Genomic DNA, 123035 nt, shown 5'->3' on the forward strand with positions numbered 1-123035 from the left:
TGCCCATCGTGAGATATTTTGTATTGACATTAAAGCCGACATCTATGGATCTTTTCGATTTTAAGTCTGGTATCTTAAAATCTGTTATTATCTATCTGTGTATTTGATCATGCAGCTGGCCAACACAAAGTGATGAGGAAGAAAAAGCATGATTTTTAGATTCCTTATTTTAAATAAATGCTACTTGAAAACTGCTTTTAGCTACTGCAGGTATTTTGGGTTTTTACTTCTTGCAGACTAAGAAATTCCCCTGACCCTGTTGAAAGCCTGATGCTACAACCACTATGTCCTGTTAGGAACGTGGGTTTAGTTTTTCTGGTATTTATTTTCTACTTTGTAAAATTCCAATCAATAACATTAAAGTTTGCGGCTGTAACGTGGTGAAAAACGTCAAAGGATCTTTTTTTATTTTTAGTTTTTTGTTCTTTTGTTTTTTGTGGATTCCTTTTGTGTGTGTGTGTGTGTTTTTTTTTAACTGATCAAAAATACGACAGTTGTGCAAATTAGAGTTGAATGAGTAGACTATTTTTATCCAACATTTACCCACATCAAGTTCATGCGTGAGGATGGAGCACCCGTCGGTGCAGTGCGCGTCTTTGGACACGACGCTGCGCTCTAAGCGCTCCGCTGCTCTGCCCCCCGCTCCCCCCTCTCTCTCTCTCTCTCTCTCTCCGTCTCTCTCTCTCTCTATCTCGCTCTCTCTCATCTCCACCTCAATCTCAATCAGCGCCGAAACAGCACGGCACGAGAAAGGGAAAAAAAAACCGGAACATTGATTCGCGTCCGAGACAGTGACCGATGCTCGCCATTCCCTGCCCGACGTCTCCGCCGCCGGCACGCTGCGCCCCGCTCTTCCCGCTGTAAAAGCAGCTCCCCGCCGGGGCAGTCCGGTCGCCTTCTCCTTCCCCTTCCCCCCCCCTCACCCACCTCCGGTCTGGACGGCAGTTTATTCCCTGGATCCTGGATGAACGATCGGAGAGTTGTGAACAAGTGTGAGAAGAACGCCGAGGCTCCGCGATCTGCGTCCCCCGCGCCGTCCACGGAAGCCGAGACTCAGCCAGAGTTGTGGACGACAATGGAGGGGACGTCCCTGTATCTTCCTATTGTTATTTTACTCATGCAATGTAAGTGGAAACCAGAAGTATACATGTAAAGGGAGCGCTGGCTCTATCAGCAGCCGAACCGATCCTGTTATTTATGATGGTTTCATTGGCTGGATTAAGATAAACACTCAGCCAATTAGTTTAACGCTTTGGGGGTTAGGATCCTATTTTTAAAGCTACACCAGCCAGAATTTTTTTTTCTGGAAAATCAATCAAACTCAATTTAGACAGTTTGTCACCTTTCTAACACGTCATGGTCAGATTTTGTTTGTTAAAATTTGTTCTGCTGCAAATTTATTTAAAATACTTTCCTTTTAAGAAACGAGGCTTTCAGGTGTACATGCATCTGGTGACGTCACAAAAGGCACATTCGGCCAATCAGACTTTTCAGTACGTTTTCTTGTTTTTTCTTTCTATTTTTTTTTTAATTTGCCAAAAATCTCCCTAAAAGGCGGTTGTGTTTATTCTGTATGGCATTTACAGCTGTAAAAATAATCAGTGAGATTAGCCCAATCCTACCAGTTAGCCCTACCGTCCACTCATTCACTCAATTGCTGCCAGCTGTTCAGTTGACTTGCAGTATAGTAAGCTGAGACTTTAAAGTCACACATTTCATGGGTGGAGATGGAGAGTATCCTTGGCAACCAGCCAGATGGACACAGAATTTTCTTTTCGAACACTTTAAGTTCTGCTTCAAGCTCGTCATCGACGACAGCATCCATAACGGAGTCAGACTCCAGCTCAGACAGGCAACATGGAACCCTACCTCGACTCAATCTTAACTCTACTACTTTATTTATTTTAAAGCTGCTTGTTTACCTTAACTAAATCCAACTGATTGTCTTGTCCCTCGTGTGATGTCATCAACCCTAACTAAACTAGCAGTTTGTTCTTCAACGTACCTTTTAAAAACCTGTAAAATCCTGAAGTAAAAATCTGTATTTTGTTGCCTGACTGTGTTTTTATTGTCAATGTGCATTAGTTGATAAAGCAAAGATGCACAACTAGGTTGTATCTTTAAAATCTAGGCAGATGTTTTAGTTATAATTTAAAGGTTTGTTGCTGGGTGAGAGAGAGTGTGTTGTTTTATCAGAGCGCCTGGGCTGGGCTCCTAGAGGTTTGGCCCTGAACTTGTACTGGCGTCCAAAGGTGTTGGCAAGAGAAGGGGCAGATGTTTGCATGAGGTCAGTGAAAAGCTACTTCAAACCAGCGGTTTTCCTCAGAGACTTTCCGGAGACAGGAAGGTTTGCAACGAGGCAGGCGGAGATAAGAATGTAATTTGAAACACAGAGGATAATCAGAATGCCTCCTGATTATCCTGTTTGAGAAACCGGGGTGACGTCCAGGCAGGAGGAAATGCTTTGACTGATACGAGGAGACAAGCGCGAGTGAGTGATGCACACTTTTCTCCGTGTCGGTGACATTTCGCCACCTGTCAGGCCGCAGAGTTCAGAGCTGTAGGTTTTCGGCCTCGTCTTCTGCTGCACGGCCGAAACCAAGGGAGGACTGGGCGTGTCCTTGTAGCAAGAGAGTCACCATCCCAAATATCAATCTCTGTCTCCCACACATGGTGTGCCTGCCTGAGACAGCTGTTGCTCCCTGTGTTGAGCTCACACAGTCAGGCTTTGTTCAGGAGCGCACACACACACACACACACACACACATGGGTGAATGCGTAGAGTTCACGTCCTGTTTTTCTCTGCAGCCTTAAAACGCGTGCCATCCACTTTATCTCCATCGCGCAGCCAGACAGGGTGCTTCCTTTGGGTCCGTCTCCCTCCCGCTCTCATCTGTTCCCTGTTAATTTGAATAAGTGCCTTAATTATCATCGCGCCACGCTTCTGACCCTGGCTCAGGCCTGCCAGCGCCCAGCCTGGTCTTCGTAACACCCTGTACGGACTCTCGTAACGAGAGTCGAAGAGCCAAGCCCGGAGTGTGCCGTCCTTCTATTTTCTGCTCGGCCAAGACGCGGCTGTCGCTCTGAGCTCATAAGCCGTCGCCGTGTTTGGTTCACGCTAATGCCACGCGCTCACAGTGCAGGAGCATTTTTAATTACCACAGAGGCCCCTGTTTGATGCTATATCGGTAAATCACCAGGGACCTCCCGCTGCGACGCACATGCATAACTTATCAAGATCCGCCGAAACAACTTTCTGACTCTTTCTCGTTGGAAGAATCTGTTTGATCCAAGGTGACAAAAGACACTGGGCTTAGCTGGTATCTGTCTCTTTTCCTGTTTCCTGAACTCACCTCAGTTCTCCATGGGTCGTTTAGGATGCAAACAGTGGCCTCACCCTGACAGGATGCTGCCGATTGGATCTGATTCTTTAATGATATTTAGAAAGGTCAAATATATATTACATCTGACCTGTGATCACTTGATGTCAAGTTCACTGACCAAGACTGAAAAACGGACAGATTCCTCTGCAGCCAAGAGAAGCAGTCAGTCAACACCTCCACGATTAAATCGAGGTTGTAAAGGTCGTCGGTATCCAAAGCAATGCCTCTTTTCTCTCTGTTCTCCAAATGTGTCTGTGCAGGCATTTGTCATCTCTGCTATGTTTTCGTTTTTTCAGACACACTCCTCAAAGGTGGCACCAGGCCTGCTCTCACATTGTACAACAAGACTTTCTCCTATTTCTCCTTCCTCCTGTCAGAGACCATTTCTTTCCCCTTCAGTCCCACTCGCTCTTTTATTCATGCTCCTGCAGGTCCTAAGTCCCCTGTCCCCCCTCCGCCTTCCTCCCTTCCTCCATTCAGTGCGACTCGCTCTCCTTCACTCCATTTGTATTCTATTCTTAGGGACGCTCATCTCTCCTTGATCGTTCATTCTTGTCCCCTTTTAATCTGATTGCATCTTTCCTCCTCGTCTCGCCCCTCCTTTGGTGAGATCGCACTTCCCCGAGGGTGTCGAGGTACACGGGCCAAAGTTACAATAATCCCGTTAAGCCGCCTCAAGTTAAAGCATGTCGGACCGAGGGGGGAAAGAGACCATCTAGAGGGAACGTTGCAGAAAATTAGGAGCCAGGCCGATGAGCTGCTCCACATTTATGAAAGGCATTCACAGGCTTTAAGATCCAACTGGCAGATAAGGTTTTTGACTGTGTACACTTGGAACGACAGCTGTTTTCTGCTGTTTTATTACACTCTTCCTACCTTTTGGCTCAACTTTCCCTGCTTTCTTTAGCATCGCCTCTCTGTATGCAAGCAGCCTATTGTTCCCCAGCTTTGGTGCAGAACAGAAAGAAAGGGACTGGGATCTCTCAGGTTCAAGTCCTGGGAGCTGGCTGGTACAGGAAAAGGAAGTTCTCCTGACAACTTTTTCTATATGAAGCAACAAGGTTATTCAATTTTCAAGCTTCCCTTCAGTTTTATGATAGTCATTAAAGACAAAGTTGACAGCTTTCAGTTTGGTTGGCCCAGTCAATAAAGTGCTGTGCTTGTGGGTTCAAACCCCGGACTGGGAAATCTTCAACTACAGTCTGTGTAAAAATGTACTACAGCAAGAGGTATACATGTTGCCACAGGAGTGGTAAATTAGTTTAACTTCCTATATCGATCGAACCCTTTACTTTGGTTTTCAAACTGTCTTAGCAGACAGACAGGCATCTGTTGAGCAGGTTGTTTGGTGCGGTCAGTAAAGTGCTGTGCTTTGAATCTGGTGATTGTGAGTTCAAACCCCAAACATGCAACCTCCAAGCATGAAGTGTGTGTGTGTGAAAATGTCTAGATGTGTCAAGGTCAGGTGGAGCCAGGATACCAGGGGAGTGCTGGAATGTTTCAACTTTAATTTTCGTTCTAAACCGTCGCTGTAGATTTCCAACAGTCTTAAGAGGCAAACAGGCAACTGCTCAGCACGTTGTTTAGCGCCGTCAGTAAAGAATCCAGAAAGAACGTGTGTTTTGTCAACTGATGGCACCATTGACATCAGAAAAGATAAATGCGCTATGAGACACTTCCAAAGTGTGGAAGACGGTGTGGTCTACAGGTTATGGCGTCAGACACCAAGTGTGAAAGACAAGGGTTCAAATCCCAGTGAGAATTTGGAAAAAACTCCCATTTTATCAACTGCAGTCAAAGGCACCATTGACAGCAGAAAAGATAAATGTCCTACGAAAAATGTCTGCAGTGTAGAAGGTCATGTGGTCTACAGGTTAAGGCGTCAGACCTCAGATACAAAGGATGTGGGTTCAAATCCTGATCTTGGTCTATTAATAAAGTAGATCTACATGATTAATTTGGGATTTTTAGATTAAAACCCACAAACTTTGTGATAATCAGTCAAACTTAAGGCCAATATCTGCCTAAATATCTTTTTTTTTTACCATTCTATTTTGTCACTCCAGGAATGCACCGATTTCAAAGTTTTTTGCTGATACTGCCGATTTTCCTTTTTTGCTGCTTTTTAAGCAAAAACTCAAAAAAAGGAATATCGGCAGTATCAGCAAAAAACTTTGAAATCGGTGCATTCCTGGAGTGACAAAATAGAATGGTAAAAAATAAGATATTTAGGCAGAAATTGGCCTTAATTTTGACTGATTATCATGACGTTTGTGGATTTTAATCTAAAAATCCCAAATTAATCATGTAGATCCACTTAATTATTGGATAAAGATTAGGATTTGAACCCACATCCTTTGTATCTGAGGTCTGATGCCTTAACCAGTGGACCACATGACCTTCTACACTTTGGAAGTTTCTCGTGGCACATTTATCTTTTCAGGTGTCAGTACTGACTGGAAGAGGCTGACAAAATAGACATTCTTTCCAGGCTTTGAACCCCCATCCTTCTTACTTGGTGTCTGATGCCATAACATGTGGACCACATGATCCTGTACGCTCCTGAAATTTCTTGTAGCACATTTATTTTTTCTGCTGTCAATGGTGACTGAACAAGGCTGACAGAATAGACATTCTTTCCAGATTTTGAACCATTTTGAACCATAATATATGAAACATGGAGCAACTTATTAGATGTGCAAAGATAGTTTTTGTGATGCCTTTCATCAAAATGTAATGTTACTGGTTTTCTCAATTGTTTACTGGGTGGTGTTTTCATGACTGTGTAGTTTTGTGTCTTTATGATGTAAAGCACTATGAACTGTCTTGTTGCTGAAATATGATATAGAAACAATCTTGAATGATAATTAAAAATCTGAAGAGCCTGTTTGTGTGCAGAGCATCTAATTAAATCAGTCAATCCAGGTGTGGTGGTGCAGGTAGTCACACCTTTAAACTGAGAGTCGTTAGTTAAACCTGTCACTCAATGAGCAGTGAAACTACCCAGAAAGTCATTCATGTCACTTGTTACATGAAGATCTAAACACCTCAACATATGTCAGTAAAAGTGTGTACGATCATGTGGTCAACAGGTTAAAGCATCAGACACCAAGTATGAAAGTCAAGGGTTCAAATCCTGGAAAGAATGTCTATTTTATTAGCCTCTTTCAGTCACTATTGACAGCAGAAAAGATAAATGTCCTGCGAGAAATGTCTGCAGTGTATAAGATCATGTGGTTTACAGGTTATGGCATCAGACACCAAGTATGAAGGACGAGGGTTCAAATCCAGGAAAGAATATCTATTTTGTCAGCCTCTTCCAGTCAATGCTGACACCTGAAAAGATAAATGCACCACGAGAAACTTGTAAAGTGTAGAAGGTCATGTGGTCCACAGGTTAAGGCATCAGATCTCAGATACAAAGGATGTGGGTTCAAATCCTGAACTTGGTCTATTAATAAAGTAGATCTACATGATTAATTTGGGATTTTTAGATTAAAATCCACAAACGTCATGATAATCAGTCAAAATTAAGGCCAATTTCTGCCTAAATATCTTTTTTTTACCATTCTATTTTGTCACTCTGGGAATGCACCGATTTCAAAGTTTTTTGCTGATACTGCCGATATTCCTGTTTTTGCTTAAAAAGCAGCAAAAAAGGAAAATCGGCAGTATCAGCAAAAAACTTTGAAATCGGTGCATTCTTGGAGTGACAAAATAGAATGGTAAAAAAAGATATTTAGGCAGAAATTGGCCTTAAGTTTGACTGATTATCACAAAGTTTGTGGGTTTTAATCTAAAAATCCCAAATTAATCATGTAGATCTACTTCATTAGTAGCCAAAGTTCAGGATTTGAACCCACATCCTTTATATCTGAGGTCTGATGCCTTAACCTGTGGACCACATGACCTTCTACACTGCAGACATTTTTCGTAGGACATTTATCTTTTCAGGTGTCAGCATTGACTGGAAGAGGCTGACAAAATAGACATTCTTTCCAGGCTTTGAACCCTCGTCCTTCATACTTGGTGTCTGATGCCATAACCTGTGGACCACATGATCTTATACGCTGCAGACATTTCTCGCAGGACATTTATCTTTTCTGCTGTCAATAGTGACTGAAAGAGGCTAACAAAATAGACATTCTTTCCAGAATTTGAACTCTTGTCCTTCGTACTTGATGGCTGATGCTTTAACCTGTGGACCACATGACCTTCTACGTTTACAAGTTTCTTGTGGTGCATTTATCTTTTCAGGTGTCAGCAATGACTGGAAGAGGATGACAAAATAGACATTCTTTCCAGGATTTGAACCCTTGACCTTTGTTCTTGATGTCTGACGCTTTAACCTGTTGACCACATGATCGTTCACACTTTTACTGACATATGTTGAGGTGTTTAGTTCTTCATGTAACAAGTGACATGAATGACTTTCTGGGTAGTTTCACTGCTCATTGAGTGACAGGTTTAACTAACGACTCTCAGTTTAAAGGTGTGACTACCTGCACCACCACACCTGGATTGACTGATTTAATTAGATGCTCTGCACACAAACAGGCTCTTCAGATTTTTAATTATCATTCAAGATTGTTTCTATATCATATTTCAGCAACAAGACAGTTCATAGTGCTTTACATCATAAAGACACAAAACTACACAGTCATGAAAACACCACCCAGTAAACAATTGAGAAAACCAGTAACATTACATTTTGATGAAAGGCATCACAAAAACTATCTTTGCACATCTAATAAGTTGCTCCATGTTTCATATATTATGGTTCAAAATGGTTCAAAATCTGGAAAGAATGTCTATTCTGTCAGCCTTGTTCAGTCACCATTGACAGCAGAAAAAATAAATGTGCTACAAGAAATTTCAGGAGCGTACAGGATCATGTGGTCCACATGTTATGGCATCAGACACCAAGTAAGAAGGATGGGGGTTCAAAGCCTGGAAAGAATGTCTATTTTGTCAGCCTCTTCCAGTCAGTACTGACACCTGAAAAGATAAATGTGCCACGAGAAACTTCCAAAGTGTAGAAGGTCATGTGGTCCACTGGTTAAGGCATCAGACCTCAGATACAAAGGATGTGGGTTCAAATCCTAATCTTTATCCAATAATTAAGTGGATCTACATGATTAATTTGGGATTTTTAGATTAAAATCCACAAACGTCATGATAATCAGTCAAAATTAAGGCCAATTTCTGCCTAAATATCTTATTTTTTACCATTCTATTTTGTCACTCCAGGAATGCACCGATTTCAAAGTTTTTTGCTGATACTGCCGATATTCCTTTTTTTGAGTTTTTGCTTAAAAAGCAGCAAAAAAGGAAAATCGGCAGTATCAGCAAAAAACTTTGAAATCGGTGCATTCCTGGAGTGACAAAATAGAATGGTAAAAAAAAAAGATATTTAGGCAGATATTGGCCTTAAGTTTGACTGATTATCACAAAGTTTGTGGGTTTTAATCTAAAAATCCCAAATTAATCATGTAGATCTACTTTATTAATAGACCAAGATCAGGATTTGAACCCACATCCTTTGTATCTGAGGTCTGACGCCTTAACCTGTAGACCACATGACCTTCTACACTGCAGACATTTTTCGTAGGACATTTATCTTTTCTGCTGTCAATGGTGCCTTTGACTGCAGTTGATAAAATGGGAGTTTTTTCCAAATTCTCACTGGGATTTGAACCCTTGTCTTTCACACTTGGTGTCTGACGCCATAACCTGTAGACCACACCGTCTTCCACACTTTGGAAGTGTCTCATAGCGCATTTATCTTTTCTGATGTCAATGGTGCCATCAGTTGACAAAACACACGTTCTTTCTGGATTCTTTACTGACGGCGCTAAACAACGTGCTGAGCAGTTGCCTGTTTGCCTCTTAAGACTGTTGGAAATCTACAGCGACGGTTTAGAACGAAAATTAAAGTTGAAACATTCCAGCACTCCCCTGGTATCCTGGCTCCACCTGACCTTGACACATCTAGACATTTTCACACACACACACTTTATGCTTGGAGGTTGCATGTTTGGGGTTTGAACTCACAATCACCAGATTCAAAGCACAGCACTTTACTGACCGCACCAAACAACCTGCTCAACAGATGCCTGTCTGTCTGCTAAGACAGTTTGAAAACCAAAGTAAAGGGTTCGATCGATATAGGAAGTTAAACTAATTTACCACTCCTGTGGCAACATGTATACCTCTTGCTGTAGTACATTTTTACACAGACTGTAGTTGAAGATTTCCCAGTCCGGGGTTTGAACCCACAAGCACAGCACTTTATTGACTGGGCCAACCAAACTGAAAGCTGTCAACTTTGTCTTTAATGACTATCATAAAACTGAAGGGAAGCTTGAAAATTGAATAACCTTGTTGCTTCATATAGAAAAAGTTGTCAGGAGAACTTCCTTTTCCTGTACCAGCCAGCTCCCAGGACTTGAACCTGAGAGATCCCAGTCCCTTTCTTTCTGTTCTGCACCAAAGCTGGGGAACAATAGGCTGCTTGCATACAGAGAGGCCATGCTAAAGAAAGCAGGGAAAGTTGAGCCAAAAGGTAGGAAGAGTGTAATAAAACAGCAGAAAACAGCTGTCGTTCCAAGTGTACACAGTCAAAAACCTTATCTGCCAGTTGGATCTTAAAGCCTGTGAACGCCTTTCATAAATGTGGAGCAGCTCATCGGCCTGGCTCCTAATTTTGCCTCAAATAAATGCATAGTTCCCTCTAGATGGTCTCTTTCCGCCTCGGTCCCACATGCTTTAACTTGAGGCAGCTTAACAGGACTACTAACTTAGTAACTAAGTTACAAAGTTAGTGGTAAGCAATTCTGCATGTATAGCAGAGCAACAGTGGAGCCAGCTCAGGAAGTCATAGACTAACAGGAAACTGGTCCACTGAATAAAGGCCTCTTGCTTATTTATAAATTTAGATTTGTCATTTGAAAGAACAATGGTGGGAAAAAACCTCCGTTACTCACCAGGGTAAAATTGCTTATTGGTCTTTTATCGTTCTGCACAGATGATATTGTACTTTAGTAAAATCACAGTTTAACCCGTTTTTAAGAATCAGCAGGTTTCCAGCCGATTGACATTCAGCAATGAGTGTGGTCACCACTTTAACTGCCAGTGGAAAACATTCAACACCACTGACAGTCATTCCATCGAGTTCAATCTGATGTTAGGCCAGTCACAGTTCAGTTCTTTTTGGTCACTTTAGTGTTTCACATTGTCTAACATGTTGAAATTTTATGCCTTCAGTTTAGTTCATAAGACTGTTGCTCTGAAAATATCTCTACCTATGTAGAGAGGCCTTCAGTGGCAATGGCACGAACAAATAAAAACATGTTTTCATGTCACAATCCTTCTCATACTGAACCTTATGACCCCATGGGTTATTCTGATGACCTTTGTAGCAGCTTCCTTAAATTGCTCATCATCCTCAGAAACCTGCTCATCGGAATCACGATGCCACTTTGTTTCCTTTGCCTTAGTTTCATCAGAAATATGATCCAGTGCTTCACTTAGTGTAAATGTTCTCTTTATTGTTGCAAGGAGGTGGGAATTGCCCAAGTGACCCAGCTCTAAACTGAACTCTGCATCCATGTTAAGCACGTTATGTTTAGTAAACCAACAGGTGAAAAAAGAAGCCTGGTTTGGGACAAGATGTGACTATCAGTCAGCTTTTTGTACTGATATTAGTTTGCAGCCTCCTGGTTTGTTTACCTTTGGGTCTTTGGTCAGGTTTTGGTAAGAGCTCTGATTTAGCCCCCCAAAAATCAGAGCTTTTTGTATTTTGTTTTCTGAGGTTGGTTGAATTTTGATTAATTTCTTCCTCCTGCATTTTTGTTCTTCCTCCAGGTTCCCCTTCGGTTCCCGTAACCGTGTCAACCAACAGACCTAAGGTGGAGGTGGAGGAGTTCTCAGGTGAGGACAGGGGGGAAAAACAAGCGAAGAAAACGCCTCTGTCTGCTTTCTTCACGACAGTAAACCGGGCGGCTATAAATAGACCAGGCCATTAAAATGCTACTGATCCTTTGCCGCCGTGGAGGAGGCCCCTGATTGGTCACACTCTCCCGCCTTTCAGACGCAGAGCTGTCGTGCCTGTTCCACACGGAGACAGACCCGAACCCGCGCATCGAGTGGAAGAAGAAGGCAAAAGAAGTCTCCTTCGTTTACTTTGACGGACGCTTCAGAGGTTTGTTTTAATCCCATCCATACATCAGATAAGCTGATTTAATCATCAAGTTTCATACTCTTAATTTGTTAAGATGCACCTGACTGATGAATGCCAGTGGTGTGGAAGAAGTTTAACCTCTCACCTTTGAGGCTGAATTGTAATGAACACACACTCTCACCAGGCAGACCCTGTTAATGGTTGTCTTTGACCTACTGCTGCCTCCCCCGGTTAATTAGTCAGTTGTGGCTCTTGCTTCATTAAGGACGCAGTTTTTCTCTGGGACGATAAAAACACGCAGAGAGAGTGGCCTTTCTTTTTGTGGTGTCGTTTGCTTGCTGGTAGCTGTGACAGTTTCTTCCCTGATAAAGAACCAGCTTGTTATTCCCTCACCTGTGTGTTTTCGAGAGCAGAAGAAGCACGTTTATTTGAGCTTCAGCTCTGAATGCTAAAACCATGACGACTGGTGGTTGGTAGATGGAAGATCTGCCCTCCAAGACGATGCGTCACACCGACTGGGAAGTTAAGTTGGGATCATTAATGCAAATCCACTCATCATTCCCAACTTTTCTTCAAATTTGACCAATCCCATTAGCTTCCCGTTTCATGACGTCTCTTGAAAACCAAACCTGCGAGATGAAAGCGTGTGTAATGCTAACTTGTAGCATTTGGATTTTAACTCCACGGTAACTTGAATGAACATTATGATTTTTTTCTATTATTTGTACATTAACTCTTCAGGCACTTTAATTTAAAATCCCATCTTTTCTGGGGGAAGGTTATGTGCAGCAGGTTTAACTTTTTGTACGATCAAGCTGAAAAAGAAGAATCTGTCATTTTAAATTGCAACAATCACAAAAATCAACCTGAGTGAAGTCGGCCCCTCCATCTTCTTCGAATTAAATGTTATTGGTGCAGCAAAAACGTTTCTGTAATTTTAAAGCTCAATGTTTACAGGTCGTCAAAGTTGCCTGCCATCAAATTAGCAAGATTTTGATAACAGTGCACTGGCCTCTTGATCTCTAATGACCTCTGTAAACATGTATTACATTTTTTTAAATGACAGCAGCACAAATATTTGACACCAGTTTCATTATTTTATTTTTTTAGTCACTTTATCTGACTCCTAGTCCAAGGCAGTTTGGTCCAAATCCTCCGTCCTGTTCTCAGTTTCATAACCTCTAGAACTGCAGCCTTGTCACTTTAGGTTTTGATTTTAGTTGGACGCTTTAGTTGGGATTCTCTGAGAAAACATCCCTTCAGTTCAATTTCACTTCACTTGTTTTTAGTTTATAACCAGCTCTGAGTAAGTCGACTGCAGCTGAATTTGCCACTGTGGGAAAAAAAAAAATAAAAAAATCGGTAAGCCTTTCTCCAGCGCCTGCGACGCTCTCAGCCACTCAAGACCTTCCGACATTCCTCCCAGGTCCCTTCGAAGGCCGAGCCACCATCGACGGGGCAACGGTGACCCTGCACAGAGTGACCCAGGAGGACGCCGGGGAGTACCGCTGCGAGATCAGCGCGTCCCTGGACACGGTCAGCCTGGGCGAGACCAATGTGACCCTCAACGTCTTGGGTAAGGAAGAAACGTAAACCGTGCTTTTTTTGTTTGTTTGTATTTGGACAAACCAAAGTTCTGGCTCACTCTTCCTCACTTTGTCACCCAGTGCCCCCGCAAACCCCCACATGCGAAGTCCCCGCCTCGGCCGTGACGGGCTCAGCGGTCCAGCTGCGCTGTCGGGACCAACAGAGCGTCCCGCCCGCCACGTACTCCTGGTTCAAGGACAACAAGCCAATCAGCAAGCCCCGTCACGCCAACGCGACCTATCTAATCAACTCCCACACGGGAATACTGGTGAGGCGGCATGCAGATTAGGGGAGAAACAGAAGGCAGCTCGAGCGTTTGTAACCGTCTCCTTCAAAGCCGTATCTTATTAAACGGAGGTTAAAGACAGTTTATCGTATGCAGGATTTTAAATGTTTTCAAATTCAGCCCATCTAAGTCAGTACTTTATAGAACCTCTTTTTGCTTCATCATTTCAAACCGAGTCCAAGTTTATTTGTGCAGCACAGTTCAGCAACAAGGCAGTTCGGAGTGCTTTACGTCATTAAAACCACGCGAAACAGACGAGTTTCTACTCTAAAGGAACTCAGGGTTACATCTTCTGGAAGTTTGTTCCTGCTTATCGGCATGCAGAGCAGGCCACAACCTGAGTCTGGAAGGTTGACGCAACAAATCTTTAATGTATTTCGGTGGTAAAAGTATTTTAAAGTGTATTACCTACAGGGAGCCAGAGTAAGGATCTTAGAACCGCTCCATGCTTCTGGTTTTAGTGAGAATGTGAGCGGCGGCATTCTGCTTTACTTTCTTTTGTTATTTTTGGTCTAAAATGTTTGACAAACTGGATTCAAACATGACTATGTAAAATCCATTGTGGCTGTAACATATAGTTTTGTCAGGCAGTTCATTTTCTGGATTCCTAGTTGAAGTTTTTCTTTTTCTGCAGGAGTTCAAAGCGGTCACCAAAGAGGACAGCGGTCGCTACAGCTGCCTGGCGTCCAACGGCGTGGGGTCGCCCAAAATGTGTGAGGCCAAGCCCATGACCATAGGTAAGGTTGCTCTGTAACGGTCTCCGGCTGTTTCCCCCGACTAAAATTCAAGTCTCTCTGGTTTTGTAGAGGACGTGAACATGACCGTCATCCTGGGATCCGTGGTGGTGGTCTTCCTGCTGCTGGTGGTGTGTGGCTGCGGCGGGATGCTGTTGCATCGTAACGGCTTGTTGACTCGTAGGCGTCTTCTCCAACAGCAGATAGAAGTTTTGTATTTATTAACATGATGTTGATTGGTAATTTTTTATTTTTTACCATGGCTACGACTCATCTAGAAGGACACAGAGGGAGGTAAGAACTTTTCTCATACGTCACCTCAAAGTCTGGCATACCAAATAAATGTAATTATTTACTTCTTGTATTTGAAGAAAATCTCAAACTGACAACTACTTACCAGTTAGTTCTCATGGAAAACCTGCAGAGACGATTAGCTTTCCCTGCAAAAATGTTCGGCCTTCCTGTTCTAAACACAACAAAAGGCTCCGTTTTGGTCACTGGACCCAATCAAAACCCCTCGGACGTTTCACCTTGACAAATAAACACATTTTGTTAATTATAAAGAAAAGGATCAAATCTTACAAATCATACAGACTGACATTCACCGAATGGACCAGGACATCTTCCTCGCGTTCTGGAAGCAGACAAAAAGGAACAACACAAAATCATATATTCATAATACTTCAATGTGACTGCTGCTTTACCATTTTTAATACTCTTTTGAAAAAAATGAATCTAAAAGTTCAGAACACATGTTTCAGTACAGAAATGAGGATAATCTCCCTTCAATTTCTGCAGGATTAAAAACATCTCCACCAAACAATCTACAGCAAATTTGTCTCTCTTTCCTCCTGTGGTCCAACGTGTTTACAGAAACAGAATTCAAACCAAAAAAAAAGGCAGGATGTGACATTTTTATTAACATGATTCCACTTGGCTTTCATGTACTTTTAAAATATTGATAATTGTCCTGCCAAATCAGTGGATCCTGGACACGGAAGACGGAGCCGGTGCTGGGATAGACATATACTTATAAATGATTCACTTTTAGTCTGAATTGCTCATTATTGTAGCACCACAGAAACCGTTTTGTGGAAGATGTCAACTTCCGTCCATGCATATCAGATATAGATTAAAATATTAATGCTCCCCTAGCCTAGTAATTATATTCAAAACATCTTCAAAGAAAAATCTAATTTAACTCTGAGGCAAGGAGTCCTTGTACTTGATCTACAAAATCTCTTTGAGGAAAAAGAATGTATGTAAAGATTAGAAAGATCAGGTTTGCATGATATGTATCCTTACATCTCACAAATATGATGGAGGCCATGCAGCATCAACGCGCTTCCTGTGTGGAAAACCTGAAGAGAACAGAAATAAACCCTGGTTAAATCAACTTTTTTTACATTAAAGAAAAAAAAAAAGATCACAAAACAAGACTGGAGAAGTAAAATATCCAGCTTATTCATCGTCTTTGACAACTAAAGGCTTTAGGAGTGTTCACATCACAGTATTATGCTGCTAAGTCCACCGGGAGCTATCTGCACAGGAAAACTGATGTCATTATCTGTCTACGAACGAAAAGGTCAAACTGTATTCATCTTTGTTTTATTTAATCTGTCTCTATTGTTATCTTGGGATTACATCGGTGGGATATCGCACTGAGCAGCCGACACGCACGCAATTACTCATGGCGACTTGAACATCCAAAGGGCAGAAAGAACAGTGGTGCAAAAGTAAAGAAAAAAAGAAAAAAAAGTGCCAGATCCAAACAGTTGTGGTCGCCTTTACTGCAAAAACACACCGAGATGATCTGAGTGACCGGAGCTGCAGGATCTAATGTGTTCTAGTGTCTCTGCGCTTCACACCTGCAGATGGTCCAACTATGCAACATCCTTTAGATGAGAAAACTACAGGGGAGAGTTCCTGTCTCCATTAAATCAATAGGATTAAGAGTGGTTTTGTGGAGTAATTATAAATGGTAAATGTCTTACCTATGCTCAACAGCAGTCAGAGCCAGAGCGTTACTCACAGCTATGACTGTTCTGAATGAATTTACATCTCATAACACTATTAACTGATTTTTTTTTCTTTTTTAACTATCTGCTTCTTAACATGCTCTCATCATACCTACTCCTAACTATTTCAATTGTCTTACTAATAAATGATCTCAGTTGCAAGAATGCATTGTAATGGTTTTGGTTTTCAGCAACTGAAAACTTCCAAGCTCACTTTCTCAGATTTAAAAGAAAAAAAAATGTAACTGGCTGAACCCAAACTACAATATGGAAGGGGATTAATGGGAGGTTTAGTGAAAGGAAAACTTTTTTTTGGTTAAAAGGAGAGAGGCAAACAAGCTCTTCGCCACACTTATGCGCAAATACGTGCAAAAGTAACCATGTTTTCCATTTGATGCAGTGTTATGACTTTCAGAGAAACTGAATGTTGGGTTTTCATCACCAGTAGGCTGCAATTTTTAGTCTAGATGTAAAAATGCTAAAGATCGTAGTTGTTTGAACCCGACGGGTGCGTGAACCCGCATCCCTACACCTTTCCGCGAACGACTTGCCTCCAAAACTCCCGCATGGTGTGCTGTGCAACACGAGCCCGCTCTTGTTAAAGCCGCCAACCTGATACCCCGCAGGTCGTTTTGGATCTCCCAGTGTCACGGCGCGGCCCACATCAGCAGCCAAACCCTACACAGAGCGGACGACACGTGAGTGAAACACGAGGACAAATTTACAGCCAGAAGAGTTTAAATCTCATTACCGGCACCGACTCCAGGAAACGGCTGAACGCCGTCGAGAAACGTCCTCCCCCTCTCCGTCTCTCCGCTGGGGAAATAAATCGTGGCCACGGCCGTTTTGTTTGGATTAAACTAACGAGATAAGGTGTTAATTACTTGCTGCTAAGCTGATTTCTTTTACTGTTGGAGTCGTTTCTTTGTTTCCTCTGGTCCTGCAAGCTGGCTGCATATTGAACACACGGAAGAGGCAGGAACATCCTGCAGTGGAAGAGAAATAACCTCCGTTCTCATCATTTCAGTCCAACGTTCAAGATGGAAATATAATTATTTTCCCTAAAGTTCAGGAGAGACTTTAGCTTCGGGTCATAATGTAAAACCAGACTCCCTCAAGTCTAAACAATCACCGAATCTGAATAATTCATCGCATCAACTTTGGCATCTGTACATTATTAAATAACAAATGTAATATTTATAAAGCCAGGTAGAAATGTTAATGAGTCTACTAAAAAATTTACCTGCTTCATTAAAGTTAAAGTGTGCAGTGAATGTGACACATTGACAAGATAATAGACATCTTTGTTTAAAACGGGGCAGCGTGTGAGAGCTGTGGGTAGTCAGTATCTTACCTGGAATGGAAAGCCGTATTTAAAACGCCATTTGTCTGTAATTTCCCGATTATGTTTTATTCTGCTTTTGCTCAGACACTCCATGTGCATTATTACCACGTATCCGACCTACATTTTAAGAAATTTAAAACTTTCACCTCTGTGCCACTATGGTTACTTACAAATGGAATCATTTACAGGCTGAAAACAGGCGGTTTCTCCAATAGATTTAACTGATTTAACTTGTATGTAAAGTTGGAACATTTTTATGATTAAATAAAACTACCCAATTACCACAAAAGAAGAATTAAAAACAGAGAAGGGTTTGTTTGGAGGCACAAAATAGCAGATTGTGGTTTCTATCTATTACGCTCTTCGTTGTGCTCCATTAAATCTTGACTCAGAGGTGCCTTTCGCTCTGTTCCTTGTACGATGTATGTATAGTATGAGTCAGAACGCAGCTGTCTGCTGTCCTCACGTTGGCTTTGTCTTTCAGGTCCAACGTCAACTACGTCCCCCCACCCCAAGAAGTAAGTGTCCTCCCCGTCTACTGCTCCTCTTCTTTAGATTCTGATCACTCAGACATGAATTATGTTTTGCTTCTATCCCTCGTCAGCCCCAGGATTTCAAACACACTCAATCGTTCATGCTCTGAGAAGATGGCTCTCCTTCGACGGAGAATAAATCCCCCGTCCCCCTCCTGTGATGAGGTGCCAACAATGGATTCAGATCCATTTCCCCGCTTTTGATCTTCCAGCAAACACCAAACTCGATCCTGGCTTTGTTTTGATTTTGATCTTTGATTACATCTTGCTTTTTGTGCTGTTCACTTTTGCCCATCAAAATCCTCTTTTCTTACGGGACTTGAAGCAGCGCTGTGGTGCTCTGCTGCCCCCTGCTGGTTACATCTCGAAAGTGATCCTCTGACTTGACTTTTTTTTAATTTTTTTTTTAAACCAAAGACTGATGTTTAATTCAAGTGACTTTTATTTCTGTTTTAGAAACTGAATCTAAGGGGAATCTTCTGAAGCCATACTGAATTATTTCAGTTGTTTCCAGACAACTCAGACTTAAATACAGCTTACCTCCAGTCAGTATTTTGTCTTCTGTCTCAGGCCCAAACACCATTAAAATCCCCATATCATGATCTTAGTAAAACCAGGAGGAATAAGTTTGACTCGTTCAACTTGAGACCAACCCCCTTCCGTCCTGATGTGCCTGCATGGTCTTCTTTGATAAATGTATACATAAATTATCTACAGTAAACCTTGTGCCTTTTTAATTTCACAGTCATATCGATCTCGGGATCACGCTTTTTTGTAAACAAACTTGCCTTACTTTTCTGTCTTTATATATATCTATCTATTCTCGTGCCACTGTTTATCGAATGACGTGTGGATGACTGTACAGAGTTTTATTTGAATGAATCAATAAAAGTTTTTCTCTTTTTCTATCATCTCCTCTTCATTTTCCCGTACATTCGCAGAGGCGTAAAATAATAAGAGCACCAGCAACTCAGAGAGCAAAACTACATATGAATCTTTCAAGTGATTCTAGACGAGCGCCGGACCTGCTCGCGCTTTTCATCTGGAGCCTCCTGAGATCGATCTCAAAGCGTGGCAGCGCCAGCCTAAAATTTTAAGCAGCGGGTCGAATAAAAACAGCATTTCGGCTGCTATTTTAGGCTTCAAACAGTCATCCTGGAGAGACTTTAAATGCATCCCTGACCTTGTCATCATGTGGCACTCTCAAGACTAATTCAGAGTGACAGCCAATTTCTATCTAGGTCACCAGACATTTGGCTCACTGTAATTCAGTCAGTTTCAGATAATAAGAACTACATTTCACTGCAAACCGAGACCGAGACGTAATCCATACACTGAATGGGAAATTAGAAGTAAATCTCTAGGATCAGGTCATGAAATAAAACCGGAATCCAACACAAAACATTTATGTTTTCCCAAGACTTTGCATTCACATTTCTGGGTTTCACCCAGGAATTTACTTTTTTCCTTTTTGTCACATTAAAAAACAACAAATGTCTTTGAGATATACTAACACAAAGCAATGGGTAAGAGTGAAGTCTAAGGGAAATGGATGGTTTCAAATCTGAAATGTTGCAAATTTAGCAAATTCTTACATAAAGCACCTGTGTGCGATTTAATCTCATCTACAATCCAGCTGTTATGTAAACAAAACGAAGACCTAAGAACATGTGGAGATGTTAAAAACACAACATCCCCATGGAAACGGCAGCATTATGCTTTGGTTTAATTTTTTAAACAGAGCAACCATAAACACAAAGCCAGAGCTACACTGAGATAATTCAGATCACAAGAACTGTAAGAATTAGAATGGCCTAGTCAAAGTCCAGATGTAAATCTAAATGATAATCAGTGAAATCTGATGTTCAGAGACTTTCCAGGCTTGTTTTAGCAAAAACAAAAGACGTAATTAAGAGAATAAACTGATTCAGGGGGACTGTCATACCTTTTACATTTTTATTTGTAACATAAAACCAATAAAACACCAAACTTTGTGGCTAAACATTTCAAAATAACATTTCTGATATTGTGATCTGAAAAAAAAACAAAAAAATCAGCAGGTTTTTGATGGGTCCCAAAATTATTTACCATTTACAACTTGCGTAAAATAAAATCCAGATCCTCATTTTTCGCTCCACACTTTTATTAAATACAACATATTTGAGACATGTAGGAGATTTACAACATGGACGTCCTTCACTTGGCGCCTTCGTCGAGTTTCGCCTCTGTAGGGTTAAAAAAAAAAAAAAGGCATTAAACACCAGCTACATCACAAACTGTCAAAACTGATTCTAAAAAGCAACAATGTAAGCCTGAAGCTGAGCGAGAGGAAATAAAAAAGCCTCCTGGATCTGAATCCAACACAAGTCATCTTCCTCTGTCACCATCTTTGCTATTTTTAGACGCGGACAAAGAAGAAAAATGACAGCGCGTCTCTTCAGAGGCATAAATATTCATGAAAGGGAAAGTGTGAAACAGCGTCTAAGCAAAAAAGAAAAAAAAAGCCACGTCATAAAGAACTTGCTCCCCCGTCTCACCAAGGCTGCTGCTATTTTTATTAGCTGAAATTAATTGTGGGGATAAACTGCTGGCTGCTCCATATTTGCCCTCCAGGGACACAATGAAGCACTTTAGTTAATCAGAGGAATAAATCAAGGCTTCTTGGTGGAGGAACTTTGACTTAAACTTCCATACTTTAGCCATTTCATAAATAACTACAAGCTACGCCGCTCTGTCTGGGTTGGTCTGTCCTTCAGGAAGAGACGCAGACATCCTAGATTCTGGGACTGATTTAAAAACTACATTTGCTGATCTGAGAAAAAAAGAAAAAAAAAAAAAAGGAGAACCAACCAGCGAATTTGAAGTCTGGAAACTTGTTGAGGTCTCCTCCTCCGTATAGCCTCTGGAGTTTGGCTACTTCCTCGGTCATGTTCTTCTGGTACTCGGGCCCCGCGTCCACGATGCCGCCGGAGGTCCTGGGGGAGCCGAGGCAACGGGACGCCGTTACACGAGCTCAACTTCCAACTCCTCATGCTACCACCGAGTGTTTGGGGTGAACAAGAACAGAAGAAAAACTAAAATTGACTGACTTGCTCTTGCCGCTGTAGTCCCGGATCTTGTCCAGGAAGAGCTTCTGGATGGGGTCGAGCTCCTTGGCCTTGTTGAAGACCACCGCAGAGATGCCGACGTTCCTGCGCAGGGTGAGGCTCACGGCGGAGCGCAGCAGAGAGGACAGCTGGAACAGCCGATGCAGCGACATCTGGAGGAAACAGACGACTCAAATCACACCGCTGAAGCAAAATGTGGAGAACAAAACCTGAATCCTTGTGTTACATTGCAAATCCAAGGGTAAAAGGGCAAGTTAAAACTAACAGTAGTACTTAATTTACAAAAAGGATTAAAAAAACTAGGCAGAACAAGCTTTAATTAAATATATATGTATTTAAATATTCAAAATAAAAATATAAATGTGTCACCTTTTCTTGAAAACAGACAAATTAAAGGCTTAACAGGTTTTTGCTGAACTGTAATCTGAATAAAGTGAGTGGAACCACCGCCCATGTTCAAACATGAACGATTTTTGTTGCTTGTAAGTTAAATAAACGGGCCTTCTTTAAGCCAGGTTTTTAATAATAATTGAGAAAACTGCTACCATGTAAAGCAGTGATCTGAAATTAAATGACTAAACTGCTTTCCTACCATACAGTAGAAAGGCTAGGAAAGCATGCTAATGAGCTGATATTGGAACCAGGTGTGCTGAAGCAAAAAGACATCTAAAAGTTGCGTTAGGCCACCCTTAGACGACTGGAGTTTATATATATATATATCAGTAAATTGCACAAAAAGCAGCAAAGGGTCTCCCTTTAGAGCGCAGGGTGACCTTACAATGCCTGCTACTGCTTCACAATTAAAAACATCTTTATAAAAACTGCAGACATTTTCCATCTTCTTTGAACAATGCAATAAGAAAATACAATAAAAAAGGAAATTTATTTCTGTTTCACTGGCCAGATATTAAGGATAAATAGCGATCGGAGGAGTTTAAATCAGGCAGTGATTATATGGAAGTAGCTGCAGCTAACGACGGTGTTAGCAATAGCTAGCTCCGACAATTACAAGCCTAAAAACTCGGAGATATTTTAGACATCTATAACAACTCAACCAACAATATCAATAAGTTACAAATTATCCTCAAGTAACAATTAAACGTTTGTTAAATTAAAAAAAAATGCCTTGCAGTCAAAGCTAAGCATGCTAAAAATGCTAAAGCGTCGCCTTCTAAAGACTTATTTTAAATGTACTTTCAGACACTCAGCTGTTAATTGTACCGCTACAACCCTTAATTAAGTGGACACAGAACACAAACAAGTCATATACAAGATGAAACCATGCATATTTTAATAGTAGTTTGAGCTTCCAAAGAATAACTCACCTTGGGTTTGACACTCAGAGCAACAAATGTGGAGGACCGCGGTGGATTGTGGGAAGAAAACGGGCTTTAGGTGTCAATACTGCCTCCTACTGGCCGCGTTGAGCATCTTCAGATGACATTTTTATTGATATAAAGAGTAAGGTTGGGAAGTTATTAAAATAAATTATTAAAGACGATTTATATATCAAATACATAGTCATACATGCATTTTGTATTAGAATGTACATAGATTTTTACCTTGATTTTGTTGCAAAGCCAGATTCATAAGTTCATTTTAATAAAAATAGCTGAAAAACAATTCAAACCTCTTGAACTTCAGCGCATTTACTGGAGTTTGAGACAGACCAACGCGTAATGCAAAAATATTTGCTTACGAATTTGAAAAATCTTAAAAGTGTAACATGGTTCTGTATTAAACTAGCCCAAGCTTAGTAAAAATGATCTGTGGACATCTATTTAAAAGTCCACAGGCTATATGGACGTCGCTGTAGCCATCATCAGCTTTAGGCAACAGCCAAATTCAAACCTAAAAAGTTGGTGGACTTTGATTGGGCCATTCCATCTGTGTTTCTTTAAAGTCCATCCTCATTTACAATTGGAATAAGATCATGCATGCCACCTTCTTTTAAAACATGTTAAATATTCAATTATACTTCCAGTTGTTTCGGTTTGGTCCACCAAACGGTTAACAGATTTAAAGAAGTAAAAGACGAGACACCGCTTTTATTTTTATGTACATTCAAAACTTTATTATGGAATACAGTGTAGAAAGCATTTTCCCAGTCGATGCAAATGGCCTGCACAATATTACACAGTGGAAAAAAAACAAACATATACCCCACAGAGAGAAAAAAATAATAAAATCCTGCTTCTTCTTCTTCTACTACTCTATGGCGCACCCTCTGAAACAACAAACTCACCCAGCAGCATCCCTAAAATATACATTTCACTCAGTTGCTTCATTCGTCATGGGATCTATGAACACGTGTGAGAGGTTCCATGTACTTTACGCTCTCCTCCAACTTGGCTGTTGGTTCTCTGCGGTGAAAACATCGATATCTGTGTGTCAGCGTCTGAGCTGATGGCAGAGAGGTGAGCAGCAACACCGGGAGGAAAAAGAAAAGGCGAGGAAGGGAAGGGAGGTGCAGCGGGAAGTGAAAAATCCATTATATACACAGACTGCCTGGTTATCCATCCGAAACTGCAAGTCATTTCCTCTCCTCTTCCTCCTTTTCTACCTCTTAGCACTCCTGAAGCAAAACTAAAGGAATAATGAGACGGCATTGGCTTACAAATGGAGGAAAACGCGACTGAAAGGGTTCCTACACCGATTTCATAGTCATTTCCAGACTCCCCAGTATTTTGTTTCCACTTTAAAAAATATAAAATACACAAGTTCACCAGAACTCTATGATAAATATCCAACAGTGGGTGAGTGGAAAATATTGCATCTGCAAAAAAAAGAAGAAAAAAAAAGAACGAGAAACTGGGAGGATGGCAGAAAGGGTTAAGGTGTGGAAATAAAGATATTTTTCCGTCCAGACTGTGTAGGAACCATGGAAACCATCCCAACCTGCTTCTCTCAACCGTCACACAAACAAGAACGAGATCAGGAGTAACTCCGCCGCAAAAACACAAAGTCTCAAGTATTTTTGCTCTAATTTCTAAAAAACTAACTTACAAGTAACTTTTCAGCACAATATAGGAGCTTATTTTAAGTAAATAAGGCCTAACTATTGATAAAGTACTAGTTATAAATGGAACAATCTGCCATTTTTAATTGAATTAAACTCACTTCTTGCTGAAAATTTGCTTGTGATTTAGTTTTCTCATTTCAAGTGTACTAAACAATAAAAAAAGAGCAAAAACACTTAGTAGGGTTTTGTTTTTGCAGCGTTCAGAACGTCGGTACACGTAAGGATTCTGGACAATATACTTCGATGGGTGAAAATTTAGAGATGAATCTCCTCTTTGCCCTCCAGCCTCAGGAACGGGAGGAGCTCAGAACTTCTAACTTAAAAAAAAATTAAGAAAAGAGGAAAACTAAAATCACATGATATGAAAAAGCAGAGCCAGTTCCTCTAGGTTTCTAGATATTTTTCGTTCTCGTCTGGATGGTCACGTGATCACGATTGGATACTAAATGTACAATCTTGCTAGAATGACAATCTGAGTGAGGAAGGATCTCCAGAGAGAGCAGCGTCAAGATCCGGTTGTGTTTTTTTTTTTTCCTTACTCCAAATCCTGTTGTCATGCACACTACATAAACAGCTAAGACTTCAGCATTATTACTTCAGCAACATTACACGCAATTTTAAAAAAATGACTTTACATCAGTTTACTTTTTTTTTTTTTTTTACCGTTTTCGATCTTTTTTCAAAAAAGAAAAGTGGAAACGACAAAGTAAAAACAGCTCCAACATTTACTACAGCCGTCGTCAACGTGGTCGCCGTGTTGTCCCTTCGGAGCCCGGGGCGGCTTCACACAGCCCAGCTGTTGCGTGGAAGGAGGCGAGGATGGAGGGAGGAGAAAGGAAAGAGAGGGGGACACTCACTTGTTCTCCAGGAGGATGAAATCATTTTGTTTTTAGAGACGTGCCGCCCCGAAACTAAACGGAGAAAGTGTGCTTTTTTTTTTCTTTTTTTTTGCCTTTCCCCCTCCCGCTTACGGCCGAGACGCAGCAACTTCTACAATTTAATTTAATTAAACAAAAAAGAAAGAGAAAAAGGCGTCTTGCTGCAATAAAGTGAAGGAAGTGGTATGAAACAGGAGGAGAGGCGGGGGGAGGTGATGGTGTGTTTATGAGTGTGTGTGTTTATTTCTTTTTTTTTTTATTTGTCGCCTCAGTTCTGCATCTGCTCAAAGAACTTGTAGGTGGGGTTTTCGTAGCCGTTCTGCTGCATCTTGGACAGGTGGCGCTCCTCGGGGGTGACGGCAGCATCCACCTGGAGGGCAGCCAAGAGGGGTGGGGGTGGGAGGTTACACATGTCATGTGGTGGAGGTCCATATGGGAGAGAAAACCGACATGTTCTGTCATTTCAGGAGCCACTAGTCTCGAAGACAAATGAACAAAAACAAATCGGTGATTCATGTTTTAAATCGAAGCGCTAATGAAATTTCAGGAAAGATGAATGCGACCAATTAGAAACATGAAACCAGAAAATTAAACGTAGCAGAGGCATTAATCCGTTTGCTTTTCAAAGTTTTCCATTTGAAAAAAAAAAAAAAAAAAAAGGTTTCTGAAGTGATAACGGGCTGTTTCAAAGTTTTTTTTTAATATATACATCGGGTCGGACTTAGATTGATGAAAATCTAAAATACTTGGAAAAATCTGGACAGGATTATCCAAATCCAGACGGTTTGATGACGGCTTGGAATCACAGAATGGAAGAACGGACTTTCAGGGATTTTGTTTTGGAATTGAAACCAATGTAAAACCTGCTGGCAAAAGAAGCAAACATCCCCAAATAAGCAAAGAAAATATATTAATTTGAGTTAAAGTGTTGTGTTTTGAGATATTAAAAAATAAAAAAAATGGCTTTTATTTTTCTGGGGTTTGCATTTTTTCAGGCTTTTCCAGTCTACACCGGAACTGTTTACTAAACAGATTCTATATTTTCCATTTTTATCCTAATCAGATTAGAACTACATGACTACAACCTGCCTTATGTTGTGTCATTGGACAAAAATACACTGACATTTTACTTGTAATGCTACACACACACCCCTACACACACACACACATTGCGTTTCTCACCTCAATGACTCCGTGGTGGATGGAAGTGTACTGCTTCTTCCTCAGCATCACCAGGGTGATGACGATCACCGTTGCTATGACCACGCCTCCCACCATGAGCCCGATTATGGCGCCCTTGTTGGAGCTGACGTCCTCGGCGAAGAAGACCTGCGGGAGGTCAAGGACAAACGGTGGTCAGGTCGCAAACGCAAGACTGTAGTTAAATGACCCGAGCGGGTTATTTGCAGCGCGTCTGATGTTTGTCATTACATCTCTGGACATTAGGGTGAAATTGTGCTGCAGAGTTGAACAACTTGGGATGAAAAATTCATTTCCTTCCTGCGGCGGCCAGATGACTCCCACACTATGCACTACATGCATTCGGCAACAACAAAACAGGATTACAGCGCTCTGTTATTTTCAGTATGTCTCCAGGAAGAAAGAAAATTGTTCTTGTTTTCTTTAAAGACAGCTTTATAAGAAAAATCTAAGAGAAACCAATAAATGACAAATAATCTAATAAAAAGTGACTTTGCTCAGGCTGCTCCTGGTGCTTGCATGAAATGCGGCGTTAATAACATGCAGGGATTGTGGGATTACAGCCTTTAGGTGAGAGCAGTGAGGTGCGTGGATTTGGGCAGAAAATGGATTGAGGAGATTAAAGATGGAGAGCAGAAACGTTTCTATAATCTTCAGTGGAGCGGCTTCGGGGCAGAGCGGGAAAAAACGTCGCCGAAGACGGCAGCAAACCTCCCACCGATCAGAGGCCGGTGGAGAAAGTGTGACGCAAGCATTATTACGGTCGTCTACTCGTCTCCATGGTGACAACCTTGAGAGTTTACCAGGCGGACAAGGTGGAGATGTGCTTTACCAGTTTCTGGTGGTGGACTTCATATTCAGTGCTCTGTCTGTCCTCTGTCTCCATCCGCATCTCGGGGACGGCGTCCATCTTGACTCCGGTCACTAGCAGGAAGAAACGGTACGATCTATTACATTTTTTATTTATTTCAAGTTTCAACCAATTACTGAAGCTATTTTCCCAACTATGAACACAGTAACATTTCCTCATAAAAGACTGTTGGCAGGTTAATTAACCTTTTCAAAGGTCTCTTGTTAAGAATGGTCCTGGTGGAGCAGAGAAACTAGACCCCATTAGACTACATCTATAATTAAATCACTTTTTATGATTCGAGTTTGGTTTTATAAATAGCAACTATGTAGACATACAAAGACTCTTATTACCACCAGAGGGTGCAGGAACACACAAAAAATCCTATCTGTGTTTCTTTGGACAAAAGACTGGTGCCAACATTATTGGTAAAAATGTGCAAAAAAACCTAGCACTTTCTCCCACAAACAGCCACGCCCCCTTCTGGGGGAAGTAAATACTACAGTTAAAGGGAGTCGAAGCAACGTGAAGAGTGTTTGGGGCAATTGATGCATATAATATATGATTTAAGGTGGAAAGTTGAACAGTAATATAAGATCACTTCTGTGTGGTGGCTGCAAAGTTAATTAGAAAAACACTGAAGAAACTGGAAGGATGGTCTGGAGCTTGAAAGTAACATGCAAAATAACAAGAGATTGCTTTTAGGCAGCTGTGATTTTGCTTGTCGCCTTGTTTTCATTTTGGCAATAAGCTATATTTAGTCTTGCACATCTTTACCAGCAAATCTGTGTTTTAAACTGTATCAATAACTGAGCTCATGTTTTGCTTCAGTGTTTTTTTTAACCCAATAACAGTTTTATTTATTTTTTCTTTTTTAAATAAGCACCCTGGTTCTCTGTGTTCTGCTGGTTGAAGCTCTCAGGGTGGATGAAGCCGACTCCTCCCAGGGTGTCCTCCTGGGGTAGCGGGTCAGTCTGGCCATCTCCGAATTCCTGGTCGGGCATCAGGGCGTCGTTCCCGTAGCTCACCCTGGCGTCGGTCTGCAGGTTGGCCAGCTGCTGGGCCATCTCGGCCTGCTCCCTCTGCAGGAGCTCTGCAAAATAGATACGTCTAATTGGTGCTCTATTTGTCATTTATTCCAAAACAGATGGGCAGACTTTTAAATGGTATTTGTTTCATCTGTGGTGCGCTCTGCTGGGCAGCGCAGAATGTGACAGACACAACCTTGCGACTGCAGCGGTGAGAGAGAGAGGATTTATCTTTCCAGCGAACAGTTTCATTTGAGTCTGAACAGAAGAATTAGGCCAAACGGCTCCAATGTCCTTATCGGTAGGGGGAGGAGAAAAAGAAGAAAAAAAAACATTTCTGCGGACTGGAATTCAGAGCATTTAATCTGTTACCCGTAACACAATCAAGGCATTGAGCTTTTCACAGTATCCACATCCCATTTAGGTCAGCAGCCACAAAGAGTATAAGAGATTTATATCCAAAGCTGCAAGAAATGGTTTGGAATGATTAAAATGTTCGTGATTATTTCTGCTGAAGCAGCCAAATCCAAACATTTCGGTGGCTATGAAACTTTTTCTGGATTTATAACACCTTAAATAAAAAGTTTATTTGCTGCTAAATGTTTATTTCATCTGGATGTTATGACAGAACAACCCCAAGAAAACCGAAAAACTACAATATGGTTTGTGTAGAAGAACTCACAATCGCCCCAGTGACACACGGTGGTGGCAGCAGGATGCTGTGGGAGTAAAAACTTACCAACTTGGTCTTGGATGTCGTCGGCAACACCAGGGACTTTGTAGAGAAGGCCCAGAGACTGGTTCATACGTTCCTCAATTACACGCAGATGAGTAAGCACCTGTAGCACAAAAGTACAGACTGTGAGAAACGGGGGGATTTCCATTTTAAGACACAACAAAAACCAACAGTTTCTGCAGGTTTAACCAACTTAAATTTAAGACTTTTAGTCTATTATGATTTTAAACCAGTTTAGGACCAGTGTCTCCAGAGAAATGTACAAACTTCATCCAGGTAACCAGCAATAAATTTGCACTTATCCACTAATTAGCTAGCTAGCACTTATGCAGCTAGCTAAAATAAGAACATATTTTAGCTAGCTAAATAAGTACTAAGTATCATAGCTAGCAAGCTAAAATATCATATCAAACATACCCTTGTTAATTAGCTAGCAAAAAATACTCAGCTAACTACCACCAATTCACTGTTAAACCCTTGGTAACTAGCTACTCTTGCTAGGGTAGCTGGTTTACCCAAGGGCATGTTAGCAGTTAGCTGTAGCCTCAACCGTCTCGAGTCACAAGCAATGAAGATGTCTGAGTGTGACTCAAACTTTTGCCTGACAGAAAAGTCCCAAGAAAAGAAAAAAAAAAAAACTAAATATAGGAGATTAAATTGTCCTGTAAAGACAAAATTTAAGACCCGTGATTAACAACGTACTTTTTAAAATGAAATAAAGATATTTCAATGAATTTCAGATGAATTTCAGACTTTTTAAGGCAGAAGGAAGCAGTGCGTCTGTACCTGAGGCCTGATCTGAGCAGCCTTTTTGGGGTCCACCATGCGAATGTGTTCAAAGTGTTTGAGGGTGTGCTGCCTGTCCTTCTGCTCGGCGCGGACGTACTTCTTCAGCAGGCTGAAGACGTGACGGGGCTGTGAAAGACAATGAGGCGGCGAGAATTATTCATGCGGCGGGGAACCTTCAAAAGAAAACATCAGTGGAGAGGTTTTGATGTGAAATCCTCTGAAACGGAGAACAGTCGGTGCCGCTCACCCTGGGTGGGTCCTGCTGCAGAGCCGTAAGGTAGCTCTCCAGAGCCAGGCGGCGCCGGTCGTTGAGCAGAGCCTCCACCCGGGCCATGTGGGTCTCCACCAGCTGCTGGCGCTCGCTGGCCGCCTCCTGCTCCAGAGCCTCCACCTTCTCTTGGAAACGCTGCAGCGACACAAAAATCCCATCAGTACTGAAAAACGACTGAAACAAAAAAACATGGGTGGTGTTCCGATGTGTGCTTCCATGCTGGTCTTACATGAATCACAGCTTTTTTGTCGGCACGTGGAAGATTCTTGGCTTCCCTCTCGGCCTCCTCCCACTCCCTCATCACCTGAGCGCAAACACAGGAAGGAAAACATTTATTAAGTCTGGCGAGCTGATTTTTATTTTCGTCCGGTCCCGGCAGAACATCGCTTCACATATTGCTGCTTTTCAGAGACGAAGTGCAGAGTTCTCTGTCTTTTTCAACAAATTTTCAAAATGGGTTGGAAACGTTGCAGTGGATTTATGGAAGCCAAATAAAACTTGCTTAGAGTCGCTAATGTGATATTGCATTTGGAAAAGACAACTTGGACACAAATTAATTTCAATTTTTGGAGTTTAAAACAATTTTTTTTTATCTGCAAAAAATGATGCAGAGAAAACATATAGTTTCCAACCTAATTACCAGAAAATAGTTCCAAAAGAATATTACTGGTACTTTTAGTGTCATTCTATTCAATTCAATGCAATTACTCCATGAAAAAAACCCTGAAGACCCAGATTTGTTGTTATAACTACATTTAAAAAAACGTCAGCTTCTCTACAGAATGCTATTTTACAAACTGGAGCTGTCTCCAGGTGAAGGAAGGAGATTGAAGCAGAAATGCGTCAGTCGGTTTTCAAACACGTTGGTTTGTTTCTTGCCTGGGACATCCTCTCGCGGTGCTTCGCTTCCAGACTCTCCTTTGCTTTCTGGAAGTGGGCGTGCTCGTTCTCGTCGGCGGGCGTCTCTAGGTAGTTGTCCACCGCGTCGGGGGAGCTGGGCTTTGCTGTGGGAACTGCGACACGATTTAAAAAAAAAAAGAAGGAGGAGAGGAAAAGAAATCCCGTTGGTGAGGAGATGTTTCAGAGAGCGGCAGGAATGGGATCACAACGTCCAGAGAAGGGTTAATGAGGTTATTGACAGCAGAGAAAAGAAAAAAACAGTTGTGTAGCTGGAAGCCAGGACCTTCAAACAGTGCGTAAATGCATTAGATGAGCCATAATGCATTGAAGAAAAGAGACAAAACCTCTTACAATCATAACTTCACCCAGACCATGTTGGAGCTTTCCTGGCGAAACTCCTGACGTGAATTCATCTGGGAGTAAATCGGACGGCGCTACGGCGTTAAAAGTTTAATCAGAGGAAAGTTGATCATTCATCAAGTGCGCTTTCAAAGCGCTGCGCGAGCGCAGGCGTGAAGGTCGCACGTCATGTGAAATCGGTCACGTCTAACGAGAGCGTGACTGCACAAAAACACCAGAAGGACGTGACTCGCTGCCCCTAGCGCGGGGCTTTCTCAGCTTCAAACATTTTACAGAACCTTAAATATGAAGATGTTGTTGATGTTTTGTATTGGGATAGAGTGGTGCTAAATGTAGACTTGAAAGTTAACCAAGTTAATTGTTCAGATTTTTGTCCAAAAAAAAAAAAAAAAATCTTAGAAAAACAATGCATCAATTATGCGTCACACTAAATCTCAATGAAACACTTTTAAGTTTAAACTTAAAATGTTGAGCAATTGAGTGCTTTTGAAACATCTTCCATTACCTGGACTCACAAAACAACTGCAAACAAACACTAACATGGCTTTTACTTTAACTGATTTATGTGCGTTAGAGAATAAAACTTGTTGATTTATCACACATGCTAATACGGCATTAGCATGTCGAACGCAGGTTCGAATTCCGACTCATTTTACACAAACAAAATCGAATTGTGAAGTGAATGAATAAACCAGGGGAACCAGCAGCCCAGCCTGCAACATGTCACGCACATAAAGGACGATGGGCGCTGAAGCGTGGCTTATTGCGAAAATAATGTCTGCCCGGGTTATTTCACAGCTCATATTGACGCTGAGCTAATATACAGGAGACGGGCGCATTGTAAAAGCCACCGTTATGAGAAAAATGGAGGTTAAATGACGACAGCTGCAGGTTTTAAATTATTCTCCCGTTAGATTGTAAAGATTTATTTTAGAATAAGCTTTTTGTAGTTGACTGGTTTTCTTTTTATTTACTGGTTTTTCAAATTAAACTTGAGGAAATTCTAGTTTTCAGTATTAAAAAAAGACTACATTATAATGTCATATGTTACAGTTTATTTTTGTATAACGGCAGGTTTTTTCTAAATAACTTTTGCCCTCTGGAACAATATTCTAGGAAATGTACACCTTCAATGTAATTATTGTTTTTGTTAATGTGGAACAGAATGCTTCGCCCAGGAGTCTGCAAGAAAAGCTGAGAAAATTGAGTACAAAACTAAATCTGACAAAAAAAATCTCATCCAGATCCAGACATCTGGATAAGAGATGTCTGAATAATCTAGTGGATTTGGAAAACTTCTATAAAGTAGAAAGTTTGGCATTTTAACAGGTGTGTGCAGAGATTTTATCTCCACTCCAAACGTGTTTCATCCCTCCATAGTCTGGACTTAGTCACTTCTAAACTAAGTGGAAATGTTCAAACACTCTGACCCACTTGTAAAGAATTGCCCATGTAGCAACATTCACACTGGTGTCAGAAAGCAAAAAAAAGGAGGGAAAGTAGAAGGGGGGGAAGCTTCGAATATAGAGGAATAATTGCATGTTAGACAGGAATATACGTCTGGAGGCAAAAAACACACCAAGGAGGAAACCGGGGAGTTAGAGAGAGATCTGATTGGCTGGTTAAGGCTGGCTCACTGCCGTGGGCAGGACTTACTGACGCTGCTGCAGACAGCCAGGCAGTACTCCTCTGAATCAAAGTTATTCCTGTTGCCTCCGCAGCCACCGTAGATAAACTGAACACAGCGGCCATCCTGGCGGTCAAAGTACCAGCGGGGCAGCATGGCCCGGCATGGGCCAGTCTCAGCATTGGCCCAGCACACATCTTGGAGGACACATACATACACACACTTATCATTTAGGCAAAATACGCCAATATGTACAGAAAATATGGTGGAGAAAAAGTGTGGGCCTGAACGCGACGGCTGGGTTTAGGATTTTAAAAGTTTACACCCCCTCTTACCTTTGACAACTTCCTCCACAGACTCCGTGGTTGTGGTGGTGGTGGTCGTCATGGCGACGTTAGTGGTGGGCTCGTCGGCGTCGTCAAGCGCGTCGATGATGACGCCATCGTCCTCATCATCGTCATCCTCCTCGTCCACCGCCTCCTCGTCCTCCTCTCCGTCTCCGTCCTGGTCGTTGTCCAACTGATCATCCTCCTCCTCCTCATCCTCCTCTTCGTCGTCGTCACCCTCCTCCTCCGGCTTGTCCTCATCCTCCTCCACCACAGATGGTTTGGTTTCCTCTTGCTGCTCTGCTGGCTCCGGCTCCCGCACCATGCTGAGAGACACGAGGGCATGAAGGAGGAACACAAAGGACAGAGAGAAGACCAGGTTCACACACACTGATCCTAAAACAGCTACACACTTCTACCAAGTCCAATTCCCAGAAATCTTTCCTGCTGCTGTATTCTAATGCTCAAGTTCATCATCAGTATGTGGTGGATATTGAACAAGGAAACTGGAAAAAAGGAAATAGGAAAGAAAGAAGGAGAGAAAGGAGGTAGAAGGGAATGAAGGAAAGCAGGATGGGAGGAAGGAACGAATGGAGGGAGGAAAAAAGGAAAAGAAGGTGGAAAGGAGGAAAGAAGGTGAATGGAAAGGGAGTTGAAAGGAAAGAAGGAATAGACTAAAGAAGGAAGGAAGGAAAGAAAGAAGAGAAAGAAAGAAAGTTTGAAGGAAAGAACTAAAGGAAGAAAGGAAGGAGGAAAGAAGAAAAGAAGGAACAAATGAAGGAAAAAAACTGTTTTGAAGGAAGGAAGGAAGTTGAAAAGGAGGAAACTAAAACTAATTCAACGCTCAACTCAAATTGTGTTTGAAGCCTGGCAGACATTTGTCAAATGATTTGAGGAAGAATAATTGAGGAAGTGAGGGAGGGTCATGGCAGCCGTTTCCTTTCAAAGATGTAATATCCGTCCTTGTGGAAATGCTACGCCTGAATGAGGCAGTTTCTGATGCATCACTTCACTATTCCTAGGGCCTCGCCTCTAATCTGTGCCCACCTGTTGTCGGCGTAGTCCGTCTCCACGCCGCCCCACCAGACGTCAGAATCGTCAGCGTCCTGCTCTACGCTGTCCGCGCCCCTCTCCGCCTCGCTGGGGCAGCAGACAAATTCCACTCCTCTGAAGCGGTCAATCCCGCAGGGCAGCAGCATCCCGTAGTCATGGAGATTCATGGTGCGGTCTCCACAGTTCTTCACGGTCATGGACACGGAGTAGGTCATAAACGGTGATAAATACGTCAAAGAGAAGCGGCGAGGAAAAAAAAAAAGAAACAGGTCCTCACCTCCTTGGCTACGGTGTGCCAGTGCAGGTGGCTCTCGCATTTATCCATCCGCTCCTGGTGGAGGAATTTGCACTTGTCAGGAACCAGCAGGGCGTCGCTCACAAATTCTCCCACTGCAAACAGAACAAACTCAGAAACCATACGGAAACTTTTTTTTTTTTATCAAATAGGAGAAAAACTGGCACTTTTGAAAACGTAAACAGCCAGAAAACATGGTGGATTTACCCAGGCAGCGATAGGGCACCACTATGTGCATATGGCTGCGGCACTGGTTGCGTCCCTTCTTGCACCAGTTCTGGATGCTGACTGGCTGGTTGGCTTCCACTACGTTGGTGATCTGGAGTTCTGGATACACCTGTAGACAACATTACAGCCCACCTCTGTGATGATTAAAGGATAGGGTAATTTTCCCCTCTGTCATAAATTTCTCCAGATCAACACAACATACTAGATCTGTGATTTATAGTGTATACTTTGAAGCACGCTGCATTACGTTGAGCTTCTTGGTTTGAATGTCCTCTCTTTGTCCAATCAACAAGGTGCTTATATCCATGCAACTTAATTTTCCCAGTAACAGTCAGCTTGTAATTAAGAGTATTTTGGCAACCATGTCACCCAGAGAAATTTGGGATTTTGTTGGCAAGAAAAACAAACACCAAAATAATATGATAGCTCCAGATCAGTTTCCACAAGGTGTAATCTTTCTAAAGAGCAGGATTTGTGTGTTTTTCCAAAGTGAAATTCAAGCATTTTCAAACTTTTTCAGTAGCACAGTTCTGAGATAAGAACAATACAAATGGACTAACAAAAACAGTTTCAATACACTATTATGTGATATAAATTATCACTGTTATTAATTGTGTCTGGTGATGGTATTCTACAGCAGAGACTAAAAAAACTAAAATATAACAAATGCTATGTTTTGAAATGTACAGTTTTCAATCAGAGAGGAACATCGGCTAGCTCAGAGCTTCTATCTTTAGTGATGTCTTTTTCTTAGAAGACATTCTTGTTTTCTTTTTAATAAGTAATCTAAAAGGTCAGAGTTGTGTTTAGCTGTGTCCCATTCCTGAGTTCTCTGGATTTTCCTTCAATAAAGCAACGGTTGAGGCCATTGTTGCCGTTAGCAATGGGGACACTGTTTTCCATTCCAACAGGAATTTCTCCGGGTTCAGGCCTTCAGTCTTTAGTTGTATTTCTTTCTTCCACAAAGCCATTGACGACTACATTGCTGTATTATTCTCATTTCCATAGAGAGTAATATCAGTTCAGTGTTCTGGAGGTTAGCAGTGTCTTTCTTGGACAAAGCCACCGATGAATATATGTTGTGCTCAACTCTGTGTGCTCTCCATTTTACGTCTGTTTTACTCGTGACTCTTTCCTCGACGACGCCACTGCTGATGCTGTTGTGGCCACAAACTTTGGAACAAAAAAGCCAATTCTTGTCTCATGTTTGTTTTCTCTTTCTCTTTCAAACTCCATCCTGTTCAATCATTTCCTCCTCTTAGAACACTTTTTACCAAATTGGATTTAATGACTGATTGAAAATTACATTGCTGTGGCATAAAATACCATGATTGAACTGACTTACTAGGACCTAACATGTAACTTTTTGACTAAATTAGATTCTTTTTAACTGGACCACTTGCAAGATATCTTGACACATAACATGCTATGAATTAATGAAGTGAAATCACAAACAATTGTAAAAAATTATTTTTACTCATCGACAAGAAAAACCAAACCTCTCCTAAAGAGCTACTGTAAACTTTCAGAGACAATTTACCTCCTGGCAGTACTCCAAGATGCCCTCTTTGGTACCGATGCAGCTCTTCCTGCCGGAGGGGTCGGGCTCCCACTTGCCGCTCTGCACGTTGATGTGCATGTTGAGTTTACCGCAAAACATCGCCACCTGGGGCTCGGCCAGCAGACCCATGGAAACGTCCGCGGGAACCTGAGGTAGAGCGTACAGAGAAAATGTCATGAGATCTAAAATCTTGTGAGAAACTGAATGAGTGCTGGTATCTGAAACGCAGCTGTAATGGGATTAAAATCTTCATATGGGGAAAGGAAAGGAATTGTGATGCGAGGATCATCATGGAGTTTCTGGTGTTTTCTTTTTCTTTGCAGCATTTTCAGTTTGGCAGTGAAGTTTGAAAATGAAAAACAAAGATTGCTCGTGAAAATATGAACAATTTTTGGTCGGTTTTGGTCTGAGAAATCGTCTATGGGGGACAAAAAGCCCACCTTTGACACGACTGTAGTCGTTTCTCTGTTGGTTTACATCCCTGTGTGATGATTTGTACCTCTGCTTGTTCGAGCTTCAACAGCCTGCCTACAAGAAAAAAGGGTTTTGTGCAGATTCTCCTCAGAGAGGAGGTGCAGACAAACCGCTGAATGTCTGCATTGTACTGTCAAATGAGCTAGAACAAAATGGGAGGCAATATGGGAGGGGGGGAGAAAAAAGAGACAGAGACAGAGGGAGGAAGGAGAGGGACTGTTGCCATTGTATGCTCCCTAATCTTGTTAATGGTTTGAAGGCCCTGGCAGGCAAACAAATGTTGTTTTGTGAGATGGATAGCATATTTTCCCCTGCAGACTTGATTCTCTCCCAGCAGCCATGAGCATAGAGTCCCTTCACCGAGAGAATAGCTGGTCGATTTGGATTCAATTAAAAAAAAAAAAAAAAGAAAATCTCAAACGCCTGAATCGATCCAGCAGCACTGTACCTGATGTACCAGTGCGAAGATTAACTTCATTGTACCGCTTTTACGCACGTCGTATTTACACAGCTGGCATCATCCGAGGGTGACTCTCGGGAGATGTTCTCCGTTCGCCAGATTGCAACCAAAGAAAACGAGCAAAGCAGAACAGAGAGCTGGTCAGGTACACAAACACGGGACGAATGCTAAAGAAAACAGCAGCTGCACTATGTAAAGCAACTGCGTCGTACGGCAAGACAATGAGCGGAGAGCTGGGAAGATGGTCAATATCAATTTTATTGCTCAGAAACAACAAATTGATTGGACCTTAACTGTTTTGAAGCCATTTCACAGAAAACATTTTTTTCTTCGGCCCCGTCTTCCAAAAAGTGAGAACGGCTAATGAATATATCGACACTGACAGACAGCATAACAAGCATTTTTGCTTTTCTTAGATAGAAAGCTGCAGTTTGAATCTGTCTACACAATCAAATTAATTTGATTTTACGCTTGTGTATAAATTAGATGTTTGTCTCAAAGCAAAATGCTGGTTTTTGAAATGTTGGCCATCTTTTGAAAAGCATAGATTTGAATACACAATTTAAATGCCAACAGCTTCCATAATTGCACAAATCTGGCAAACAAAAGTTGCTTGGAGCATCTTAAAATCTAACCCTTAATTTTTTAGTTTTTGTTTTGCTGGTAATATACTGAACCAAGAACTACTGAAGGAAATAACATGAAAACCTCTGAAGAAGACACTAAGTTCATCTTAAAGGGAGGGTAATTTTCCTCTTCATGAGAAAAATGAAGAGAATAGGAGTGGCAAGAGACGCATGTGTTTGTTTTGGTTGCATTTACCTACGCTGCCTTGCGTTACCGTCCACTTCCTGTTTTTGGAGCGGTCTCCGGTCCGCAAGGCATTCACATATACATTCGGACCGTAACAGAGTTAACTTCAACTGAACAGAAGCATAGCTTTGTAGGCCGACTGGTTTGCCTCTTTGGTCTGTATCAGAGTTCAATTCCCCAAACAAACAAAACTAGGGTTGGATTAAAGCAGACTAACTTGACCTGAATTGCATTGAGGTAAACAAGTTTGACTAAATATACAATAAATCTCTAGACATTAAGAAAAGCCGGGCACATTTATGGCCGACCTGAATCAATATAATCCCGTCATTACACACAATTCATTCATTTAGAGCTGTTAGATAAAGATATACCGGCATACTGTAGGTCAAGGGTGCGCCTTTAGAGTTCATATTTCAACTACAGGTCAACATAAGCTGCATGCTGAAGAAAATCCCTCACAAACACACACTAGGGTGTAAAATCCCCCATTGGCCACAACCCTTCTCTGTTCACACAAACGATAATTCAACACTGGCGGCCATTACTCTTGACACAGAGCCATCTGCACCACCACAGGATTATTTGGAAGTCTGTCGCTATGCCGCTCACAGATCACCACCATCTGTGAGGTTGTGACGCTAACAGATACACACCACGTTTTACTCATTGATAAGAAAAGCCAAACTGGTGGCTTAAAAAACATAGCCTAAAAATAGAGAGCAGTTAATTAAGATACTCTGAAGGGTCTACGGTTTTATTTTGACCTCATTACGAGTGCTTGACACACCTGGCCAAGTAGATAAAACTTTGTCTCTGCTCTGAGGTATGTGTAGGTAAATCAGTACACAGGAAGCTGCTTGCCGACATTAAAATTCTTGGTCGTCCTCATTTGGATGGCAAATCGAATCCTCACCGATCAGCATCTTCTGGCCCTTTGCCTCTCGACCTCTCTTCTGTCAAAGGAGGCGAGGAGAAGCAAGGGGATGATAAAGTGGTCAAGCCTCAGCTGCAAGCCTATAACTCACAGGCCGGGTACGATGAGGAAAAAGACAAGAGTAGCGTACACAACAGAAAACAATGGCTACAATGCCAAGAGATGGAGAGATTGGAGAACAGATGAGGTGGACAATAAGCCCTTGGGGTCAGGAATGAGGTCGGCGACTTTTCAAAGCAGAGATTTCTGTCATCAGAATATAAAAACATGTCTGATAAAAAAATAACTACTTTGATCCACTTATTTGAAGGTTCTGGTAGCATTTTGAAAAACTCAAAGATAATAACAGGGTGAGAAACTTGATTGTTTGGATCTTGAGGCAAATCGATGGAGAACAGATGGACTCTGATGACAGGCAGACAAATGCCAAACCACATCAGCAGCAAAGCTTTGTGTGTCATAAACCAAGACACCAGCCACATCCCACCCACCCCACTTCTGTCGTTATCTTATCTCAGCTCTGGCTCAAAGTCTGCCAGCCTGACAGTCGGCCGTCCTGCAGAGAATGGAGCAGTAATCTGGGCGCTGTGGATTAGGACAGCAGTCAGCTCAGGAGAAATATCCCGGTTCGCTCCCAATCTGGCATGATACCCATCCCATTACCTGACTCTGAATAAATTAGGACGGAGAAGGCCAATGTTGCGAGACAATGACCTCATGAAGATGGTGTAAATAAACCTTAGATGCATAATACAGAGCATACAAAAATAATACATTCCAGCTTGCTGACATTTCCGTTATTCTTATCACGGAATGGATTGGATACTGGGAAGACATTCTTGATCAAAATAGCTCAATGAACATGCATTTACCAGGTTTGATGCAGACTTGTTTGGATTTGGGCTTGGACTATGACAAGGCCACTGACACTTAATATGCTTTCTACTCTAGCTCTGATTGTAGGTTTAGGGCTAAAGGAAAGCATCCCCAATCATGTTCCCATCATCTTGCTTGCAGATGTTGTGTTCAAGGCAAGATGTGGTGTTCCGTCTCCATAAGATCTCCATAATGTTCACGGTGCTTTACAGCCGATAGCCTCATTAAACTACACAGCAACACAAAACTGTTGCCAAATCTCATTTTGGAAGATTTATTTATACACCATAAATAAAAGGAAACCCCAAAGGAACAATCGAACCATGTAAAACAGTAACAATCAAGTTTAGCTTAATAAACTGATTAAAGTGAGATCTACTTGTGCAATTTGCTGGAGTGGTTTCGTCCGCACGGCTTTATAATGAGAACGCCACGCTCGGTGCATAAAATATCTCTGCAATTTCATTAGAAGTGACTTCAATCACATTGTGGATCGCTGTCAGGATTCATGACCCAAATCCCACTCAAATGAGTCTTAAATACATGGAACATGATGTCATGCAACAGCTGGAACACCAAGTTTTTGTTGTTATTTTTAGTTGTCCTGGGTGCTTATGACCTCAACATCGACTACATGACATCCTGCTCATCGACCAACAAGAAGTACAATTTAATGTGATGAATGCAACTTCCTGCCTCTTCATCCTCCTCCTCCTCTTTCTCAACTTCACGCTAATTGTCCAAATATTCCCATCTGAAAGTCATTGCCTGAAGCCTTGCATAACATGCGCTGCCTTGTGCAAGTGAAAACGCTTATGACTGCAGTCAGTGATGCGATCGAAAAACCAGAGACGGGTTTATTGGCCGTTACGTCTAAATGGGGGTGTCAGAAATAAAGAAATATTACAACACAAGCAAGCCAAAGGCAAATAAATCTATTTTTACACACCCCTTCGCAGCCACGTGGACTGGCAAAACTGTTTAATGTATTCTTGTGCAATCTTTGAAGTGTCCCCGATGGGCGCTGGTCCTGCAGCGCTATTAATTGCATAGTCTTATCTGAGTGGCCCAGGACTGCTGTAGGGAGCCGGGTAGGGGTGATGGCGGCTGGAGGGAGGGATAAACAGAGTGTGTGTGGGCGGGGTGTCTATAAGCAGCGCTCATTCCACTGGGGAGACTCCCCAGAGAGCAAAAACCTGACACACAAATTTCTCTGTGGCCCACACGTCTTTTATAGAAATCAGCCGCCGACGCGACAGGGCCGACCGTTAACGAGACGAGGCGGTATTGTCCTGGCCGGGACGTGACTCTAATGCACAATCAGTACACCGAGCAGACAGAAGACGGATCACTTTGTTATACATTGAGCATTCATGATGGGACAGGGTTGTTATGGGATGTATCACGACTAATCTGCTTTTTTTTTTTGAGTTATTAATCAATCGTTTATAGCGTTAGCAGGACTGGTGGTCAGGCGGCTGATGCATCACTTTGCTAATTTGTTGACTTTCCTTGAGAGGATGCATAACAGCAGAGTTAATTAGGACAAGTGGGATCTAAATGGACAGGACCAAACCACGAAATTCACATAAACACTTCAGGCTGTTGCTCAGAACCCTCCATGTTTGACTGGACCACTAACAAATGTGTGTGTGATACTTGGGAAGCTTATCTTGTGGGTAGATTTTTCAAATGATTTTCCTCATCCTCACTGTAGGCCGGACGTTTTAGTTACAGACTAGGTGTTGAGAGAAAAAGATTTATCATAAATATTTGGTGGGAATATGAAAAAACAACAAAAAGGGATTGCTCTGATTCTACTTTTACGTACCAAGAAGTTTCAGATCAAGACACGCAGATTGCACCATGACCAGCCAGGCGATTCTTTAAATCAATATTTCTCAAACCATCTGCGAGACGTATTGATCTAGCCACTTATTCAGTCTTTAGCAGGTCAAAGAGACATGATGAAAGGTTTCCTCAACCGCTCCTGATTGCTTCTCTTCATATTCCGCTACTTATCTTCAAAAGTTTTCATCAAAGTTCAATTGAAGAATGATCTCCATTTATATTTAATGCGATTAAGCTTCGTCCTGAGGGATTCCAGTGGAATAAGCGTCTTAGGCCAATCTGTTCAAATCTGATTAGAAGTGTGTAAAGAATCACATTTGGAACTACTGGACATCTAAAAACGTCTAGACAAAAAACGAAGAGAGACTCTTTGGTGTCCTTAATTATACTCGGCATGGATACACCTTCTGCTCCAGGGACCTGCTTGTTATAACCTCCCAGAGTCATCACCGTAACAACCTGAGGCAACACTATTATCCAACTTACCTGGGAGACAATTTCATCATGCGGGTAGTTTGCTTTGGAGACGGATCTAGGTTACCTGTGTTTGTGGATGTCATGTGGGGTTTTACAGGCCTTAAATGAAGGTTAAGTGCAACAGTTGAGTCATTCGGTCAAGTAAATCAGTCCAACTGTGGTTATCGAACGCAAAATTACTTCAAGGATACTACAGTTATCACTTTTTCACGTTACCATTTGAGGTGCCTTTTGGCCCAAAATGTGTTTTGCAAAGTTTCTTCAATTATCAATATACAGACCTTTTAAAGGCTAACTGTAGGAAACTGGGCCATGATTTGTTTTTTGTTTTCTTTTTACTGTTAATTTAAAAATGTAATAGCTTGCTCTATGTGTACATATACAGTATGTGCCCTGTGTATAGAACAAGACACTGTAAATACACATACACTCTTTAGCAGTGGTAGACACCACTAGCTAAAAAGTTAGTTCTGCTAAAGCACTGCACCAAGGCATAGGGTAAAAAAAACAAGAGAGAAGCGAGGAAAGGAAATGAAACTACAGAATAAACAGTCTTCACCCACTTCAAAATAAGAGCATAAATAAAAGATCAGTAAATTTTCAACACAGATTAGATAATGGGACAAGTTAAAAAAGCGCTAAATTAAAAATTTACTCTATTAGTGCATTAGCAGAAGTGTGCTCACCATGGCTCTTTACCATGAATAGCCAAATCATCTAGGTTAGATTGGTGCTATCGAGACCTATCCATGAGGGATTTTCCACACACAGTAACTTCCTCTAACAATCCACACACACACACTCGATTTGTTTTTCATCATTTCTATTTGTAGCACATGGGCGGATGTCCGCCTCCATCCGGAAAACCAAACAGGAAAAGGATCTACAAACTGTAGGACACAATCGAGATTCCTATTTCGCTTTCTTGTACTAATCTTTACAGCTCAGATAAATAAAGCTCAACCTTTAAAAACATGTCTCACCTTTTACAATTCAATTAGAATTTTCTAAATTTTAAGTATTTCAGCTGAGACGATTAATATTCATCTGATCTTAAAATTTAAAGTGACCATTATTTATTTAAACAGATGCGGATTTCTATACAAGAAAACATTGCTTTTGAAGGAATATGATGATGAGGAGAAAAGGGTGGGAGAAATAACAAGAACTAACAATGAGCGGCCTAATTATAGTCCAGTCACCTGGGGAAGGCCACGGTGCTATAGCAACACTGAAAACCTGGGATGAGTGGAGAAAAGGGAGGAGAAGCACGGAAAGATTACATCACTTCTGCTATCAGAGGAATACACACTCGAGTGAATACTTGAGAAATAGGAAGTGAGGTTTTGAAAAAGACTACGTATGCTTATTAAAAAAAGATCTAATGTCTTAATAAAACTCAGAGTGAGAAATTGCTTTCTGTGGAGCAGCAGACTGGATGACGGTTTGTGAAGGTAGTTGTGATTTCAACTGAATGAAAATGACAAAAATCAGGATTTAACAAAATTACAAATATGTATTTTTATTATGAATCAAGTTGAAACAATATTTCAGTTTTTATATTCTCAACCTTTTGGCTTCGAACATCTTTAGCTTCAGAAACAGGTGTCGCATAAGATCCGACTTTATTGCTAAAAAAACACATGCCTTCTTTGACCTTTGCCCTATGAGTTGTAGTTCTCAACCAAGGGGTGTTCAACCTGTGGCTCCAATGCCATCTGTGGCTCCTCAGTCCCTTTCTTGTGGCACATTAGCAATATTTCTACATTTACATTGTACTTTCAGAAGTTTTTAACAGTTTTGTTTTTATAAATATCTGCACAGAATTTCTAGTACAAAAGTATTCAAACGCAACGAGGATTTTCGCCATCATTTATTGTTATTTAGCTGTGAACGACACAGAGTTGAAAAGCCTCCTTCTCATTCCCCATAATCTGATACCAAATAACTATTTTAAGCTCAAATTTCCTTTGAATATTGGAAGGTCTTAATGTACAAAAAGATTATTTCCCCTCCCTTTTTTTGGAAGATTCTTTTTTCTAAAACCTAATTTAAAAAAACCAACAAAATAATTGTAATTTCACAATAAAAAAAGATTTTTAAAGAGTATGTTATTCATAAAAAGGATGATGATTGAGATACATCATGTTTTTGCAGCTCTTGACTAATTTTATCTTGGCAAAAATGGCTATTTGGATTGAAAACTTTATGTTTCATTTTTCTACTTTTTTCAGAAAAAGAAAAAAAAAGAAACCTCGCTGCTTACATTTTAATGCAATAAATTCACCACATACACACTCTAATCATGTTTGATTAATAATAATGACCACATTCCTATAGCGTAGCAATGCGGGGAGCTGCGATTATTATGAATTATTCTCATTTACACACAAACCATCTTCCATTGCACACAAACAGCTTGAAAATCCACGTTTTCAACACGACTTTATCGGCCTTGGATCTGAACAGAAGGTCGGTTCCACGAAGAATAACTTATCTGTTACTGCAACACATGACACAATGGCGCTCTGACGGCGGCGGCTGCAGATTTGATGCCTCGGTGAGCAGAGGGAGGTAAACGCTTTCATATGTCGGCTTTGTGAGTGAATAACGCCTGCGTCCTTGATGATACGCTGAAGGCTAGATGTATTCTGCGTCTGCACAGGTCAGGCGGACTTGGTTCTCGACTTATTACTCTGATTGTGAACCAAGAGCTGCTTGCTCAGCAGCTGTGAAGGAAAAGAGAGACTTCTCGGTGAACTCCCGATATGTGCAGATGGAAACAACCGCTGCATGACGATGAGCGCTTCTGGCCCGAGGGGATTTCATCAACCATACGAAGAGGAAGTGGAGAAGAATTCCGAGGAAGAAAGTAGATGTTTGACCTTTATAAAGTGGAAGTAAACCGCAGCATCGGAATTTAAAAATCATCTCTGCAAACTAATAGATGATTGAAAAAGCCAGCAGTTAAAAACTACCGCAGCATCAAAATACAAATAATAGTCTAATAAACAAAATCAGACGAACTGCACCTTTTCAGGCTTCCTATTATCAAATTAACTCTAGTGTTTACTCTCCGTTTCATTCAGAGAGCATGTGGCCGAGCACAAAACAGGCCTTTGAGTCACCAGCTGGCCTGAAACCAGCAAAATCAGCACTGCTGGATTCCTAACATGCTTTCAAAGTGAGGAGACCACCAACACCCGCGAACAAAGTCAACTCACACCGATGAGATTCACAACCAAGGGAATGCGACCAAGGATACCAAGGAACAGACATTATGGATGGACAGATCTACAGGAATGCAGGCTCATCCGCCTCATCCTGGTTACCATGACAACAGAAACGAGAGCTGCATTTGGACCAAGGCTGGCTAAAGGGTTAGCCAAAATGTGGCACCAGAGGATAGGTTTGGGATGCCTGACCTTCCTGACAATCGTGTGCTTCCTGGAGCAGGAAGCTGAAACACATTAGAGAATTACTGTTTCAAACCTGATTTTAAAGGCTCTCAATGACTAAGCGTCAATTTGTTTTCATCTTCACACATTGCCGCTTCGTTTCCCTTACCTACCCATTGCACAACAGTTTATTTCTCTCAATAATTATGAGAGCGTTGCTACACAATTCATCCAAAATGCCTAAACACTCAAATTTAACCTTCAATTCTATATTATTACATAAAAATATGCTAGTACAAACATTTTCATTTGTCAAGGTTTTGATCGCCAATCAGCTCTAATTATATGCGAGACATTGTAATACCTGATCAAACCGGAATTAATCTGAGTGGACAAATGTTCTTACAGCAAACGATGGTTACAGAAAAACATTTCAAATCTTTAGTTCTTGAAAAGGGAACAAAATGGTTCCAAGGAGAGGATGTAGTGACAGATGGACAGAAAGAAATATGTGTTTGATATCAAACCGGTCAAAATAATGAATATGGGAAAATAACCGCAAGAAATTCACTTTGCTGTCGATTACCGGAGTCATTTTTCCACCATGTTCTTTTCTTATACATGTAGAAAAGTAACAAAAAGAAAAAAAAAAGGATTCCGTTGGGCCCTACGACACTGGTTCAAAAAATATATAAATCTGCCATCTTCAAACCACTAAACACTATGTTCATGCCAGCTAACAGAGCAGAGCACACAGTTTAAAAATGGCACAGATGACAGGGATCCAGCAGGGAGAGCAACATTTGTCCAACCTGACCATATGGTGCATACTGACATAACAAGGTTGTTTCAGAGCCAAGATCAAAACACATTCCTATGTTAAACCAATCAGTGACAATCAAATATAATAACTGCTCAGCAACAATTATTTCATGTTTTCATTTTTCTGTTGCACAATCAACTGAAAATTGGACACTTTAAAAAAGGGAAACAATCAACGAAGCAACAATTTATGAAGCTAATTTTTTTGTAACCCAGAGAAAAATATTGGCCATCGTTTCCTCAAGTTATCTTCCTTATTCTTTCCCTCGTTAGAGATTAATTCAATACACACACAAAAAAATTCTTTACATTTTAAAGCATGTTACTCATGTTTTTTTTTCTTTTGTTTTTTTAGTCTCACTTTCTGGCTTTCTAACCATAAAGATTGAGAAATTTAAAGGAGAGCAGCAAAAGCAAATGAGGTAGATGAGCAATGCTTCTCAGGAACATAGCTGAATATTCTCATCTATAAACCACACTAATGTGGAATGTAGCAATAGTGTCTTGAATCAGAGGCCTTGTCAGATTTATAGCAACACTGACTGCTACTGAAGAGTCTTCTCTTAGGCAGTAAAAAAACCCAAAACATCCACATTTTAGAACCTTGGAAAGGGTTCTATAAGCCCACAACACGGATAAAAACAAAAGGTAAGAAATTGTTGGTGCTAAAGAATTAAAAAATAGTAAAAAAAAAAATTGTTCTAAACATTACAGTTTACTCTTTGACAACTAAACCTTGAGAAAATAAAGAGCCTCTCTATGCTTACCAGGTAATTGTACCCGTTTGTGTGAGATCTCACATTAGCACTGGGTGTTGTGTTTCATTCTGAAAGAGTACTGAACCATAAGCAAAGTTCAAACTCATTCCCTAAAAGCAGTCAAAAGATTTTCTTTAAAGATATATTTCAAGCAAACACACCGGCAAGCAAAAGTTTCAGCAGCTAAACGAGACACGTTGTTGTCAACTGGATTCCTCCTTAGACCTAAAAACTGCAGCGTGAGCAGCAGAGAAGGTGCCAGAGTGGGAAACACGGGCAGCGCCAGCAACCATAATGGCATTAGGGCTGCTAATAAGAGGAGAAGGCTGCTCCGCCCCAGGCTGAAAGACTGCAGTACGTACACAAACAGACTGTGCACCCATCCAAGAGGCATTTCCCAAACCCTTACAAAAACACAAAGGCTGGCATCCAGCTCCCACGCTTCGCAAGCACAGCCTCCCTGTGCAGGAAAAGCTGCTTCCTTCAGTTGTGTGTTTAGCGGAGGGTGTTGGTGTGCGTTTGGGCGGCCCGATCACGAAGGCTAGAATCAAGCCCCGACAACTTGCAACATGTCCTTTCAACTCAGATTGAATCTTGTTCAAATTAATTCTCAAGAACAAAGCAAAAGATGAATCATACTCATGCCAAACCCACTGAAGACTGAGATGAGGAAACAGTAGATTAGTGTCCCAATTTCACTTCAAACATGGGTCAAAATGGCAAAAAACTGCTATGAGTGAACAAGACATTAAATGACAAATACACGTATGTATAAGCTTTAATGCAGTTTCATTCAGCTTTATATTGCTCTGACTGACAAATGACTTTTTAAGGAACTGTGCAAAAAAAAAAAGACTTATTTACAGAAATAGCCATTCAATTCAGTCTGATCCTACAGATTCTGCACCAACAGATTCAAAGTGAATCCAAATTCTCTTCCAGCTATAAAACATTAATGGTAACAACCAGACATAACCACAGACAACAGTGAACTCTGGCTGCCGCTGAACCACAATTGTGAATTCATTATCGTGCTATACATTTACGGTTATTAAAAAGTGGAGTATTTGCAACCGAATGGGCAATTGTAGCTGCAATGTCTTGTAATAAATAAATGACGAAGCTATGCATATTTTAGGTGGAAGTTCGACAAGGCATTATGCCAACTTTCTATGATCAGTAAAAGTCGCCCTAAAATTTCAGATGAGCATTAAACATCGGCTGCTCTCAAAAATAAAAAAGTACTTAAGAAATTTGTTGGTTTTAAGTTCATATTCACAGCTATAACTGATTGCTTCTTTGCTTTTATTCTTCTTAAAAACTGTGCAGAATTACAGAAATATTTAATTGACTAGGAGCTGTACAATAAACATTAAAATAATCACAAAAAATGCATAAAGCAGTTGTTGAACTGTACAGCTTCTTCAGTGCTCTACGTTCAAATAATCAGCTTTTACTGACAGTTCCTCGGACCCGACTTAAGAGGAAAGGAGATCGGGCTTTTTCTGTTGTTGGTCCTATTCTATGGAACAATCTTCCTTTCCAAATTAGATCTGCCCACAGCCTGGATCATTTTAAATCGCTTCTTAAAACTCATTTTTATTCCTTAGCATTTAATTGAACTAGTGTTTTGATACTCTGTTTTTATTCATTTGTGTTATTGTCATTCTTGTACAGCACTTTGGTGCAGTTTTATGCCTGTTTTTAAAGTGCTATATAAATAAATTTGACATTGACAGTGACAGATTGCTGTATCCTATGTGCACAAAGGAGCATCATCATAGATCCTTCCTATCTACAGTTGTTAGACTAAAACCATAATTGCGTCCACACAAGGTGCAGGTTCCATCAAAATCGGTAAACAGTTTGTGTCTTAATTTCAGTCATTTACTATACATTGAAAAAGAATGTTATTGTTGTTTTAAGGCACACTAATAGCTGTCTCTGTTTGAGCTTTAAACTATGTATAGATTTTTTTTTTATTAAGTGTTTATTCAGAATAGAAAATGGAAATAGGTTTAGCCTACTCTTTTGATGACTGATTCAGTAACCAAGAGGGTGTAGGCCTATTGAAATAATTTTAACTTTAATAAAATATGTTGGGCCAAACAGTTATTTTCTCTCACATGTGAACGACATGTGTATAAACACACACATACCAAAATGTTTGGGGGGGGAATAAAAGTATAAGCAGTGATTTATTTAGAAACAAGTGTGTGGGGAAAATACGCTGCAATGTTAAATGTTAGTTCAAATCTAATAAACTTTAAAATAATGGGGGAGAAAGGCGTGAATGAAAGGGAACGTGATGTTTAACTCTCCTGTTGGCTTCCCAGCTTCCCGACCCTCCATAAATGGTGCAGTGCACCGCCGCCATCTTACCTCTCCATTCTCTAACCGTGTAACTGAAACGTGACGAGGGGCGTCAGTAATGTTTGTTTCCCAAATTAACAGTCCCTGTTACGACCTCGCTTCTTTAAATCTGAACAGAATTACACGAAAAGGCTTCAAGAAGAGACCACTAGAGACATAAACCTGCTCCCATAACTACAAACACACCCACTCTAAAAATATGAGCCCTCGGGATATGGAAAAATGAGACAATACGCGTTTATCCGCTGTGGAAATTTCGCCCAGTGAGCACAAAACGTAGATTTTATGTCCTCAACGTGTCTTTTTATGTTCTCTGTGTTAATGATTGTAGCATACACGACTCGTTTGTATCATTTTAAATCACAGAAATGTAAGGGAACTGCTTAAAGCACAAAAACAACAAAGTGGGGAGCATATTTTCCGCTGTAACACAAACGGAAAGGGGGGCTTGACGTACGACTTTGACGGGTAAAAACGTCACAAAACGACGACACAATGCTGATTTATATTTTATGTTATATAACGTTTTTTTTATGAACACCAATTATAGCCACGGATGGTGAAATTCCCGTGAATTTTCCACTTTCGACATCCTTAAAAACCCACCAACCAAAAACGTTCCACACTTCCGGTTAAACCTTCACCATAAAGCAATAGACATTGTTTAAGAAAACCGTACAACACTAGAGGACATAAAGGACAGGCTATATTTAATCCCACAATCATATCAGATGTCCTGGTGAATCCGAGATTAAGTGTAATCAACTTTATTTTTTTACTTCCAAACGCATTCAGCTTTAATTTTAAAAGGCACAACCATTCCGCTTCCGGTCTCATCCATAGCTAACTCGTGTTAGCTTGTCTGAAATGGCAGCAAAACAATATGCTCGGGGAAAAAGAAAAAACACTCCAATGTCCCTTTTTAAGACCAATATTCCTTACCTCCACAGCCATGGCCGAGGCCAACACAGCAAGCAGCAGTAAAGCCACTCGGTCTCCCATGTCGTTTTGTGAAAGCAACGCTCCTGAAGGCAGCGTTTGTCTCCTAACCAGTGTAACGTTTGAGTCGGTGTGCTCTCCGCCGGTGACTCCCGCTGTCTGATGGTGAGCGATCCTGAAGCTGCACAGCTGCTCGGAGTCGGATCACCTGACCGCAGCCGGCTGGGATTAACTCAGCCTCCCATGCTCACAATATTATCACTCTAACCCTCTTCCCCCCGCCCTTTAATTCGTGTACAGAAAAAATTCTCTGATTCAACCTTTTAATTTTCACACTAAAATAAAGGTTTGAATAATATCTTAAAGGTACTACTCGTCAATCGAGTCAACACAACTGATTTGAGATTTACCACATACAAAACATAATGTAATGGAGATTTTCCCCTTTTTGCTTAGCAATGTTGCTGCAATTGTTCTACAGTCATGATACACCCTCCAACAAAACAAATCTTCAGTGCCTCTTGTGACATCACATAAGGCAAATAAAAGAACTCTCTAAAAGTGAGCATATATTTCTGGTTTAAAATGTATCTAAGTAATAACTCTACGGTCCGTAGACATATCAGCCGATTTGTTTGCCGTCTTTATACATTTTGGTGATTTTTTCCCCCCTTTAATGGATCTAAAGAGAGGAAGTGCCTGCACATTTAAAAACTAAACCTTCTCAATCGCAGAGCTGCTGTTTGAGCCGAAGAGAAAGACATTAAGTATTATTTTTTTCCCATAAGATTAAAAGCCGATGCATTTTTTCCTCTTAAATCCTACCCGTTTATTTAATAGGTATTAGAAATCTAGTGTGGAAACCCATGCTTCATTACTCAACTGTGTCTTTAGAGTCAATCTACATGGGAATAAGGCAAAAACACACCACAGGGTAGTATATTAAGGTGAATAACTTGAGACTGGATTCTGCATCTGTATTCAAAAACATATCTTTAATTTACAACACAGGCACTGACACAGTAGAGAAACAGTTATTGACCTGATATTTATAATGATGAAGTCCCATCAATTCACAGTTCAAGCACAGTGAAGTCACTTTGAATTTAAATCTCCCCCCATACCCTGCATTATTTAAAATGCGGCAAAAAAAGTCAGTATATTACAACAGTCCAGTTTTGAGCTGGCTATGGTTTAAAGTCAGCATTTTTATTATAATGGATTAAGTCAAGTCTTTCAGTTTAATACAAAGCAGCTCCAGATCCGATATAATAAAAAATAATCATCGTTTCAAATAAAAGTGGAGCAAAATAGCTCCAAGAATGGGGGGAAAAGAAGAGAAGAAGTTGTCTGCAGTTTATCGCTGACAATTCCTTCCCACTCGTGACGATGTGGAAGAGAAAAAACATGGTCTTCACCTTCATCAAAGTGTAGCCAGTACCTTTGATGTGCACAAATGGGGGCAGAGAGTGCAGGTCAGAACAGTTAAGCTGCCAACAAGTTAAGTCTTTCAGACGTGATGAGGCATGTGTGCGTTTCCAATCCTGACCCACATTTTCTCTCAGATGGTTCTCTTCCCACCAGAGGTCCTGCTTCAAAGCAGCGGCAGTGCAGTAAAGCTGAGCGTTAGGGGTGGGGGTGGTATTCTGACAATTTTAGTTTGGTGAACCCGAAAAGCGAACGCGACGAGTGTCCATTTATGGTCCAGCCAGCGTGCGATCTGCATGGCGAGGACTCACTTGCGGGTGAAGCCGGGGTAAGGAGGCGGCGGAGAGTAGTTGGCTTGTTGAGGCTAGGCTGGGGTGTAGGGTGGGGGTCGTAATGATGGTGGGTACATCTCATAGTTGTAGCTGTAAGGAGGTGGAGGACCTGGGTTATAGAAAAAAAAACACAAAAAACCCACCCAAAGTTAAAACTACATGATTTAGATTGATGTTTCTTCAGGGTTTAACATGAATCAGGCCCACAACATTTTAATGACACTCTTGCATCACCTAGTGGTAGAATTACAGAATTGCACTTTGAAAGAAGTTGATGGGAAGATAAAGTGAGAAGTTTTTGCTGAGCTGGTCTCCCATCGAAATAAGTGAAAATAATAAGAAAAAAAAATCTTATTGTGAGAAAAAATTTTTTATTTATGACAATGATAAAGTCCAAACTTTGCCAAGAATTTAAGAACTCTTTTGTCCCCCATGCCTTCAGACTGTACAATTCCTCATTGGGGGGGGAGGTGACACAGGACAGAGGGTGGAAGGAGTAATGACCCTTTGTATTTTTCTCCATACTTATCAGGTCAAACCACATAGTGCAATACGATATCACTAATATGAGAGTAATAATATAAAAAGAATAATATGAAAGAATAATATGAAAACATAACTTGTAAAATAAACTCATGAGTAAATGAACAGGAGGATAATTTTTCTAACAACTGGTCAATCTATCCACCAGATTCTTATATATTTTTTGTGTTGTATTTATATTTACTTATATTCTTATATTCTATATTCTTATTCCTTGTTTCTTGCATAATTTAAGGTTTTTCTTGCATAATTTAAGGTTTTTCTTGCATAATTTAAGGTTTTGGTTACTCACATTTGGTGTGTACCTTAGAATTTAATTTGTATCTTGTATTCTTTTGCACTTTTGCTTACTGTGTGTTATCTTTGTTTTTTGCCTGGGAGCTGCTGGTAACTTCAATTTCCTGAGGGAGTCTTCCCAAAGGATCAATAAAGTACAAGTCTAAGTCTAAGAAAAACTTCATGGTTATGGGACTGAATTTGTCCCATAAATCACCAGAAAGTTTCCTTGATCACCCAAAATGCAAGATTAAATATATATATATATATATATATATATATATATATATATATATATATATATATATATATATATATATATATATATATATATATATATATATACATATATATATATATATATATATATATATATATATATATAAAGAATGTTTAAAAATCAACTGGGCTCAAAAGGTCATAGGTCAGATTCCAGTTTCCACATCAGGGATAATTTCTATTTGAAAATCATAAAAACATGACTTTACGCTAGTTTTAACATAAAAAGTTTGATTGTATTTGTCATCATAGGTTAGCATCTAATTTAGATATGCATTTTAACATTTGCTAGTAAATAAATGTTAAATATTTTGTTTATGCATTATGCGTTCTTTTAATCCCTCTTCCCTTACTTTCCTCTAAATCCCTGTGTACAAATACTCTAGAAATAAACTCGCCTCGCCTCTTCTTACGGTGTCAAATAGCAGCTTTAAGACGCTCACGCTGCGATCTTTGAGCAACTGAACCAGGGAACTAACACCACCGTGTCAAAACACAATGACTTCCATCACTATTCCTGCACAACCATTCATACTGCATCAGGTCAAGCGGTGCCTTCGTGAAACGCGATCGGCGCTGCAGGGCAAAAGCAGCTCAGCTACCGTTGCATGAAGGGGAAAGACAGCTGTGAATGAAACACTATGAATAAATGATGAGGAAGAGGAGAGAAAATGGCAACACAAAGGCCGAGGAGTGTCACAGAACACCGGCTCTGCTGCACGATAGCATGCATTTATTTAAAAGAAAAAATATATTAAATCTAATATCTTTAAGCAACAGAGTTTAATAAATGTAGGGGGAGATTGAGTCAAGAAAAATTATAGCAATAATTCACTTTTCCAGGAAAACCCCTTAAACTCTTTGGGCTGCTTCATATTTCCACCTCTGTAGACAGCTGGTAAAGTTAGAAGCAAGTTCATGTATAAGTCTACATGCTGCTGTATTTTAATACATTGGAATATATTTAAAAAGCTAATTTATTCCAGAAATTAAAACACAGCACAAGTACAAGGCACGTATTTCTGCCTATATGGATGATTTTAGCTGGGAAAACACTCAAACTTCAGTTTCTCTGAGAAGCAGAATGTTATACGAGACCTTTTTTTATTTCAGAAACGTGTTCCACGAGAGATGTGTCCAAGCATGTCAGTGGGAAGTTCAGTGGAAGGAAAAAGTATGGCAGCAAAAAGGCACACAAGCAAAATATAGTGCCCAGCTCAAGAACTAAACACAAAAGGTTTGAAATTGTGTGACAGGTAGAGGAAATTAAAAAAAACACGAATTATGCTAGTGTAAAGAAGGTTATATGTTTTACTAGTTTGTTTCTTTTTGGCTTTGAGTTCAAGTCTGAAGCATTTTTAAAAGATTTTAAAGTGATATTCTATGCTTTGCACAGTGTTTTTCTATTCTTAAAATAATTGAAAAATACTTTTAAATACCTTGTAAAAGGTGCTAAACCACAGCACTTTGTCATGTTTGTTCAATAATAGTAAACATCAAACTCTCGGTTTTCATAATTACACCCTTTTTCAGGTAATAAACATTTAACTACTTTTTTGGCATTAAATTAACCTTTAAAAAAAGTACTTGAATGTCATAAAAGTGCCACTTTTTACTAAACAACCAGGCTTCAAAAGAGTTTGAAAAAGTCAGTAACTGTTTACGGTGTGGTGCAGGGGTCTTTCGGTCAAATACGGCGGCCCACCTGGGTAACCCTGGGTAACAGTGTTGATGTAGGAGGTGCTGAAAACCCCGACCCGCGCTCCGCGTCCGTTCTTCATGCACATGCACACGCACAGGAACAGGGCCGCCACCGCCCCCATCAGAAACACCACGCCGAACACTATGCCGGAGATGGCAGTGCCTCTGGAACACACACACACACGACGCAAGCAATGAACCATCAGGACGTGCGAGGGCTTTTCATCAACGCTCCCTCCTCTCTGCCATCACTTCTCCAGTGCTGCCATGGAGATGTGCCGCCTCATCTGATCCAACTCAGCTGTGAGGTGTGTGCAAATCGTGCGACAAGAACATGTGCGCTCGCTGAAGAGGAGTCTGCGAACTGGCACTCGGAAAAATAGAAAAGGGCTCATTAGCAGGTTTGTAGTTAGTCAGCCAAGACTGTCCTCTTTTGCTCCAATTGCAGAACAGTTGGTTTCCCCTCATTTGAATCATCCATCCACAATCCAAAGTGTCCGAATTAAAATATTTCTTCTTTTATTTTTACATTTTTTAATCAAAACCAATTTCTGACCAGTCACTTTGCATGAAGAAACAGTTTGCACCTACTTCACATTTTGGAGTGTCCAGGAAAGGCTAAAAGCACAAACTATTCAATGCACAGACATGTAAGAGGTTTCCTGGCAAGGGTACCTTGAATCACCTCAACTAGGTGTCCTACCTGCAAACTACAAACTTTAAAGTAAGTTACATTTCATTGAAGACCTTCACCAAAAAGAAGAGCAAGAAAGCAAATGAGTTTACAAAAAGACAAACTAGCGACACTTCCTCAGCGTGTTTGCTTACGAGAGGACGTCCCCGACGTAGGCGTAGTAGGAGCAGCAGAAAGGCGGCGAGCCTTCACAGCAGTACTCTGTGCAGCCTTCACAGTGCGCCTCGCTACCACCTGCAAACACACGGCCATGTTCTTATTAGCACTCTCTTCTCGCGCGTAAATAAAAAAAAGCTCACCTCGACATAATAGCGATGGGGATGAGGACAGACGGGGGTTGCACTGGATGGAGACCACCACACAAAGCCCCATCATTGTTGCTGTCCTTTTAAATTCCTCCTGAATCCTCAGACTGCAAATACAAATAAATGTGCAAATCTTCCCTTTGAAAGCCTAGGGCTATTTCCATAGAGTTGAGTCATGATCTTTGCGTTGCTCGATTCAGCAGGCTGGTTGTGCAGAGCAGAACCCATTACACACTCACTGAAATTGTTCAAATAACACAAAATTGTCCGCAGGAAAAGAAAAAGAAATAGCAGCAAGACTGGATACGAATTGCTTATCTTAATTGCTCAACGAGGCAGCGAAAGCGGCCCACGTAGCCCACCTGCTGAATAAAAAGCCGTAGGCTGGTGTGCCGGATGAGGCCGACAGTCTAATCTGTGACACACATGTCTAATGATGACATCAGAAATGGATGTGGAGCGCTGTTGGGAGCCAGATTTACCCTTTGCTTTGACATTTCACGAGCTCAAAGCCTGGAGAGAAAGAAAAAAAAAAGGACTATAGGCAAAACTTGACATACTGCAACATAAAGTGGAGGACAAAGCAGAAAAGTATTAGGAAAAGAAACAATACTGCATCTGTGTTTGATTTAAAAAGTAATTTAAAAAAGAAAAACTGTGATTTTGGTGACGTCTGATTCAGAATTTCAGGACTGGCCCTATGACCAAGCCAAAAATTACCATGGTAACTTTGGAGAAGCTGAAGATATTACAGCTCAGGAGGGAAAATAGGCACAACTAGTCATGGTCTCATCTCTAATCCACGGTGGGGGCAGCATCATGCTGTGGGGATGCCTTTCTTCAACAGGAACAGGAATGCCACCAAAGTTGATCAAACGAATGGATCCATATATGGATATCTCGCGATCTAAAATGCCAAGAAGTTGACGGGTTATGAATGCTTCATTGGAAAGGTTGTAGGGTTCGCTTCACGGATGGACGTCACTGTGCAAAAAACAAGCAGCACACCCGTGTGTGTGTGTGTGCGTGTGTGTGTGTGTGTGTGTACACATGCGTCTTTGCTCAGGGATCTGCTTTGTCTCAGCAATCACTCAAGCTGGAATAATGCGTGCCTGGAGGCAAATATGCACATTTCAAAAGCCAGAAGTTCAAACACAGGTGGGAAAAACTAGTAGAAAGGAAGCTGGGGGTTTTTTTGGGAGGAGGGGGTGGACTAAAAGAGGAAATAAAATGCCCATTTATGATGAGTCACAGTTTTTAAAAGTTTTAATCAGAGGAAGGTTATTCTGATTTGCTCCAAGCTGCTCATGTTGGTGACTCACACTCCCTAAACGCTTCCCACTGGCAGACTCCTGGGGACATCTGTCTGGGTGGTCCACTAGAAGGTCCTGGCTCCTGTCTCTCCACACGCTGGGAGACAATGGGGGCACCATGTCCTTCAGTCCCCTCCTCTCTATCCCGGCCTGCTGTTTTCTCTCCCTCTCTCTACACCATCAGCTTGTCCTCTGAACCCACCAGATCTCAAGTTTCCTGCAGTTTTGAAGGTGCCACGCTGCTGAAAATATCCCTCCTTCTTATCCCAGCAGGGATGTTTACGAGTCAGATGATAACACCAAGAAGGACCTAATTAATGATTGAAGTGGCAAAAAATCGTCACAAAAAAATTGACTTAAAAGTTAACACTTACCAGTGAATAAACCAAGCAGCAGAGAGTTCCTCAGAAATTTAAGCGCCTCCGTTCTCCATCTCCTCCAGAGGTTTTCCATGATCTCCCCCCGCTGTGAGCAGTCCTGTTTTCTAACTAGCTGACAGTAGTTGATAGGGACAAAACCGCTTGTCTTCTCTCAAAGTAGTAACACATTTGGCATGTTTCACTCTAGCTGTATAGTCAAAGTTAGGATTTTTTTCCTCTCTCTCCTACTTCTCTTCCTCTTTGTGAAGCGAAGCTCGTGGTTTGTTCTCCCCCCCACGCGTGGACGCCTTTCCCGACCCCACACCTCCGGCAGACTGAAGGGTTTTATCCCCCACCTTCCCTCCCACCGTTTGCTCACAACCCCCCTGCTGAGTTTACACCGCGGAGAGACAGGAGGGAAGTCAGACACAAGATGAGAAACCTGTTCCGGATACGAGTTTCAAAATAAAATAGAAGAAATATGTGAGGCAAATGTTTTTTCATGTTTTTATTTTTGCTTTAATTCCCTCACCTAAATGTTTAAGACTATCATATAACCCGAGTATATACGGAAAGGCAGGTAAAGCTTTCCAAACCAATCTAGAGCTTACTTGCTGACTATAGCTAGATTTGCTACTTTTGTTTGGCCAGATTTTTGGATGCAGTTTCACTAACAACATTCAGCCCCTCCACCACATAATTCAGAATAATAATAAAAAAAACTTTAATAGAACCTATCTGACAACATGAAGTAGTCCAAATTATCCCTAAAATAACAATTGAGAAAAAAAGTCATTAAGTTTCCAGCGGGAGCGTGTCGGCTGGTTTGAGTCGAGTCCAGGTTCTGGTTCAGATCTGAACTCGCTGCAGTTTGGGTTCTGATGGAGCTTCAGCGGCTTCTCCAGACGCGAAAAGTTTCTGAAGAACACAAAACATTGCAGAACAGAAGTGAGATTCAGCAAACTCTGAGTTTCTTCAGGAAGTCAGGGTTCAGTAATGTGAACCGAACACTTTACTTCACTGTATTATAACATTTCTGTGAGCAGGTGTGTGTGTGTGTGTGTGTGAGGGTGTGTGTGTGTGTGTGTGTGTGTCTCCTACAGGTCAGTTAATGTTCAAACCAACAGATTTTAAAAGGCGTTTAGCTAGACCTTGGTTGTACAGAAGTGGTCTGCAGTCATCAGCGTTTTTATGATTTGATTTGTTTAGAAGTTATGTAAAGAAAACCACAAGTATTATAGACATTTATTTATTATTATCGGTTACTTTCTGAAAGATGTGAAACAGAATATAGAAACAATAAGTTGTGTATTGAATAATGTTTAAAATTTGTGCAGAAATGTGGCTTTTTCATCCATGATTCTTCTCATTGTTGTTTGGGCGCCGAACGTCATCTTAGCATTTGCTTGCTAAATGGATCATTATCAGCTGCGACCACAAGAGGGCGGTAGAGGAACAAAAAGAAAATCATCTTTGTTCATTACAGTGCGCTCTTTGCACCTGCCGCGCTGACTTCACAACGCAAATGCGGCTCTTGTTTTCCGCTTTGAGTTCTCATGACAGCTAGAAAAGACGACGTGTTGTTTCAGACGAAAATAAAACCATACTATGAACATTGCTTTCTTCCTAATATAATGGGCTTTGAAGTTGTCATGGATTACCAAGGGATCCTGAACGAAGAAGACGGTGGCTTGTAAATATTCGTCGCTAAAGTTCAAGTTGGAAAGTTAAAGGTAACGCCGCACAGCGAAGTTTCCAGCCTTCACTTCACTCCGGATGAACTTCTTCAGCCTAATGAACAAGGTAAAGGAGCCTCCTGAGTTTCTGTCCAAAACAAATAATCCTACAGTATTTATTGTTGTCAAAGGCGTGTGGTCTAATGTTGATAAAGGTTTTATTAATTTCTTGATTAAAAATGAAAAGAATTACCTGATGTTCTATCTGATTGTTTTAATAGGAAACTCCATCTGAAATAGATTTTTATTATAATTATTTTATGATTTTTATAGAAATCGGTTGCTTGTTAGGAACCGTGGTTTGTGTCTATGCTTTGAAAAACATTGACCCTGGATTCAAATCCAAGCAAAACCTTCGTAGCGGTATTTGTACAAGTTTGAATCGATCAGTTGTCAGTTGCTTGGTTGGCACAATGGATAGTGTCTGTGCTTTGGACACATGAATCCTGTGTTCGAGTCCAGCTTATTACCTGTTATCATAATTTTGTAAGCAAAATCCGCTTAGTGGTACTTGTACAAGTGTGATATTATTTAAAACAATGTGGTTGCAAGGAAGTAAATTTGGTAAGACTTTATTTGAAGGGGTGCATGTAAAAAGAACATAGGATTCTTTATAAATGTTGAATTAGGTTTGAATTAGGTCCGCTGTATTTTATATTTCTGTTTTTTTGTAATTGTTTTTTTTTTAGCGATCTGGACAGGTAACGTCCTGTTCTGCAGTGCCGGGGGGCCAGACGGGTGTAAAGATAATTTTCTGGACCCGGACTCAGACCTCAGAGACGCAGAGTGATGGATCCTCTGGGGAGTCAGAGGCAGGAGGCTTAAATGAAGTGAGCTCTGCTACGTGAGCGCTGAGGATTAGAACAAGCAGAAACTATTATTAGTGGTTTATTGTGTTGCTGAGCAGAAACTTGGTGCAGCTTTGGCTATTTTATAAAAGTCTTTATAGATAAAACTGAATCTGATCAACTTGAAAATCTTTATTAATTTAATGAAATAGTCATGGAAAAAAAATCTTGAAATGTTTAAACATAAATAATCTTTAAACTGAAATGTGAACTGGTTGTTATTTTCCATTTATTTCCTGGTAGTGATGATCAGACAGGATTCTTCTCATTGGCAACACACCTCTGCTGTGAGAGGGGGCGGAGCCTCAGGTGGGTCCGGTTCAAGTTCTGGAGAATCGGGTCCAGTTCGTTCCGACTCGGTTTGTGTGAACAGAAGGAGAAGTAAAGATCTGATCAGGTGAGTTTTAACTCCACATTCTTCTGGTTTCCAGTCCTGACTGGGTTTTCTCTCTTTGAGCTGCTGGACAGAACCAGAACCAGAACTGGGCCTGGTTCTGGTTCTGGTTCTGGTTATGATGCAGAGCTGCAGCACCTGGTTTCAATCAGGAACTCTGATTTTCTCTGAGTTTTCATCTGTAACCCAGACAACAAGCTGAGTTTGCTCCCAGTTTGGAGTCAAACTGGTACCAGTAGGTCCTGAGTGTTTGTGGCCCGGCTGAGATATCTGGGTTCCTGATTGGTGGATGGAAAATATTTCAATATGAAGTCAATAATTTATTGATCAGAGAGGATTTCTCTGGGCTTTTATCAGTAGAAAATCCAGATTGAATCAGACATTTTGGATCAAATGCGTTACTTTATGGACTTTCTTTAATATGGAAAACTTTACCTCTTTCTGACCATCGCTCCATTTCTGAGTCTTTCTGGTTTTAAATGTTTGCTCATTAGAAAATCATAAAATTGTTGGTTGAATCACAGCAATAATTTCCACAGCTGTTTGCCAACTTGCTAGGAAAGTTGTTTTATGTATTTTATATTTGAGTCACTGAATACAATCACGGACATTTCAAATATCCATGTTTTTCCTTTACTCTGATTTTGTTTTAATGAGGAAAATCAAAGTCCCTGGTGAATTAATGAATGAAACGTATTCATACCCCTTTAAATTTCTCACTCTGTTTCATTGCAGCCATTTGCTAATCTCAGAAAAGTTCATATTTCTTATGTTCTCATAACTTAACTTAATACGCATTAGCTACAATAATGCAGAAAACATCTACCGTGCAAGCAAGAAAAACGATTTACACCGCACGCTGAATTGAAGATGAAGACTGAATTGAACTTTGTATACTTCTTTGACTGCCATCAGGGAATCAATGTTTAAAGTGTCTGAATGGTCTCCAACATGTTGGTAGGTGGTACAAGTCAAAGTAGCGTCTTTGTGACTGGTAGGACTATAGATGTCTCAGCAAAAAACATTTCCTAAACCATTGCACTGCCCCCACCAGCTTACCTTCTCTCCGTAGTGCAGAGTGCAATGCACACCCACCAGATCAACGTGACTCAAAAACCCAGGATACTTTCTTTGATTGCTGTTTTTTGCTATGCTCATGTGTCCATTGTTGTTTGCCAATAGACAGGGGTCACCAGGTGTCTTCTAACTGGTCTTTTGCTATGCAAACCAGCCTTCACTTTGCCAACAATCACTTTATTGCTTATATGCCATTGTTTCTGTGGATCCCTTTTGGGGAAAACATATCACTACAGAGTAGGAACACCCAAAAAGAGCAGCGACTTTTACAGTTTCAGCTGTTTTCCATTGGCACACATTCCTTAAGATAAAGACCCAACCTATCTATTCATATCCGCTATCAATTGTCTTAACAAGACAATTGAAAGCATTTTTTCTAGACAGGTTGACTGTTCCACTATACCAGTAATGCTGCAAATTATTTGGTGTTGGTTTGCATTTATGTAGGCCTTTGGTATGTATAGGAAGAAGTGTTGTGGTCAGCAGTAAATTCAGATCAAGAGTGTGTGTGTATGCATCGTTTCCCCAAGAGGAACAGTATGCAAACCCTTAGTCACCACTGCAGATCTAAAAGGAAGCTAAACTTCATCTTTCATTCCTCGAGATAGTGGCAGTTCTTTGCTGGAGAATGTTTATTCTTTTAAATTCATATATTAAGTTTATTTTAATCAAAACTTACAAAGAACAGTGCAAATCAGTGTTAATTTTGAAGACTATTAATTTAATTCCTTTAAGATGTCCTAATTTGAGTAAAGCAGAATTGGAGGACCCACTTGAAGTTCCTTTCTGATCTCTAAGCCCCACTGGTGGTTGTTGTAAAGACACAGTTTCCTGACCACATAATCAATCACTTGCGAACTAAACTAATCACTTCCCTCCATTTTTCTCCAATCAATGCACTAACTTTTCCAAAGAGAAGCATTTGATTTGTGCATGCTTTGTTCTCGGAAATAGATAATTGCCTGTTTTAGAAGTTCTGCAACTGCTGAAAGCATTGACATAAAAAAAAAAGAAAAAGGTGGACTATTTGCACAGCAGCGGCCCATATCTCTTATTTTTGCTATGCCATTTCCTTAAGATAGCTTTGGATGTGCCGATTGGTTTAACTAGTTTAAATATTGATTTAAAAATGTCCCTGTCTTAGATAATTTCCTATTATTTGACAATGTTTTTGTCCACTTTTGCAGTTTTATAGAGCATTTTTTTTATTCAAACAAAGATCTCTGCAGTAAGATAAGGAGCGTTGTTTGTGGGCGGAGTTTGTGTGACCCGTGAATTTAAGGGGAAGTTCTTAGGTGTAAGTGGAAGTTGTGGATGTGAAACATGAAAGCTTCCATACTACCAAATTTCTACAAACAACCCAGGTCGTAGAAAGTGTTAAATCATGTGGGAAATGCAATATTTATCTGCAGGACTATAATCAATAATTCTTTTAAGACTAATCTTTTTTTTACTACATAAAATATTTTAAGCTTCCGACTTAACATGTTTAACAAACCAGAGGTCGCAGCTTTTGGGGGTGGAGGAGAACTTTTACTTCCAGAGGACACAGATAAAGATTTACGTACATCCAAGTTTTAAAATTGTTCTTTTGTAGGTGTAGCATTTACTGCAATAACATCAATTAAAATATAATTCTTTGACCTGCTAGCGAAAGTGAAAGAAATCTAAAGAAATGTTAAACGTTATTTTAAGAAAGGGGATTTTTCTTTCTTTATTTCCTTAAGACAAGTAATTGCCTATCGCTGTTTGATGTTCCCTTTTAACATGTTGTGAATTTATAGTCTTATACTTCTCATGATCCTATTATCGAAGTCAAATTGTTATTCATGTTTTTATTGGCACAGCTGCAGCTTCAGTGTCTTCTATTTCATGCAACTTCCAACCTCACACATGGATCCCCTTCTTCTTTTATTAGTTAATTTAACCAATCACCTCTTACACAAACTCCTCCCACATCCAGGAACCTCCCTGTTAGTGACTGCGGAGATCCCCTTCTTTTATTAGTCAGTGTATTACTGAAATGCTGAATTTTGTATTCAGAACAGGTCACAATGGAAAGATTTCTTCTCTTTCCTTACTGTAATTTCCAAACACCACAGCACAATTCTAAACAGGTAGGTTTTCAGTTGAGATTTAAAAGAAGTCAGTGTTTCAGCTGTTTTACAGTTTTCTGGAAGTTTGTTCCAAATTTGTGGTGCATAGATGCTGAAAGCTGCTTCTCCTCGTTTGGTTCTGGTTCTGGGGATGCAGAGCAGAACCAGAACCGGAAGACCTGAGAGGTCTGGAAGGTTCATACAACAGCAGATTTATAATGTATTGTGCTGCTAAGCCGTTCAGTGATTTATAAACTAGCAAAAGTATTTTAAAGTCTATTCTTTGAGCTACAGGGAGCCAGTGTAGGGACTTTAAAACTGGTGTTATGTGCTCTGTCTTCCTGGTTTTAGTGAGAACGCGAGCAGCAGCATTCTGGATCAGCTGCAGCTGTTTGATTGATTTGTTGGACAGACCTGTGAAGACGCTGTTGCAATAATCAATACAACTGAAGATGAACGCATGGATGAGTTTCTCTAGATCTGGCTGAGACATTAGTCCTTTAATCCTGGAAATGTTCTTCAGGTGATAGAAGACCGACTTTGTAACTGTCTTTATGTGGCTCTGGAGGTTCAGGTCAGAGTCCATCACTACTCCCAGGTTTCGGGCTGATCGCTGGTTTTCAGTTGTAATAACTGAAGCTGTGCATTGACTCTAGATCTATAACTCTAGATCGTCCCCCTTTAGGTCCAAAAATAACTTCAGTTTTGTTTCTGTTCAGCTGGAGAAAGTTTTGGCACACCCACACATTTATCTGTTCTAAGCATCTGTTCAGTGATTGGATGGGGTCAAAGGTCACCTGGTGACATCGTAATGTAGAGCTGTGTGTCATCTGCATAGTTATGGTAGCTAATATTATTTCCTGTTATAACCTGAGCTAGTGGGAGCATATAAATATTGAATAAAAGGGGTCCTAGGATTGAACCTTGGGGTACCCCACATGTGACCTTTGACCTCTTTGATGAAAAGTTTTCAATTGAAACAAAGAAATCCCTGTTCTTTATGTAGGATTCAAACCAGTTAAGCACTGGACCGGAGAGTCCGACCCAACTCTCCAGTCGATTCAGTAATATGTCATGGTCAACAGTGTCAAAAGCTGCACTGAGGTCCAACAGAACCAGCACTGTGGTTCTGCCACAGTCCGTATTTATATGGATGCCATTGAACACTTTTACGAGGGCGGTCTCTGTGCTGTGGTAACCATGGAAACCAGACTGGAAGGAGTCAAAGAGGTTGGTTTGTCATGATGGGTGCGTTTTTCAAGCCCAAATGCAGAACATCACACAGGAGAGCAATGTGAAAATAAAGAAATTTATTGAAAACACTGCTGGCAGGAATAGTTGGGTCAGGTCGGGTCCAGGGAGAGAGGCTGGTTCAGGGAACAAACAGTTCACTAGAGAGGCAGAGGGAGGTGATGAGTTCAGGTTTGTAGGAAATGACAACGTTAAGAGTGAAGGGGCAGATCTTACTTGTGATCGGCAGGTTAGAGAAGTGAGAGGGTAACTGCAGCGTCCGGGGTTTTAGTTCTCAGAGGTTCCAGGTGGTCGTCTTGTCTGACAGCGGGGATCCAGGAGGCAAAGGGAGTATGTCGGAGGGCGGACAGGTAGGCTCAGGATCAGCGGTTGTAGAGGAGCCAGGAGGAAACACCTGGAGGCAGGAGAAGCAACAAAGAAAACTTTCACTAGGAGCAGATCAACAAGGCAAACCAGAAGCAAGCTTCTAGGGGCTCAGAGGTACCGTGACTGGCTAACACTCAAGCGCCGAAGGACTGGCAGTCAGCTCCTCTTGAACATCTCGCTGATGAGCCAAAACTCGCATCAGGTGTGGGATGACGTCATCCACGCCCTCCGACGGAATGGTAAAGGCGCCATCTAGTGGTGGAGAAAAACAAGTGCATGCACAAAAACTCCACAAAGGAGCTAAAAGACCCCGGAACATGACATTGGTTGTAGTTAGGAAGCTAGTTAATTGTTTACACACAGCTTTTTCAATAACTTTGCTGATGAATGGGAGGTCAAAGGTCGGCCTGTAATTCTGCATTAGTGATTTGTCCAGATTGTTCTTTTTTATAAGTGGTTTGATTACTTCTGTTTTCAAAGCCTGGGGGAAAACGCCTGATGAGAGCGATGAGTTTACTATTTGGATCAGATCAGCAGCAATAACAGGCAGGACTTTCTTAAAGAAATGTGAGGGTAAAACATCCAGACAGCAGGAACTGGAGCTTAGTTGACTTATAATTTCCTGTAGGGTTTTATAATTAAGTAGTTGAAATTGGGTCATTTTTCCTGTATTTGTTTTGTTTGGGCACAGCATTGGTACTGACTTTATAGTGGATGTACAGATTAATGCTCTGATTTTTTGAATTTTCTCTGAAAAGAAGCTGGAAAACTGGTTGCAGGCGGCAATACATTGGAATTCAGGCGGTAACGTCACAGGAGGGTTTGTGATTCTGTCAACTGTTGCAAATAAAGCTCGAGCATTGTTAATGTTTTTGTTTATGACATCTGCAAAGAAAGCCTATCTTGCATGTTTTAGTGTTAAATGACAGTTACGTAGTCTTTATTTATAGATGTCACAATGAACGTGGAGTTGAGTTTTACGCCATTTTCGTTCTGCCCTGCGGCAGAGTTGTCTTGCAGATCTAACTGTTTGTGCATTTCTCCATGGAGATTTCTTTTTACCAGACAAAACCTTCATTTTAATTGGGGCAATGGAATCAATAATATCTGAGACTTTAGACTGAAAATCATTTACCAACTTATCTACATCATTACAGCTTAAGGGTGAGGAAGAAGAGTAGATTTGTTTAAAAGTTTCTGCTGTGTTTTCAGTGAGAGAACGTTTTGTGATGGTTGCTGTTTGTCCAAGTGGGTTAAAAGATAAAGAACTTTCAAAGATAACAGCGAAGTGATCCGACAGGGCGACATCAGTTACAGAGACATTGGAAATATTCACACCCTTACTGATAACCAGGTCCAGTGTGTGTCCTTGAGTGTGTGTTGCTTGTTTGACATGTTGTGTTAGACCAAAAGTCTCTAAAATATTAGCGAGCTTTTTTGCCCCTCTGTCTTGGGGGTTGTCAACATGAATGTTGAAATCACCAACAATTATTAAACAATCATAATCAATACATATAAGAGATAGAAGTTCATTCAAGTCAGTAAAGAAATTTTCCATAAAAGTTGGAGTTTTGTATAGGGTTACTGTCAATGTTCGTTTGTGGCCTTTAACCTCAATTCCAAGATACTCAAAAGAGGTGAAGTGACCCAAAGAGATTTTAATTTATGGTATTCTTAAATATTGAAGCCACGCCTCCTCCTTTTTTGTGTTTTCTATTCTCACTGAAGAAATTGTAGTTAGGAGGCGCAGATTCAATTAGTACGATCGATTCGTTATTATCATTCAACCATGTTTCTGTCAGAAACATGACATCGATATTATGCTCAGTGATGAAATCATTAATTAATAGAGCTTTAGCACAGAGAGATCTGGTATTTAAAAGAGCTAGTTTAAGTGACTTGGAGGCCAAGAAATCTTCAGTCTGATGTTCCTTTAGGAAGGGGATCAGTCTGATGTTTGAATTAGGTCCCCTGTATTTTATGTTTCTTTTTCTTGTAAATTTTCTTGTAGTGATCCGGACAGGTAATGTCCTGTTCTGCAGTGCCGGGGGGCCAGACACATTCTGGAGCAAGAAGGATGTAAAGATAAAGTCTGGACCCCGGCCTCAGACCTCAGAAACGCAGAGTGATGGATCCTCTGGGACGTTAGAGTCAGGTGACTTAAATGAAGTGAGGTCTGCTACGTGAGCGCTAAGGAGCGACGTCCCAAGTACAACCTGTTGATTCATTCCATCTGTAAATTTAAGAAACTCCGGTCCAGAAGACATTTCTCCATGTGTATCTTGTGAATCCTGTGAATGAGTGGGTGAGCAGAGAGGGAGGGGAGAAGGAGGAAGGGAACCAGTCGCTCCGTCTTCAGTCGATGTATCAACTTGTTTTTGTTCCTGATAAGGTTTCTTCCTAGTCAGAAATCCTTGAGCCTGTTCTTCTGAAGCGATGATCACGTTGCTGTCCTTGTTGATAAAGTGAGAAAGATTTGCAGTGAGCAGCTTTATCCCATGTTTATTAAGATTGCGTCCACTTCTTCCAAAAAGGTGAAAGCGCTGCCAATAGATCCAGAGGTTATCGATGAAGGTCACTGAGCTGGCAGAGCAGCTTTTAATCAGCCATTTGTTTATCATGTCCAGCCTGGAGTGTTTTTCGTCTCCCCATTGAGGTGATGGAATTGGACCACTGAGAAATAACTTCATTTTTAACTTTCCCATAGTTTTCAGAAGGATATTAAAGTCCTTTTTCAGAATCTCAGATTTCTGCTTTGCCACATCGTTGGCTCCAACATGCACAACTAAGGACTCAATATCTGGCTGATCAGCGGTTAGCGAGAGAACTTTACGAGTTAAATCAGATACAGTGTCACCAGGAAAAGAAATCACTCTCGTTTTCTTGGGATTGCAAACGTGACTGATTCCATTTACTGCCTCATCTCCAACAATAAGCACTTTTGGCATACCTTTCGTTTTCCTGGTAGCCGCTTTGTCCTTTGGAGCTTTGGGGGGTGGATGTGTTAGACTTGCCTCATTGTTGATGTTTGAAAGCGAGGTTTCACTCAGAGGCTCAGGCTGGAGTACAGAAAATCTGTTTTTCAGTGGGATTCCCACAGAGTCAGAATGTTTTGAGGCCCGGGCTGGTCGCTCTGTCCTTGGGAGCGGGGTCGGTGGAACCGTTTTGGTTGCAGCTGCTTGTTTGTTTTTCTTTGGTGGAGCAGGTGTTGAGGTTGAAGGTGGGTTTCGGCTCAGAGCCGGCCACGCTGATTCGTCCAGGTGAGGGGTTCTCCCTGTCAGTCGCCTCATCGGATCTGCGGTGTGAGACTTGCCAGGTCTCTGGCAACTCTACTGTTGCCTTTAATCATAGCGTTACCCAGTCAACTGTGTGGCTGTTTGGCGCCAGCAATATTTCTAAGTTGCTTCCTCTTTTTCTGCTTGGCTTTGAAAATTGTAATATGTGTTGTTCAGAATAGAGCACATTAATCTGGATTTTCAGTCTTTTTTCCCCTTCATGTTATTAGGAGAAGGAGAACCACAAAAAGATATTTGCTGTTAATTGAACTAACTTTTTTTTTGTTTTCGTTCATTTATTTTTCTCTCCACAGAAGCTGCACCTGATGAAGCAGTCAGTTTCGGCTGTGGGGCCATACTGGAAGAGGACATTGGTTGAGATAATGCTGTCATCAGCAAATCCTTCTTCATATTCTGCTCTTAACTTTTTATGAACATCAAAAATAATCCAACATCAGTTCTGCTTTTTTTGTTTGTTTGTTTTTTCGGGTGTGTGTGTATCTGCTCCAATCCCCAGTCGGTCGTCATCGCTTGTATTGAGCCGGGTTCTGCTGGAGGTGTCTTCCAGTTTAAGGAGAGTTTTTCCATTCCACTGTCACCACTTGCATGACGGACCACTTTAAAGTCAACAACTCAATGCAAGCGGTTTCCTGCTGTTGCTACGTGCTCATCCAGGAGGAGTGAATGATGAAAATCAATAACTCGATACCATCTGCCAAATTAACCTTGCTGTATTGTTTAACTAGGATCAATTGAAATGTATCTGTGATAGAATTGAAATGATTGATGTACTTTTTGTGTTGCAGATGCTGCCATATCACAGTGCAATTGGAGCTATCTGAACATTGCACTGATCAGATGGAAATAACGAAATGAGTTGGTCCTTTCTGATCAAATAAAAACATAAATTTCTTCTTTTTGTAAGCAGAACGAGCAATGTAAAACAGGCAACTAGCAATATACTGCTAAAATCGGAGTCTGTAGCATATTTTATGTCACATGGCTGCAGGTGGGATGGGAACTCGGGTGCCAACGCTGCAGCTTGAGAGAATAAGGTGATGCCTGTGCCTGGCTGGTTTTGTCTCTCCAAAGACAAAAACTAAAGCTGTTTGAGAATATTTCTAATTGTTTCACACCAAAGAAAAAAACTGCTGCGCTCTTCAGTTAAGTTTGATTCTATGTATGTATGTAATCAATGCTTGTTTTTTTTTTTCTTGAATTGAAGATGCTGCATCCATCCATCGACTTACCCAATGCTGGAGCCCTTCATCATGTTGCTGATGGATCCGCTACCAACATCAATAATCTATCTACAAATCAATGTCACAGACGTTTGCCATATAGAATATTTTTTTAATGTTTTCTCATGTTGAAAAACCTAAGGTTTGTGCTAACCATAATATGTACACAACCCACAACCCTGTGCATGTTTTGTTCTAACTCTGAGCATGCGTATGTGTTAATATCTAAATTAAGTCACCAAGAAACCAGGCCTTACATGTCAAAATGAACTGCAGAATAGCATGGTACCTCTCAACTTTGCTGTGATAATAATATCAAGTCTTTTTTAGCAATTACATTGACTGCTTTGAGTGTGGTAAGTACCAGAAGAGCAGTGGTTGTCAAATTTGCTACTTAAGGTATTAATGAGCAGTGACTCTTTTCTCCAAGATAAGTGCTCAACCATAGTTACAACTTAAATGTTTAAGCACATGTACACACAAATGCTCCCCACTTTTTGTGAACGTAAGTGGGAAAACAAAAGGTAATTTGTTGTTTAGGAATGGTGCAGTATGAGCATACTTCAGCCAGGGATAGAACTTTAAATTTTTCCAGTGGAAAGCAACTTAATGAACAAAACTATCCTAACTTGGATAGCGCAGTCGATTACATATGTGCTTAGTACCTAAAAATACTAGGTTAAAGTCCTGTTTCCGACAGACACCGACCTTTAAAAGTTGGAGTTCTCCCAACTTTTTTGTAAACAGGACAAACGAAAAGTCATGTTTTCATTAGAAATGCTCAAATTTGCACTCCCAACATTGTGGAAAATATTTTCAGGAGAGATGAAGATGTAACGGGTGGGTCAGTGACATTAAGCATTTGTTGTAAAATTGGGTGTTATCTGCATTGTAACTAATGTCCTCATAATGAGTCTAATATCTTTTTCTACAACCCAGGATGAAAAAAAAGTCAATGTGTAGTGAAACTTTACGGAAAAATACAAAACCTTTTTACTTGCTGTTAATCGCCATAAAAGCATTTCAGCCAGAAATAAAATCAAAGGATGACAGTGAATCACATTTGTGGTATTTGTAGAAGTTTGAGCGTTACGGTTGCCAGTTGCTTGGATGGCACACTGGATAAAGACTGTGCTTTGGTCCCGATGATTCTTAGTTCAAGACCTGCATGGTTTTAAATTTTCACAAGGAAAACTGACTATGTGGTATTTGTAGAAGTTCAAGAGTGACGGTTGCCAGTTGCTTGAATGGCACACTGGATAAAGACTGTGCTTTGGTCCCGATGATTCTTAGTTCAAGACCTGCATGGTTTTAAATTTTCACAAGGAAAACTGACTATGTGGTATTTGTAGAAGTTCAAGAGTGACGGTTGCCAGTTGCTTGAATGGCATACTGGATAAAGACTGTGCTTTGGTCCCGATGATTCTTAGTTCAAGACCTGCTTAAGGCATGGTTTTGCTGTAAAATATTGTTAGGATGAACAGGTAATTCCCCCCCTCCAACCGGGGGGGGGGGGGGTAAGGGGGGGGGGGGTGCCAGAGGATAAGAGTGGGGGGGACAAGAAGAAGAAGTGGGGAGGGTTAGGGGGGAGAGGAGAAGGGGGGGACAAGAAGAGTGGGGGGGGGACAACAAGAACAAGTGGGGAGGGTTAGGGGGGAGAGGAGAAGGGGGGGACAAGAAGAGTGGGGGGGGGACAACAAGAACAAGTGGGGGGGTTAGGGGGGGAGAGGAGAAGGGGGGGACAAGAAGAGTGGTGAGGGAGAGGAGAAGGGGGGGACAAGAAGAAGAAGTGGGGGGGGTAGGGGGGGAGAGGAGAAGGGGGGGACAAGAAGAGTGGTGAGGGAGAGGAGAAGGGGGGGGACAAGAAGAAGAAGTGGGGGGGTTGGGGGGGGAGAGGAGAAGGGGGGGACAAGAAGAGTGGTGAGGGAGAGGAGAAGGGGGGGGACAAGAAGAAGAAGTGGGGGGGTTAGGGGGGGGAGAGGAGAAGGGGGGGACAAGAAGAGTGTTCCCCTCCCCCCCGTAGGGGGGGAGGGGAACACTCTTCTAGTAGTGTGTATGAGGAGGAGACAAGAAGAGTGTGCCCCCTCCCCCCGTAGGGGGGAGGGGGCACACTCTTCTTGTAGTGTGTAGGGGGGGAGGGGGACAAGAAGAGTGTCCCCCCCTCCCCCCCAAAGTCAGTTTTCCTTGTGAAATTTTAAAACCATGCTGGTCTTGAACTAAGAACCATCTGGACCAAAGCACAGTCTTTATCCAGTGTGCCATCCAAGCAACTGGCAACGTTGATGCTCGAACTTCTACAAATACCACATAGTCAGTTTTCATTGTGAAATTTTAAAACCATGCTGGTCTTGAACCAAGAACCATCTGGACCAAAGCACGGTCTTTATCCAGTGTGCCATCCAAGCAACTGGCAATGTTGATGCTCGAACTTCTACAAATACCACATAGTCAGTTTTCCTTGTGAAATTTTAAAACCATGCTGGTTTTGAACTAAGAACCATCTGGACCAAAGCACAGTCTTTATCCAGTGTGCCATCCAAGCAACTGACAACCTTGACGCTCGAACTTCTACAAATACCACAGTCAGTTTTCCTTGTGAAATTTTAAAACCATGCTGGTTTTGAACTAAGAACCATCTGGACCAAAGCACAGTCTTTATCCAGTGTGCCATCCAAGCAACTGACAACCTTGACGCTCGAACTTCTACAAATACCACAGTCAGTTTTCCTTGTGAAATTTTAAAACCATGCTGGTTTTGAACTAAGAACCATCTGGACCAAAGCACAGTCTTTATCCAGTGTGCCATCCAAGCAACTGGCAACCGTGACGCTCGAACTTCTACAAATACCGCATAGTCAGTTTTCCTTGTGAAATTTTAAAACCATGCTGGTTTTGAACTAAGAACCATCTGGACCAAAGCACAGTCTTTATCCAGTGTGCCATCCAAGCAACTGGCAACCGTGACGCTCGAACTTCTACAAATACCGCATAGTCAGTTTTCCTTGTGAAATTTTAAAACCATGCTGGTCTTGAACTGAGAACCATCAGGACCAAAGCACAGTCTTTATCCAGTGTGCCATCCCAGCACCTGGCAACCTTGGCACTAGAACCTCTACAAATACCACAAGTTTGGACCCAGGAACGTGATCTTTTAAAACAATCCCTTAAGCAGGTCTTGAAAACCTTTGAATCCCTTAATATTGCACCTGCCTCAAAATGTGAATTTGTATCAAAGAATCAGCATACTTCGATAGCTGAGGTTTAATTAGAATGTTCTGGTTTGCACAAAACATCTTATTTAGACCCAGTCAAATGATGAATGCCATCATTTTTTAATAAGCTATAAAGTGCTTTGTTTTTTGATTTTGAAAGGCTGGAAGTTGATACCACACTTATTTGTTCCAAAACGCAACATGTTTGAAAATTAATTTCAGCCACAACATGATAAACCACAACTGATTTAAAAATAATTCTAATATACACTGGCGAACTGCTTTGTGTATCGGTGTGGGAACAATCGTCTCATCTTGAATGTGAACAAAAGAAATGTGATGATTGTAGATTTCAGGAGGAACAGGATTAGCTCAAACACTGTTCCCATCATGGCAGAAGAAGTGGAGATGGTTGAGGAATATGAATACCCTTGTGTTCACCTGAACACCAGACTGCAGATGCAGTAGGGAGGCCGTCTACAAGAAGGGGCAGAGGAGAATGTAATTTTTGAGCAATTTAAAGGTCTCATCTCTTCTGCAGGCAGCTGTTGGTGTAGCAGCATCAGACCCAGAAACATAAAAAGGCTCAAAATCCTGCTAAAGAATGCTGGTTATGTTTTGGGGTCGACTGTATAACGTTTGGAGATAATGCAAAAAGGATCAAGAAAATTATGGACAACCATGACCATCCGCTTCATGAGTGTCCTGGAAAAATGGTGTCTTCAGTCAGAGGCTTCTTCAAATTCGATTTCAGACATACCGCTAGGAAAGATCTTTAATGCCAACACCCAACTCTTTGAAGAAGTTGAATTAATGAGGTAAGTTTAATTTCCCTTTGGAATCAATAAATTATTTTTGAATTTCATTAAGGGATGGCTGAAGATGGTTTTTCAGTGTTTCCAGCCGCCTTCAGCTAATCACATTTATTGAACTGCCCCCTTTTATGATAACTCCCGGCACAAGGAGTTATATTTATGGTGTCAACTTGGTAAATTTTTAGTAAAAGCCTTCACCAGGTAAAAAGGTTAACTTACGTTAACAATCTACTTTAAGTATTCTCTGTTCATTAAAAAGTCTGTATGCTAGATGCATGGTGTGGTCATGATTCACAGCATACATTATGCCAAGAAAGATTTTGCTGTGTCAGAAGGAAAGCAAAACAAAATTTTAATTCAGGAATTTAACCTCTCTGATGGTCAGATTGTTTTTTTTTTTAAAATAGAGTCATTGAATGGAAAAAATATATACATATACAGTACCTATTGCAAGATTTTCATTCTCTGATGTGTGTTGCTTCCGCATCATTTTAATACTAAGTACACATGACCAAAAAAACCAAAAAATAAAAACAGTGATGTGTCTGGAAGGAAGAATTAAAAACAAATGCCATCCTATTTTTCAGAGACACTTTAAACAATCGATGGCCCCTCCAGAGTAATCCATATTCTCCAGATCCATATTTGCAAGTCCTGAGACATCAATTATCTTGTTGAATTAGTATTCAGAAGCCAGAAATGACGAGTAAGGCCTGCATATAGCAACACACACGGACTCCTCTCCAAATACTGAAGTTTTAATCATGTATAAATCACACACACACACACACACACACCAAATTCACATTCACCCCAAATAGCAATCCTTTTGTGAAAGGGGAAGTAAGGGCCCGAGACGGGGCGTGAAGCGCCGCTCGCTACCTAACATACATAATGAAAAGTGCAAGCTCCGTCATTTTCTGGAGATAAAAGTGTTCTGATGAGAGCTGGAGACAATAGCAGGACATTAATCTCCTTGACGTACCAAGCTTTTGCTTTAAAACACTCGCTTCCCCCATTCAGGCCCGCTGTACGCTCCAAAAGCATATCTGGTTTTGTCACACACACACACAGAATAACCTTTTGCAAATAAGATGGAAAATTGCTCAAGAGACAAAATACATGGACTGACTTACATCATAAACACATGTGCACCCCATCAGACTTGGATGACAATAGACATATTTACATGGACAAACTCATATGCTCCTGGAATCAGCAGAAGTTTTATAAAGCACAAGAAAAAAAAAGCTCTTTTAATGGGAGAAATCAAGCCATGTGGATTTCACTTCATTTTCAACTGGAAAACATTATCAACCAGTTTGCTCTGTTTAGTATGGAAAAATGTCAGGCAATTCTGATTGGTCTCCAGGTACTTCAAGCTTGAATTGAGGTACCTTTGAATTGGGACATTTGGAAAGACTGAGATAAACGACGGCCGTCTCTGAGCTGCCAAACGCTTCCCAACTTGGAATAATGAACTGAATTAAAGGTTTAGAAAGTAACAGGTCAGACATTTTCTGTACACTGCTTCACAAATCAACAAAAAAGACAGAAAGAAAGAAATTTGAATCCAGACATATGGTAGCCTGGTAGCACAATAGAACCCTGCTAAATCTGAAAAGTGGGTTAAAGGCATGATTGGTGAGTTTTACATGGACCAACAACACTTTCTAAGTTATCACTGAAATATGCATCATGTATGAGCAGCAAAGGTTTATCCAACAGGCCAAAAATAACTGCATCTTCCATAATTCAAGTTTCATCAGTTTGGATCTGAACCCATTTCAGTCCAGATGAACAGTTTTTTTAAGGTTTTAAAAAATAATAACTGTATATATTGTATATATACACACACACAATGATACATCAGATGACTGATGTATGCAAACCCGATCTACCAAAAACAGTACAGAATATCTGTCTACAGGAATATCTTAAAACATGAATGAAACAGAAAATCCATTTTTCAAACGACAGTGTTACATGACTTCCATTTTATGTCCTCATGCGGGGTGAGGTGAAAAAGTTTCAGGTCTCATCAAATGGAGAATGATCAACTTACACTGGAAGAAAAAAAACACACACACACACAACACATGAATTATTCATGACTCAGCAGAAGATAAGGACCTCTTTGGCTGTTAAGTCATCCCTCTAGATGCCAGGCAACATCTGTTTGAGCAATTGGTCCCTTGCTACATGAATGGTTAATTACCCAATGATTAAACTGGTTGACCGTATCGACACGGGGGTTTTTAGAGCCTCAAAAAGCAATACAAAGTCGGAGAAATATATATATATATATAAATATATATATTTTTTTTTACAACACTGATTTCTCAGAATTCTTCCTCTAGAACCTCCAATTGGTCCAGAAAACAAGTTCATTTCTTAAAACATTTTAGATTTTCTTATTTCCTGTCAGCAAATTAAGCTAACCTGGCTGTGTTCTTTGACTGTTCAAGGTTTTAAGATTTTAGCTCTTAAAGCCTGAATCTTTCTTGTTTCTGTGAAATGTTAAAACACTCCAGATTTAAAAGTTTATTTTTTTCCCTCCTTCAGTTATTGTTGAAATCTTTTCTCAGAGCACACCGTAGACATTTTGGAAATTAAATGTTTGAACTGTATTTTTTATCAAGTTAGAGTAATAAAAGTTGTTGGCTACAAAAAGGACATAATGCCTTCACCGAGAGTGGCATTACATTAAAAAACTACAAAAAGGAAAATGAAGCTCTTTAAAAGAATAAAATTCAATATCATAAAAAAGTCCTTGTATTTATTATTTTGCTATGTTAATATTTCTGATGAGAAAGATATAAACATGATCAACTTAACAGAAGTCAGAAACCAGCTGCAGCTCTACAAACTCACCTCTATATTCAGAGCGGGGAATTTCCGCCCTCTGGTGGCCATAGTGGGAACTACAGTCCTGATAATGCTGCATTGTTTACATTTAATATCCACTTAATGTGGAGTTTAGAGAAAAACTAACAGTCTTCCTGAGTCATATTGACTATTTACTGACTCACATATTATCCTGATATTTTTTATTAACTGTTTGGAGTTATATATGTAATAAAAACAGTTTAAAATCATAAAATAAACTGCCGTGTTAAACTCTTACAGGAAGATTTTTCTGGTCAGACTGGATAAAATCCTGCAGTGACTCTTATTTAACGACAGTAATGTAAGCTGACTTGATTTGACTTTATAAAATTTAAAATTAAAACAAAGATAAAAATCCGGTTGAACAATTTATATGAAGAACGTCTGTAGTTATGATAGTTCACCACCAGAGGGCAGTAAGAACTCAACCAACCATCATAAAACTGATAAACTTTAAACTTTTCACTAAGTAGTTTCTAATAACAACAGCGATATTAACTTAATCCTATGAATAATAATCTATATATTTTATATTTGTATGTTATTAGATATGGCGATTAATTATTAAAATAATTTAGACACAAAGTGAACAACAACTACTTAGAAAGTAACAATTTGTATTATTCTAGATGAAAATGTATTTGAAAAAAAAATACATTTTATTCTGTAAAAATCCCAGAAATATTAATTGTGGGTAATTTTGAGAATCAAAATCTCAAAAAGCTACAAATATTAAGAAAAATATATTTATTAGTAATCAGCTGAGATCAGAGCATCAAGCTGGATAAAACCACCTAAAGGACAATTAATAAAGTTAAAAAGTCAATAAAGCTTTTAAATATATCTGAGCACTGTAGTAAACAGATTATTTAACTTTTATTTGTTCAGAGACTCGCTCTCTACCGCCCTCCTGTGGTCAGACACTGTAACTACACACTAAAATTCTTTATACTAGTTTAATAAATTAATGAGCGATTATTAATTTCCTTTGTCCTTTATACTAGTTTAATAATAAATTAATGAGCGATTATTAATTTCCTTTGTCCTTTATACTAGTTTAATAATAAATTAATGAGCGATTATTAATTTCCTTTGTCCTTTATACTAGTTTAATAATAAATTAATGAGCGATTATCAGTGAACTGAAGGACAGTCGCTGCTGTTCAGCATCAGAGTTTAAATTTGCAGCTGCTGATAATCAGTTTGTGTGTAAAACCAGCTGCTGGAGCCTGTTAGCATCGTTAGCATCGCTAGCTCCGCTCAGAGTCTCTTCGGGCTGTTTTCATCTCTGTGGAGCTGCTTCTAGTTCACACTGACAGATAAAACATTGATTTCATGTTAAAGCCGAAAGAAGATTTAAGAAATAAAACAGCAGAAACACGAAGAAAGCAACACGGGCTTCATTAGCCAATCAGGAGCGGGAAACTAGCTAGCTGCTAACTTAGCCTTCTGCCCCCTAGTGGACGCAGTATGTAAATACAACCAGAGTAAAGCTAGAGAGCTGATATGTGAATAGCACTTCCTGTGGATTCCTTCAAAGTAAAACACAAGAAACCAAATTCTCCTCTAAGTACATTTTAGCTTGTTAGTTTATTATATTATCAGAAAGCATAAGTGTGTAATTTTCTTAGGATGTGATATAAATTATATAATTGGGCTCTGAAGCAAAATTATCATAATTATTCTGTTTTCCAGAAAAAAATAATATATCATAAATATTCTCCTGACTCTAAAACGGAAACTCGGCATCTTGGTGAACAAACCAGTTATTTATTTCATCAGGAAACATTAATATGTAATTTATTTAGGATATATAGACGAGTTATCTGTATGTAAATAACACATCTATATATTAAATCAGTTGTCAGTCCTTTAGACAGACCATAATAATATTAGTATTTATAATGAGAAAGATATAAACGTGATCAACTTAACAGAAGTCAGAAACCAGCTGCAGCTCTACAAACTCACCTCTTTATTCAGAGCGGGGAATTTCCGCCCTCTGGTGGCCATAGTGGGAACTACAGTCCTGATAATGCTGCATTGTTTACATTTAATATCCACTTAATGTGGAGTTTAGAGAAAAACTAACAGTCTTCCTGAGTCATATTGACAGTTTACTGACTCACATATTATCCTGATATTTTTTAATTCACTTTTTGGAGTTATATATGTAATAAAAACAGTTTAAAATCATAAAATAAAGCTGCTGTGTTAAACTCTTACAGGAAGATTTTTCTGGTCAGACTGGATAAAATCCTGCAGTGACTCTTATTTAACTACAGTAATGTAAGCTGACTTGATCTGAATTAAAATAAAGATAAACATCTGGTTGAACAATTTCCATTGATGATGTAAATAATGAATTAATCCAGAAAGACGGCAGGGTGACCGATGGAGAATGTGCTGATATGTGATGAAAATCGACTGTTTCATCTCATGTAGATCTGAACATATAAACTCATATCCAAGCACCATCATAGGTGGAGTCGTTGGTCCCGTCCGTATTAGCGCTGAATTTTCCTGCTGCCCTGAACACATCTTCAGTAAAACCAGCCTCACTGAGGCCAATAGACCAGCGCTACGTTGCAGGAAAACTCTGAAGCTTCTTGGCTGGTTTTGGCCTCTAAACTGAGACGCTCTCATATGAAATGAAATGTTGCACATTTAAGGTGCTGGAGATGACCTTTAACCCCTCGCTGTCCCAGGTTTTAGGTAGTGTCGAGGTGAAGAGCCAGACTCCTGATCTGCTGTGAGTGACGTGACGCTCGGTGGAAGTCCTGCATCCTGTTCCATCTTCATGTTGGAGACGTGAGGCTTTGCTTCTCCTGTCTGGGATTTGATGGGAAACGAGTCACAAGATTCAGATGATTTCACAGTCGTCACTTTGACGATGCAAACTCTGGTTCCTCTCAGTGTTTGGTCTGTCAGAACGCTGCTCAGGTTCCTCCTCAAGGTTTTCCTGCTTTTCTTTAAAGTTGTACGACTTTAAATCCACACAAATAAACCAAAGAAAGTCGGTTATTATCTCATCTTCTAATGCAAATTTTCATCCGTCAACAAAAGCTGAAAAACAAAACTGTTCTCCTGGAACATCAGCTGTTCAAACTGATCCATCAGATCTGTGAGCAACATGGAGTTTATCTCAGTTTCATTTCAACTTTGACCTTTTGTTCCTTCCTGTTGCATCAGAAACTTCCCGTCCTTAAAGTGAATCAGACGGTTTGAGTGAAACCAGGTTTCAGGTGGACTGAAGTCGTCTTCACTGTGAACTTCATCAACTTTCTGCTTCACAACAAAACCTTTCAAAGCCAAACACACATCCAAGCAGCTGAGTCACAAATGATCCAAGTTCAAATCTTGTGTTTCTTTTCTCTGGAGGATCTGCTCAGGACGTCTGGATCTGTTCTGAAGTGGATTTAATGCTACAGATCCGGAGGAAGTTTTAGTGTTTGGCTCTGAATCTATAGAGCTGCTATCATGTCTCATTTTAGCTCAAGTTTTATCACCACAACAGAATAAAATGACATTTTGCCCCATTAACATGCTCTTTAAAGCTTTTTAAATGAAATTAATACTTCATATTTCTGCTGAATTCAACTCTTGTATCTTGAACTCAGAGTATTTTTCTCTCTTCTGTTCCTGCAGATCATCAAACAGATCAGATGAAAAATCAAACTGAAAATCTTCAACATCCTGATCGACGTCTGGAAACTATTTGAAATAGAAACGTAAAATGTTCTGAGGTCGGTGACCGCCTCGTCGTCGGCCTGTTGCTACACCTGCACGTGAAACCAGCAGAAACGCTGTCGCCATGGAAACGCTACGGGGACACCTCGGGTCCAAACATGGAGGAGGCGGCATCATGCTGAGGGGAAGCTGGTCCCAGTTGATGTGAGTCATTTTGATGCTTTTCAAGGTCATAGTGAAAGTAAAAAGCTTTAACATATAAAACATTATTTTAAGATAAATATAGCCTTCTCAAAAATAAAAACACTTTTTACTCTGAAGAATTTTAAAGAACTAATAAAATTAGAATTAGTTTTATTATAATGAAACTATTTTGGATTAAAACCAAATTAAAAACTAAAACTTTTCATAATAATGACAAAAAAATCTGAATTTGTAATAAAAACAAAATAAAAAGCCAATAAAAAGAGAAAAGTGTTTTAAAGCCATGAAGCCAGAACAAGATTTAATCCTGTTCCTGTTATTCCATGTAACATTCTGGAATAAAACCAGGGATTTAATCCACACAATGTTCAGATTTTTCTCCTTCCATGTTTCCAGCTGGTGGCCTCAGAGAACAGAAGATGTTTTAAAATCAAAACTTTAAACCAGAATGAAAAACTAAAGCAGCATCAAGCTGCATTGTAGCTGAAAAACCCCATTGAGCTTCAGTGAAGCTGCTGAGATGAATCGTTCTCACCTCCATGTCCAACTGGAAACTCCTGACAGCAAAAACTGCAGAAAGTTTTAATCCCGTCGCCACTGACAGGCTGAACCAGATTCTTTGCTTCTCATTCCTGCTGCAGCTGCAGAGTCTCTTGTTCTTTCTAGTTTCCTCCATATGAATCTAGGAGAGAAATGTTTCTAATTAGATGTGACCTCTGACCTGAAGAATCCTCTGCAGACGAAGCTCATCTGCACTTTTTTCTTCTTCTTCTATTATTATGGAAGTTGGCAAAAAACTTAAAGTGTCGCCGACACGATAAAACCACTGACATGATTTACAAAGATGAACTATTGACCTTTCATTGTGTGGACACAAAAACCTCCATCATGTGACCTGAAGGCCTCTGATTGGTCGCCTCTAGTGATGTCATCAGAGGCTGGTTGTTGCTCTGCATGAGACAAAGTGTCTAAAGAGTAGTGATGGTCAAATGAAGCCTCATGAAGCAATGAAGCTTCCCGGCCCATTGCTTTGCCCAAAAGTTCATAACTCGATGCTTCATTCATTTCTCACTAGTGACATCTGCTGGTGAAACTGTGGCAGCCTTGTCACTCAGATAGACATATTTAAAAACAATTAGTAAATGCAATATTGTCAAAGTTCTTGTCAAACTCACGTTTAGTAACAGGAGAGTCAATTAAATCCTATTTAACTCATCTTTATTAGTTATTACAATCATTTGTAGTCAATCCTGATATATGTTGACGGTCAGTGGCTGTTTTCTTTTGTCACTGACTGATTTGACAATAAATATTTGTTTTAGTGGATTCGGAGTGCAGCGCTTGTTGGGGCAAACAGTTTTCTTTGAGTTTTGATTTGCCTCCTGAAAAACTAAAATTCTTCAAAAGTTCTTTTTCTTGGTTTTCTATTGGCTCTCTGATCTGATCCCTTATATTTTTACTCATCAGCCAGAATTTTACTTTTCCAACAGCTTTAAGTCGTTTCTGCTGTGCAAGACTGATATATTTTTGCAGAACAAAGAAATAGTGGAAATAATTTCAAGAAGGTGAGAATTTTGGAGGTGAAGGGTTTAATTATTGTTTTTTAAGAATCTTGTGAGCAAACATATCAAGTTTTCCCTGATTTTTTTCTTCTTGCTGGCTCCTTTTCAATCAGGTTTATTTGTGTAGCACATTTCAGCAACAATGCAGTGTCAAAGTGTTTTACATAATAAAAACACACAAATATAAAGTCACAAAATAATCAACCATTGAGAAAACTGGTAACAAACATTACATTTGTGAAGCCATCATCAAAATCATTAATACACATGAACTATAAAAGGTTCCTTTTATTTCGGCCACTGATGAAGACAAATATTCCTCTGATGCGATCAAATACAATAACCCATGAAGCAGCGGCTCATCACGCTTTTATTGTGAAAACCGACACGCAAAATGAAGCAGGAGGAAGAGCAGCAGAACCAGTAAAGATACTGGAACCAGTTCAGCTCAGCAACAGGAAACTGCAGCTTTAAGAGAGTTTGTAGAAATCTGCTGTCAGTTTGTTGGTTCTGATCAGCAGGAAACCAGAACCCGACCAGAACCACAGCTCCATGAAGCCAGCAGCTTGGCTCTGAAGGAGAACCGGGCCGAGTTCTGGTTCTGGTTTCTCCACAGAGAGAAAACCCAGAGAGGAAAACAAGAAGAAGTGAACACTCACCTGATCCAGACTCTGCTCTGCTGCTGCATGGAGTCTGAACCGGTTCTGATCCAAACCTGACTAGAGCTGAGGCCCCGCCCCTTCACTCTCCTGAGGCTCCGCCCCCTTCCAGGTGATATTAAATTCGTTTCCTTCCATGTTTCCTCTCTTTGTTTTCTCAGTGAGTTGAGCTGTAAAACTTTAGGTCAGATTTGAACTTTTTCAGGTTTTTCTCAGTTTTCTGCTCATTTCCAACCAACATTTTATTGCAGGAAATCATTTCAGGAAGGAACCAGAAGATTCAGGAGTCTGGGAGATGTGACTGTAACCGACCTGAACACTGAGGCCCCAGAGCGCCCCCTGCAGGATCTGCTGCACCATTAACCAGACAGAAATGGCAGTTTTATACAAGTTATTCTAATTCAATAGTTGATTTAATTAATCGAGTTTTGATTGAAAAGATTGGTTCTTCTCATCTGTTTTATTAAAAAAACATCTTCAGTCTGAATACTGCAAAAATAAACTGCTGGCTAAATTAGTAGCTTAAAGCTGAAATCAACTTGAGATGTTTCTGCTTTTACTAATTTAAGCTGTGAAACTAAATGTGAAAACTTAAAATACAGCAAAAACGGCATGGAGGATTAAAATGAAGGTTTAGTTATTATATGTGTACACAGTCAGCTGCATAAAAAATACACAAAGATTTTTGAAAAACTTTATTTGGTCATTAAACATCCAGCAACCCACATTGCATTAGAAGAATTATGAAAATCAAACATGAACCAATCAGCACATTATCCCAGTGATTCTCTGAGGTTTGAATAAATCAGTAAAATCACAGTAAAGAGCCTGAAGTTCTCTAGAAAACTCAAAACATGAAATATGGAGTTAAAAAAGTAAAAACCAAAACAAACTGAGAGAAATTAAAGCTGAGAATCAATGATGACGTAAAACTTCAAGATTTAGCTTTTACAATGAACATAAAATATATAAAATCTTTTTTTTTCCAGGTTCCACATGTTCCTGAAAACTGCTCTAAGATCAGAGTTTCTGTAGGACATCCAGTTCTAAACTGGTTAAACTGGTTTCTGTGATGGAAGCTGAAGTTTCTCTGCAGTTTCCAGTAAAGCATCTTTTCATCTGTGGAGCTTTGAGGAACATTTTCATGTCAGCAGAAGGAAGAAGCAGCAGAGAAAAGAGGTTTGAAGTGTCTTTCATGGCTTCAAAGCTGAACTGAAAATGATTCCCATGTTTCCATTCTCAGACCATTTCTGGTTCCAGGATGAAAATGAATCAGAGAGAAAAAAGATCAACTTTCCAGTTGAATCCAGTTCAGATCAAAAGCCCAGTTTGAATTGGATCTTTAGAATAGAATAGAATAGAATTCAACTTTATTGTCATTGCACTGTCACAAGTACAAGCAACGAGATGTAGTTTGCATCTATCCAGAAGTGCTCTACGAGATATAATATTTATTTACGTATGTACAAGACTATGTATGTATGGACTATAAGGGGTTATAGCAAGAGATATAGATATTGTGTATAAATATGGGAGCTATATGCACAGATTATACAGAATATATAAGAATGTTAGGGAATGGATTATAGATAAATAATGGCAGATAAAATTTACAGGTTGTATGTGTGTGTGAAGAAAACAGTCCGTGATGTGTGTGTGTGTGAGGATAGTCCATGTGTTATTGTTGTATGAGAAGTTATGGGAGTACAGTCCTTATAGTTTACGTTTTATGTCAGGAGGCGTTCAAAAACGTGACAGCCGTGGGAAAGAAGCTGTTCCGGTGCCTGGTGGTTCTGGTCCGTAGGCTTCTGTAACGCCTCCCAGAGGGCAGGAGGGAAAAGAGTGTGTGTGCTGGGTGAGTGGAGTCCTTTATGATTTTCCCGGCCCTTTTCAAACACCGCTTCCTGTAGATGTCCTTGATGGCAGGGAGTGGTGCCCCGGCGATATACTGGGCAGTTTTCACCACCCTCTGCAGCGCCTGCCGGTCGGAGACAGAGCAGTTCCCGTACCAAGCTGTAATACAGTTGGTGAGGATGCTCTCAATGGTGCAGCGGTAGAAGTTCGTGAGGATCTCTGAGGACAGGTGGTTCTTCCTCAGGGTCCTCATGAAGAAGAGGCGCTGATGTGCCTTCTTAATGAGTTTGGAGCAGCTGGTTGTCCAAGTCAGGTCCTCGGAGATGTGGACTCCCAGGAACTTAAAGGTGTCCACACGCTCCACCACCGTCCCCTTAATGTGGATGGGTGGATGTGGGTCAGCGTTCCTCCTGAAGTCCACGATAAGCTCCTTGGTCTTCTCGGTGTCCAGCTGCAGGTTGTTTTTGTTGCACCACTCAGCCAGACGGTCTACCTCCTCCCTGTAAGCGCCCTCGTCATTATCTCTGATGAGGCCGATCACCGTGGTGTCGTCTGCGAACTTGATGATGGCGTTAGAGCCATGGACAGGTCTGCAGTCGTAGGTGAAGAGGGAGTAGAGGAAGGGACTCATCACACAGCCTTGTGGCACTCCGGTGTTTATGATGATGGTGGATGAGAAGTGGCTGTCCAGTCAGGAAGTCGAGCAACCAGTTACACATGAGTGGACTGATGCCGAGGTCTGTGAGTTTGGTGATGAGTTGTGATGGGATGACAGTGTTGAATGCTGAACTAAAATCTAAGAACAGCAGTCTGGCGTAAATGTTCTTACTGTCCAGGTGAGAAAGGACAGAGTGCAGCACTATAGAGACTGCATCCTCTGTGCTCCTGTTCTGCCTGATGCAAATTGGTGGGGTTCTAGTGTGGGGGGGAGACAGGTTCTGAGGTGTGCTAGGACCAGCCGCTCCAAGCACTTGGTAATGATGGGGGTAAGGGCTACAGGGCGGTAGTCATTGAGTCTGGTTGGGTTGGGATTCTTGGGGATTGGGACGATGGAGGTAGACTTGAAGCAGGTCGGTACCACAGCGCGGGCCAGGGACAGGTTGAAGATGTCCGTCAGCACTCCTGCCAGCTCCCCAGAGCACGTTCTGAGGACACGTCCAGGTATGGCATCAGGACCCGCAGCCTTGTGGGATTTAATCCTGCTCAGAGCCGCTCCTACGTCAGTAGGGAGGAAAGTCAGTGGCTGTTGGTCTGGGGTGGTAGCTGCTTTGGTTGCAGTTGTGGTATTCCCTCTCTCAAAACGAGCATAGAAGTTGTTAAGTTCGTTGAGGAAGGAGACATCAGTAGAAGCGGGGGTGGTATTGGGGTTCTTGTAGTCTGTGAGAATCTGAAGGCCTTGCCACATACGTCGGGGGTTGGCGTTAGAAAAATGATCCTCCACCTTCCTTTTGTAGTGGTGTTTGGCCTTCTTGATTCTCTTCTTCAGCTCACCCCTTTTGCACTGCAAGTCTGTGCATCCCCTGACCTGAAGGCGATGTTGCGGGCCTTCAGCAGGAGACGAACGTCTCGGTTCATCCAGGGTTTCTGGTTGGGGTACATGGTAATGCGTTTGCAGGTGGTGACACGTTCTATGGTGGTGGAAATATGGTTCAGTACAGATGAGGCGTACTGATCCAAGTCTGTATGGTGGAAAATAGTCCAATCTGTATTCCTTTATCGATCCAAAGAGACAAACAATATCAGACACTAAATGACAGACACGAGGAAATAAACGGGAGGAAAACCTTGGAGGTCAGAGGTCATCATCATGATCCAGTCAGAGTCTCTTTAGACTCAAACTGCTGCAGCTTCAACCTCTGAGGATCAGCAGGACACTGAGACCATTCTCTACTTCACAGAGATCAGAACCTGCAGAGAGAAGAAGGAAGGAGAGAGCAGATCAGTGAGTGTTTCCAGCCTCTCTCCAGCAGCAGTCAGTGACGCAGCACATCCACTAGATGGTTTCCAGACTGCAGTCAGACTGATCTCAGAGCTGTGACCAAGATGAACCCGATCAGTTGTTTCCTGTTGAACTGAGAGAACAAACAGATCTGAGATCAGATCTGCTGCTGCCACAGTTTGATGGATGAGGACCACTGTCTCTAGACATGTTGGACGGCTGGACGCTGGAGTGCAGCTGGACTTCCTGGAGACATGGACACAGCAACAACACTCATCTTCACACCAACACAAACGCAGGAACACAGCAAGCTGCTGCTCCTCTGATTGGCTGATTGCTGTCTCTGTGTCCAATCAGGAAGCCTGAACCATTCTCCTCCCACTGAGAAGCTGCAGCTTTACTGGGAACACTGGATCTTTGCTTTGATGCTAACTGGGTTTAGTTCAATATGCTGACAGGAGATGGACTCACTACAAACATTTACTTACTATAAAGTCTTTACAAGATTCTTCAGCTGCTGAACATCTGAATCCTTCAGGTTGTTGAATCTCAGGTCCAGATGTTTCAGACGGGTCGGGTTGGACTTCAGAGTTGAGGCCAAATAATCACAGCTGATCTTTGACAAACTGCATCTCTTTAATCTGAATAAAGAATAAAAGATGTGAGCTGAAGCCAACAGGATGCAGGTTAACCAGTCCAACAGAACCAGTTAAAGATTCTCATCAATATTAATGCCAACAAGCTGCTGCTTCAATAAAGACCTGCTGACTTCAGAACCAGAACCAGAACCAGAACCTGGTACTGGGTCATGTTGTGTTGGAGGATTTTAGTCAGTAAAATCATTCCAGGTTCTGATCAAAGTGTTGAAGCATCAGTCATTGATTATTGATTAGTTCCTGTCAGATTCCAGGAATTCACTTTTCTAGACTGGGTTGAATGACCTTTGACCTGCTTCACATGAGGGGGTTTTCTACACACTGGGGGTCCGAATGCTGTCCTGTTCTGACCTCAGACCAGCAGGTCCAACTCAGTTACACAGAGGGACTAAATTAAACTCTGGATCCAAGTCCAGGAACAAACTCAGAAAATATTTATTAGAACAGAAGAAATTAATTAGATTTTTGATCAATTATATCTAATTATTCACAGAAATATCAATAATTATAGAATTACATACATCAATGTCTTCAGTCTGCAGCCTTCAGTCTGTAGAAAACCACAGAGCTCCTTCACTCCAGAACCTTCCAGGTTGGTGCTGGTCAGCTCCAGTTTTGTCAGATAGGTCGGTTCAGACTTCAGAGCTGAGAACAGAGAAGTCCAGCTGGTCTCTGACAAACTGCAGTTCCACAAGCTGAATAAAGAATAAAAGATGCGAGCTGAAGCCAACAGGATGCAGGTTAAAACTGAAATATGAACAAATAAATAATAAAAATGTAGAAAATTGACTTCCGGCCGGAACACCGTAAAGATGGCTGCTCAGTAGAGAAACTCCCGTGGCGAACCTGAGTGAAGTTGGCCCCCCCACCTTCTTCAAATCAGACAAAATTGGTGTCAAACGTTTGTGCTACGTTTGTGCTGGTTTGTGCAGCAAAGATTTTCATTTGTGCTCCTATCATTCTAAAGATATAAAGAAAAATTTTCTCCAGGGGTATTTAAAATATATATATATTAAATATTTTATGTTTTTGTATAGCAAAAATTGTCATTTGTACTGCTATCATTTTGTAAGTTGCTAACCTATGAATATGAATACTTTAATTTTAACCTGGAAGAAATTCAATTCAAACTTGGTCTTATTTCGAATGAACAGGTTGCTACAATGCCTCCCAAAACAATCTTGGTGACCTGTATCTTAGCTTCTGATCACTAGAGGGTGCTATTAGACAAACTGTACTTTTTAAATACAAAAAATAAGAAAATAACCAAACATGTGCTTGGCATGTACTCAGCCCTTTTGAGGTCAATGTTATGATTGACAGCAACACTTCTTTTCAATACTTCATAGCAGTGCATCAAGGTAAGTTTGTCCACTTGCACCTGCAGTATGCAAGATTCATAAAAGGAATGTATTTTTACATATTTTCCAAAATTGTTACTGTTTCAGTACAGTCTGATATAAGACAGCTCATCTGTGCCAAATATATATATATACATATATTCAGGCTTCTCCTCCAACCTATGCTATTGCAATCTGCAGAAATGCACCCTCAACAAACTCTCAGAGCCAGGAGATTGTCTCAACGCTGTGATAATGGCAGAAAAACAATGTACTGACAATAGATTTTCTGCAGTCATCAGTGGCTATGCTAAGTAGCCAGAGCTGTCATGACATGCAATGCTATTGGGAGAAGGCTCTAAAATAGCAAAGAGTAAAGTGGTTTGCATAGACATTTTGGATGTCAAGCAGAAAAAAGTCCCCAGGTGTTGCACATGGAACCTCTACATGCCTTAGTAGTGTGAGTTTTATTACAAAACTTTAATAAAAGTTTAATAAAGTTGCAATACTACATGAATGGTGAAAAGCAATTTTTTTCTAGGCCACATCAGGACCATGTCCTTAAAGGGGTGGTTGTCAAATAGAAGAATTGGGGGACGGATATTGCAATGTAACAAATACATACACACATACATTATATATCCATCTTTATACACTGCCTGGCCAAAAAAAAAGTCGCCACCTGGATTTAACTAAGCAAATAGGTACAAGCCTCCTATTGGATAAGTACTGCATAGGCGATTATCTTTCAGCTGGCAACAAGTTATTTAACCCCAGCTGATGCAATGAGTAACTCCTCATTTCTTAAACAACCATGGCAAAAGACACATCTGTGGTCGTGGAAAAGACGTTAGTCTGTTTAAGAAGGGTCAAATCAATGGCATGCATCAAGCAGAGAAAACATCTAAGGAGATTGCAGAAACTACTAGAATTGGGTTAAGAACTGTCCAACGCATCATTAAAAACTGGAAGGTGGTGGGGAACCATCGTCTTCCAGGAAGAAATGTGGTCGGAAAAAAATCCTGAATGATCGTGATCGGCGATTACTTAAACGTTTGGTCAAATCAAATCGAAGAAAAACAATAGCAGAACTCAGGAGTATGTTTAATTGTGAACGCAAAAGCATTTCCACACGCACAATGCGAAGGGAACTCAAGGGGTTGGGATTGAACAGCTGTGTAGCCGTAAGAAAACCTCTAATCAGTAAGGCTAACCAAAAAAAAAGGCTTCAGTTTGCTAGGGAGCATAAAGATTGGACTCTGGAGGAATGGAAGAGGGTCATGTTGTCTGATGAGTCCAGATTTACCCTGTTCCAGAGTGATGGGCGCATCAGGGTAAGAAGAGAGGCAGGTGAAGTGATGCACCCATCATGCCTAGTGCCTACTGTACAAGCCTGTGGGGGCAGTGCTATGATCTGGGGTTGCTGCAGTTGGTCAGGTCTAGGTTCAGCAACATTGTGTGCCCAAAGAATGAGGTCAGCTGACTACCTGAATATACTGAATGACCAGGTTATTCCATCAATGGATTTTGTCTTCCCAAATGGAACGGGCATATTCCAAGATGACAATGCCAGGATTCATCGGGCTCACATTGTGAAAGAGTGGTTCAGGGAGCATGAGACATCTTTTTCACACATGGATTGGCCACCACAGAGTCCAGACCTTAACCCCATTGAGAATCTTTGGGATGTGCTGGAGAAGGCTTTGCGCGGTGGTCAGACTCTCCCATCATCAATACAAGATCTTGGTGAAAGATTAATGCAACACTGGATGGAAATAAATCTTGTGACACTGCAGAAGCTTATTGAAACAATGCCACAGCGAATGCGGGCTGTAATCAAAGCTAAAGGCGGTCCAACAAAATATTAGAGAGTGTGACCATTTTTTGGTGGCGACTTTTTTTTGGGCCAGGCAGTGTATATATATATATACACTGTATATATACACTATATATATATATATATATATATCTATACAAGACTGGCTACGGATACCGACTCAAAAATGGGGCCAACATCAGTCACCTTCTCTACATGGATGACATCAAGCTGTATGCCAAGAGTGAGCGAGACATCGACTCACTAATCCACACCACCAGGATCTACAGCACGGACATTGGGATGTCATTCGGACTAGAGGAGTGTGGTCGGCTGATCACCAAGAGGGGGAAGGTCATCCACACAGAAGGGGTCTCACTCCCAGAAGGAACAATAGCAGACATAGAGGACAGTTACAAGCACCTAGGTATACCACAAGCAAATGGCAACCTCGATGAGGTCACAAGGAAAGGAGCCACAGCTAAATACCTCCAACGAATAAGGCAAGTCCTGAGAAGCCAGCTCAATGGCAAGAACAAAATCCGTGCAATAAACAGCTATGCCCTGCCAGTAATCAGATACCCTGCTGGAATAATTAGCTGGCCAAAGGAGGAGATAAAAGCCACGGATATTAAGACTAGAAAACTACTAACAATGCATGGAGGATTCCATCCCAAATCCAGCACCCTGAGACTGTACACGAGCCGCAAGGAAGGAGGCAGAGGACTAGTGAGTGTGAGAACCACAGTCTAGGACGAAACAACTAAGATCCATAAATACATCAGGGACAAAGCCTCAACAGACAATGTGCTCAGTGAATGTCTCAGACAACAGGGAACGGAGGTTGAGGTGCCAGAGATACCATCATGGGAGGACAAGCCCCTACATGGGATGTACCACCAGCAAATAACCCAAGTGGCTGATATCAGTAAATCCTACCAATGGCTGGAAAAAGCTGGACTCAAGGACAGCACAGAGGCCCTCATCCTGGCTGCCCAGGAACAGGCCCTAAACACCAGAGCAATAGAGGCCCAGATATACCACACCAGACAAGACCCAAGGTGCAGGTTGTGCAAGGAGGCCCCTGAGACAGTCCAGCACATAACAGCAGGGTGCAAGATACTGGCAGGGAAAGCGTACATGGAACGACATAACCAAGTTGCAGGCATAGTGTACAGAAACATCTGTGCAGAATATGGACTGGAAACCCCGAGATCAAAGTGGGAAACACCCCCAAAGGTGGCGGAGAACGCCAGAGCTAAGATCCTGTGGGACTTCCAGATCCAGACAGACAAAATGGTAATGGCGAACCAACCAGACATTGTCGTAGTGGATAAACAACAGAGGAAAGCCGTTGTGGTAGATGTAGCAATACCAAGCGACTGCAACATCAGGAAAAAGGAGCACGAGAAACTAGAGAAATACCAGGGCCTCAGGGAGGAACTGGAGAGGGCCTAGAAGGTGAAGACCACAGTGGTGCCTGTGGTCATCGGGGCCCTCGGGGCAGTCACCCCCAAACTGGACCAATGGCTACAACAGATCCCAGGAACAACATCAGACATCTCAGTCCAGAAATGTGCAGTCCTTGGCACAGCCAAGATACTGCACAGAACCCTCAAGCTCCCAGGCCTCTGGTAGAGGACCCGAGCTCAGAGGATAAGAACCACCCGCGGTGGGTGAGAAGGGAATTTTTTTTATTATTTATATATATCTATGGACATATACTATATGGATGGATAGATACATAGATAGATATTTAAAATGATAGCTGCACAAACGAAAATCTTTGCTGCACAAACCAACACAAATGTAGTCGAGTTGATTGACACCCATTTCGTCTCATTTGAAGAAGGTGGGGGGGCTGGTTGACCTTTGATGACCTCTAAAAACATTTCTTTATATCTTTAAAATGATAGCGGCACAAACGAAAATTTTTGCTACACAAACCAGCACAAACGTAGCACAAACGTTTGACACCAATTTTGTCTGATTTGAAGAAGGTGGGGGGGCCAACTTCACTCAGGTCCCAGGCGACAGGAGAAATTACTGAAATACTCCCGTTCAGCTGAGTAATATTGCCTTGCGAAAGCCATTTAGAGGGGGTAAGACGACAACGAAGCCCCAACGACAATAAAATTAGAAGAGGGAGGACGAAAAACTTCACGAACAGGTACAGCTAACGTATCGTAGCTTTAAGCTAATAGGACGGAATGGCTAGCCTAGAAATTTTATTGGAAGAACTGAGAGGGTTCCGCCAGGAAACAAAGGAACAACTCTCGACTATTAAAGAGGAAATACGAAAAGCAAACGCAAGGATAAGTGAAGTAGAGGAGCGGTTGGAGAAGACGGAGGAGCGAACTCAAAACACGGAGGAAGTGGTAGCAGAGTTGCTAAAGCTACACATGAGTCTGGAAGATAAGCTGGTAGACCTGGAGAGCCGAGAGAATATCAGGATCTATGGTGTTCCAGAGGGGGCTGAAAAGGACTGTGAATCCGTGGTTGCATTTGTGGAAACTTTACTTAAAGAAGGGCTCGGTCTGGAGGACAGCGGGCCAGACATGCAGATTGAGCGAGCACATCGGGCGCTGGGACCGCAGCCACCGGAGGGAGCGCCGCCACGGTCCATCGTTGTGAAATTTCTGAGTTTCAAATATAAAGAGCTGTTGCTTCGCAAGGCTTGGCAGCGCAAGGGATTTGTCTGGTGTGAAAAACAAATAAATCTGGTGGATCCAAATTTATTGTATAAATAAAGAAAACAAACCTCAGATTCTTCACTTTGCTGACTGAACTCTCCAGGATCTCAAGCAGAGGCTTCAGATCAGAGTCTCCAAAGGTTTCACCTCCATCTATGTAGATCTCAAGTATTTCCAGTTCAGTCAGATCTGTGTTGGACTTCAGAGCCGAGGCCAAAACTTCACATTCAGCCTTTCGGAGCGAACAGCCACCAAGTCTGTGATTAGAGAAGAAATAAATTCAGTTCTATTGAAATCAATCTGGATCATAAACAGACTAAAATATGATAACAGTGATGTCATCATCTGATCAACATCTGATCTTCAATTTACTGAGTTTGACCCCACAGAGAATCTGTGCAGTTCCTGATTAAAGTCCAGGTTCTGGTTCTGGTCCAGGCTTCATGTCCTCAGACCTTCAGCTGCAGTCAGATGTTGAAGATCTTCTATCATCTGTGAAGGAAAGTTCAGTTTTCTCTGCAGCATCTGATGGAGCTGCAGCATCAGAGCCTCAAAGGAGCTGAAGCAGCTGATGAAGAGGCTGACTGAGCTGATGAAGGAAACTACTGGAGATGATGGAGAGGAGGAGGAACTGCTCACAGCTCGGACTTGGACTAGACCGTGTGGCTCAGAGGAACAAAGGTTTGGATGTTAGAAGAAATTGTTGCTAAACTCTTAAAGAGCTGAAGACCAAAACAGAGCGTTTGGGTCCAGCAGCATTTTTCATGGTGAAGCAGTGAAAGTTCTCCAGTAACTAGAAGAGGCTGGGATGTCTAAAGAGTTGAAGCTCATGTCTCTCCAGGTCTTCATGGCTAACAGCTTCAACAAAAGCTGCAGATGAAGAGTTGATGAGGAAAATGGTTCCAGCTCTGGAAGCAGAGTTCTCAGAGCTTTGGGAGGATCTGACAGAAACTAGGACTTTTTCTGGAGCCAGACAACAATCACCACATTTTGCTCTCATTTACAAACACAGAGGAAACTAGTGGGAGGAGAAAAAGTTGGTTCACTAAGTTTCTAACTGGTTTCCATGACAACAGCAGCAATTATTGGGGTTATTTTAAAGTGTCCATCAAACCTAAACAGTGATTTTATCATTTTAAAAAAAGACAAAGATCCTAAAAGGAGTAGCGGCTCAATGAGTGAAGAGGAGTTTAAGGTGTAAAAGTCTCTCTGGCTGATTGGATCTTTCAGACAAGATAGTTATTTTCTAGAGTTCAGGGTTTTCTATTCATTTAAACATGAAAACTAATAAAAAGATAAATATTTTTTAAATGATCAAAATGTCTAAAACCAGAAGCTGCAGCTGTCCTGGATGAGCTGAATGTTTAGATGGTTGAATGGCTGAAATAGTCCAGAGGATGAAGGAAGAAGTTAAAGACCAAAAACATCCAGAAGCAACTTGAAGAAGAAGAAGAAAAATAGAGCTGAATCAGCATTCACACAATGAAAACATCTGGACTCACCGAGCCTTTCTGCAGTTCCTCACAGCTGGAACCAGTCTCAGTCGTCCATCTGATGATGTGTTGTACTTCTCCAGGTCCAACTCATCCAGAACCTCTGACATCTGCAGCATGAAGGCCAGAGCTGAACAGTCAGTCACTGAGAGCTCCTTCCCTGAATCCAGCAGCCGTTGGATCTCCTGATAAAATGAGACGTCGTTCATCTCCACCAGACAGTAGAAGATGTTGATGCTTCTGTCAGTAGAGATTCTATTAGTGTTCATTATATCTTGGAAAGGAGAGATTCTATCAGTGTTCCTCTCCTTCAGGTTGGTGATGATTCTCTGGATGGTTTCTGGACTGTTCTCTGTCTGACCCAGCAGATCTTCTAAGAGTCTCTGGTTGGACTCCACAGTGAGACCATGAAGGAAGCGGACAAACAGGTCCAGGTGGCCATTTTTACTGCTGAGGGATTTCTTCATGACTTTCTTCATGAACTCATCTAGAGATGTTTCTCTGTATTTTTCTCCCAGAAACGTCTTGATCACCTCTGACTTCCTGCTGGTGAAACAGTGGAGCATGTAGACTGCAGCCAGAAACTCCTGGATGCTCAGATGAACAAAGGAGTAGACAGAGATGTCGCACGTCCCTCTCTCTCTTTTAAACATTTCAGTGAACACTCCTGAGAACAACGCAGCATCTTTGATGTTGATGCCGCACTTTTTGAGCTCTTTGTCATAGAAGATCAGGTTTCCCTCCAGCAGCTGCTCAAAAGCCAGTTTTCCTAGAGACTCAATCAGCTTCTTGTTCTCTGGACTCCAGATTGATCTTGTCTTTTTTCCTCCATCATACTTTTCCTTCTTGATTGCGAAGTTAACCTCCAGGAATGCTATGTACATCTCAGTCAGAGTCTTTGGCAGTTTTTCTCCCTCTCTGGTCTTCATCACATCCTCCAGAACTTTAGCAGTGATCCAGCAGAAAACTGGGATGTGACACATGATGTGGAGACATTTTGATTTCTGGATGTGGGAGATGATCCTGCTGGCCTTCTCTTCATCATCTCTGAATCTCTTCCTGAAGTACTCCTCCTTCTGGGGGTCAGTGAACCCTCTGACCTCTGTTTCCATGCCAACACACTCAGCAGGGATCTGATTGGCTGCTGCAGGTCGTGTGGTTATCCAGAGGAGAGCAGAGGGAAGCAGTTTCCTCCTGATGAGGTTTGTCACCAGAACATCCACTGAGCTGGACTCTGTAACATCAGTCAGGATCGGATTGTTCTTGAAATTCAGAGTAAATCGACTTTCATCCAGACCATCAAAGATGAACAGAACCTGGAACGTTTCAAAGCTGCTGATTTCTTTGGTTTTAGAAAATAATTTATGAATCAGTCCTAATAAGCTGAACTTTTCTTCTTTCAACATATTCAGCTCTCTGAAAGTGAATGGAAATATGAAATCAATGTTCTGGTTGGTTTTGCCTTCAGCCCAGTCCAGAGTGAACTTCTGTGTTAACAGTGTTTTCCCAATGCCAGCCACTCCCATGGTCATCACTGTTCTGATTGGTTGATCTCTTCCAGGTGGGACTTTAAAGATGTCTTCTCTTCTGATTGTTGTTTCTTGTTTCCTGGATGCTGTTTCAATGTGTCTGACCTCATGTTCCTGGTTGACCTCTCTAGTTAACCCCTCTGTGATGTGGAGCTCTGTGTAGATCTGGTTCAGAACGGTTTGATTTCCAGGTTCAGCGACGCCTTCAGAGAGACTCTGGAACTTGTTCTTCAGAGACGCTTTATGGTCACTCTGACACCGAATATCAAAATCTGAAGAAAGAGACAAAGACAGGAGAGGAGACACTTCAGCTGAACATAAGGAAAACAATAATTTTTTGATATTCTCAGAGACAATTTGTGCATCAGCTTTAATGGATGAGAAAAAGTAAATCAATAAATAAAAAGCCCAAATTTTATAAAAACTCTGCATGGTAAGAAGAACGAAAGTCACGACTGTAACTACGGTTCGATGAATCCCAGATGACCACCAGAGGCGGTGCTTAAAGCACTGAATGATCTCTCTTGCACAGGTCGAGAATCTTATACCAACATGGTCACATGTGACCCCCGGTGACACCAGTAAGTCTATATAGTCACGTGACAGTGACAGCTCAGTCCCTTAATCTTCTCGTGAAACACGATGATTCTGAGGGACCGAGCGCTCTGGCGGTCATCGGGGATTCATAGAACCGTAGTTACAGTCTAAACTTTTGTTCTATTTCATCCCTACTGACCGCCAGAGGCGGTGCTTAAAGCACTGGATGACGATTACCGACAGAGTCCTGAGAAATCACACACAGAAAAGAAACAACCCCGAAAACATGCCCACCTCACTGGGATGATGATGAGCGCTGGGATAGGATCCCAGGTGAAAGGTGGCCCAGTTAACCCTGTAAAACCCAGCAAAGGTATTTGGGGATGACCAAGAGGCTGCTGCACATATAGCCTCCAGAGTGACCCCAGACACCCAGCATCTCACGCTCACAGGACTCGGTCAGGTCGAGCTGAAATCGCCACTCTTGACCCGTAAACCGACGAGCGAATAGGCCAGGAAACACGGCTGCACAATGTAACAAAAGCAAACCTGAAGCAGCTACGATAATAAATAAAGACAAGCCAGATATGGCGGCACAATATAAGAAAAAGCAATCCCAAAAACGGAAATTAATTGAAACCTTCAATTCATCCATGTGCTGAAGATGTTTGACCATCAATCTGCAGGCTCTCTGTTCTTCTTCATCACAGCATCTATTTTGTTGCAGTCCTTGTCTGCTCTGGTTTGGTTCTTCTCAAGTTTACCTTCTATCTCTGAATGTTTAAAGACGCGATCTGATAGAAGGTCATCAAGGAGCTGTTAACTCTCAATATTATTGGTGAATATTGTGATGAAAATATTGACTGATTAACAAACATTTTCATCACTTTTTTTCTCCTTTCTTTATCATCACCAACACAAAAGTTCCAGTTACACCAGCTGAAATAATTGATCACTAAAAGACTTTTAAACCTTGAATTTCCAAATCTCAACTAAAGACGTGGATCTGGTCCAACAGAGACGACAGGAGGCTCTGATTGGAGGAGTTCAGTCTCACCTGGAGAACAGCTGCTCTGATTGGCTGTTGGCCGTTCAGCTCCTGTTTTGGGTCTTTCTTCACACTCACAGCTCCTGTAAAGACATTTCTTCATCAGTGAAATATTTCACTATCAACAGGCTGGAGCTGAACATGTTCATGAAGGTCCACCACAAACTAGAGACCAGAACTGGATCAGAACAGAACCTGAGATCATTGATGATCTCTGGTGTGAAGTTCTTCATTGTATCATATCTGGTATCATGACTGATACCAGTGTTCCCAGTCTGGAAGCTCCAGTGCTTCACTGGGTTTAGAGACAATCTGAGTCGTTGCTCCTCACATTGTTGGTTGTTTTTGTTTTCATGCAACATTTTCATCATTGATTCATTCAGACTTTCATTCAAACTCTGATTTACTGACCAACATCCTTCATGACTAACTTTAAATTAATATCTCAGAAAATTAAGTTAGTGTTTGTTGAAACACTGAAGATCAACCAGTTAATATCTTTTATTTTATATCTCTATAGATTCACATGAATCAGTTAGAAAATGGTTTCTTACTTTCCGTCTGATGGTTCAGGTTCATTACTGAAGTCTCGAGGAAGATCTTTGGACCGGTCACTCCTCATAGATGGACTGATGGGTCCTGGAGGTTTTGCTCTGTCCTGATCTTCCATCTTCTGGCCTTTTGGAGAGAGAAACCAGAACCAGTCAGTCCAGTGATCCGGTTCCAGTAACTGTCCTGTGAAGCAGAAAGCTGGTTCCCATCATGTGTTCAGAGGATCAGAGTGAATCATTTGAATGAATGAGTGAACATTTCCTATGAACTAGTGAACTTATTTAGCTCCCAGTGGACTTGAACGCATCATGACTCTATTGTAGCTCTGTATGGAGGGAGTCAGTGAGCAGAAGGTTCTGAGGGAGCAGCAGCTCAGGTCGGGTCCACAGCTCTCCTCCAGACAGAACCGGGTCCAGCTGGGATCTCAGCAACATGTCAGCCTCTGTGTGCAGCTCAGCAGGATTTCCTCTCAGCTCAAGAGACACAAAGCAGCTTTCAGGGACCACAGCATCCAGCTGAGGTACCAGCTGGACCCACTGCAAGGAATCATGGGTAAACAGCTGCTTCAATAGGGGGATGAAGCCCCCAAACACTCAGCGAGGCCTGAAACATATTTAGTCTATTGATCTGATTGAACTTCAAAATAAAGAGACACATTAATGCAACATTTTTAGCTAGAAACTGAAATGTAAATAGTTTCTTACAACTGATATAAAATGTGTTTAAATTATTATTATTGCTCCATTTAAAGGTATTAAGTTATTTTAGAGGTGCACCGATTGCAGTTTTCTGGCCGATTGCCGATCTTTAAAAAGCATGTCCTCCCAATTCTGATTTTAGCCAAAAGCAATTTCTTTTGTTGAGTTGGAAACTGGTTCTGGATCAGTCAGTCTGGATCTGGATCCATTTTTCCAGCAAAGCTTTGAAAGACAAAGAGTTTCTTCCTGCTGAAAGGAGCAACAAGAGGAAAACCTGGAAAAAGACCAAACTCAGTGAGGAGGAAGAGAAGAAATCTGTGGACGGCTTAAAGCCGGTTCTGATCCACAGACAAGAGAAACATCAGTTTCTGCTGAACCCCAGACTGATGAGGGACGCAGTGATGTGATTCACTTCCTGCTGATTTCAACAAGCAGAGGAACTAGTTTACAATGTTTTAGTTCTGGTTTTTAGGTTAAAACACCAGAGAGAGTCGCTGCAGCAAGAACTGATGGACTGTAAAAGTTACATTAAGTTCTCAATTTATTTAGGTTAAATTTGAAAAGTTCATTATTGCTCCACACAAACAGATCAGCTTTAGATGCTGGTGCTGCTGTCATGGTAGATCATACCACTTTATTCTAAACTCATGAAGTACAATATTGCAGCTGACCAAAGTGTTGTACAAAAATAAAAACAAACAACAGTAAAGCAACTGTAAGAAAATATAAATAAAAACATCACCAATTCAAACAAGTAGGAGCGCAGCATTAAGACAGAGATGTTAGCTCACTCTGGGTTTAAACCCAAAAAGAAAAAATGTGTTTTTAATGAGTTTTAAAAAGTTGTATCATAGAGTTGACCATTCACCAGGTTAACCCTCTGATGCATAACTGGGTCCTTTTTGACCTGGTGAGGTCATCTCTTTGCAATATCTTTGTAATGAAAAGTTTTCATCACTTCATATTCCAGGTATTCCTCAAAAGATATGTTACTGATATCATGCAATTAAAATGTTTGATTTACATTTCATACATTTTAAGAAATAGCATGTTTTATATTACTACCCCTTTCTTCTGTGAGTGGGTCAAAAATGACCCACATTCATTTCCTATGGAATTTAATGGGAATCTTTGTTTCTTACCAACTGTGACTGTCAGGAAAACATGTTTTGTGAACCGTACACACTGAGTCCTAACTGTCACCCCTGAGTAATAATATTTTACAAAGCAAGAACTTCTACATATAAGTATTATCTTTATTTTTACCTCACAAATGTGTGTCAATCATCAGTACTGTGACAGTGTTATTGTCACAAATCAACCAATTAGTTAAGTGAAATTGTGAAATGCTCTCACAATAAAGCATTTCATTTAACCTGTGACTAATTTCTTTCTACATCAGGCATTTAACAAAGTAAACATGAGAGCCGAGCGACCCAAGCCGCGGTGACGGAGGCTCTGGGAAGCTGCGCTGGTTCATCGGTTAGAAAGGCTCCAGAGAGCCGAGAGAGACCCCCGCGACCTGAATGGATGGAAACAACTTAATAAAAATTATTTATAAATGTCAAAAGTTTCCCAAGAGACATTTCACTATTGCTGCATCGTTTCTGCCAGCAGATCTGATTAGAAACTTGGATTTTTCTAATGGCAGCAACAATAAGATACAAATGAAGCCTGTTTATGTTGTTTTACAATTTGGATTAAAATTAATGTTTCTACAACTGATGTAAATATTTTATCCATCAATTCCCCGAAAAAAACTTTTTACATATTGAATTTATTACAGCAGCGTCACAAAAAAGGTTGAACTTAGTTTATAACATGAATAAAATTAAGTTGCATTTTAACATGTTATATGCAGCAAAAGTGATCAGTTAAACTTTGGTTAATCAAAGTGAATTTATGATTTAGCAAGGAAATAATAATGTGTCCACATATTAACAGGTTGGTAAGAATGGTTTCTTCCCTTAACTTTAGTCATTATTTGGAAACATTTTGTGTGGAATAAGGTTATGTTTGTCTGATTTTAGTTTTATCATCTGAAACATTTAAGAATTATAAAATACAAAATGTAGAACAAGAGCAGCAACATGATATCTAACCTCCTCATGATCTCAGACATAATGAACCACAAATATGTCTGTTCATGTTCTGACTCAGTTCACTGATAACAAGAACATTTATGGTTCAGTTGGAACCAAAACCTCCACAGTAACCTCCCTTTGTTTTAACAGAGATCAGAGTAACTTTGTTCACCACAGAACCAGAAACAATCATTATCAACACATTCATGGCTGCTGACACCAAACGATGTAAACAGAGCTGCAGGGACAGGAAGTTACTCTGGAACAAAAGTCTGACAGAGAATCAAACAGTTCTGACTCTTTTCTCTTCATAGAGAGAAAAACTCACTGAGCTGCAGTGAAGTTTCAATAAAAAGTTATTTTACCTTCAACTGTGAGAGACTTGATTTAATTCGCTCGTTCTTCAGTTTCTCTTCACTTCCTGCTACCTGTGAAACATGAGCCCCTCCCTCAAGTACACCTCATTTACAGGAAGTCACCTGAGTTTCTCTACCATGATGCGTTCAATGACATTCAGTAACATTCACAGACATATCAAGCTTCATAAACATCATGCTGTTTATCCATAGGGTGATATTTTCTAGAGTGTTGCTGCAGCAAAACAAGGAAACAAAACAAGGAAACACGTCTCTTTGAAACTGGTTCAAAACTTCAGGACAAAGGAGAAATCTACAAACGGTTTATTTTAAAGGCCTCTGATTGGTCGCCTCTAGTGATGTCATCAGAGGAAGGTTGTTGCTCTGCAGGAGACAAAGTGTCTCAAGAGATTCTCCAGAAAGATCCGTTAGTTTTTCAGGAAAAGTCTCTATTTACTATAAAAGATTGGTTATAAAAAGACAAATATTTAACATTATCTATTGTAAATTTCTACAAATAAAAAGTTTGCATCTGCCCTTGTGATGGACAGGCCATACAACATTATTATTATATGAGTCCCCTGAGTCTTTCTCATTTGGGTCATCAATGAATTTCTAGGAGGCAAAATGAAACATTTGGGTTTATTTGACTCCAGAACTTCAACCTCGAGGTTTTTTATCACTGATTGTTGCTGCAAACTTCAGCAGAGAATTGATCACAGCTGCTGCGAGCTCACGTCCCGCCCACAACGAGAAACATGGTAAAGTCAGGAAATGGACAGAGCTCTTATTTTGACAAAAATAAATGATGTTCAATATGTTTATTTGCAGGTTTATTTAGACAAATTATACATCTGTCAAGAAAACAAAGGAGTCAGTTAATTAAACCGATAACATCCATTAGAACAATGAGGCAAATCCTTTGTTTTGTGCCTTTGTTACAAGCTCTCATCCATGCTGTTACATTCATTACTTGGTTGGTGTTTTTGTACATTCATGGACAGAAATATGTCGTTTTTCTGTAGTTCAGTGGGACTTTGATCAGGGGATTGTTGGACAAGGTGTTGAAACCTGGAGATAAAATAGTCTAAAGTAGGTTTGATTCATTTTTCATCAGGATGTTTTAAGAGGTTATGAAGAGCTTTAAAAACCCAACCTACTGCAGAGATGAGATATTATCCCACTTTCTCAGTCAGGAGAACATCTGATTGGCTGGTCAGTGTCCTGCTGGTTCTCTCTTATCTCTACCTGCTGTAGAAATGAACTGATTCATCTGATTCATCTAGGAGGGGTGGAAGTGTGTCATTAAAGAGAGAAATAGGAAAAAACTGCTTTTTATGATGTAATAGTTAACAATACAGGGTTTATAATTACCTGACTGATATGAAAATACATATTTCACCAAATGCTAAATAATAAATAATAGCACTTCAAATTGGACCCATATGGTCAGGATAACAATCGGGCCCCAGATGGTATTTACCACAGTTTAAGAAACTGACTGTGGGTTTAATGTAGAACAACTCAAATTACATTTATTTGGCCTGAAACATCAGTTCTGCATTCTGGTTTAAACAGCAAAATATTCTTAGAAAAACGTGGAGCAGGTTTGTTTCAACTTTAAAAATAAATTTGTTGCATAATTTGAAATATTTCTTCCTACAGTAATCACTGTGTGTGAAGTATCTGGTGTTGGATCATGAAAAACGTCAGTCTCTCCAGAACCAGGAGACTCTTTGTGTCTTGAAAGCCTCTCATCGGTCAGGAAAGGTCCAGAGAGCCGAGAGACACGGAGGGACCCGGAGCGGCAACACTTACCTCTGTTAACAAGTCAACAAGTTATTTCCATCCTGCTGCTCAAAATGGAGGCTGATCTGAAGGAGACCAAAGTTGGTTTCAATTTCTTTTTTCACACAAAGTCACACTTGTGTTTTCTTCAGCGTCTAGAATCAAAGTTTAATTCATCTGAATAAATATTAACTGTTCAATTTGAGTTTACAGAGTGAAACAAAACTAGAATAAAGATAGAAAACTTTAACTGTTTCTGTTTTGCTGTTAGTGATTTGAAGCTGAGCAGCTTTTTTCATGGATTCAGCAGAAAACCAGCAGAACAAACTATTTTTATTTTTGATGGAGGATTATGAGCGCTCACTGCCCTCTGGTGGTGAACTATCGTAACTACAGGTATTCCTGTTCATGTTGACTCAACCAGATCATTTGTTTAACTTAATTTGTTCTCATTTCACTTTTATCAGTTCAAATAAAATCAACTTAAATTAATGTTGTTAAAGAGCCACTACAGGGTTAATAAATAGAAATGAAAATTAAACTTACTTCAGAAAAATCTTCTCAAAAAGATAATCTGTCGGTAAATATGAGAATCAAAGCCTGAAAAATATAAACAATGAAAATGTGCTTGTGATAAAATCCAACCCGCTGAGATCAGAGCATTGAGCAGGATGAAAATATCTAATGAAGAAAAATTAAATATAAAAAGTTAAAGTTTAAAAATGTAACTAGTTAATATTACTTAGTTAATTGTATGACTGAATTAATCTGTGAATAAATTTATTACACATAAAATAATATGTTGCTGCTATTAATTTTATTTAAATACTTTTATCTGTTTGACATGACTATCTAGGAATAGGAAAATTATATAGTGGTGGTTGAAAACCTCAGCAGTTTAATTTGGTGCTTTTGAATAAACATTTCAGGGAGGAAAAAGAAAAACTAAAACATTATTTAATATGAAAGCTAACCGAGAATATTAACTCGTTTCTGTAGCTCTTAATGTGAAAGTACCTACCGGAAGTGAATATGGTGTGTAAATTCTCTAGCTTATTAGAGAAGCTGTAGTTGCCATCTGAGTCCACTAGAGGGCAATAACCGCCCTGCTCTGAGAGAAGTTCAGTTTGCTTCTTCTGCATCAATCTTCTGAATGTTTCCAGGATAATTTAATCGATCATAAATATTCTCCTAACTTCTAACCGCACAATCAGCGTCTAAACCAGAGTTGTAGAGCTTCGTTTCAGCTCTGATGGAGCCAAAGCTCCTCTGAAGCTGCTGCCAGAGTCTGTTAGCATCGCTAGCTCCGTTAAGAGTCTCTGCGGCTGTTTTCAACTCCGTGGAGCTGCTTCTAGTTCATACTGACCGATAAAACACTGATTGTATGTTAAAGTAGGCAGAAGAGTTAATATTAACATTAAATTGTTAATTTTAATAATAATATTTATAATGAGAAAGATATAAACGTGATCAACTTAGAAGTCAGAAACCAGCTGCAGCTCTACAAACTCACTTCTAGATTCAGAACGGGATATTTCCGCCCTCTGGTGGCCATAGTGGGAGCTACAGTCCTGATAATGCTGCATTATTTACATTTAATATCCACTTCTCCACTTTATATAGAGAAAACTAACAATCTTCCTCAGTTATAGCCACCGTTTTCCGACTCAAATATGATTTTGAAATATTTTAAATATCATATTTGATTTTATATTTGTAATAAAGAGTTTTAAATCATAAAAGATAGCTGATGTGTTAAACACTTTACAGGAAGTTTTGTGACTCTAATTTACGGTACTAACATATGCTGACTTAATAAAAGTGAAAATTAAAACAAAAATAAACAAAACCTCCGGCTGAAAAATGTACTTGAAGAATGTCTGTAGTTACGACAGTTCACCCCCAGAGGGCAGTAAGAACTCACTCAACCATCATAAAACTGATCAACTTTATACTTTTCACGAAACAGTTTCTAATAACTACATTGACTTAATTCTGTAGACAGTAATCTGCAGAATTAAGTCAGGATTCGTACTTTATGTTATTAGAACTGGAGAGTCTTTATTAAAATAATTCAAAGCGCAAAGTAAATAACAGCTACTTAGAAATATTAACGGCAGGTGGAAATGTAGTTACCTAAAAAAAAAAAAAGTTACATTTTATTCAGTTCAAATCCTTACAAAAATATTAACTGTGGCTAATTTTGAGAATCAAAGTCTGGAAAAACTATAAACATTACGAAAAACATATTTATTAGTGATAAAAGTCAACCAGCTGAGATTTGAGCAGAATAAAACCATCTATAGGGAAAAAAATTATAGTAAAATTAAAAACTCAATGAAGCTTTTAAAAATATTTGAGCACTGTAGTAAACAGAAGATTATTTACATTTTTGGGTTTAACAAGTTACTCACTCTGTACTGCCCTCCTGTGGTGACACACAGTAACTACACACTAAAATCATTCAGACGAGCTTAATGATAAAATTGAATAATGATAAAACTTTGATCGATTATTAGTGAACTGAAGAACAGGCGCTGCTGTTCAGCATCAGAGTTTAGATCCGCAGCTGCTGATAATCAGCTTGTGTGTAAAACAAGCTGCTCCTGGAGCCTGTTAGCATCGTTAGCTCCGCTCAGAGTCTCTGCGGCTGTTTTCAACTCTGTGGAGCTGCTTCTAGTTCACACTGACAGAGAAAACATTGACATGAACCCAGGAGAAGAATCTGCCTTCATTTATCTCACTGGGAACCAGTTATCCCGCTGGTTGGAAGCTGGAAACCAGTTAGCTTCCGCGCTAAACATTCGCATCATTCACAGGAGCGAGTCCTTTTATTTATTTTTATTGGTAACCATGACTACCACGGACCAGTATTGATTGCGGACCTGAGCAATGTGTTCAGTTCCTCTGGTGGCGAAACTTGGTAATTGCAACCATAGACATAATATATGGATAGACGCCTCATGGGCCGCTCTCGCCTATTGGAGCTGACGAGATTTAGGGCGGCCATCTTGGAGCGGTATACCACTCCACTCAGCCTTATATATTTGGCAGGCACAATAAAGGATCAGCGCATTTAATAGATCATAACACGCTGAATAGTAATCACATTGTCACATAATTAAATTTTAGGCATACAGCTATTAAAATTGCATGTATAGGAACGTATAGTTTAGCATATTTAAATAATTTTGGTGGAATACAATGTTTTAAAGTATGACATGTTTTGCAAGATACAACCAAAGATGCAATTTATTCACACACATTATGTATATATTCCGATAATCTCATATATACACACATACACACATGCATACTTATCTGTTGTGACAGTATTTACATATTCATTACATTTTTACACAATCTAATAGCCTTATACATACACACATATATATATATATATATATATATATATATATATATATATATACATACATATAATGCACAAATGCAGAGTAGAATTCAAGCCGTTCTTTGAGTTCTTCAGTAATGAGATTTTTTTCACTCAATTCCCCCAAAAGTGACTTTGCTGTGGTCTTTGCCCTCTTCTCTCTGGCCATGGTGTTTTTCTTGTCCCGCTCCAGATATTCCACTCTTGCCAACGCTCTCTTATGTTTTGCAGTGACAGCGGTAAGAGAAGCTGGCAAAGCATAGCAATGATCCTAAAGACAGAGAGATGGACATCACCCATCACTTAGACATCACTATGGCACACTTTCTTTCAGACGACAGCAGCACTGTGTGTGTCTTCAACTATGTTGGTTTTATTTGTTTTATTTGTGAGAACATTCAACATGAGGGTTAGAAAATAATTTAGATTTTAATATGATCTTGACCATTATGATATGATATTTACAATAGAAAAAATACTCACATCATTAGACTGAGGTTGCAGGTCTGAACTACAAGTTTCTGGGTCATCTTGAGAGGCCACATACTCACTACTTTGGGCTTTTGTGGAGGTTATTGTAGTTCTGTAGTTTTCAACCTTAAATGTAAAAACCTTATGAATATGGACTTCACAGTATATACTACCTGTACATAAACACACATATATCCCTTAAGGCTAACATTATGCACATTTATGAATGCTAATGAACTTTTAATAATGCACCTACTCTTTGAAGGTGAACTGGGAAGCTGAAAATTGATGGTATCACATCAGCTCTCAGTCTGACAATCTGACCTGTTTTGTCAAAATCCTCCGTTTTGAAATGCTCACTGCATAGTACAGATGAATCACTTGCAGTGAATCCATCCCTCCTCAAAGCTATTTCCCACCTCTTCCTCCTCTCTTTATCTTTTGGAAACCTTTAAAACAAAAACGTGATATCTGGGAGTGTGTACACAAAAACATTGTCCGAATGAGGTCCATGTTATTTGCAACGGTTGAAACTAAGGAGCCTTGTTACCTGCTTAAGCTGAGCATTCAGAAAAACGTTACACTCACTATTTTTGACCTTCATATTTTAAAGAACATAAAACTCCAAATTTGATTAAAATTTGTTGATAATGATAATTAAACAAAGCTACTGAAATTGTGAGTAGGCCTGTTTGAAACATATTCCTGTCATCAAATCTCCGGCTGAAGACCGATAGCTAACATTTGCTGTCATTTCGCTGGTGGGCATAAATACAGTACAGTAATATTACATTCACAACATACTAACAATAATATGTCATTCTTACTTCTGAAAAGTTATCCCCCGGTCCCTGACATCAACAGTTCGTAGATTTAAACACGAATAAGCCGAGCAGAACTGAGGCATCTTCTGTTGTTTTGGTTCAGCAAAGTACGAGGGTATACCGCTCTAAGATGGCCGCCGTATTTCCTGCGCCGGAGAGGCCAATGCGGCGTCTACCCTTATATTATGTCTATGATTGCAACTACAATAAAGTTGGAAAAATTACAAATACGTTTCCTGTGCGATCTTTCAAAATAAAACACAGGGAAGTAAAATAACTACTGTTATAGTTTGAAGCAGCTTAACTAAGAAACTTGGAGGAAAAACAATATCGATTAATTAAATGATTGTCATGTATTTTATTTAAGCAACTTCAGTCTAAATAATGCAAAAATAAGCTGTTGCCTTAAATTAGAAGCTTACAAAATTATCAGATCAACTGAAATGGATGTTTTTGATTTTATTAAAAGAAACTGTCAAACAAAAGATACAAACTTAAAATATATGAGTACAATAAGCTAAATAGCATGGAGGAATAAAATAAAGTAGTTACTATAATAACTATACAAAACTTAATTACTTAAATATATTTAGAATGACTATTAGATAGATCCAGTTCTATCTAATAGTTCTAAACTGGTTAAACTGGTTTCTCTGATGGAAGCTGAAGTTTCTCTGCAGTTTCCAGTAAAGCATCTTTTTATCTGTGGAGCTTTGAGGAACATTTTCATGTCAGCAGAAGGAAGAAGCAGCAGAGAAAAGAGGTTTGAAGTGTCTTTCATGGCTTCAAAGCTGAACTGAAAATGATTCCCATGTTTCCATTCTCAGACCATTTCTGGTTCCAGGATGAAAATGAATCAGAGAGAAAAAAGATCAACTTTCCAGTTGAATCCAGTTCAGATCAAAACTCCATGAAGCCTCTAAATTGAGCCCAGTTTGAATTGGATCTTTATTGATCCAAAGAGACAAACAATATCAGACACTAAATGACAGACACGAGAAAATAAACGGGAGGAAAACCTTGGAGGTCAGAGGTCATCATCATGATCCAGTCAGAGTCTCTTTAGACTCAAACTGCTGCAGCTTCAACCTCTGAGGATCAGCAGGACACTGAGACCATTTTCTACTTCACAGAGATCAGAACCTGCAGAGAGAAGAAGGAAGGAGAGAGCAGATCAGTGAGTGTTTCCAGCCTCTCTCCAGCAGCAGTCAGTGACGCAGCACATCCACTAGATGGTTTCCAGGCTGCAGTCAGACTGATCTCAGAGCTGTGACCAAGATGAACCTGATCAGTTGTTTCCTGTTGAACTGAGAGAACAAACAGATCTGAGATCAGATCTGCTGCTGCCACAGTTTGATGGATGAGGACCACTGTCTCTAGACATGTTGGACGGCTGGATGCTGGAGTCCAGCTGGACTTCCTGGAGACATGGACACAGCAACAACACTCATCTTCACACCAACACAAACGCAGGAACACAGCAAGCTGCTGCTCCTCTGATTGGCTGATTGCTGTCTCTGTGTCCAATCAGGAAGCCTGAACCATTCTCCTCCCACTGAGAAGCGGCAGCTTTACTGGGAACACTGGATCTTTGCTTTGATGCTAACTGGGTTTAGTTCAATATGCTGACAGCAGCTGGACTCACTACAAACATTTACTTACTCTACAGTCTTTACAAGATTCTTCAGCTGCTGAACATCTGAATCCTTCAGGTTGTTTTCTCTCAGGTCCAGTTCTGTCAGACGGGTCGGGTTGGACTTCAGAGTTGAGGTCAAATAATCACAGCTGATCTTTGACAAACTGCAGTCCCACAATCTGAATAAAGAATAAAAGATGTGAGCTGAAGCCAACAGGATGCAGGTTAACCAGTCCAACAGAACCAGTTAAAGATTCTCATCAATATTAATGCCAACAAGCTGCTGCTTCAATAAAGACCTGCTGACTTCAGAACCAGAACCAGAACCAGAACCTGGTACTGGGTCATGTTGTGTTGGAGGATTTTAGTCAGTAAAATCATTCCAGGTTCTGATCAAAGTGTTGAAGCATCAATCATTGATTATTGATTTGTTCCTGTCAGATTCCAGGAATTCACTTTTCTAGACTGGGTTGAATGACCTTTGACCTGCTTCACATGAGGGGATTTCTACACACTGGGGGTCCGAATGCTGTCCTGTTCTGACCTCAGATCAGCAGGTCCAACTCAGTTACACAGAGGGACTAAATTAAACTCTGGATCCAAGTCCAGGAACAAACTCAGAAAATATTTATTAGAACAGAAGAAATTAATTTGATTTATGATCAATTATATATAATTATTCACAGAAATATCAATAACTATATAATTACATACATCAATATCTTCAGTCTGCAGTCTTCAGTCTGTAGAAAACCACAGAGCTCCTTCACTCCAGAACCTTCCAGGTTGGTTTTGTACAGGTCCAGTTCTGTCAGATGGGTCGGGTTGGACTTCAGAGCTGAGAACAGAGAAGTCCAGCTGGTCTCTGACAAACTGCAGCCCCTCAATCTGAATAAAGAATAAAAGATGTGAGCTGAAGCCAACAGGATGCAGGTTAAAACTGAAATATGAACAAATAAATAATAAAAATGTAGAAAATTAATTTCCCTGAATGTAAAAGAAACATGATGAACTGATTCTAACATCTGATCCAGTCAAACTGGTTTAAAGAGTCCAAACCAGCAGAACCAGAACATTTGATCAAAAGAAACTCAAAGTTTTCTATCAGCCTGGATGAGTTGAGCTATTTCTGCTGGTTCCTGATCATCAGCTGGAGACCCGACTTGGTAACTGGATCAGAACCACTCAGTTTCTTCATTAATGGCCTTGGGTTCTTATTAAAGCTGCTGAAAGCCCATGGAGGCAGGCACGTGCAGAGGGGGGTGCTGGGGGTGCTTGAGCACCTGCCCTTTTTGCTCCTTGCCCTAAAGTGCCCTTTTGGTCCAATTTTTTTTTTTGTTTTTTTTTTTAAAGTTAATTTCCCAAGCCCTCCTCTGATATGTACTAAAATTATTATTTTTTGTTGTTGTTGTTTTTATTTAAAGAAAAACAACATAATAAGCCCTTTGGGTCACCTTGTTACCTTTGACCTTTTGTCCGTGACGCATGACGCAGCTGCCTCCCGCTCAGTCAGTGAGACTGCGCAGTAGCTTACTGCGGAGCTCAACGTGGAGGAGGAAGGAAGGAAAAGTAAGGAAAAACTGTTCTTATCTATCGATTCAGTATTTTATCATACAGACATTAGGCTGTTGTTGTTGTCCTATTAGCTAGCTGTTAGCTAACGAGTTTGGTAGCAAAGCAAGATAACTAAAAAGCTTCTTCCCTGTATCGCTAATGATAGCGGTCATTCTTCATTATTGCTGATGGGGCCACATCAACGATCCAAAACCGATCATCTCTCTATAATGAATATATGTCCGATTATCTAATTTCCTTTGCTGCATAATGTATATTAATTGCATTTATTCTGGCATTAGGTTAATGTATCTTGAAGGGGAATAGAATTTACAAAACTGCTTGAATTATAATGATTTATTTTTTTTAAACAAAAAGTTTTATTTTAATTTTTTTAATTAAATAACTAAATTTTGTCTTGTTAACTTAAAAAGTTCTTTGCAAAACAAACTTTTATTTGCACACATCAGAATTCTTTTGTTGCAATTTTTGGCCCTGCCCACGACGTCATGTGAGAAGCAAGCAAAACTTTGAATCACAAACAAAAACTTACAATAGCAAGAAAAGATTTATGACATGAGCAAATAAGTTTGTTCACAAATAATTTTTCTCACTTTGAGACATAAATCTCTGATTTTAATTTAAATAAAAAAAATTTTAAGCAAAACTTTTGTTTAAAAATTGTTTCAATTCAAAATGTATTGATCACAATTGTATTTTATTTAATTGAGGTTATTATTATATTTTTAATAGAATAATTGTGAAACATATTGAGCTCCACAGCAGAGGCCTCCTTTTCTCTGAAATTAATATTATGTTGTGCTAAGGACTGAAAAACATATTGGTTTAAACACAAAGGTAAATAATTGGTAGTGTGGTTAATACAGTGTTCTTATCATAATTCATTATGTTTTGCTTTTTTCAGTTCAAAGATGCCACGTAAAGAAAGACGGCAGAAACAAAAAAGAAAAGAATTGATAGATGCAGCAAAAGGTAGTGGATTGTTGACCGACTGGGTCAGAACGAGTACTGCAGGTACGAACAAAAAAAAAAAATGTTCTTAACATTATCAACATGTAACCTTTGGTAGTGAACAATATATTTAATATTACAGGGCATCTGTTGTGTTTTTCTTATGCTAAGATGTACTAAATTTAGGTGTAGAATAATGATTAGTTTGTTTCTTGCTCCCAGATGGACAGAAGGAAAGTGATAGATCAGAGGAGGAGACAAAAATGCAGTCAACAACACAGGAAGACAGGCAAGGAGAGGGACAACAGTCAGAAATCAAAGACACAGAAATGCAGTCAACACAGGAAGACAGGCAAGGAGAGGGACAACAGTCAGAAATAAACACTATGGATGAAAATGCAGAGCAACAAGTCAGAGAAGCCATTCATATTTTTAATGGACCTTCCACACCCAAATGACCCAGCACATGTCTTGCAATTCAACATAAAATATGATGAAGCATTTATCCAAAATTGTGTAAACCAAGGACCATGCCAACCAGAGCTGTCATTTCCTAAAAATGAAGAAGGAAGGTCTTTTCAGAATAAATGGTATAAGAGTAACCCATGGCTGGAGTATTCTCCCAGTTTAAATTCCATGTTTTGTTTTAGCTGTCGTGTTTTTTTGAATGAAGAAAAGCACATGTTCCGCAAATCATGGAAGACAATAGGATTAAACAGATGGAACAAAGCATTACAGAAAATTAAAGAGCACAGTGGATCATATGCATAGTGTTATGCTCCATATAGAGTTTTTCCTTAGCTTATATTGTATGTCTCACAATTTTGTAATTTATCATTTTTATTAAGCTCTGAAAGCTGTGTGGTTTTGTTAATAGTCTTTCCTAGAATGCGGTTAGATGTGCCCTTTTTTTTTTTTTGAGCACCTGCCCTTTCAGTGGTCTCTGCACGGGCCTGCATGGAGGCCATTATTTCCTAAGGAGACGTGACTTGATGAAGCATCATCACAGAGACGAGGCTCCAACCGACTGACAGCTGTCAGACTGAAGAGGACGGTTCCTCTCTGACCCGGCCCAACAGAACCACAGCTTCAGGACAAAGCTGAGGAACCTGCTGCTGCTGCAAACCTCACTTTCATTCATTTCATCTAGATTTGCTTTTCTACAATCAGTCATTTCTTAGATTTGGTCATTAATGATGATTTGAACTTGTCAGTGTTTGTGGCTCGACTCTGGAGGAACAACATTTCATTCTGGATGTAAAGATGAGAATCAGAAATGAGAAATAAAACAATCTGAATCTTTACCAAACCAAACTGAAACATCTCCATCATTAATTTACATCATTTGAATTATTTTACTCATTTTGTTCATCAGTAAAAAACATTTTAATGTAAAAAACTGAAAAACAAAGTTCAATAATCTCAAAGTCTGAAATAAGAAAAAAATAATATATAAGGTAAAAAGTTTTAGAGATTTTATTCTGACATTTAAACAGGTTGTTATGAAATAAAATATATTAGAATAAAAGCATTAATTAAACTAATGTTTAAAGTATAAATGAATGATTTTATTGTATAAATAAAGAAAACAAACCTCAGATTCTTCACTTTACTGACTGAACTCTCCAGGATCTCAACCAGAGGCTTCAGATCAGAGTCTCCACAACCATTTATGTCGATCTGATTTATTTCCAGTTCAGTCAGATCTGGGTTGGACTTCAGAGCCGAGGCCAAAACTTCACAATCATAATTTTGGAGCCACCAGTCACCAAGTCTGTGATTATAGAAGAAATAAATTCAGTTCTAATGAAATCAATCTGGATCATAAACAGACTAAAATATGATAACAGTGATGTCATCATCTGATCAACATCTGATCTCCAATTTACTGAGTTTGACCCCACAGAGAATCTGTGCAGTTCCTGGTTAAAGTCCAGGTTCTGGTTCTGGTTCTGGTCCAGGCTTCATGTCCTCAGACCTTCAGCTGCAGTCAGATGTTGAAGATCTTCTATCATCTGTGAAGGAAAGTTCAGTTTTCTCTGCAGCATCTGATGGAGCTGCAGCATCAGAGCCTCAAAGGAGCTGAAGCAGCTGATGAAGAGGCTGACTGAGCTGATGAAGGAAACTCCTGGAGATGATGGAGAGGAGGAGGAACTGCTCACAGCTCGGACTTGGACTAGACCGTTTGGCTCAGAGGAACAAAGGTTTGGATGTCAGAAGAAATTGTTGCTAAACTCTTAAAGAGCTGAAGACCAAAACAGAGCGTTTGGGTCCAGCAGCATTTTTCCTGGTGAAGCAGTGAAAGTTCTCCAGTAACTAGAAGAGGCTGGGATGTCTAAAGAGTTGAAGCTCATGTCTCTCCAGGTCTTCATGGCTAACAGCTTCAACAAAAGCTGCAGATGAAGAGTTGATGAGGAAAATGGTTCCAGCTCTGGAAGCAGAGTTCTCAGAGCTTTGGGAGGATCTGACAGAAACTAGGACTTTTTCTGGAGCCAGACAACAATCACCACATTTTGCTCTCATTTACAAACTCAGAGGAAACTAGTGGGAGGAGGAGAAGTTGGTTCACTAAGTTTCTAACTGGTTTCCATGACAACAGCAGCAATTATTGGGGTTATTTTAAAGTGTCCATCAAACCTAAACAGTGATTTTATAATTTAAAAAAAGACAAAGATCCTAAAAGGAGTAGCGGCTCAATGATTGAAGAGGAGTTTAAAGTGTAAAAGTCTCTCTGGCTGATTGGATCTTTCAGACAAAATAGATTTTTTTCTAGAGTTCAGGGTTTTCTATTCATTTAAACATGAAAACTGATAAAAAGATAAATATTTTTAAAATGATCAAAATGTCTAAAACCAGAAGCTGCAGCTGTCCTGGATGAGCTGAATGTTTAGATGGTTGAATGGCTGAAATAGTCCAGAGGATGAAGGAAGAAGTTAAAGACCAAAATTTCACACAATGAAAACATCTGGACTCACCGAGCCTTTCTGCAGTTCCTCACAGCTGGAACCAGTCTCCGTCGTCCATAAGCTGATGTGTTGTACTTCTCCAGGTCCAACTCATCCAGAACCTCTGACATCTGCAGCATGAAGGCCAGAGCTGAACAGTCAGTCTCTGAGAGCTGCTTCCCTGAATCCAGCAGCCGTTGGATCTCCTGATAAAATGAGACGTCGTTCATCTCCACCAGACAGTAGAAGATGTTGATGATTCTGTCAGGAGAGATTTCATCAGTGTTCATCTCCTTCAGGTTGGTGATGATTCTCTGGATGGTTTCTGGACTGTTCTCTGTCTGACCCAGCAGATCTTCTAAGAGTCTCTGGTTGGACTCCACAGTGAGACCATGAAGGAAGCGGACAAACAGGTCCAGGTGGCCATTTTCACTGATGAGGGATTTCTCCATGACTTTCTTCATGAACTCATCTAGAGATGTTTCTCTGTATTTTTCTCCCAGAAACGTCTTGATCACCTCTGACTTCCTGCTGGTGAAACAGTGGAGCATGTAGACTGCAGCCAGAAACTCCTGGATGCTCAGATGAACAAAGGAGTAGACGGAGATGTCGCACGTCCCTCTCTCTCTTTTAAACATTTCAGTGAACACTCCTGAGAACAACGCAGCATCTTTGATGTTGATGCCGCACTTTTTGAGCTCTTTGTCATAGAAGATCAGGTTTCCCTCCAGCAGCTGCTCAAAAGCCAGTTTTCCTAGAGACTCAATCAGCTTCTTGTTCTCTGGACTCCAGATTGATCTTGTCTTTTTTCCTCCATCATACTTTTCCTTCTTGATTGCGAAGTTAACCTCCAGGAATGCTATGTACATCTCAGTCAGAGTCTTTGGCAGTTTTTCTCCCTCTCTGGTCATCATCACATCCTCCAGAACTTTAGCAGTGATCCAGCAGAAAACTGGGATGTGACACATGATGTGGAGACTTTTTGATTTCTGGATGTGGGAGATGATCCTGCTGGCCTTCTCTTCATCATCTCTGAATCTCTTCCTGAAGTACTCCTCCTTCTGGGGGTCAGTGAGCCCTCTGACCTCTGTTGCCATGCCAACACACTCAGCAGGGATCTGATTGGCTGCTGCAGGTCGTGTGGTTATCCAGAGGAGAGCAGAGGGAAGCAGTTTCCTCCTGATGAGGTTTGTCACCAGAACATCCACTGAGCTGGACTCTGTAACATCAGTCAGGATCGGATTGTTCTTGAAATTCAGAGTAAATCGACTTTCATCCAGACCATCAAAGATGAACAGAACCTGGAACGTTTCAAAGCTGCTGATTTCTTTGGTTTTAGAAAATAATTTATGAATCAGTCCTAATAAGTTGAACTTTTCTTCTTTCAACATATTCAGCTCTCTGAAAGTGAATGGAAATATGAAATCAATGTTCTGGTTGGTTTTGCCTTCAGCCCAGTCCAGAGTGAACTTCTGTGTTAACAGTGTTTTCCCAATGCCAGCCACTCCCATGGTCATCACTGTTCTGATTGGTTCATCACTTCCAGGTGGGACTTTAAAGATGTCTTCTCTTCTGATTGTTTCTTGTTTCCTGGATGTTGTTTCAATGTGTCTGACCTCATGTTCCTGGTTGACCTCTCTAGTTAACCCCTCTGTGATGTGGAGCTCTGTGTAGATCTGGTTCAGAACGGTTTGATTTCCAGCTTCAGCGACGCCTTCAGAGAGACTCTGGAACTTCTTCTTCAGAAACTCTTTAAGGTCAGGCTGATACTGACCAACAATATCTGAAAAGAGAGAGAAAAACAAACAAGATAAAAACAATTTGCAATATTCTAACAAGTAACTGGACTAATAAAGTGGCCAGTTTGGTTCTTCTTCATAAACTTCTATGAAAGAAACATAATTCAATAATTAGAGAAAACTCAATGAAAGTTATTCAACGTCAGTCTCAGGGCCGGCACAAGGCGTAAGCAAACTAAGCAGCCGCTGTTAAAAAGAGGATAATTTAACGTTAACTTTGGACAAAGCGTTTGGCTCTTTCCTCTTTTAATCTTCCCGGGATCCTCGGCGAGTGACGTTCTCCGCTAGTGACGCTCTCAGTGGGCGACGTGCAGCGACAAGGAAACCACAACACTGCGTGTTGACGTCACAGATCACAGAGTTTAATCTCATACAAAGCAATCAACAACAAAGCTGCAGAGGAACAGAGATATGCATTCTTTACCTTGAGAGAAAAAAATAGAGAAATAGAAAAACAAAGGAAAGGCAAAGACGCGTCTTTGGAGAAAGCTTATGCCAAAAAGCAAAACAGTGGTAGCATTCTGAAAATTTAGTGGTGACACCAAATTTTATACTAAGTGGGTGTTTTCCTATTTAATATATGCACTCAAGGCGTTCCTCTAGTTGACCAACTGGAAACTCCCTTAAGCACTCAGAGAACTTCCCCTAATTTATGGCAAGATCAAAAGGCCATCTGTTCTCTGGCACCACAAAAGAGCGGATCGCTGGCCCTGACCCCCTGTAGTTCCGTGGCCCTCCCGGGCACAGAAAACAAAAGCTAAAATTTCACAGATACCTGTGAAATCCGAAGTGTCTCCCATTATCTCTCCTTACATGAATTCTCAAAGAGACTTACATCTAGTAATTTTGGTTTTAAGGAAAGGTTATCTTTACAAACCCCAGTTTTGCTTCTCTACAGTCAACACCCCGAAAGATTGAGTCCTGCCAAAAGTCACACACAAAATCAACAGAACAAAATAAGGTATAATTCCTGAGCCATTTTCTAATAGTAAACAAAACATTTTCATTTAAACAATTTCCATTTGCTTCTGATATAGTCACAGAAAATACAGTTTTTCAAATACATTCATCATTTAGTCGTTGCAAAATGAGATAATACAATCTTCAGTAAAAACATGATATTAATACTTAGAAATTGGATGTTAGCGGTTTCAATCGTCTATGTTGCATTAAATTTCACACCCTCCCAGATGTTGTTCCTTACAGGCTTTTATCTGCTGTGAACAGACCAGATGTCTCTCTCTCTCTGTCTCCAGTACTTCTGGCCTACAGAAATGCTAATTTTATAGCTTTGTGTGGTCTGACCGCACAGCGGGGGTCCCATTGAGAGATCTCCCTTAATCTGCATTTGGTTCCTGTGTCTCTAAATGCTTACCCATCTGGTTTAATTTTAAATGCTTAACACAAACCTGTTCAAAATAAGAGTGTTCCATATACCTTTTAAGATTAACTGTATCAAGCACTATATATAATCATTTTTCCTTAACACCGCTTAGGGCCCCAGAGCCACCAAGGGGCCCCCTCAGTGGAGCTGATTTTTTTTAATAACGATTCCTATGTCATCACAACAACAAAAACACACAATTTCATAAAGAAGTGATTTGTTTTTACAATATATTTGATAATGTATGTAGAAATTGTTGTTCTCTGGCAGATTACCGTACTTTAAAAAACCTGACCTGCTGATTTTGACAGATACCAAGTTTATTTTTTGTCTGAAATTTTGCTAAATATAGGAAGAAAGTCAGTGAGTTGGCAACAGTGGAGTGAATATTGTTAACTGTAAACATTCAGACATGACCTTGTGGGCAGTCTGTCAGTCAAACCTCTCACTACAGAGCAGAAGAGGACAGAGGCTGATTTTTAAACCTTTGGTGAGGAAAATAAGATCAGATGAGCTTCACTTGTAAGTATTAGAAGATCATGATCCCCCAAAATTAAGGAAATCGGCCCCCAGAAATCGACTGGCTGATAAATGTATCCTATATTAAACATGCATAGGATATAATGCAAACAGCATCAGAGATGCAATAAGTTTATAGCAGGTGAGCGAATGATCTAATATTTTAACTGTTGATTGCAGCCAGTCCACATTGTTAGCAGAAACAAAGGGCCCCAAAACCAAATTTCGCTTAGGGCCCCATGGAGGATTGGGCCGGCCCTGGTCAGTCTACAACATCTGTAGTCTGTAGTCTAGTCTGTAATCTTCTTTTGTCAACCACCAAAACCTTCAGGATGCAGCCCCATTGAGTGAACTGGAAACTCAGTCCCTGTCTGACTGTGAAGTGTCTCTGCAGGATTAGCAGCACATGATGCATTGACCAAAGAGCAGGGTGGTTTTTGTGTTCAGCTAACAGTTATTTGGCAATTTGAGAACGTGTAGACGGAACATTAAAAGTCTGGCAAACTCCTTAATGTCACTTTCTATTGAAACATAGAAACCCTTAGTTTGAGCCAAATTCACATGCTCTGGTTTAGAAACGTATAAATTGGACTCAAACTGCTTCATTTCACCAAAATATATTTTTGTCAACTCCTATCAGCTTTAAACAGTTTCATCCACATGCTCACTGCCACACATTTACAATTCAGTTTCAAAAGTAAAAATTAAACACAGAAGACAACTGTAGTAAAAAACATGACACAGTGATAAAGTTGGAACAAAACCATCAGGCTCATTGAATGCAGGAGTTTTCAGTAACATCAACTCTTCTTATCATTGTCCTTATAGAAACAGAAAAATGTTTCCTTCCTGCATTTTCCAGCCTTTATGAAAGAAATCTGGAGAAAAAGCTCTAATCTGCCAAAGAAATGACTCATTACATCGTTAATGTTCACATTTAAAATGACTTTTCTCAGTCAGAGACTGGATTGGATTCTTTAAAGAACAATTACAGACTGGAAATTGTTGGGCCAATCTGATTTGGAGTGATAGGCTGGGATGTATTAATAACCACAGACCAGAGAAAACATTTAGACTGCTGGTTTATTATTTGGTAAAGAACAAATCAAAATAAACACAAAGTTCAGCAACATGAAAAACATAAAAACATTTGATTGTTTTCTTTTAGTTTTTTCAGCTATAAATCCCTCATTTGTTTTATTTACAGTTGTGTATTAAAAGAAAACTATTATCTCAACTTAAGTATTTTTTCTATTAAAGTTAAAGTTGCTGCTGTTGATTCATTGGGATGTAAAGTTTTATCTTTAAAATCTATTCCAGCTCTCAGTGTTTGAAAAATATTAACACCACAAAAAAGCAACAAAAAATATCTTACTTTAAACAAGTTAAAAAATATAGAAAATCTATATGAAAATTGAAAAATATTCAAGAAATATGGACTTTAAACAAGCTTCTATATCTTCCTGAGACAATATCTGTATATTTTCATCTTATTTCAAGTTTACTGAGATATTTACAGTCAAAACTACACAAAATACTTGGAATGAGAGTTCCAAAAATAGACATTAATTTAATAAACAACTGCATAGACCCATGTATCAAATTGTCCTCTTTGATGGCCTCTGAGGCCACTGCTGTTTTATCACAAAATTATGGCCAAATCAAACTAGTTCTGATGGAAACAACATCCAGCAGAGAGAACAGCTCCTGTTAGTTCAGGTTTTATTGAGGTCTGAGTTGTGGTTCACCATCTAACTTCTCATTCATGGAATCAAACTCAGGAAACAGTTTGGATTTTACAGAGCTGAAGTTGGCTTCAGATTGAGCTTCCCATTCAGGAAATGGGTAAAGGGCTTTTACCCATTAGGGCCACCTACTGGTTGAACATTTTCAATCTGCTTGAGTTTAAAAGCTGAAATACTTGCACTCTTAAAATATGGGCTACATTGTTCTACACTAATAGCAGAAAACTTTAAACTATAGATTGTGATTAGTGAAAATTTGGCCATAAATCCAGGTAAAAGCCAGGATCTGGCAGACAGGGGACAAGTTACTAGTTATCTCTCTGAGTTTTTAACTCTTCACTATAGCATGTAGTTATTGTTTCTAGTAATCTTTCTCCAGTTCACCTCTTGTGATTTCTGTGCCTCCATGGTCTAAGGATGCCTTGTTGGTCCCCAGATTCTCCTCCACTCCTCTGTTGTCTGCTGCAGCTCTGCTGTCCTCACATTCATCTGCCTGATTGTCTCCAAAACCATTTGGATCTCACAAACTATTCACTTCCTGAAGAAGCTTCTCTTTAACATAACTCCTTACTATATTCTACATTTACCATCATCTGCCAGCTGAACCTCAACCACACCTTGAACCAGGGAGCTTTTCAGAGACTTCAGTGACCTCTGAGGTTACTCAAAGTCACTTTCTAATGGGCAGAAAGTGATTTAAACTCTGTAACAGAGTTGAAATCAGTTTCTGCCTAGTGAAATCCACCATGTCCTCCCTTTTCATAGAGAGACATGGTGACCGTGGTCCAGATACATTAAAAGGGTTGAAATCAAACCTGTATTGAAGTTTCACAAATCAAAGCTTTAATGCAGCTTCGTTTAGGGAAAGAAAAAAAACTACAAAGTTGGTTTTAGATATTCTGGCCTGAATAATCTACACCATGATTGAAGTCTACATATTTTACTTTTTGAAGTAGATCACATTAAAGATGCTCAAGGTAGCAAGAAATTACGTGGAATTGTCCTTTTGTCATTTCCCAAATTAGAAACTAAAATTTTCCAGCAGAACCTTAAAGGCCTGGTGTAATAACCAATAAAAGTAGAACAAAAATCATTTTCAGCAAGGTCAGATTAACCATATTGGCAGCTGGGCAATTTGCTGACCTATAACTTTTGCCACCTCTCTTTTATTGTTTTATTATAGACTTTATTTCTGTTATGCTAAACGTCACATTAACATCAACCAAAACCCGATTGCTGCTCTCCTTAGCCATCCTCTCTGCTATTTCATTCCCCTTAACCTCATAATGTGCTGAAACACAAATAAAATTATCTGTAAGAATCATCAAATTGATTCTATGAAGTGTTTGTTTTATTTACAGCTGATGACATGTTATGCTGCAACATGACCCTTCAGAGTAAGAGTCTTCACTTATAATTTTAAAGATGAACAAAATAAAAAGTTAAATTTGTACATTTATCTTGAGGCCATTTTTTGAACAGGCTCAAATTAAATGAGGACTTTATTAAGCCCAGTTACCTGGACATAAGTTCCAGTTACACCAGCTGGAAAAAGACAGATTCAGTTGAAACAACTGACCACAAAAAGACTTTTAAACCTTAAATTTCCAAATCTCAACTAAAGACGTGGATCTGGTTCCACAGAGACGATAGAAGAAAGCTCTGATTGGAGGAGTTCAGTCTCACCTGGAGCACAGCTGCTCTGATTGGCTGTCAGCAGTCCAGATCCTGTTCTGGGTCGTTTCCCACACTGGGGGCAGCTGGTACAGACCGGATCCATCAGAACATTCTGACCCAAAGCACAGCAGGATGGATGCTCCTCCTCACCAAAGCTGCTCCTGTGAAGACATTTCTTCATCACTGAAATAGTTCACTAGCAACAGGCTGGAGCTGAAGATGTTCATGAAGGTCCACAATAAACTATAACTGGTATCAATAATGATACCAGATATAATACAATTGTGTTTGTCCATCTGAATCTGTTCTGGGACAATAATCATTATTCTGTCTGAGCCAGAATAGAAAACTGATCCATCAGAGGCTGAAAAAACAAAAACTGACTCTAATCTGGATTCCTGTGGAGAAAATTGGATCCTTCTTTAATGGTGGAACACCAGTAAACACGACTCAGCCCCAGTTTGCATTGATCTGAGCTCTTTATAAAGAGCTTTATACTGTGGCAGAGCATTATGTGGACATGCTAGCAGAGCTAACAACAAGTCATCTAAAGTTCATGTTTTTATTAGTCATATAAAGTTGGGTCGACTAAATCTGACTTCATGATGATACTTTGGACTTTGGTTCTGTTCACTTTGTTGTTTTTTTTTTTTTGTCCTGATTTATTGTTTGCAGTTGTAGTCTTTAGTTACAGTCCATTTTCATTGAGCCCA

At 40.4% G+C, this 123035-nt stretch overlaps 6 protein-coding genes and 2 long non-coding RNA genes across 11 annotated transcripts; 1 reads left to right on the forward strand and 7 right to left on the reverse strand.

Annotated features, from left to right (window-relative positions):
• The first annotated feature begins 669 nt into the window (after positions 1-669).
• On the forward strand, positions 670-18978 carry LOC102232218 (junctional adhesion molecule B). Of its 2 annotated transcripts, none has more exons than XM_023329216.1 (10): positions 670-1124; positions 11250-11315; positions 11476-11586; positions 12992-13141; positions 13233-13420; positions 14073-14175; positions 14245-14352; positions 14454-14466; positions 18020-18053; positions 18140-18978. In XM_023329216.1, exons 1-10 carry the CDS (start codon positions 965-967, stop codon positions 18176-18178), a joined length of 972 nt encoding a protein of 323 aa, XP_023184984.1. In that variant the 5' UTR covers positions 670-964; the 3' UTR covers positions 18179-18978. The 2 variants fall into 2 exon arrangements, with proteins under 2 accessions (XP_023184984.1, XP_005808037.2); XM_005807980.3 differs by having other exon boundaries at positions 672-1124; positions 14451-14466.
• Positions 18979-20190: 1212 nt separating this feature from the next.
• atp5pf (ATP synthase peripheral stalk subunit F6) lies at positions 20191-22585 on the reverse strand. The gene is made up of 4 exons (XM_005807981.2): positions 22501-22585; positions 21158-21327; positions 20919-21043; positions 20191-20293 (listed from the first exon to the last, which is right to left on the reverse strand). The coding sequence occupies exons 2-4, from the start codon at positions 21325-21327 to the stop codon at positions 20265-20267; spliced, it is 324 nt and encodes a 107-aa protein (XP_005808038.1). The 5' UTR covers positions 22501-22585; the 3' UTR covers positions 20191-20264.
• Positions 22586-23221: 636 nt separating this feature from the next.
• Positions 23222-50680, reverse strand: LOC102232739 (amyloid-beta A4 protein). Of its 2 annotated transcripts, XM_005807982.2 has the most exons (16): positions 50481-50680; positions 36279-36446; positions 34718-34847; positions 34493-34605; positions 34210-34400; positions 33172-33488; positions 32866-33033; positions 30829-30962; positions 30179-30253; positions 29926-30084; positions 29676-29804; positions 28893-28992; positions 28012-28218; positions 27108-27199; positions 26258-26404; positions 23222-25445 (listed from the first exon to the last, which is right to left on the reverse strand). In XM_005807982.2, exons 1-16 carry the CDS (start codon positions 50538-50540, stop codon positions 25344-25346), a joined length of 2292 nt encoding a protein of 763 aa, XP_005808039.1. In that variant the 5' UTR covers positions 50541-50680; the 3' UTR covers positions 23222-25343. The 2 variants fall into 2 exon arrangements, with proteins under 2 accessions (XP_005808039.1, XP_014327580.1); XM_014472094.2 differs by lacking the exon at positions 32866-33033 and having other exon boundaries at positions 50481-50679.
• Positions 50681-51476: 796 nt separating this feature from the next.
• cyyr1 (cysteine and tyrosine rich 1) lies at positions 51477-58056 on the reverse strand. Its single transcript, XM_023329244.1, has 4 exons — positions 57723-58056; positions 55865-55964; positions 55041-55201; positions 51477-52346 (listed from the first exon to the last, which is right to left on the reverse strand). The coding sequence occupies exons 1-4, from the start codon at positions 57799-57801 to the stop codon at positions 52270-52272; spliced, it is 417 nt and encodes a 138-aa protein (XP_023185012.1). The 5' UTR covers positions 57802-58056; the 3' UTR covers positions 51477-52269.
• A 7097-nt stretch (positions 58057-65153) lies between these two features.
• LOC111607562 lies at positions 65154-65728 on the reverse strand. The gene is made up of 2 exons (XR_002752340.1): positions 65326-65728; positions 65154-65249 (listed from the first exon to the last, which is right to left on the reverse strand). It is a non-coding gene; the product is annotated as an uncharacterized LOC111607562 (long non-coding RNA).
• Positions 65729-86205: 20477 nt separating this feature from the next.
• On the reverse strand, positions 86206-101715 carry LOC111607664 (NLR family CARD domain-containing protein 3-like). Of its 2 annotated transcripts, none has more exons than XM_023329846.1 (8): positions 101627-101715; positions 98482-98662; positions 97937-98010; positions 94823-96614; positions 93389-93577; positions 87993-88166; positions 87304-87456; positions 86206-86784 (listed from the first exon to the last, which is right to left on the reverse strand). In XM_023329846.1, coding segments are annotated over exons 2-8 (2499 nt in total). In that variant the 5' UTR covers positions 98598-98662; positions 101627-101715; the 3' UTR covers positions 86206-86783. The 2 variants fall into 2 exon arrangements, with proteins under 2 accessions (XP_023185614.1, XP_023185615.1); XM_023329847.1 differs by having other exon boundaries at positions 98482-98605; positions 101627-101711.
• Positions 101716-106808: 5093 nt separating this feature from the next.
• LOC111607669 lies at positions 106809-108793 on the reverse strand. The gene is made up of 3 exons (XR_002752407.1): positions 107524-108793; positions 107280-107393; positions 106809-107067 (listed from the first exon to the last, which is right to left on the reverse strand). It is a non-coding gene; the product is annotated as an uncharacterized LOC111607669 (long non-coding RNA).
• Positions 108794-109890: 1097 nt separating this feature from the next.
• On the reverse strand, positions 109891-116136 carry LOC111607666 (NLR family CARD domain-containing protein 3-like; the record flags this gene model as incomplete). Its single annotated transcript, XM_023329852.1, has 3 exons — positions 115229-116136; positions 113848-114027; positions 109891-109906 (listed from the first exon to the last, which is right to left on the reverse strand). Coding segments are annotated over exons 1-3 (1080 nt in total), but the record flags the coding sequence as incomplete, so codon positions are not given.
• Between the last annotated feature and the right edge of the window lie 6899 nt (positions 116137-123035).

Source organism: Xiphophorus maculatus, chromosome 24 (genome assembly GCF_002775205.1).
Source record: "Xiphophorus maculatus strain JP 163 A chromosome 24, X_maculatus-5.0-male, whole genome shotgun sequence".
Lineage (NCBI taxonomy): Eukaryota > Metazoa > Chordata > Actinopteri > Cyprinodontiformes > Poeciliidae > Xiphophorus > Xiphophorus maculatus.

Excerpts from the sequence above, each read along its gene's own strand:
- LOC102232218 (XM_005807980.3), top strand. The coding sequence starts at position 965 with ATGAACGATCGGAGAGTTGTGAACAAGTGTGAGAAGAACGCCGAGGCT. Across the intron at positions 14,176-14,244 it reads GGCCAAGCCCATGACCATAG|AGGACGTGAACATGACCGTC; the intron begins GTAAGGTTGCTC and ends CTGGTTTTGTAG. Across the intron at positions 18,054-18,139 it reads ACGTCCCCCCACCCCAAGAA|CCCCAGGATTTCAAACACAC; the intron begins GTAAGTGTCCTC and ends ATCCCTCGTCAG.
- atp5pf (XM_005807981.2), bottom strand. The coding sequence starts at position 21,327 with ATGTCGCTGCATCGGCTGTTCCAGCTGTCCTCTCTGCTGCGCTCCGCC. Across the intron at positions 21,044-21,157 it reads GACTACAGCGGCAAGAGCAA|GACCTCCGGCGGCATCGTGG; the intron begins GTCAGTCAATTT and ends CGGCTCCCCCAG. Across the intron at positions 20,294-20,918 it reads TCCAGACTTCAAATTCGCTG|AGGCGAAACTCGACGAAGGC; the intron begins GTTGGTTCTCCT and ends TTAACCCTACAG.
- LOC102232739 (XM_005807982.2), bottom strand. The coding sequence starts at position 50,540 with ATGGGAGACCGAGTGGCTTTACTGCTGCTTGCTGTGTTGGCCTCGGCC. Across the intron at positions 34,848-36,278 it reads TCTTGGAGTACTGCCAGGAG|GTGTATCCAGAACTCCAGAT; the intron begins GTAAATTGTCTC and ends TGTTGTCTACAG. Across the intron at positions 25,446-26,257 it reads TCCACCACGGAGTCATTGAG|GTGGATGCTGCCGTCACCCC; the intron begins GTGAGAAACGCA and ends GCTGCCCTCCAG.
- cyyr1 (XM_023329244.1), bottom strand. The coding sequence starts at position 57,801 with ATGGAAAACCTCTGGAGGAGATGGAGAACGGAGGCGCTTAAATTTCTG. Across the intron at positions 55,965-57,722 it reads GCTGCTTGGTTTATTCACTG|GTGGTAGCGAGGCGCACTGT; the intron begins GTAAGTGTTAAC and ends GTGTGTTTGCAG. Across the intron at positions 52,347-55,040 it reads TGTTACCCAGGGTTACCCAG|GTCCTCCACCTCCTTACAGC; the intron begins GTGGGCCGCCGT and ends TCTATAACCCAG.
- LOC111607664 (XM_023329846.1), bottom strand. The coding sequence starts at position 98,597 with ATGGAAGATCAGGACAGAGCAAAACCTCCAGGACCCATCAGTCCATCT. Across the intron at positions 96,615-97,936 it reads TCAGAGCAGCTGTTCTCCAG|ATTTTGATATTCGGTGTCAG; the intron begins GTGAGACTGAAC and ends CTCTTTCTTCAG. Across the intron at positions 87,457-87,992 it reads TGCAGACTGAAGACATTGAT|ATTAAAGAGATGCAGTTTGT; the intron begins GTATGTAATTCT and ends TTCTTTATTCAG.